Source organism: Ipomoea nil, unplaced genomic scaffold (genome assembly GCF_001879475.1).
Source record: "Ipomoea nil cultivar Tokyo-kokei standard unplaced genomic scaffold, Asagao_1.1 scaffold3321, whole genome shotgun sequence".
In the NCBI taxonomy this organism is placed as follows: domain Eukaryota; kingdom Viridiplantae; phylum Streptophyta; class Magnoliopsida; order Solanales; family Convolvulaceae; genus Ipomoea; species Ipomoea nil.
Genome location: NW_017619749.1, coordinates 5,672,264 through 5,813,942, shown reverse-complemented (window position 1 = coordinate 5,813,942; position 141,679 = coordinate 5,672,264). Strand labels below are relative to the sequence as shown.

Below are 141,679 nucleotides of genomic sequence, written 5' to 3'. Positions count from 1 at the left end.
CCACATTGCAAGGGTGTACCCACAAGGGAAACAATCACTTGTGCTTCTCTCTAGTTGGTCACCACGTTAAACAGGTAATAAGGGAATTAGACTCACTCTTTACAAAAACTAGTAAGTAATAATAAGGTTCAAAAATAAGTGAAAGATCTTCCATATATAAGCATTATCGTGTCAAATAAATCTTGAAAATCATGCAAGATACAATAAAGATAATGCTATTTGCACCATCTAATTAACTCGATATATGATTGACCAATTTTTTTAATCACTAACAAATATTTTTTTTACAAATGTGATAATAGTCAAAATTAATATCAAATTGAGCAAAATTTGGTGGGAGTAGCTGTTTTCATACATCAATGATGCATCCATTTCCTCTAATTAACAAGGAATAATTAATTTCAACTAAGGTAATGAGGAAAGATGCTTGAAAATTTGTTGACATGACCCTATTGGAATGGTGCTCATATCACAAATGAACAAAGAGTCAAAAGAGGGAAGATGAAAAAGTTTTTCAAGAGATGACAACTCCCACTACAATCTATCGGCATCTTCATATTCCCTTTCCATTGTGCAATTAAAACTCATTTGACATAATTAAATCATTTTTTTTTGGAAAAGTACAAATTCAACCCCAATGACTTATTAATTTTATTGGTTTGAGTCATCAGCTACGAAGAACTTAGGTTGATTTACCTTACTGTGATCATTTGTAACTATAATCACAATACCAGATTTACTTAATACACACCTTCAAAAAGTGACTGCAAGTTTAATTTTCTTCGATCACTCCACCCAAAAAAAAAAAAAAGACAAAAAGTACAACACTAACAGAAACATAGCCAACATGCAATGCTAAATTATATTATATCCAATATGTTCTATGATCTTATTTTGAGAAGAATCTTATTATTAATCAATCCAAAGTACATATATGTATTTATAAGGATACAAAGAGTCTTAGTTAGTATAGTAATTGTAAATAGTAATATTTCATATAATATAGAGAGACGGAAGAAAATGAATTTTAGTGTTTTTAAGGTATCCACTGAGATTTTGACCACAAAGAAAGAGAATACGTTCAGTCTTCCATAATGGATAGTTTGAGAAAGTATGGTTAGTGGAGATAAAGAGAGTTATCCCTTTACCTCTAGCTATATATGGAGACAGAATTGAAATGATAGAAAAGGTAGTAGTAAAGTGAAAAGATTGAGGGTGAAGATGTTGGATTTCTTCATGGATCCTTAATTATATTGTTGGAATGGTAATTAATTAAGTAGGATTGCAGCGAGCATAATTCACAAGAGGGATGATTATGAATACCTTAAATTACTTTAGATAGAGCACCAATATTAATCCCGTAAATTCAGGGTCGTGATCTTTAATTTGTAGTTGTTTAATCTACTTCATTATAACCTAATCATGCTCTTAAACCACTCAATATTTGACCGTATCCCTTGGCATTATGAATTTATGAGGCCACCTTTGATTAAATGTTATTTTATTATTTTATTATTTTTGTATTCTTCCAGGCCTTTAAAAAAATAAAAAATTCATCTGATTATGATCGAAGAGGCTTTGAGTAATGCTAATGATTGTTTGTTGTGGTTAATCAAACCCTTTAAATATCAAACTATTTGTTGAGTTATACGACCTATGACGCTTTAACTTTAGAGATCAAGAGATTGATTTCATTTTAATTTAAAAAAAAAAAAAAAACAAACACTATCTCTTTATTTATGGTCCGTTTGGAAAACAGGAAAATGACTTCTGTAAAATGTTTTCTGAAAAATGAGTCATTTTCCAGAAAACATTTTCCTTTCCCGTGTTTGGTTGCATTATGGAAAACTGTTTTTGTAGTTTGGTTCATTTTCTGAAAAAGGGAGTAGAATTGTATAATTAAACATTTTAATTATTTTATTTAGAATATTACAACATGTATAATAATATAATAATAATTTTAAATATAATAAAAAATAACTAATAATATATCAAAAATATTATGGTGGTGGTGGTGGTGGTGTAGTGGTAGTGGTGTTATTTGTTATATAATAATAATAATAATAATAATAATAATAATAATAATAATAATAATTGGTGGTGGCCGTAGTGGTGGTGTGGGGGCGATAGTTGCGGTGGTATGGTGGTGGTGGTGGCGGCGACGGGGGTTGCGGTGGTGTGGTGGTGGCGACGGCGGTGGTGTGATGGTGGTGGTGTGGTGATGGTGGGTGGTTGCGGTGGTATGGTGGTGGCGGCGGCGACGGTGGTTGCGGTGGTATGGTGGTGGTGGCAGCGACGGCGGTGGTAATGGTGGTGGTGGTGGCGACGACGGTGGTTGCGATGGTATGGCGGCGGCGGCGGTAGTGGTGGTGGTGTGGTTGCGGTGGTATGGTGGTGGTAGTGGCAGCAACGACGGTGGTAGTGGTGGTGGTGGTGGCGACGACGGTGGTTGTGGTGGTATGGTGGTGGTGGTGGTGGTATGGTGTTGATGGTGTTGGTGGTGGTAGTGGTTGCGGTGGTATGGTGTTGGTGGTGGTACGTAGTGGTGGCGGTGGTAGCGGCGGTAGTAGTGGTGGTGATGGTGGTAGTGAGGTGGTGGTGGTATGGTGTTGATGATGTTGGTGGTGGTGTGATGTTGGTGTAAAAAATGAAAAATGACTTCCCAAAAAAAAAGAGATGTCATTTTCCTCAAAAACAAGCCTATTTTCCAAAGTCAACGAAAAATGATTTCCGTTGACATGATTTTCCAGACACATCCAAACAATGGAAACTTGAAAAATGATTTCCAGAACTCATTTTTCAGGTTTCCAAACACACCTTTACATGAGTTTCATATTTTCAGAATAAATTACAAATAAAATCACATATCCTATGAAATATGTCTATAATTGTCGTTTAATTTACTTTTTATTTCATAGAGTTCCATAGAATATAGTCAAGATTTATTTATTAGTGGTGGAATAAGTTATTGTTAATCGTATTACAGCACGTTTGGTTCACGGAATGAATTTTGAGGTAATAGGAATGCTATTCCATAAGGAATGGAATAGGCAAGGAATAGAATAGGAATTGTATTCTATTGTTTGGTTCGCGGAAGGAATAGACTTTAGGAATTATATTACAGTGTTTGGTTGATTTAAGGAATAGAAATGAAATATGTTTTAAAAGACATAAATACCCTTATATGGTGGTGGTGGTGGTGGTGCTGGGGTGGTGGTGGTGGTGGTGGCAGTGGTGGGGGCGACGGTGGTGGTGGTGACGGTGATGGTTGTAGTAGTGGTGGTGGGGGCGGCGACGGTTGTGGCGGTGGTGGTGGTGGTGGTGGCGGTGGTGCTGCTGGGTGGTGGTTCTGGTGGCGGCGGCGGTGGTGGTGCTGGGGTAGTAGTGGTGGTGGTGGCGGTGGCGGTGGCAGTGGTGGGGGCGGCGACGGTTGTGATGGTGGTGGCGGTGGTGCTGCTGGGTGGTGGTTCTGGTGGCGGTGGTGGTGGTGGCGGCGGCGGCGATGGTGGTGGCAGTGGTGGGGGCAGCGGTTGTGGCGATGGTGGTGGTGGTGGCGGCGGCGATGGTGGTGGTGGTGGTGGCGGCGGGGTGGCAACGACGGTGGTGAAATAGGATAAATTTATATATAGGATAAAAAAAATTAAGTTAAAGAAAGGGGTAAAAAAGAAAATAGATTCTAAAATCTATTCCTGAGCGTTCAGTAATAGGCTAATACCAGGGGGGCCCCTAGTAATAGCTATTACCTTATTTGAGGTAATAGGCTATTACGAGGAATACTATTCCTGGTAATAGAAATGGTTACCAAACAAAGGAATAGGCCTATTACTGGGAATGCTATGTCATTCCCAACCTATTCCGTGAACCAAACGGGCCATTAGAGTTTTAACAGGAAACACCAAAATAAAAAGAAAGATTTATGTTGCTAAATTCCTACATCATGAAAAATCCTTCACAATCCAAAATAGCAATAGATTTGTTATGAAAAAAAATAAGTTGTCATTTTGTATGGCGCAAAATATTTATACCGATATAATAAACACCATCATTATTATTCTGTTTGGCATGTTTAGCTGCAAAACTAGCTGAAAGCTGAAAACTGAAAATCTAGTAAATGAAGTTAAAAAGTTAGTAGTTAATAGTTAACTGTTTGAAATTAGTATATTTGGTAAGTGTAAAAAATATAAAAGGATATTATTATAAATTTATATATTCAAATTTAAATATTGATATATGGTGTCATTTTTGTAAATTAATAAAGATAAAAATATTTAAAAAATGTTAAAAACCTGTTCCAAAATAAATTATTATTTTAAGCTTCTCATATTTTACTAAACAGAACTATAACTTATTTGTAACTTAAATAAGCTATAAACTTTAAAATAAATTCTACCAAAGTGAGTCTATTTAATACATTACCTTTGTCTCCTGGCCAATAATAAAAAATTTTGTCTCTGTCACCGGTGCATTCACTACATTTAAAGTAGGGCATGAGAAGATGAAAATATAGATAGCTTAGGTAGCGTTGGTTTGTGTCGTTGTATGCCAATCCCACAAAAGAAATATCAACTTGTCAAACGTATAATTCTTGGAAAAAGATTTGGTGCAATTTGAAATGGTCATTATCTGTTATTGTCATCATATATATATATATATATGAGACACATTATATATATTGATTTTTGAGGATATTTATCCTCTTTAGTCTTTCCAACAACTGCGATTCCGATCCATGCCGACTCTATATCATCTGTGCGGTGACTTTCCCTCTCATCATCGCACCACCCTTACAACTCCGATCCCTCATTTGCTTCTCCATGCCTTATCTCATTAAACCATATGATTCTCTCATAAGTGACGATTCTTCTTAAGTCAGCCCTCGTATCTCTTAGAATAAACAAAGATTAGTCTGATAAATCTATATACGGACAGAGAAAGACCGGACCGCCTCATAGTTTACACTAAAAAAAAATATATTAAACCATATGATTAACATATTATAATTTTGTAATTTTTCATAAGAAAATATTCTATTGTAAATCTATAAAATGCATTTAATATTCAATTGTACTTGTATTATATATATATATATAGGATGGGATGTACTAGGTTGTATTATGCAATACACATACATCTGCGCATATATATATAGCTTTTGAATCAAATAAGAACACATGCATAGAAGAGAATGACGAACCAATAAGTGATGTTTATATCTAGAAAGATCTAACAGATCATTAGCAATTTTTTTTTAAAAAAATACGGTGTCATGTTTGTAAATGACTCGAATTTTGAAGTGCAAGTAAATGCACTTAACAACATCATAGAGTACAACATGATAAAGTATACTCGACTCTAAGAAGTGCAAGTAATAACACTATGAACTACATCATAGAAATATAGAGTGCAACAATATAAAGTACACCCGAACAACAATATTAAGTGAATATAACATTATCGTTAATTGCATCAAATGTGAAAGGTAATTAAATTACTTGGCTACTTGCACTCTATACTGTACAAAAGTTGCATTTTATAGTGCTGTTATTTGCACTTCAAAATTTGAGTTATTTATAAAATATCATCGCGATTTTATAATTGCTTTTGATCCGTCAAATCATTTCAGATGGATGGCTTCAATTAGTTTATACTTTATAGCCATTACTACATAAATAACATATAACATCAATTTTTAGTTAAATTGACGTCACAATGATAAATAAATTTATAAAATCTTTTTAATTCTTTAATCAATTTTTTTTTATATAAAAACTGACTCCTATATCACATAATAATAAAAATTTAAAAAATATAATATATAATGTAAGTTATTTATAAAACCAACGTCATATATTATATTCTTTTGTTATGACTATTATTATGTGGTATACAACGAAAACAAACGTCGTATATGATATTATTTTAAATTTCTTTTAATCATTAACTAGTTCTCTCTTGGTTAGTAGTTTTCATAGGAGAGCGTCCACACACATACACATATATGAGTTCCGGTGCGTAGATGGCTTCTCGTGTGATTGACGAACCCTAAGCATTAAAATGGCGTATCTTAAGTACACAAACAAAGCACCTTAAGAACACAAATCATGCGTACTTAAAGTTTTAGGCTGACGCATCTTAAAATGCACAAACTACGCACCTTAAGCACACAAACAAAGCACATTAAAAACATAAACCACACGCACCTTAAAAAGAAAAATCACTCACATTAGCAACTTCACAATCGCACATGAAAAGGGTAACTGCACAGGAATCCATTTATATATATATATATATATATATATATATATATATATATATATATATATATATATATATATAATCCGTGGTGATTAATTGTCATACACTGAACAAGGACTAGACACAAAGTCTGTATCCATCACCATGTTTAGGCAACTAATAATTGAGATTTAGTGTTTTCCCTAATTTCTGATACGAGGGTCCTTCGGTATAAAAAATAAAAAATCAGAATGGTCACTTTCACATCTGTTATATATGTTTTTTTTTTTTTTTTTTTTTTTGTTAATTTTTTTTTGGACCGCAAATAACATTATTGTATATACCACTCGTATCCGCAATAATTCTTAAGAATTCATTTCACCTTTGGTCTCACGACTTTTAAGATTTTATCACTTTTGATGCATAATTTTAAAATGTTTTAATTTTGGTGTCTAATTTTGTTACTTTTATAAGTTTTGATCTTTTTGGCCAAATTGACGACGAAATGTTGTCAAATTTTATATTTTTAGAGGTAAAATCGTTATCCAAAAGAAACATCTTTAATATATAAACAAAATCACTGTAAAATCATATTTATAAGTGTTTGATCGATGAGAATAACGGGAAAGATGGTCAGAAACTGCGTCTATGGAATTTATAGTGTTGATGATTGTCAAATACTTTTTTTTTTCTCTTAACTTGATTTTTCTTTTGTTTAGATATTGAAGATCTTTCTTTGGGATGATAATTTTTCCCCTAAAATATAAAATCCGATAACATTTATCCCTCAATTTTGCCGATAGAACCAAAACTGATAAAATAATAAAGTTAGACACCAAAATTAAAAAAAAAATTAAAGTTGTGTACCACAATTGATAAGACTTTAAAAGTCGTGGAACCAAAAGTGAAATTTTGTACCTTACGAGTATGAATTTTGCACCTCGTCGTTTCAATCCAAGGTCCAAAAGATTATGTGGACTATGATCCATGATATAAATTGCCATAATAATATATTTTATCCCTTAATGTTAAGATGTCTTGGTTTGAATCCTTAATCAAATTAGGGTTAAAGTTGAGAATTAGTGGGCTTAATTATATATTTAAAGGGTACCCTACAATACAAAATTTAGAAGGTGGATGTGTAGATCAGATCAGAGGCACATGCATTATTAGATGATGAGTGATCTGTATTGAAATGAGCTTGCTACTGGGACCCATTTGCTGAGAACAAAACATTTGAGTTGGCAACCCTATTACTTGCATTAAATGCTGTTTCTCCCCCAATCTCACCTTATTATTATTATTATTTTTTGAAACATTATTATTATTATTATTATTATTATTATTATTATTATTATTATTATTGTTATTGTTATTGTATAATGCCAAATTTGCCAACCCATCCACACACAAATTTGGTTATAGTTTATGAAAACTGGAAAGTATTATGCATAACAGTATTATAAATGTGATATATATTTAATGAAGTTATATTTATTTTATTCAGAATGAAATTTAAGTAGTGATTATATGTTTTCCTTTAAATAAAAGAGTATATTTTTACTCCAAATTATATTGTTCAGAGAGTTTTTAAAAATATTTACCCTGACTGTGTAGAAACAAAAAATTTCACTCCAATATTCTTAAATATTACAAATCCAAAAGCACGATTTTGAGACAAATATTAATTGTTTTTAATTAAAGGTATATCATGTAAGATTGATTGTGTTTAATAAAAATAAAATAAAAAAAAAACCACCAAATTCAAAATCTTGTATTAGTATCAAGCTAAGGGGTAACACTTGTGTAAGACTGTCTCACGGGTTCCAATCCGTGAGACGAGTCAGATAAATCAAATTTTTTATTAATGGATCGAATCTTTAACCTTATTAATCAAAGATTTGACGTATCTTAAGAATTAAGACCAGTGAGATAGTTTCACGCAAATTTTTACCCAAGTTAAAACTTACAAATTTGACAATTATCAATTTATTACTAACTGAAATTGTTGCCTAAACTTATTTCGTGACGTGACACTATGATTATCTTTTTTAAAAAGTATTGATTTAATAGGCTATTGTGAATCGTTATTCAAACCATGACTTAATTAAGAATTAATGCAATAATTAAATATTATAGGGCGAGTCTAGTATGATATGTGTTGTATCAGTATAGAAATATAATATTTATGTTGAAAATTTTAATATTTATGTTGAAAATTTTAATATTAATTCAAAATAAATTGTTTGTTACCTATACGAAAAAGTATAATATTTATGAGAGAATTTGTAATATTTATGAAAAATTTAACCCGTTTCACAAATGAGAACACGTGAGATGATCTCATAAGAGATTTTGTTAATATTAAAAATACATAACTAATGACATATTAAGTAATGAATATTAAGAAATAACTTTTTTTTTTTAATCTAAGATAAGCTCTACCGATTTGATATGTAGTTAGAGTTACGTTGGGTTCCTTACGCGCAAAATTATAAATTTGGTGTGAGCCAAAGTTAAACTAACTCGATTTACCTTATCATGTATCTAAGAAGTATTAATGGGGTTTAGGTATAATCCGTCTGATAGATATATTAGAAGTAGGACGCGACACGAATCGACTCGATGAGGAGGACAAGGGCGAAATCTCGGCCTATGCCTTGGGTGCTCTGTGCGCCAAGGTCGGCCATGACCTTAGCCACCCTGCACGCCAAAGCCAGCCTCGGCCTCTTCGGACGACTCGATCAACCGCGACCACTTGCTTTGATATATAAGTCTGATAGTTTGTCTTTGTTAGGACATCAAGTCTTCTTGTATTCTCATTACATATTGATTTATTTAATACAACATTCTTGTCATTTCAATGGCTTGGTCTTTATCATTATCATTTTATTATTATTATTCCTTTAATTATTAGATTTTGTTAATTCGGGCTAACCGGATTAATTTAAATAAAGTATAAAAGTTAAACAATCCCGATGATGATTACTTAGATTTTTTAAACTGAAAATAATTGAGATAGTATAGAACATATACTACATTATAAAGAATCATGAATATTTTTAAAAAATAATTATAAAAGTTAAGCAACCCCACCACTTTATTATTACACTAAGTAACTTTATTGAGTAGCCTTTAGAATTCATAACCATTTGAAAAGAAGATTATGTAAATACTAAATATACTCCATATCATCCAAATTTTGATTTGACTCCGATGGTGTGGGCTTGAATTTTTTAGGCTAAAAATGTTTGAGAAAGTATAAAATAGATATTAATTTATATATATATATATATATATATATATATATATATATATATATATATATATATATATATAATCGCACTCAGGTGCGAATGCTTCGCCCAGGCGCGAAATAGGAATGGATTCTGTCCGTCCACGTGTCCAGATCTAATGGATGAAAAACATTGATTTTTTTAAAAAGCGCGGTGGCATTTTCGTAAATAATTGAACATCGAAATGCAAGTAAAATGTATTACAAGTGCATGTAAAATGTATTATAGGTGCAAGTAAAAATTTACACTTAGCATCAATACTAAGTGCACCTATAGTTATAAGTAGTTGCACCTAGGTGCATGAATGTTTGCGGGTGGTTTTCAGGGGTATTACTACCCGCTGAACTTAGACCAATGAATGTTAACAAGGCAAAATTACATGCACTTATAGGTGAAAGTAGTTGCACCTATAGTTATAAGCACACCCAGGTGCATGAATGTTTGCGGGAAGTGAATGCTAACAAGGCAAAATTACATGCACTTATAGGTGAAAGTAGGTGCACTTGTAAGTGATTTTACTTGCACTTCGATGTTTAATTATTTACGAAAATTTCACCGCGTTTTTTTAAGCTATTAGATCTGGACACGTGTCGCGCGCTGATTCGTTCATATATTCCTTCCTGGACACTTATTCGCACCTGAGTGCATCCCTCTATATATATATATATATATATATATATATATATATATATATATATATATATATATATATATATATATATATATATAAAAGTTAAGCAACCACCACTTTATTATTACACAAACTAACTTTATTGAGTAGCCTTTAGAATTCATAAATATAGACATATGTTCCCATTTGAAAAGAATATTATACAAATATACTCCATATCATCCAAATTTTGATTTTAAGTGTTTTAAACTAAAAAGTTTAATACTTGAAAAGAAGATAATATCAATATAAATTCCTTTTTTTTCTTAAAAGTATTGATTAGAATTCTTCGACTCTAAAAAAGAAATGTCTTTTCATAACTAAAGACAAAATAAATATAAATTATTGAACGTAAAAGTAGGGTTAAGTTTGAAAAAACAAATTATAAATAAATAAATAATTGTAGATCGACATCGATCTATAATACTCCAATAATTTGCTAGGTACAATGAGGGATATGTAACTAGGAAAATAGTAACGAAGTCGGCTGGGGTGTGGTAGTGCACCATAAAGATGTAAATCTTTATTCGACATTTATTTTAAAACCTTCAACAAATAAAAAAATGGCATTCCATTTATTTACTTTACCAAAAATATTGGCGAGTAAAAGTTTAAAGCTAAGGGTCCAGTCTTATCTATGTAAATATAATCTAAGAAAATAAAATTACATTTTAAATAGTATTAGAGCATGTCATGTTTTATTGACGTTTATCAATTTTTATTTATTATTCATACTTTTAATTGGACCATAGATCGTTCCTTAACTGTTAGCATTTACTAATTTTCATCATCGACTTTCAATTTGATCATAAATAATCTATTATTGAGTATTGATTTTGTTCCAAATTTGATTATCCAGATAAATATATTTAGTAAACATTAAATTTATGGGTAATAATGTAAAAAATTTGTTCTTCACATGCATTTCCATTAATAATAACCCAATGTATTAAGTTAATGAATCCAAATTGCACATCTCAACAAGTCAATTTTTACATTATTATCCTTAAATTTAATGTTTACTAAATATATTGATATTTCACTGGATGATCAAATTTGATACATAATCAATACTCAAAGAACTATTTAAGATCAAATTGAAAGCTGAAAATGAAAATTGACAAAAGGTCAATATTTTTTTAATTTGTTTTTGAAAAGGTCAATAATTAAGAGACCATTTTTATCTAATTGAAAATTGAGAATAAAATTTGATAAATGTGAATGGTTAAGAAATAATTTCTAGAATTAGCTAGTAAAATATTTTCATTTTTTTTTCCTTTATTCCCACCGCTTTCTTGCTTGTGACCAAAATCACAATCAAAATCAATGTGCTTTTCACAAAGTTTATCTACTTTTTCCCCTTTTTCTACTTTGATAATAATGGTGATTTTTTTTTTTATTGAAAAAAGAATGGAGAGCATGCATTTACTGCACGGGTCATTATACCTTCAAATAATCGAGGGATTGATTGTTGACAAAGTTACATTTAGGAGTGTTTAATAATCAACATTTCAACACAAAAAAAAAAAAAAAAAAAAAAAAAAAAAAAAAATCACAAACAAATAAAATGTGGATTAGGATTTTAATTTGCAGAATTTGAATGTTTACACTCATTAAAATATTTTGATTTACGTCACTGACATTTATAAGTACTCAAACTAAAAAAACAATGGCTTTTATTATGAACTACTTTCACTTCTGACATTTTATTATGAACACGTAACTCTTTTATTTTATGAATGCATTGACTTTCAACGAGAAAATTAAAGTCCTTTTTAAAAAAAATCTACATACTATACACAATATTTTGTGAATGTGATGTCTGATCGTATAAGATGATCAAATACCGTACCGACTTATGACATCTTTTTAACATAAATATTTCTGGTTATTATTAAATTGATTGTGGTTAAGAAAGGCAGGAATGAATGAAATCTTGTAAAGGGGGCCTTTAAGAGATATAGGTCATTCTCATCCTCATCTTCAAAACTAAACCCTCAACTTGTCCAACTTCAATTCTTGTTTGGTGTTACGTCCAAATATTATTCCAATCAACCAACTACTACTATACATACATATATAGGACTATTGAGTGTGGAACAAAACATGTGCTCTCCCCATACACGTGGCGTCTGTCTATTGGCTGGGCTCTACCCTTGCTTTTAGTCTACCCCTAGGGAGACACCCTGACCCTCCTTGTGAAGACATGCCAAATGAATTGGGTCCTACACAAACCCTAATGGATTATTCAGACCACAACAAACCCACCCAATTGCTTTAACTACATGATTTTGATAGATGTAATACCTTGCTTGTTTTTATTTTTTTTTAAATTGTATTTTTATGTGATTTTTTAATTATTTTATTTCAAAATGATGATGAATATACAACTCAATACTCACAAATACAAAAATGTTTTGGTTTCTAAAGAATTGCATGTAGTATACACATCAAGAAGTACTGTTTACTTTTGGTAGGAATCAGCCCATTAATCTAATGATAGCAAAGTTTTAGACATTTGGGACAACTAACCCTAGTCAAGTTGGCCGAAGAATTGACTTGGTAACCACAAGGTTCTAATTTTAACTTTCAATTTGAACTGATTATTAACCTTCTTGATTTGAGTCAGTTATTGACAATCTTAACTTGTTTACCTCCTTTTTCCTTAGGGTAATAAAATTGACTTCACATAGGACACACATTCGGGTAGCGACTACAAATCTTATGTAAATTAATGTGAAGTTTTAGACACGCCAACTTGTCAACTACTACGTATATATGTCAATCTCTTCTAAATTCAGATGTTTTTATTATTATTATTATTTCTATTGTTATTAAATTTTTTAACAAATGGTGAAACTAAAGGCCTAAAGGCTTCGTTTAAGGAAACATAATTGAAGATACTGTTCCCTATTAGGGCACTTAAAAGAGAAGGGCTCTAGGGCATACTATTTATTGACATAATAAATTTGTTTATGACTTTATGGTCCTTAGATTCTAATTTCAATTTGTAGTCATTGGCAAGTATATATGTTGTAGCATCAGCCCACCTTCATATTCATCAAGAAACACAATTAATAGATTGTAATAACAACATCAACTCTCGATCTGTTACTACTATATAATGTACTTGAATTCTTATTAATTAATTGTACAATTTTAAAAGCAAGTCTTCACCGATCAATTATTATTATTATTATTATTATTATTATTATTATTATTATTATTATTATTATTATCCGATTGAACAAGAAAATTTGATACTTTTATCTAGAATATTCTGTTTCATATAAAAAGAGTTGTCAGCATGCATGATCAAGATCAAAAGATTTGCCATCAAGTGCATGATGAATTTGAAGTAGTACTTCCAAAAATGTCAATTTCCTATGAACACTGTTAATTAAGATATGAAGAACAACAGAAGGAGTTGGTCATGTGAAATTGTCACAACCAAAGAGATATTGGGGGGGGGGGGGGGGGTGTTGAGGGTTCCACCACCACCACACAATTGCCTATAATCATTAAGACAAAGTTGCATTTATATGGAAACTTGAATTGAAGGTTTGTGCATGCCAGGCCAGTTGAAGACAAATGGGGAAGGGATCTGAGATGATAGATTGATAGATCATATCAATTATGTATATATGTATTTATATATTAGGACCCTAGAAATAAAAGGTCAAAATTACTTAGGGTGTAGTGATGAATAAGTGCAAGAATTGAATTGAAGTGTTGGGAAAATATCATTGGTTTTTCTTCCTGGGAATTGAAAGCTAAACCTGCTGCCAAGATGATTAAGGTAGATCGAAGACATATGGCAAAACCATGGCCTCAACACTGACACAATATATATATATATATATATATATATATATATATATATATATATATATATATATATATATATATATATATATATATATGCAGTGTGATTGGTAAATGAAAACAAGGCTGCTATTTTCCAGCATGAGGGGGCCTCATCATTTGGTGGATGTGATCTATCCAAAACCATGGATGCCCAGCTTCTTTCATCTTCCAATTCCAATTCATTTGTCAAATTAAACCATCCCATTTGGACACACAACAATTCATTGCTTTGATTTTTATTTTATTTTTTGTCAGACTCCTTTTGCATGTCATTTCTCTGGCCAATTATTTGGCATTACATATATCCAAGTGTTGGCATGTTATCTCCCTTCTTCAAAACTAAATTGGAAATGGAAAACCTCCCTAAAACAAAACAGCAATATTGTTGGGCGGCGGCTTGAAGGGTTAAGTCCAGCATCTTGTCATTGAAAGTTTGAAACGTGTCGTTAACAGCTACGCAATTATAACGAAATAAAGTTATTATTTCGCTACTAGTTATTGCATTTGACGTAGTAGTAAGTGTTTGATATTGAGAGAAGTGCAGTAGTTGATGCTGATAAATGGTAAAACATGAGACTAACTGTTATGTAAGTATAAGAAAATAAAATTGTGCATTCACTACGTTATATATAACTTTTGATTCAGACAAGTTTATATGTCTATGGTCTACAAAGTTGACACTGAAATCCACAAAATGCCATTGCTGTTTTCTTTTTTTCTTTAAAAAAAAAAAAAAAAAAAACTTCCGTTAAATTTCTAGAAGACATGGGTTATTCGAGCGGCCTAATTAGGAATTTGTTTCCTTTTCTATATAATTAGCTCAATAAATCATTAATTAATAAGGGATTAATTAGAAGAGTGACAGTGCTTGCTAGTGTCGAAGTGGAGACTTCAATACGTACTACTACGATGTTTGACGTTGTAACGCAGGCAAGGGACAAAGCTCATTCCCTTGTTACATAAAAACACAACCAAAAGACAACATTAAATTATTACTTAGATTATTATTCATCGGCTAGCTAGCTTAGTCATGTAGGTGAACATTTCAAGAGAATAATCCTATCCATGCTGCTTCAGTGGATCCTAAAGTTAAAATGTTCTCCTTCATTATAAATTGTTGGAATATTATATATATAGTTTAAGAGAAGAAAATTAAATATTTGTAATTATTGGTTATTCATGAATTTGTTCACCGTAACGCGTATATAAGTTAATATAAAGATAAGAGTTTATATATAATTAAATGTTAAAAGAATACAATAAAGCAGTGATGAGTGATGTCAAAGCATAAATATTTAGGAAAAATTTCAAGTATGAATTACATTTGGGTACAACCAAAAGTAAATATAAAAAGCCATCGGTCAATATGTAAATGTAATATTTATACTAACAAATGTAATATTAACAAATATTTATGGTTTGATGTAAAATTATTACTTTTTTCATCAAAAGTATTATATTTTCTCTTATAAGTAATGTTGTACAGGAAAATGTAATACTTTTACATCAAAATATAAAAGTATTATATTTTTTCTCAATAGTATTACATTATCCCATATAAAGAATAAACATTTGATTCATGATTTAATATTAGATTTGATATAGTATAAGTATTACATTTCATCTCGATCCGACCCGCCTCACGGATATGGATATCTGAGACAGTCTCATACAAATTTTTTGTCAAAATGTTTTGGCATGGGTTATTATCATGTATAATACGAACATTGTATTAATGTAATATGACAACCTCACACCTACAAATTTCAAGTTTACTATAAATTAATATGATAAAAATGAAATAAAAATCATTTCGTGATATTTTCATAAAATAAATAAAGACATATATACATTATATAACATTTTAATGCACAAACTATATATTTAGGTTATGTTTGAACAAAATTGTTTTATGTTATTTGAACGGATTGATGAGACATGTTTTGGTAGAGTACGTGTGCATTTTACATATGATATGTCGATAGTTATACCTAAGCCACGTTCTCCCCAATAAAAAAACTTTTATATTCTAATTTCTTTATTAAAATTAATTATATAATGGGAGTAATTATTAGTGTTAAAATAATATATCCACTTGGGCAATTGAGACTTCCAGCCCAGCATGTGATTGCTGCGTGCGAATGTGCGATGCTCAATTACAAAATTAGAAAAATAATTAAATTAAAGGAATACAATTTTTGGATGTTTAAATTAAGGGTGTAGAAGTGGGGTTAATTGATCACAAGGTCCCACCAGAGTGAAAACCCTAAAAAGAGGAATTCATATTTTAAAGAATATATATGACATTTTATTCTTCTCAAAAAAAAAAAACATATATATTCTTCGACTTTATTCAATGAGATCTCATCCCACTTTATGTCCCATCATAAGTAATAATAAAAATGAAATGTAGAAGATTATTGATAAAGGAATATAATATTATATAGGGTCATCCTAATTTATTTAACGAAACAATATAATTGACTTAATAATAATAATGTATTAAGTTTGATTTTTTGTGAGAATTGTTTATTAATTTTTTTTATTTAAATCGGTCAATTTCTTTTATCAAAATATTACACCACGAGTCATCAGTAAGTCATGCTAAACAACATAAAACACTGTTAATTTGACAAAATATTCCTCAATTATTATTTATTACTACGTACATTTTTTTAAAAATCAAAACGTTAAGAAAAAGTTATTGTTTCTTACTTATATGCAAGTAAATGAAATTAAATATTAGAATGTGACATATTAGTTTATTTTTAATGAACTCATTTTCTTAAAAAAGTTTAATATTCTTTGAGAGAACAAAGTAAGTGTAGATCAGATGATGAGTCACTTCAACAACTTATAGCTTAGTTTTAAAAAAAAAAAAAAAAATATTATCGATAAGCATTCTGAAAATTCTATTAGTTAATTCAATATTCTTTGGTCAGAATTTATGTAGTATGTTCAGATTATATACTTGTTTTTCATTGTCAATATACAACAATTTAATTTCAAAATTTTAATAAATAATATCACCTTCCATTTTTTCTTTAATTAAATTGCCTTGAAAATTAAAAGAGAAATTATCATTATGTGTGATCACATAATATATAAATATAAGTGTATAGTCTATCTATTCATGTAGACTAAAATAGAATTCTTTAATTTTTTGAAGAAAAAAAAAAACTAGAATACATTATAAAGAAGTAAAAGATGTACATGGAAGACTTAAACTGTGGCATTGTCGATTTGTCGGTAACAAAATTTCTTCTCTTAGCAGCCACAAAATTTCATGTTACTGTTGAAAACTTTAAATTTAAAGAGGTATTGAATTTAAACTTTTAAAGAAATTTTAAAAATTAGATAGTATTTGATTTAAACTTTTAAGAAGTTTAATTTATAGGTAGGTATTCAAAATTTAATGAGTTTTTATTTTTTTAAAATTAAATCTTTTTTTTGGAAGAAAAAAATAGCTTGGCCCCAAACAGAAAAGTTAACAAAAAGACTAATCTCTGCGAATGTAAAGAACCCCAGCCTGATCCCATTGAAGCCATTCAGCAAGCTCTCCCGACGGGCAAAACGGAAACAACATCAAATCTCACTCATTGCCACATTTTTTTGGCCAGCCAATTAAGAACAAAATTTATACGGAGTATCTATTTTTCAAACCCAAACTTTTCAACTTTCTTCCTACCAACTCAATAGATTTTTCTCATTCTACGTAACTTCTTCCCTACCAACTTTATATAGTTTATCTCTATATTTAAATTTCTCTCGATCAATACTCTTTCTTCATTTGCCTAAACTATATATATATTCTCTCCATGTGTAAACTCTACAAACATTTGGCCTAAATTCTATTAATTATTTTTTAATCATTATCATATATACATTTTATTTAAGTCAAAACTTCTTTCTCATAAACTCTACGGAGTTTTTCTTCCTCTAAATTGTACAAAATATTTTGTTTTCATTATCTATCGTTTGAATCTTCTAAGCATAGGACATTAATAGGGAAAGCCATATCCTTTGAGTTAAATACTAAAATCACAATTAAGTGTTGTGTATTACTCTTTTGTAACAACCAAATCTGATTTTTTTTTTCAACTATAGTACGTAATTTATATAAAATATAGTAAAATATATTATATATCATACAAGTTTTTAAAAGAAAATTATAATATAAATAATAATTGTTAGTAGAAATGAATGTCTATCAATGATAATAAACAAAATGATTGTTTTAATTCTTATCCTAAAATTGATATTGTCTTTAAAATTATAATCTAATATGTTTTTAATTTGTGTCAATCAATATAAGTCCGTAAAAATTTGTAATGGTGTACTTTTTTTTTTTGAATGCTACTAGCTCTATTACAATGTAGTATCTGTTCATATACTTTCTCAACCTACTGAAACACAAAGAGCTAATAACGCCTCCACTAAGGCTCGAACTCACAATCTTCCAAATGGAAGTCCAACCCGGGTACAATTGGACCACATAGTCCTGGTTGTAATGGTGTACTTAATTTAAAGTTTTAGTAACTTTTATAAACTTAAAAAAAAAATTTAAAAAAAAAAAAAAAACTTGTGCAAGTCAATAAATGTTTGTTATATAAACATTTTAAAAACTTTTACAATGTTTACAAAAATCTAAAATGATTATGTAAAATTCATTTAAAATTTATTTAAAAATTATCATTTAAAAAATGAAATAAAAATTATCACTTTAAAGAAATACAAAAGTCAAGAAAGAATACACCTTAGTAACGTGTAATGATACATTATGGCATACAATATTAATGTTCGCTCATTCATGCATTATACCAAATGAAGAATGATAAAAACAAACCCTAGTATATCATCAGCACACTGCATCATATTCATAGACATTGCCTAATGTAGCTAGCCTATTTATCAAAATAATGCATGTACGCCATTACTCAATTCATTTCTTATTATAACTCATGTTTCATGACTTCGTCAACTAATTCTAGACCTCATAAATTTGTTTTAGGTCCATAATGAGATAAGTCAAGTTAATTTTAATTTAAAATTTAACACCAAATTATATATTTTTATATACGCACAGACTAAGTAAATATCTGAAATCCATACCTCCAGTATTGATAATTGGGTTGAATCTCCATTTTACTAATGAATATAAGGTTTAAGTGAGATTTGTCATCAATTAGACTAATGACAGCCAAGCATCTTATGCTTAGATGGTATCTTTGTAATTATAAAGGAAAGTCACTGAATTGAGTCCCAATAATAAGATATTGACTCTATGAGTTGCAATTAATGGAGTCAATATACATCATGCATGCATTGCATGGACGGTTATAGGATGCTATTCTAGATGATAATAGCGTACACATCATCAAGCCTACTAAAACTTATAATATACTCTAGTAAATTAACCCCTAGCTATATATAGGTTGAGAGGCAATAGTTTTTTTTATGCCCAATAATGGCTGCATGTCATATTGTCACGCCAGATACTTCATATTAGGGGCGTTTAATTGGTTTATTTAAATATGGGAATCGGATTTTAATTAAGATTTGTTTGTATAATTTATTTAGGTGAATAGGGAAAATTGTAGTTATTATTTAAGGGTGAATACAAGATAATTAAGTTTCACATATGTATAATAATTTATAAATATATAGGAAAGATAAATGATACTGAAAAAATTCAATATAATGGGCTCAACTGATTGGTATAATTATAATGCATTGAAATGATATTTAAATTTTATGACATTTTGGCGATAAAGTCCACCCACATATCAAAGGTAAATCACACTAAAAAAATTATTTATAATGAGTTCAACCAAGTAGTATAATTCTAATGCATTTAAATAATAGTTAAATTCCATGTCATTTTGATGATAAAGTCCATTTTTACATTCTAAAATGGAAACTAAAGAAAAAGTTAAAAAATAAAATAAAATCCATCGCCATTCTTGTTCACCGAAATTCATAATACAAGATTTGTTTTTTTTTTTTTTTTTTTTTAATTTATTTTATTTTTATAATAATAAAATTTACATTATATTTTAATTTTTATCCAAATCTAATTTTTATACCAAACATTTAAATTATTTGACTAAAATTCATTTCAATTATTAAGTAATCGATTCCATTTTTTTTTTTTCTGATTCTTATGTTTAAACTAAACGCATTATAATTTATTTTCCACACAAGCCCTTTCAATAACATCACCATATTCAATAATTAATATGCTTGGGGCCTACTGTATTATTTGTCCTAATAATGGAATGCAAAAATAAAAAGTCTAGCTAGTACCACCATATTATTTATCAAAATCCTAAATTTAAATGTCATTAGTGTGGCTTCCAAGATCACACGTTTTTGCGGTCTAAATCTTTTATACAAAAGTCTTGAGAGATTGAATCTTACGTTTTTATTAATTAATATATGAATTATTAAGATTCCTTTGAATTGAATTGTCAAGCATGTTATGTTCAGATGGTATATTTATAATTTTTCATGAGGGAAGGTCACATGATCGAATCTCAATAGTGAGGTATTGATTTTTTAGACTACAATAGATAGAGAGAGTATAGAACGGATGCTTACAATAGAGTCAATAGTACTAAAAAAAAAAAAGGATTCATTATTAAAAAAAAAAAAGTTCACTAATTGATTTGTTCTCAAAACCTTTTTTTTTTTTTTTTTTTTTGCCCTTGATGTTTATTTTAAGTTTTGATTTTTATTAATCAATTTAGCATTTACAAGTATAAATAGAACGGTAAAAATTTATGTGAGACCATCATACGGATCCTTGCCCATACGTGAGGCGGGTTGTGTCAATATCAATTAATGTAATACTTATACTGAAAAATGCAATACTAATTAATGAGAAATAAAATGTTCATTACTTATATTGAAAAATATAATATTTTTAAAGAAAAATGTAATTCTTTTACATTTTGATTTAAAAGTATTGCAATTTCCTTTATAAGTTACAAACACTTGCTAACATTACTTATAAGGAAAAATGTAATACTTTTGATGAAAAAGGTAAAACGTTTACATCAAAATATAAAAGTAAAAGTATTACATTTTACCTTATAAATAATAAACAGTTTAGTTCTAATTTGTATTACATTTTACAGTATTAGTATTACATTTTCAATATTTTGACTAGACCCAACTCAATTTTAATTCATGAGACAGTCTTACACAAGTGTGACTCATCTAGAAGGTATATAAAACTTTTATTAAACAAAAATAAAATAAAATGAAAAATTATACGAAAATATAATATAAATTAAAGAGAAATTAGTAAGGGATTGTGAAAGGTGAACGTGGAGATTCAATGCTATCAAATATGGGACGAATTACCAAGTGACTTGTGGTCCACTGATATTTGGTTTGACCCCTTATATGGGAAGTTTAATGTTCTCGTTTCAGTGTAGGCAAATATTGTGTATATATGGAATTATGGATGTTCTCCTTCATTTGTAATAAAAAAAAAATATGGGACGAATTAATTAACCAATTTAAAGTTTCATACACTTAGAAATAAATTAGTTTTACAGTAATATAGATACATGATATGGCATTGTTTGCCGAGTGGCAGATTGATATGGCATTGTTTGCTGAGTGGCAGATTGTGTGTCCTAACACAGAATCGAGTCCAGACAATCACAACGTGTAAATTCTATCCAGTGATGGGGTCTTTGTAGACACATGTCATGTTTGGTCCGCGGAATAGGTATGGAGTGGAATAGCATTCCCAGTAATAGACTTATTCATTTGTTTGGTAAAAACATATATTCCAAGGAACAATGTTCCTACGAATGACCTATTCCCCTTGCAAGGGGAATAGAGATTTCTGGGGCCCTCTGGTATTCCTAAAGTTGCTATTTCTTTTTTATCCTCCAATTAAATTGATGTCATATTTCACCATTGTCGTTGCCGCCGCCACCACCACCTCACCACCACCACATATTTTTATAAGGGTATTTATGTCTTTTAAAACATATTTCATTTCTATTTCTTAAACCAACCAAACACTGTAATATAATTCATAAAGTATATTCATTCCGCGAACCAAACAATAGAATATAATTCATATTTTATTTCTTGCTTATTTTATTCCTTATACAATAGTATTTCTATTACTTTAAAATTCATTCCGTGAACCAAACGTATTATAGAAGTCTTTCCAACTAATGAGTTGCTAAGTTATTGTGATTTATCCTTCCGCTGTTTTGATAAGCAAAAAGATTAAATAATTTATTTAATATGAAATTGGATCTATCTTACTCTATTGAGGGGAAAATACTAAAGAACAAAAATAAAAGACGAAAAGCTTTGGTATGGTGACGGTGGTTAAAATATAGTTTTGCCGCTCCGTGGAAGCTGCCGGATTTTCAGCTGCCAAAAGCCACGCCTTACCAACTTTTCTTATTAAATTGGGAAATAAATGTTATTATTATCAAAAAGTTAATTAAGTGCGCTAATAATAACTGGGAAAGTTTTAACTACCCACCCTCTCTGGTTATTAATTAATTATTATACACTGTCAATGCAGATTATAACGATTTTATCAAATAAAACCCCTAATATCAATGGTTAAATAATTATGAGTAAAATATTATTAGAAAATATTCATTATTGTTTTATTTATATAGTTTATTATTATTAGGAGTAATAAAAGTAAAAATAAAATGAAATTTATTTAAGAAGGCACAAACGCCGACCAATTGAGCAGTGGGCAGAGAGTCCCTTTACGAGGAAGAAGGGCAAAGAAACGCACGTCGACCACAAACTGACGGCTGCGATTGCGAAAAGCCGCCAACCAATGTAAGGCGCGATGACCGACACGTCAGCAGGTATTTCAATTCTCAGAGCTTATGCTGACACAGTTCAGTCAAACGCGTGGGCCCTACCACGCATGAGTTTAGGAGACACTCTGCCACTGGGGCTGGGTCCTTCCTCCGCCGTTGAGAAAGACTGTACATATTTTTTTTTTTTTTTGAAAGTAGAAAGACTGTACATATTATTTTAAATAAAAATCTAAAATGTTTTAAAGTTAAATTTTATTAAGAGCTCTTTATTTACTTTTTTGTTTTGAATTTGTCTGACAATTTAAGTTGATTTATTTTTTGTGATTTTTATCAATTAAAGCTAAACAAAGAAAATTTATGAAATAGTGACTACAGATTTCTTTTTAAATTAAAAATAATTTAAGTGAATCTGGAATAATTATAAAAATTGGAAATTATATGCACCAAAATTAAGAGTGGGGTTCCAGCTATGCATTCTTCTTCAATCTTCGTCCTATTATGGAATTCAAAGCGTAATTTATCAAGAAAGGGACCCACTACGGAAGTCAAGCACCGAAAGTGGCGAAACCCCTCTTTTTTACTCATTCAACACATGGATAATTATTGATTTTGTTCATATAATTCAATAATTCTTCATATTACTAAGCAGTCATGTATACCACTTTTTTTTAATGCTTTATTAGTAATAATAAGATGAAATTAATCTAATAGAGTTTCAGTCGAATCTCATTCAAAAATAAATCGCCCAAGTTATTGCAATCAAGTTCAAGACATTTTTAATAAAAAAAAATGGCATTAAGTGTATGGTCCAAAAAAAAAAAAAGTTGACAATACTTTAATACTTTTAGAATTTATAGTTTAGAGGTAAATATTCTAAATGAGAGATTTTAATATACTTCCATGGTTATTTGATTTTTATTTAAATAAGGTGAATTGTAATATACTACAATATTCGTAAGTCTAATTAGTCAACAATAATGAATGCATTGTATACTAAGTGCAATAATATCACGCTAATAACTTTGTGATCTGGTGTCAATAGTACTAAAAAAAAAAGTGAAACAATATTGCAATAACATTCCAAACTTGAAATTTGAATATATATATATATATATATATATATATATATATATGTGTGTGTGTGTGTGTGTGTGTGTGTGTGTGTGTGTGTGTGTTAAAGAAAAATGATTCCCCACCACCACCACCACCACCACCACCACCACCACCACCACCACCACCACCACCACCACCACCACCACCACCACCACCACCACCACCACCACCACCACCACCACCACCACCACCACCACCACCACCACCACCACCACCACCACATTTTTCTTACAAATTTTCTCAAGGTGACTTCCATTAATAATATATCCAAATATTATTAAATATATGATTGTAGTAGATACTATTAGTACCATTGATAAAATCATATATTTATAATAGAAAATAATTAATTTCATTTTTGGTCCTAGATTTATAGGTAACAATCTACTTTTAGTCATTTTTTCATAATATTCATTGTTGGTCATAGTATTATTGTGGCATGACCATTTTTGGTCATCCATCAACAAAATTATTGAAATGTCGTTAAATAAAATGCCATTTCAATCATTTTTATAAAAAAGTGAGTTAACCCGCTATTTTTTTATTTTTATTTTTTGAAAAAAATCATAATTGAAGACCTAAATGCCTTATATTTTACGAAATTTAAACGATGAATGACAAAAAATGGTCATGTCACAATAATACTAGGACCAAAGAATGATGGTTTGACAAAAAATGGCTACAAGTAGAATGTCAATTATAAATCTAGGACCAAAAATGAAATTAACTCTAAAAGAAAAATACTACTCCTACTGACCTACACCCAACTTTTACTTCCTCTCACAAAATTTTAATGTTAGACATTTTCATTGGGACCCATCACCCATAGAATGAAGATAACTAATAATTAATTACCACATCATGGAGTAAAAATAGAGAATATATGTAGTTGAACTCTTTATAAAATATGAATAAGGGTCAAATAGGTCACCAAACTACGCATGATAATGCAATTAGATAACTGAATAAAAATATACAATTGAATCCCTAAATTAACATATTTCATGTAATTAGTCCAACTGGTCAGTGTTCCCAATTTCTAGCAGGTTACTCAATTAAAAAATAAATAATTTTAAATTAAATTGTAAAAAACCAAATTCGTTTCAGCCGGAGATGAAGAACTAGTCATCATCTTTGCTTGGGGACGAAGAGTCTCTTTGTCTCCCGACCATAAACGAAGAAGGTCTCTTCGGCTCCAACCATGGAAATGAAGGGACCTTCGTCTACATGGTCGGAGACGAAGATACCTTCTTCATCTCTAGCCGGAGACGTAGAGACTTTTCACCTCCGGTCATGAAGATGAAGAGACTCTTCGCCTCTGGCCATGGAGACGAATAAGGTATTTTCATCTCCGATAAGACTAAATTTTATTATTATTTATTTTTAAATAATTATTTTATTTAAAATTAATTTTGTAAATAAATATTTTAAAATTAGATAACCGGTTAGAAATTAAAAAATTAGCAAATTAAAATTTTTGCATAAAATGAGTTAGTTTAAGAATTTAATTGTAACTTTTTTTTTTTGGTTCAGTTGTATTTCTTGACATATTTAACAATTATTCCTATAAAATATGTGCAATAACAATGCACTCCCCTAACCGGTTAGAAATTAGAAAAATTTAGCAATTAAAATTTTTGCATAAAATGAGTTAAGTTAGGAATTTAATTGTAACTTTTTTTTTTTTTTTTAAAGTTCAATAGCCTAATTGTATTTCGCGACATATTTGACAATTATTCCTATAAAATATGTGCAATAACAATGCACTCCCCCTCCTCCTTTTTTAATTTGTATTTTGTCTTCTGTCTCCAAATTAAAATAAATGTTTTTTTTTCTTTCTTTTCATTTCCACTTATGGTGGGGACGCTTGATAAAGATAAACAATACACATATATTCACGCCAGTCAATTTTGTCAGTCCCTTTTGCCCGTTTAATTCACGATTGCCAAATTAATAAAAATAATATATGCATTCTTATCGATTAATTAAATTTAACTGAAGTTATATTTAATATAATTTTTTATAATATTAAATTTAATATTAACATACAATATTTATATATTTTTAAATTATTATTAAATATTAAAAATTAAATTTAAAAATAAGTAAAAATACTAAAAGAAGTTAATAAATAATAAATAATTAATTTGACCAATTAATAATAAATATGACATGTAAAATGAGATAAATGAAAAATATTATAAAAGTGTAAAACTCTGTCACTTACGCGATTTTATTGATATAAGATAAATACAATAATAAAAATTGTGAACTATTATTCTTTTGGCATGAATCCAAAAATGCCACGTTAGCAATAAATATAAAAAATATGGAAAAAAATTGAGAGTATGTGTAATTTATTTTCAAATTAATAAGTTTGAACTCTTAACATAAAAATCCTTGACAGTTTAAAAAACGAAAAAAAAAAAAAAAAAAAAAAACATCAAAATTCTTGATCACTCATTTTCATAAGATTTGTAAATGAGGTAAATTGCAATATGAGCCTCAATTAGCATATGTGCCCTAAGTACTTGTATATAAGAGCAACCTTATTAGTTGGGATTTTTTATGAGTTATTTGTGGCCTCATCATCCACCTCATCCTCTGTTATCTCACTCAATCACAACAAACTCTTCCCCACGTCAGTTTTAAATTTTTTTCTCAGTTTCTTATGTACCCACCATTTAACCCACTATATTTTAATTATTTCTTTATCTATTTTATTTATAAATTTATAAATAAAATTATGCTCAACTTTGTGGACCCATCTGGCCATCTCATTTTTTTATGACATTATGCTTAACTTTGCAGGACAATTATTTTTCAAATAATTCACACACACATCAACTATTATTTTGGGGATGAGATATTCAGTGTACCAATAACTTAGAATTATGCTCTAGTATGGATGCTCTTAATAGTTTAATACCCACAATAAGATCAAATTCATAGCTCTCTTTTATACTAGTAATGCTGCTTATGAACTTATTTTATATATGTTAGTTGACCGTATGAGTTGTATCCATGACACATTGCGAAGTTAATTTACATACCATATATGTGGTTGATTTTCTTTAAATTTCAATGATGCAACATATATATAAACCCAACTTCTAACTAAATAAGTTCTAATATGATTAACATAAATTAGAGGCATTCAAAAAAAAACATAAATTAGAGTTTAATGTGACTAATATATATAGGCCAAGAAATTCTCAAACTCTCTAACTAGAATACTAGTTACTTTAAAAAAAAAATTAAAAGAAAGAAAGAAAAAAAAAAAAAAAGAATACTAGTTACTTGATTTTGCAAATCTCTTGAAAAGTTGGGGGTTCCTTTGGTCAATATTAACCAAACTAAAACAACTCCATATAGGTACATCCTTTTGAAAGTGACAAATGAAAGAGTTGGTAGACTATGGCATGATATGTAAATGCATGGGAGAGAAAAATGTGACTCCCTTTTTTCTCCTTTTTCTTTCTACCAAAGGACCAAAAGCTTTAGCTTTGGATAAGAACATGAAGGACCACATCAACTGTGTGTATTGTATTGTTAGCATCTTACTATCATAAAATTCTTTTTCATTTTTTTAAAAAAAAATTTATTGGACATTGGGTCTGACACTCTAACCTTTGGTGTTTTTTGTTGCATTTTTATCACAAATTCCAACAATAAAATTAGGCTAATTATGAGCTATTCAATGACACCAAATTATAAATCATGAGTCTTTTAAGAAACTTGATGCAACATTATATATGGTTTATTTATGGCTGAAATAATTATGATTGGTTTTTGTAATAACTACATTGGCAAAACTCGCATTACCAAAAACCAATCTAATTTTGAGATATTTGGGCAGCTCAGTTGGTCACAAGGGTGAAGTTTGGGAACAATGACTCGAGATCGAGTTCGTAACCTCTTAAAGTGAGAGGGCGTGCACAGTATGGTCTAGTCTCTGTGTTCAGCTAAGTTAACATGATTTACATTCTTCCAGATGCTCTGTCGGGCCTGGGCGTGGAGACCCTTAAAAATGAGTACTGAATTTATAAAATTACTCGTTTCATTTTAAATTTGATTTTAGTTTATAGTGTGTCTTTATTTGAATTTGGCAATTTCCTGATTTTCCTCCCCCTGTACTTGTGATGTATACACTACAACATCTGCCCCAACTGTTTCCATATATTATATAGTTTTATGTATGTAAATTGCCCTATAAAACTACCTTACATCCATTATGGGGAAAAGAAAACACATAACCAGAAAAAAAATTCTGTATTCTATTGTCATTGTCAACATTAAATGAGGGCAATAAGGTCAGAGAAGAGGTTGAAAATGATGGTGTAGTCATGTTCAAGTACTTGAGGTTTATCTTCTTTTAGGCCTTTTAGCTTGTGGTCCAAATTATTATAAGTAAACCACATTCTTGGTCTCAATATTGTTTAGTCCTACGTTTGTTATGTCCTAATGTTTTTTGTCAAATGGGAATTGAAATGCATGATGTAATTGGATAGAAACGTGTGATTACATACCACCCTGAATCGGTAATCCTTTTGAGTGAATTCATATTATGTTTTGGCGTAGAAACATATGTTTTTTGTACTTGTTCGGTCTCATACGACAAGTTTGGTAGAGAAACATGATTATTAAAAGTTTATGGTCCTATTTGGTAACATAATTAGCTCATCAGTCAATTTTGATTTGTTTGACCATTATTATCTGTTTGACTTGGTTAAGAGCATCATGACTGGAAGAATTTTGAAGAATTTTTGCATGTGTGACTAGGAAAGATTAAATGGGGTGGGAGAAGAAAAGAAAAGAAAAAAAAACAAAAAAAAAAAAAAATAGATTTATGCGCGGACGCGAGAGGTGCGCCTCACGCATTGTAGGCGCAACTCTTCTCCTCAGCGGTGGGGCCCACTCACCGTAAAAAACCCCATTTTTGCAAGAGAACCAGTGTCATTCTCTCTCTTCACACTCTCATCCACCTCATTTTTTTTTTTTTTTCTCAAAAATCGTGATAAATCTTCTAATGGGGATGCCCTAAACAATCAATATGAATGTTCGATTAATTAGTTATTTGTAACAGCTTATTGTACCGAAAAGTTAAAATTAAAAAACTGCTCAGAGCAAATTTTTCAATCAACTTTTTAAAAAAGTCATTTGGTATGTAATCAACTATTAGGTAATTTACCAAATATCTTTCTATTATCATATAATAATGCTCTCAACTAGTCAAATCCCAATGTTTTATTCGTGTCGTAATGCTATGAAAGAAATTATTCTGTCAAAAATAGCATTGTCATTTCTATATATCAATCTAAAACCAGAAGTTTCTTAAATAAAGTGGATAAAACACTATCTTTTTTGAGTAACCATTTGGATTCAATGATTAAGGTTAATGATAATTGTTTCAAATAATAAAATTTATTTTGATTATTTCATAAGACAGCCTGTTAATTTATAATTAGCATATTGCAACATATTTAAGCGAGTCTTAACCATATTTCATTCTAGACAAAGTCCTCAAGAGGTTGTTTTATTCTAGACAACATTCTCAAGAGGTTTTATAACTTGCATTTATTTATTATTAAATGTTGGCAATTTTTCTTCTTCTCAAATAGTGATTATACAATGCATGAACTTTATTCCGCAATCAATAAATTATAAAGAGTGAATGTATAATTGGTAAAATAAAATTTATTTCTAATAAATTATAAAAGTGAACTTATGATCAAGTCAAATAAAAACGATAACTTTAATCAAAATACAGAGTAATACTAAAAATATTATAAATTTTTGAATATTTAGAGCATCTTTGACATGCTAAATAAGTATTTAACTTATAACTTATTTACATTGTCAAAAAAGTTTGATTTTAAAATTTTTTGAACTGTTTGGCAACCAGCTTTTAGGAAAATAATTTGAGTCAACTTATTAGAAGTTATGAATGCAACATTTAATTTAGAACAAGTTGATTTTCAATAATTTTGACAATTTCTACCATTTTGATTAAAAACATCTCAATTATTACATGACACTACCTCTGTTATATTCTCACCACCTCAACCATGTATTAAATAAATAACTTTGGAATAAGGTCCAACTTAGCCACCGAGCCACCGAACGTAACATGAAAATGTCATTAGGCCACTGAACAAAAAAAAAAGTGCAATTAGGCTACTGAACACCCCAAATGTATGCAATTTCACATGATAGCAGGTTACCATCCATTTCATTAGGTTGTCTGCTTACATGGATGGTGAGTTGACATTTTAAATAATAAACTTTAAAAATAAAAATAAAAATAAAAAAAAATGACGGGTGGCCGCCGACCACCCCCTTCTCCACCCCCTCCTTGAAATTGCATACATTTTGGGGTGTTCATTGACCTAATTGCATTTTTCTTTTCATTTAGTGGCCTAATTGTATTTTTAGATTACGTTCAGTGGTTAATTTGGACCTTAATCCTAACTCATTTTATAATTATTGCATTTCAAATAAAATGGTGTATCATGTATTCATGTTAAAGAGTCTTGAGTGAAACTTTCTCTTGAATAATCGTTAGAGTGTCAAACTTTGCGGACATGATCTTAGTTGAACATGAATTAGTTTCACTTAAATGTATTGAATGCTATATGTGCGTGCACACGTAGAAAAGTATATGCACCACAATGTGTTCATAAATATATCAGGATAAAATGTACAAATACACTACAAAAATGCACCACCCTAATATATTTCTGAACATATAATGATACATTCTTACATACATAGTAATGTAATATCATAGTGCCTAAAAAGATATGTATGTACGAGAACGAGACCCTATATATATATATATATATTAGTTAGTTATATTAAAAAAAAAAAACAGATAAAGAATTTGAAATAAATATGATAATAAAAAGAAGATTTTAAAATATGATAGAGTCAACTTTTTCTTTTTTTGGGATAGTATTGAGGGGGCGTTTGGTTCAGGTTATATTATATAACCAAGGGAATGTGACATTCCCGAGCTTGCATTCCTATGTTTGGTTCATTTTCTCTGAGGGAATATAACATTCCCAGGGAATGTAACATTCCATCCACATAGGATTTTGAAGGGAATGTGATTCCCTTCATTTTGTTAGGTAATGTAAGATAACCTTGCATATTTATGAATTTTGTCATTTTAATTCTAATTATTTAAAGATATATATTTTATGTTAGCTTATTATTATTATTAATATGATACCGTTATCTTATTTATTTAATTTAATGATTAAATTTATTAAAATATATGAAAATATGTTAAGGATATTAGATATATATATATATATATATATATATATATATATATATATATATATATATATATATATAAAGATAACCCTAAACCAAACATGATAATATTACATACCTCAATTTTAACCAAACACGGGAATCTAACATTCCCAGTAATTTAACATTCCTAGCAATCTAACATTCCCTAAGGTAATCTTACATTCCCTAAGGTAATCTAACATTCCGTGAACCAAACGGCCCCTGAGGGTATTGACGACTTATAACATTGATAACTCCATATTAATTTTTTTTCATCATCTTTAATTATCATTTTATTAAAATTATACGTAATAATTAATTAATTGTAGGTTATATCCTTAAATAAATTTCTATAAATAGTAAATTACATGTATATAGTGTACATTATATATATATACACACACTCTGGGTACTAACTTAATATTATTAATATTATTTCAAAAGGCTGAACCCCAACCCTAAGGGCCCCCCACACCTCGGCCCGACAGAGTATTTGGGAGAATGTAAATCATGGTGACTCAACTGAACATGAACCATAGAGGCTAGACCGGTACTCATTGCGCACAAGAAGCCCTTCTCACTTTGAGAGGTTGCTCCCACACTGTCGCTGGTGAGACTCGATCCCTGGTCATTATTAATATTGTTTAATAAATACAGAATATAAATTTTATTAAAATTGTTTAAATTACCCTGGTCATTATTAATATTGTTTAATAAATACAGAATATAAATTTTATTAAAATTGTTTAAATTATTATTAACTACAAATATAAATTCTTTATTTTATATATATATATATATATATATATATATATATATATATAATATGATGGTTAAAATTTACCACATTAAAATGATAATCCGTAGTATTATTATAAATAAAATTACGACACAGCGATGCACATTAACCATGGTGATGGTGGTACTATGAATGGTCAACTTGATGAGGCAATGGTCAGTCCTGTTGTTGAGAAAGCTGAGAGAGAGGAGGAATATAAAGAATAAAAAACCAAAGGGGGAAAGACATATATAATTGAGTAGAGAGAGAAGACATAAGAAACTACGCAGAGAGAGAAAGTAAAAGATTAAAGAAAGCTAGCTTTGGGAACAATAGAGATAGAGATAGAAAAAGGGAAGCTTTGTGAAGAACAAGAAGAATAACAAAGAAAGATAGAGAGAGAGAAAGAGAACTGGAAGGGAGAAGGCAAGGGGCTTGGATTTCTAGAGAGAGAAAGTAGTGTGTCTGAAGGGTGTATCTGTATAGGGGGCAGTTAAAAGTAGAATTGCAGCATTTGGTCTCTGCAATCCTCAACATCCCTTCCTTTTCCAAAGCTCCTCTTGTCTCCCCTTACATCTTTCTCTCTCTACCGCATTTTCCGGCCACACTTCCCGCCGCCGGGAACTCCCTTCCTCCGATTCCGGTTAATCTCTTTTGTTTAATACAATAGTAGACTACTAGCTTGGGACTTCTTTTTCCTTAGCTTGCCTTTTCCTAGTGGGGGAGCTTAGGGAAACAAAAAGTCTATGTTTTGATAAATCAAGATTCGTGCTTTCCAGCCGGAGTTGGGGTGTCGGAGCTCCGATTTACTGAAGGCAGATATGAATCTCCGGTAAGGGTTATCTGGGTGTTTGTTTGCAGCTCGGAAAGTGAGTTTTTTTTTTGGCGGTTGAAGTACTGCAATGAAGACGCCACCGCCGGCGGCTAACGCCAACCCACCTGAAGGTCAGTTTTTTCCTCTCTCTCTTTCTCTCTCTATATACACAGACACAGATGCTTTCTCCCTCTATAAAACTAATGCATTGTCAAGAGATGAAACCTTTTTTCCTTTTCTTCTTTCTGGGTTTTGTCCTTTTCTTTTTCTTTTTCAAACAATGGATAAATTAAAAGATTGAATCTTCATAAATCTACATATGTCTGTATCTTTACTTTCTACTTCACCTCATGATGGAACAAAAATAAAAATTGAAGCTTTGTTTTCTTGAAAATCCGATACTAATCCGATTTCTGAGTTTCTGACTAACGAATCCAAGCTCGTTATTTTTGAATAGCAGCTGAGAAGAAGAGCATAAACCCAGAGCTATGGCAGGCCTGCGCCGGACCGCTGGTGAACTTGCCGGCGGCCGGGACCCACGTCGTCTACTTCCCCCAGGGCCACAGCGAACAGGTTCTTCTTTTTATACACTGCACTCTGACCTGCCTGCCTGCTTCACTGCTTGTACATATTGACACAGCTCTGGTGGCTGCAATTGTTTAGTTGGTTTTTGGGTGGTAGATTGTGAGTAAGGGCACGAGTTTGAGCCAGCCCGGGTAGTTACACTTAATTGGTCTTTGAGTCATTATCATTTACTCTTTCAATGTTCTATCAGGTCGGGATGTGGGGCTAGAGAATTTTACTTTTTATGGGCACGGTGGTGCCGCCACGGTGCAACTACTAAATGTTCACCTTGTGTCAGTTGATGGGCGGGTGGGTGCATGTGCACATATGTACCTAAGCACTCACACGCATGGGTTCAATTATTGGTGTTTTTTTTTTTTTGCTATACTGTTAATAGTACTGCCTTTAATGTGTGGATGATAAAGCAATATATTTGTGGATCAAATCTGCACTATCCTGCACCTCTGGCATTTATGCCAAATTGCTTCATGTGCTTTCTCTTTGGGATTTTACTGTTGTCCTTGTTTGTCTTTACTTGGTTGTGTATATTCATCTGTCATTCTTGTAAAAATTAAGAATGTGAAATTGATTGTGTAAAAGTGGGTGGTTGGGGGTATGAATGGAGGAAGGGAAGAAAAGATGAACCTGTCTGGCAAAACTAAAGTGGGTTTGGCTTTATGTATCTAGATGGATCCAACAGTTGATTTGGCGGGGTCTACTGGGTTTTCTTGGGTCTATCGTGTTCCCAAGGCTGGGTTTTTGTTGCAAATTCGACTACTATTTCTACTTTCCCAGATTGTTTTCACTTCTCTAATTGATGCAATGATGCTGGTTCTTGAAATATCGGGACTTCTTTGTGTTCTTGCTGTGCAGACTAAATTTGATTGTCTGTTCCCGAATTTGGTTAACAAATTTGCAGTACTTGTATGATTCGTTATTCTCTAGCGTAGTAAAAAGTGACAAGTGTCTAGACTAGACTTGATTGTTGGATCAAGCTTGTTTACTTTGTGAACCATCAAACTAACTTTTTAAACATATGTTTTTGTACTTCAAGTAAAGGCAGTCTTACATTTGATGCGTGTTTTTCACTATTTTTATCGTCCGATTAGAATTTTATTCTCACTTGTACATTCGTCTTCAGGTTGCTGCGTCTATGAAGAAAGACGTGGATGCTCAAATTCCGAACTACCCCAACCTTCCCTCAATGCTAATATGCTACCTCCATAATGTCACCCTGCATGTATGCCTTCAGAATGTTCTTGCGTTTTATAAACTTTTTAAGTTTGATCCACTCGCTTATAAATTAAAATACACGTATTTCTTGAATCTTGATATCTTAGGCTGATCCGGAAACCGATGAAGTATATGCACAGATGACGCTTCAACCTGTTCCTTCGGTATGGATCTGCCTTGACCCGAGGCTTTTGTTTCTGAATTCAATGTTGTAATACAGTGATAATGCACAGCACCTTGTTATATATTTCGTTATACTTCAAATTGTCGGTTATATTCTGATATCATCCTTGGTGTGCAGATTGACAAGGAAGCGTTGTTAAGATCAGATTTATCTACGAAGGTGAACAAGCCACAGACGGAGTTTTTCTGTAAGACCTTGACGGCTAGTGATACAAGTACTCATGGAGGTTTCTCTGTACCTCGTCGTGCTGCAGAGAAGATTTTCCCCGGTCTGGTAAGATGAAAAGACTGTTTAGCCTTAACGTTTTGTGTTTTGTATTCGAATGCATCTCATATTAGGGTGTTTGTATTTCTGCAGGATTACACAATGCAGCCACCTGCTCAAGAACTGGTTGCTAGAGATTTACATGACAATGTCTGGACTTTTCGCCATATATATCGGGGTAGGTTTAGTAACCATCTATCTCGTAAGTAACTTTTCTTTATTCCTCGTGCTTTTTTAACTTGCATTCTCTCTCGCATAATGCAGGGCAACCGAAACGCCACTTGCTGACAACGGGGTGGAGCCTTTTTGTGAGTGGAAAGAGGCTTTTTGCGGGTGACTCAGTGTTGTTTATTAGGTAAGATGTTTAGAGGTATAGTAAGAAATGCTGATCTTAAAGCGAGTTTTTGGTTTCGGGTTGTACTGACTTTGATATAATCGTGTATAAGGGACGAAAAGCAGCAGCTTCTCTTGGGCATAAGGCGGGCAAATAGGCAACCTACAAACTTATCTTCATCAGTGTTGTCCAGTGATAGCATGCATATCGGGATCCTAGCTGCTGCAGCCCATGCATCTGCAAACAACAGCCCTTTCACCGTGTTTTATAACCCAAGGTGATTTGGACTATTTTGCAAATTATTGTGAAGTACTTGGTGTCTTGCTCGTGAATCATTTACTATTATGAATGCTCGGTTTTCTGAGATTGTCTTGGCTACAATGGAACAGGGCTAGTCCTTCAGAGTTTGTTATCCCTTTGGCGAAGTACTACAAAGCAGTTTATGGCAACCAAGTATCCCTTGGTATGCGGTTTCGCATGATGTTCGAGACAGAGGAATCGGGAACCAGAAGGTAGGAATATCTGACATAAACTTCTCGGGAATTGTTCTCGTTTCAATGATCTTGTATAACAAAGCTTTCACTTCACAGGTATATGGGCACCATTACTGGCATAAGTGATTTGGATCCGGTGAGGTGGAAGGGTTCACAGTGGCGTAAGTTGCAGGTAGGATAAAAGACTTCTAACTTCTACCTTCTCACAGTAACCTAAAGGATTCACCTAATTTATCAAATCGTGTTTATGGTTTAGGTTGGTTGGGATGAATCAACTGCTGGAGAGAGGCGTAGTCGAGTCTCGATTTGGGAGATTGAACCCGTTACAGCACCGTTTTTCCTTTGCCCTACTCCTCCATTCTTTAGAGCAAAGCGTCCAAGGCAACCCGGGATGCCAGGTAGCATAGATATATAACTAGCATATCAACAGTTTGAAATGATGTAGTTACTTGGTGGAACCAAAACTTTCATATCAATAACGAGCTCGACTAACATTTTCTTGCAGATGATGACGCTTCCGATCTGGATGGTTTTTTCAAAAGGACAATGCCATGGATTGGTGATGACTTTGGCATGAAGGATCCACAGGCTCTTCCCGGTCTGAGCCTAGCCCAGTGGATGAACATGCAGTCGAACCCTTCCCTGACCAACACGATGCAGCCAAACTATTTGCATTCGTTATCTGGATCGGTTCTACAGAACCTGGCTGGAGGTGATCTTACACGCCAATTAGGTTTGCCCGGGCAACAAATTCCTCAGCAGAGCAACTTACAATTCAACTCTCCGAGGCCGGGCCAGCAAGTGCAACAAGTTGATCAGCTGCAGAAGATGTCACCCGCGGCTATGAACCCGTTAGGCTCCATTATGCAGCCACAGCAACAGCTGACGGACGTTGGTCAGCAACCGAGACAAAATTTGGTGAATCAAACAATGCCGACGAGCCAAGTCCAGGCCCAGCTTCTGCAAGCTCAGGGTCTTGTTCAACCGCAAAACGTTCTTCAGCAGAACCAACTCCAACGAAACCTTCCTCAGAGCCTACCACCACAGCCCCCGCAGCAACAACAACAGCAGATTCTGAATCAGAATCAGCACCCGAGCTTCATGCCATCATCCCATCCTTCCAATCCAATTACCCAACAGATGCATTTGCCCGACAACCAAATTCAGTTTCAACTTTTACAGAAACTCCAGCAGCAGCAGCAACAGCAACAATCGCTTCTCGCACAGCAGTCCACATTGCAACAGCCTTCTCAGCTCAGCCAGCTACCCGATCCTCAGAAGCACGTTTTGGATGCATCTCAGAGTTTGTCTAGGTCTATGTCGACAAGCCAAGTTCAGGATAATGTGTCACTGCCACAATCCCATATGAATATGATGATGAATAACACCCAAACTAATCTTCGGTTTTCACAACAACCTCAGCTACCAAAGCTAGCGGAGTTACCTGGACCAGTTGGACCCCCGACAACAAATCAACTTTCTGCAACTGGTGGTGGCCACTCAATCATTACCGATGATGTTCCATCGTGTTCAACTTCTCCATCCACAAACAATTGTCCCAACGGGGTTCAGGCAGTGGTGAATGGCAGGGTTCAGAGAAGCACAGCAGTTGGGGATGACATAACCCAGTCCTCTGCTACCCTTTTGAGCTCGAGTGGTCTAGAAGCCATGTCTGCAAGTAGCAACTTAGCTAAAGATATACACCAGAAAGCTGATGTTAAGAATCAGTTTAACATGTCAAAGAGCCAGAATCAAGGATTCTTGACACCTCCGGTGTACCATAATGGCTCAGCAGCACAATTGGATTATTTAGATAGCTCATCTTCAGCAACTTCTATATGCCTTTCTCAAAATGATGTCCAGTTACAGCCGGGCGGCACAAATCCAATGTCTTTCACCTCTCAGCCAATGTTATTTAGGGATATTAGTCACGATGGAGAAGTTCAGGGTGACCAAAGGAACAACAACATGCCTTTCGCCACAAACATTGACAACCAGTTAGGAATGCCCATGATGCCTGACCCTTTGATCCCGAAGAACTTGGTTGGATCAGAGAATAATCTTTCATCAGGAGGAGGCATGCTTTCTAACTACGAGAACCCCAAGGAAGCTCAGCCCGAGCTCTCATCCTCCATGGTTTCTCAGTCATTCGGAGTTCCAGATATGGGGTTTAATTCAATAGATTCAACCATCAATGACGGTAGCTTCATGAATAGGAGTACCTGGGCTCCACAACCACCAATCCCACGATTAAGGACATACACCAAGGTTGGTTATATAGATGATTCAATTCAAAAACCTTAATTAGTACATTACTTCATCCCCTCTTCTTTCGTCACTGAATACATTCATGTTTATGCCTGGACACAACAGGTGTACAAACGTGGAGCTGTTGGACGATCAATTGATATCATGCGATACTCAGGATACGAGGAACTGAAACAAGATTTGGCTAGAAGGTTCGGCATTGAAGGACAACTGGAGGACAGACAGAGAATAGGTTGGAAGCTTGTATACGTGGATCACGAGAACGATGTCCTTCTAGTTGGCGATGACCCTTGGGAGTAAGTTGATAAACTTCACCATGTTTTATTTACTACGAGAGAGAAGTAGTGATTTGTTAACAATTCCATTAACATGTTATGGTGGTGCATTATTATTCAGGGAATTCGTAAACTGTGTTCGGTGTATAAAGATTCTGTCTCCACAAGAAGTCCAACAAATGAGCTTGGATGGAGATTTTGGGAATAGCGTCCTCCATAATCAAGCCTGTAGCAGTTCGGACGGTGGAAATGTATAATTTAGCTTTCTTCAACATTGCATACTTATAAAAGGAGCAAACATGATGGTAGGAAGCTGGTTTGGGTACAGAAGCTGCCCAATTAACTGTATGTTGAGAGCATCGCAGAAGTTGAGTTGGTCTATATATAGGAAGCTGGTTTTAGCATATAGATGCCCTAGAAATGATGATATTGTTAGATTAATCTCATCAGGGTCTTTCCTTGTTAAATGAACAGAAGAATTGTAGAAAGTAAAAAAGCTTGATATTTGTGTAATACAATATAATGTAGTGTCTGAATGTATAAATTAAATGTGTAGATTTCTTCAAGTGAGTTACTGAATGAAGAAGCTAAGGGTCATCAGACGTTCAGATTTTTATTTTTTATTTTTCTACTTCTTCAACTTGGGTTGATTGAACACACTGCAATTTCTCGTGCAAGAACTTCAGTCAAGAATTTCGCAGACAAAACAATGGTGAAAATGCATGCATGCTAAACAACGCCGACGACAAATATATGCACTAATTCAAGCACCCAAACGTGGTTCTAAGATTATTATTCGCACACTAGCAACGAATGTGAATTACTGTGTGCATTTCATATCATTCTTTAAATTTATTTTTAAAATAAGGGAATAAAGAGAGAATAAGGGTCAAATATGGCACTCAATTGCACACTAAATTGCAATTAGGTCATCGAATTAAAAAACAATGTAATTGGGCCTCTGAACAACTCAAAATCATACAATTAAATTCAAAATAACTTGTTTACCTGAAAGGGCGGTTACCAATTTTAAATTAAATAATTAATTAAAAAAAAAACCTAAACTGTCGGCGGCTTCGTCTCCATGGCCGGAGACGAAGGTTCCTTCATCTCTAGCCATGTCCATGGCCATGGAGACTGCCAGAGACCACCGGCCATGAATACAATGAGACCATCATCTCCATGGCCAGGGAGATGTAGCGTTCGACATGGAGACGAAGACGGTAGCTTAGGGTTTTTTTTTTTGTTTTTTGTTTTTAATTAATTAATTATTTTATTTAAATTTATTTTAAAAATCGGTAACCGCTATGTCAGTTTACTTTAAGGTAAACAAGTTATTTTGGGTCTAATTGCATGATTTTGTGTTGTTTAGGGATCCAATTGTATTTTTTTTTTTTTTTTTTTTTTAGTTTGATGACTTAATTGCTGTTTAGTGTCCTATTTGACCCTTATTCCTAAAAATAATAATATACATTATTTAAAATATCTCAATTAGGTTTTTTTATAATATATTTTAATACATTAATTTTATTTGTAGAAATTAAAAAGAAAAATTAAATTTAAATTTAAAAGTTAATGATAAAAAAATATGAATACCGATGTATGTTGATATGAGAACATGTCTATGATATAACTCATATAAGGCAAATTTTACTCGGGACCATAAAGCAAAACATCGTCGTATTATTTTAAGACTTAATTTCATCAGTGATCTCTTTTCATACACTTTTAGTCATTTTGATGACCTTTTCGGTGAAATCATATTTTACGTAATGACATTTTCGTCTTTTCAATTTCTTTTTTTTCGGTTCTCTGTGCCCTTTTTTTTTTTTTTTTTTTTTTTTTTTCATCTCTTCAACCGTGGATTGTATCATCTCTTTTAGCTCGCTCTTATCTTCATCTCCTTTAACTCGGCCCCTAATCATTTTGCCATCCGGTCAACTTCAGTTTGACAATATAAGCATTGAAATCATTTTAATGGCAAATTATGTTGTGGACACGGTTCCAAAACTGTTCATAATTATAAATATATAGTTCAAAAATTCTGAACATATAGTTTTATAATTATGAACATAGAGTTGTGAGCATAATTATGATCATATAGTTTTGTAATTATGAATATAAAGATTCAATAATTGTGAATATGAAGTTCAAAAATTATGAATATATAGCTTTATAATTATGAACATATAGTTCAGTAATTATGAATATAGAATTCTGTAATTGCAAATATAGAGTTCAATAATTATGAATATGAAGTTCACAAATTATGAATATATAACTTTATAATTATGAATATATAGTTCATTATATGAACATAGAACAGTGTCCACATTGCAAGGTGGATACGGTTCTACAGCATAACGATTGACTTCTAATTGGGCCATATGGTAAATTTATGGGCTACAACCAGACATAACCGGCCCATATTTTAACGGGATTGGTAGTTTAGGCTACCATAATGGCCCAATTATGTAGTGCCCGTAGATTACGAAACCATTTAAAGCCATAGCTAATCAGAAAGCATGGAGGCACACTATACTACAGACTGATAGAGGAAACAATGGCTTCAAGTCTTCTGGATATGGTAAGACTACATGATATTATTTATAGAGCAAATGAAATTTCAAGAAAATTTAGAAGAAGAAAAATCTTGAACAAAGAGTTGTGGAGTAAGAAGTAATTTATTTGTTATTGTTTGCAGAGCCCTCTGGTGAAATTTGGGCAGAATAGGCGGAGCAGAAGACCAACTTCTTGTGTTTCCCAAGTAGGTATTCCAAAGATTCGTCCTTTCTTTTATTTATGTCAGATTCTGTGCATTCTTGTTCTTCAAGCATAGTTCAATTTTAAGGTGGGAAAAGATTGTGAATACATGGTAAAGTTTGCAGTCAGTTTTTACCCTTAAGATAAGGGGAAAAAAGAGGGTTTTACAGTTGCTTTATCTATTTTTGAAATTCAGTGTATTTCACTTTTGTGATGTACTCTACGAATGCAACTGTGTTGTAGGAAGGAGAAACACAGTGGTTGGAGAAAAGCAAAACCAAACTAGCACAATTGAAAGAAATCCAGTTTTCACAAAAGATATTTATTCTGCTGCTGAGCTTCCACCATTAGTTAGGGCTTTGAAAGCTTCAGCTGAAGAAAAAGCTGCAACTTTTCATTTCCCCGGGCATAACAGAGGCCATGCGGCACCTTCATCGTTGTCGCGTCTCATTGGTTCAAGACCTTTTGTACATGATTTGCCTGAGCTTCCAGAGCTGGACAACCTCTTTGCTCCAGAAGGGCCCATTTTGGAAGCACAAAAACAAGCTGCACAACTTTTTGGAGCGTTGGAAACATGGTTTCTTGTTGGTGGCAGTACGTGTGGTGTTCAGGCAGCAATTATGGCTACTTGTTCACCAGGAGACACCATAATTCTACCGCGAAACTCTCATATCTCAGCCATATCTGCCATGGTATTGTCTGGTGCCCTTCCGAAGTACATCGTCCCTGAATATGATTCTGATTGGGATGTTGCTGGTGGCATCACTCCCATGCAAGTAAGTACATTCTTATAGGAGTTGCATTCTCAATTCTCCTTTGTATATTCAGCATTAATTGATTGAGGCCACTTGAAACAGAGAACTAATTTGTACCAGAAGTTCATTAGTGGGATTTAGTGGTCCATTTCTCAACTATAACTAAAAATGATGCAGGTGAAAAGGGCAATCGAGGAACTAGAAAGGGAAGGCCAGAAACCTGCAGCCGTTTTAGTTGTCTCCCCTACTTATCATGGCATATGCAACAACTTGAGCGAGATTGCTCTATTGTGTCATTCTCATGAAATCCCAGTTATTGTTGACGAGGCTCATGGCGCTCACTTAGGATTTCATCCACAGCTGCCTAGGTCAGCCCTTAGCGAGGGCGTTGACCTTGTAGTACAGTCTACTCACAAGGTCCTATGCTCTCTTACGCAATCATCCATGTTGCACATGGGGGGTAATCTCGTGGACAGAAACAGAATCCACCGGTGCCTTCAAATGCTTCAGAGTAGTAGCCCTAGTTACTTGCTCTTGGCTTCACTGGATGCTGCTAGGGCGCAACTTAGTGCGAACAGAGAGAGTATTTTCGACAAAGCTATAGAATTAGCTATGGGAGCAAAAGACGAGATGAGTAGAATTCGTGGGATCTCGGTCCTTGACTTCTCAAGGTTCCCCAACACTCCTTTTAGAGATCCCTTGCGAATCACTGTTGGGGTATGGCAGCTTGGGCTCTCTGGTTTTGAAGCAGATGATATTTTATCGGATGGGTTTGGAGTTGTTTCTGAACTAGTTGGGACCAAATCCATTACATTTGCGTTCAATCTTGGAACTCAAAGAGATCATGTTGGAAGACTTGTGTCTGGATTAAAACATCTATCTGCAACTTCACCTAAACTAACTGCAGATACAGTGAACAATGAAGAACAGTTTGCACCATTTGATGATATTCACATTAGCATGAGCCCAAGAGAGGCGTTCTTTGCCCCAAAAAGGAGAGTTAGCATCCAAGAAAGTGTGGGGAGAATTTGTGGAGAGCTCGTATGTCCTTATCCACCCGGGATTCCTGTGCTCATTCCTGGTGAGGTCATCACTAAAACCGCGTTGAACTATCTAATGCAGATCAAAGGCAAGGGTGGTGTTATCAGTGGAGCAGCCGATCACTCGCTCTCATCCCTCATTATATGTGATTAAGGACTCGTCTCAGATTTGCATATATTTGTGAGAACTAGCCATATCCATGCAAGCTCAAATCTAAAAGCTTGATTGGAATTCAGATGTATAGAATTGAAAGCTTTCATGTATTGTCTAGAGAGATCAGAGGATAAGTTCAACTGTATTCAGTCCATTGAAAGCTTCATTTTGCTCTGTTATATATATACTTCCCTATGATATGATGTATACCCGAAGTTTAATTCATCTTTTCATTGGAGGCAAAGTCCTTTAGATGGGGAAAAAAGGAAGAATATGAAATGAAATTGACATTTATAAGTAACCATGATTCATTTTTACAGTCTAATAGTCCTACTTTTCCAATGACATGATCAATAAATAGTAAGCTGCTCCACAGATTCTGTCCAAGAAGCCTTTCATGGGATGATGAATCTTCGTCTGTGTTACCAAACACATAATAGTGAATATCTCTGTCTACCTTTACGTAGTCTTACAGTCTCTTTCTCTCTCTAATAATGTACCTTTAACACACTTGTAATACTTCTTCCACAATCACTAACCACACTCGAGAACATCAAAATCATGAACCCTAAACACGTCATCACAATCAGAGGTTTCATCAGACGTTATCAGTTTTTGAGAAGCAAGCCAGATACAAGATGTGCATAGCACACTGAAGCCCGGCAGCAAAAATGGGATTTAGAAAAGACTTCAGGTACCAAACAAAGCAGATGCAGCTCTTCTAACTATCACCACTGGACATCATTTTAGATGGTGTCCTCATTTTCTTTGTGGATGGACTTAAAGGTTTGGACACTGGGGTACTAGGGTGAGTGGAGAGCCCTGGCCCACCAAGCCGCAAGTCTGTATCCTCATGTGGAGCAATCCATGAGATAGGATTGGCTGCATAAAAGTACACTTGTCAGGTAGATGAATATCATATATCCAACATCAATCAAGCTGATGCAATTGCGTGAAGTCAATTTCCCAAGGAAGCAAGTATCCAATGCATGACAAATTCAACCAAACAGGAATTTTAAGGAAACACTTCAATTGCGTGAAGTCAATTTCCCAAGGAAGCAAGTATCCAATGCATGACAAATTCAACCAAACAGGAATTTTAAGGAAACACTTCAGTCATCGCACCCACACCTAATATTGACCAACAGAATTAATAGTTTTAGGCTAGACTGGAAAGTGACAAAATAAATACACTACCAGAGGTGGAAGAAAATGAAAGTGGACCATTGGCAATATTTAGAGTTTCACCAATCAAATTATTATGTTTTAGCTAATAGCCAGACAATATTTAATTATTTAGAGTCTCATCATTGAAAATTATTAGAATACGGAATAAACTCAGGTTTCTTTTTTAGGCATGTTCTCTACCTTCAGAAGCCTCGAGTAATCCTCCTACTCCAGGAGCAGTGTCATCGTGTGGAAGTGTTGAACGATGAGAACGTTTCTTGACATAGTCGTCCTGAAGAGGTTTTGGAATCTGAAATGAAAACTGAGACATTCTAACACCTTCAGCTACTTCTGGGTGTTCCTCCAAGTACCTGAATAAGCATTAAGATGCAACAAAAAGGAAATCGCCGTCTGAGATTAATATTTTACGGCATTCATCAAGGCATCTTGAAGAAGGAACAGATAGTTAGTAAGTAAAAGTTGATTTAGTAGAGCAATATACTTCTGAATTTCAACCATGGAGCGAAATCTCTTGCCTGATGGTGCAACATAATACCTATCATTTGAAAAATGTAAATCAAGACAGTAGTAGTCGTTTTTTAATGGCAAACATTGGAGACTAGGTAAAGATGAAGCATCAATAGAGCACTTCAAAGCAATAAATGACAAATAGGACTAAACAAAAGGAAATTTAGGCATACACATCTGCAAACTTGGAGCCACCTTCACCTCTGATTCTCAAAAGCCGTTGCCACCCAGGAGGGGGCTGAGCAATATTTGGTTTATCAATTGCCCAAAGCCTACTGCCATCCTGAATAATATCAGGTGGATCATCGCATGATATATCAGGCCTCCACTCGCGAGCTGTTTCACAAAAGAAAGGATCTTCCAGGATGTGTTCCCTTATTTCCTCATATTTTTCCTTTGTTGGGATAAGCCTCCATTTAAAACAGTTTGCACATTGAACAGTAAAAGCTCCTACAGATGGCAAAGGCCTCTGCACATAGGACAGATGATTTGGAAATAACCCTCTTTGCAATGTTGGAGGAGACTGATCAGTAATAGATGCAATTTCACTGGCACCATTGACTGAAGGATCATATAGCACCAATTGGTTTTGAGCATTTTCACTATTTTCATTCTCATCATCCTCCGTGCAATTATCTACTTGTTCTCCTCCAGAATTAATGTTTATGGGTTTCTCAAGAGAGGTCTCACAAACCACAGGGGAAGCACCTTCAACATCATTTGGTTCCCTTGTCATGTTATTCAAGGGACTCTGGATAGAAGAGCTGTTAATGCCACCCTGACCCTTCTCCTTATCAATGCTAGGCTCCATAGGCTGTTATTCCATTTTAGTTCTTAATAACGTGGGTCAATAAAAACCAAAGAATGAAATGCACACTATTATCTCATTAGGAAGAACTAAGGACTGTCACAAAAATAAACATAAAAAGAAACCTATTACGGAGTATAATATATATTCATTACAGTGCTTCAATAATTTTAAATTGTCATGTCAATGACAATTTATGGCAGGGGTAGATAAATAAAATGCTTCCATGCAAGTAACTTTATAGCAGCAAAAAGTAGCATAAAAGAATTTGATTTCAAATTACAATCAAATGAAGACACATTGCAAATAAACCTCCAAAAGAAACACATTTATATAAGCAAGATTCAAGAAATTCTAAAAACCTATATATTCTTCAATGTAGCCTTCAAACTCAACTATACACATGATATAAGGACAGATTCTATTCAACTTTTTCAATGGCATTCAACAAATAGATGTAGTGGCAATACCGGCAATAGGTTGGCCCAAAACATGTCAATAATAAAAGATGAAAACATGACAGAAAACTATATCAAGAAGTTATGAGTATTTCCGTCAGTGCAATAAAATGCATAGTCCAAAAGTAATGGCACTCAGAAAAGGATGATGTATCCAAAGCCAAAACCCAGTGGCACTAGTGATGCCCTTTGATGTATTGAGAAATAAACCAAGAGTTTACACACATGAGAGAACTCTTATGGTATGTGTCAATCAAAAGGAATAATCAATATACTGAATATAGTATTCAAGCCATCAGGCTGCTAAAGTGGGTGGGCATGGGTGCAACCATATGCCCATAGCTAGGGGTATCCAATTCAGTATTACTTGTTCAGCATCATCAATTACATTCAATTGTAATTGTCACTCATCTCACATCTTTGATCACTAACTTCTTTACAATTCTGACAGCAAGTCCTTTCGATTTCTGGGATCAAAGGGTAAAGATCGGCAATTTGGCATCCCCAAATTTCCTTGAAGTCATGCACTAACTGTGGGTTTTGATATTTAAGACGAGAAAATGGTTTTTTGCTTCTAATGTTTCCAAAAAACTATTTTGGTTTAGAGGAGTCAAGAGGTGACAAGATAACAGTTGTTCAATTAGGTAAACTGACCCTTCTGAGTTGAAAACCACAAAAATGGAACTGCAAATTTAGATCAATAGGTGCAAATTTGAGTAGCAAAGTAAATCTGATTGAAGCATTTTGTTTATCAATTCAAGTAACTGGGGATGGCTTTGGTGATGCTTATTCTGTTTTCATTCTTGTTTATGTTAATCATATGATTTTTTAAAATTTGCAAATTATCAGGGAAGGGCCAGGATATTTATGGAAAAAGAATCACTCAAGGTGCCAATCTAACCATGGATTCAACAAGTTCATACTTCACAGTCTTAAGTTCTCCAAGCAAACACGAGATCGTGAACTAGCAGTTCCCAAAAGTAAAATAAAATACAGAGTAAAATTATAAAATAATTTTTTTTAAACCAACAAATATCCGTTCAGCATAATGTGTTCTTCCCTATACGGATCCGAAGTCATTAAACAGAAGTAAACCGATCAGGGAGCTCATAAACTAAGAAATAACGATCTGAAAGAGCACTTCATAAATTAAAAAATATACTTACATTGAAAACACATACAATATATATACCTATACACGCACAGAGTGCACACAAATTAACACTTTGCAATAAACGCAACAAGAGCATATGCACAAAAACACGCACACACAAACTCAAGTATAAGAAGATATGTAAATTTAAAGAGAAATACATGCAGATATGGGAATCCAAAGACAGAAAGAGGAATTACAGAAGCAGAGAGGTCGGAGCAGATGAAGCTGGGAGAGAGCTACTGCGAACTCGTTGAAGGATTATTGCTTCAGTTTGCAATCTCCATATAGAGATATGGATACATACGTGCGCAAATGGATATGCAAAGAATGTGTGTATGTATGTATGTATATCTCTCTGGTTTTGTTTTCCTCGGCAAGAGATACAGAGGCACGGGGTAACCGAGGAGATAGGGATAAATTGGTAAATACACTTTTCTCCGTACATGTTTTTCGTTTATTTTTTTTACTAATTTTTACTCTACTTGGTCGAGGTTCAAAAAGGGAGAAATTAGGTAATTATTGGTGAACTGCAGTTTTGCCACCACTGGTTTCCTGTTGTTCTGATTTATGGTAATAAAAATTGGAGATAATGACTAATCCCTTGATTATAGCGTAATTATTGATTTGATCATTTATCAAACTTTATCTATATACAACATAATGAAACCACATATTAAAGGTCCCACTCAAGTCGAAGACATTTTTGTGGAGAGTCATATGTGATATTTTATCCACTACCACTAATTTGATTATAAAGAGGGTAGAGGTGGACCCAAGATGCCCAATATGTGCTTTATCCACTACCACTAATTTGATTATAAAGAAGGTAGAGGTGGACCCAACATGCCCAATATGTGCTTTAGATCATGAAGATGTGTTACATGTTTTAGTGCTCTGTGAATATTCTACACTTGTTTGGAATATAACACAATTGCCTATCACTAATATTATTACAGATACCTTTTCAACATGGCTAATGGGGGCTTTGGCGGTCTTAACAGAGGAGCAAACCCGGCTATTGGTAGCCGTGTTGTACCATATTTGGAGGAGCCGCAACTCAGCTGTGTGGAAGGGGTCTATGATGCGGCCAACCGACGTTTGGAGAGTGGCTGTCGCGTCTTTGCAGGCGTACAGTGTTGCGCAACACCGCCAGGCACCGCCGCCTCCAGCGCCACCCACTGGAACAGACACGGACAACAGCAGCCTCAGATGCTATGTGGACGCGGGTTTTCGCCAGGACACTGGAGAGGCCATGTACGGTATTGTACTAGTTTCACCAGATAGCTCTTTCATAGCAGCAAAAAATGGCAAATTGCCTTTTTGCTTCACACCGTTTATGGTAGAGGCACAGGCATATAAGGAGGCACTGTCCTGGCTACTAGGAAGGAACGACACATCAGTATGTCTATTCACGGATTGCATGGTACTACATACTACTATGCGCCAACATGATTCACCAATTCATTCGTATGTTGGGGTCACGATTGACCAATGCAGAACACTTATGTCTTTATTTAGTCGTATTTCGTTAAATTATGTCTCTAGACAGGTTAATTTACATGCTCACACTCTAGCTTCCTTAGCTTTTACTCAGGATCATGCTATGTACTGAGATTCTATCCCCTGACGCTATTACAGCTTTGATTCATTAATACAATTGGTAGATTTTTTTTTTTTTTTTTTTTAAAGCACATATATTGTAATTAAATTACCCAACCAAAAAATTCATACAAAATGCTGCAGGCTTTACATTTCTAACTCGGTCTAACCTATTTCCCTAAGCAGTAGTATATAAAAGGCATTAGTGTGACGCTAGCTCCAGTCTTCCTTGGATTACCAATATAATAATAATAATATAATAATTCATCCGGACTCCGAGATCCGGTGATCCCGCGAGACTTGCAATAATGAGTACTATGAAGTTTTGGCCTGAATGGTTAGTTTCTCAAATTATTTCAATCTTTTTCTTGTGTAAGTATGAGTGTTTACTTGCTCTGTTGTGCAGCAACAACATTCTGTACCCAAAGGAAGACAAACCTCAAAAGATCCTCCCCTATGCATGTCGCAATTGCGATCACCAGGTATCGTGTAAAGGTTGCAAACACTTTGACAGTGCTGCTTTCAGTGCTTTGTCTCGATCAAATAAACTAACATTGTTATTGATTATGAACATATACTTTGGTTTATATTTTTGAACCCTCTGGCTTTAGTGTTATTTATATTGTTTTGATCTTACTGGCTACTATACCTTGTTGCTAACACTAGTTTCATTGTATATAATTGCACTGGTAACTTGCTATCCGGTGAAATTGCATATATTTAGAGTGTTTAGTAGTCTAATTGCACGTTTTTGGAGTGTTCAGTGGTCTAATTGCATTTTTTTTCCGTTCAGTGACCTAATTGGATTTTCATGTTACGTTTAGTAGCCAATTTGAACCTTATTCCTTTATAATAATAATAATAATAATAATAATAATAATAATAGCCAATGACCTTGTGGTCGAAATAGTTCAAGGTATATTTTATATATTTTATTAATTCATAACCACCGTAAAGAGTTAAGTGGTTGCTTGCCATACATTCCCTTCTAAATGTAGCTAAAGTGATATCAGAATCTTCATTTCTTTACTTAATGTCTTCATTCACGTATTTACAATTTCTTTCCTCAATGTCTTCATTCACGTATTTTTGTAACTATCTCTGTAACGGCAGTTTCTTTCTTTTTCTAGACTTGCAAAAATGAGTACTACCCCTCATATGAAGTTTGAGATGAATGGTTAGTTTCTTGATGAATTATTAATTCATCTTTTTCTTTCTATAAGCTTGCGAGTGTTCACTTGACTTTGTTAGTATGCATGGTTGGTTTCTTGAATTATTAATTTTATCTTTTTTTTTTTTTTTAAAGAAAGGCTGCGATCACAAGGTGTTTTTGCACCTCTTATGTGATCAACTATTTATGTAGTAAATTATCGCGAGTATTACAGTACAAAGTCAATTTCTCACCACAAGAGTTTGATCATGTGACCTTCCCTCAAAAAGAGCCACAGAAGTGCCATCTTAGCACAAGGTGTTTGGCCTATCTATGATGTGTGTTCATATTTCTTGGATATATGTGTAGTCAACTACTAGGGGAGAAGAAGGAATGGCTCTGTTTTTTTGTTTGCTGCAACCCGAACTGTGGCAACAGATGGAAAGGCTAACATGGTGCATGTTTGTGCCATAATTATTTAAGAAGTCTTATTTTATTATATTACAAATTACAAATTTAGATATTAATAAATTACTAAATAGTTTTTTAGAAACTAATAATTAGTTATTTAAGAATTTTTATTTATTTATTAACAACTTAGTTGTGATGCAGCTACTCTTTTTGTATACCACCCTAGAGGTGAAAACTTCGTAACGTTGAGACCATCTTGTGAGAAAATAAACAAAAAGCTTCATGTTTCTAACAAGCTTTGTGACTACAAATTCTTCTCACCACTCATTTTCATTTGTGTACAAATCATATATGTGCATTCGCCTGTGTTGTGTATTTTCATTATATTCTCATTTTTCCTTGTTTGATTGAAGTGTTTATCTTCACAAGACAGTGGGAGTTTTAACATGTGGACCGGGTCATTCAATTGTAAGTTATTTCTTAATTCTTAGCTTTAATTTTATTCATACCATTACCCTGTGTATGAGTAGTGCAAGCCTTATGCCTATTTTTGACCATTTAATCATCACATGAATGTTTGTCTACTCCATGGAGTGATGAAAATGTGCATCTTTTGTCTTATATATCCAAAACATTTCTAGCTTCCGGACTTTTGTTATTACTTGTTAGATTTTTATAATTTTGATTTTGACAATGTAATTATGGACATTGTATTGAATTTGTGTTGCTAAAATTTTGCATTTTGGACTTATGAATATAATTTGTGGTTATGTAATTAAGTATTGGACTTGTTATCATGTCATGTAATAATTTTTTTTCTTTTACAAACGGGATTGACCCCACAATGACGACAAAAAGGACAAGATATTATGGAGAATTTCAAAAATATGAAAAGTTATGATGAGTCACAAACTCACAATTGTATTTTAAATAAAGTTAGGAGAACAATGAATAAGGTGAAATAGGTTATTGAATTACATGTAAAATTGTAATTAGACTATTCAATTTAATAAATTAGTAAATATTAATTTTGGTTTCACGAGTATTAGCAAAATGACGATTTTAATCCACATCTTTAATTCCTACCAATTTCATCCACGACTATTGTTTTAGTACCACTTTTCATCTACGACTATTATTTTAGTACCAAAATTCATCACGCCGGTCATCCCTCAATTTAAGACATGCCGAAATCTACAAATTTTAAGGGCATTTTCGTCCTTTTCAACTTAAGATTCTTTGAGCGTAAATAAAGCGATTTAAGCCTTAAGATGGTCCCAATTCGCAGTTCTCCTCCTCTTCCTACCTTAAATTTGAGGAGGAGAACTGCGAATCAGGATAGATATTAGGGTTTAAATCCATCTATTCATGCTCAAATTGAGATCGTAATTTAAAAAAGACGAAAATACCCTTAATAATTTCATATTTCGGCATGTCTTAAACGAAGGGTGACCGGTGTGATGAATTTTGACACTAAAACAATAGTCGTGGATGAAAATTGGTACTAAAACAATAGTCATGGATGAAAATTGGTAGTAATTAAACATGTGAACCAAAATTGTCATTTTACTAATACTCGTGGGACCAAAATTTGTATTTGCTCTTTAATAAATGATCTAAAATCATGCAATTAAATCAAAAGTTAAAAAAAAAAAGAACAAAAAAAAACACGACCATCTCTCTGCCTTTGTTTTCATACAAAAACAATGAGGTTTATTTGCCTCCAAGTTGGAGACGAAGATCATCTCTTTGTCTCCGATCAGAGATGAAGGAGAATCGAAAACATGTCGCTTTTAATTTAATTGCATTATTTTGAGTTGATCAGTGATCAAATTGTATTTCTTTTGAGTTAAATGATCCTATTACAAGTTCAAGGTGTAATTTAATAGTCGTTTTTTTTTTTTTTTGAAAATTAATAGTCGTTATTTATAACTTTTAAAAAAAAAAAAATTATTATAGCAGCCACTGCAATTAGGTAAACTAACAATCACACAGAACAGAGTTTAACAATAATTAAACCGGTGATATACAAAATTCATATTAAACCCATTTGGTGCCTTTCCGGAATTGAACTTTTTGTTGATACGTGAAATGAACCAAGCTCAGTGATGTTGCATGAGCATTGGTACACACACAGAGAGATGACAGATCTTTCTATTGTCTTCAGTTCCTTAAGATATTTTAATGGCGGAGTTTCAGAGGCACTCACTCACATATCCCGTTATCCATGGCCGGCACACTCGTCCCTCGCGTCGTTCCACATTAGAATAGAATATCCATCGGTATATCCACCTAATATACTCCAAATATTCCACCCGCTCTTGTGGAAACTATCTCTGAGCAAACACAAAATGCTGCTTCTGCTTAACTCTTCGTTTGTTGATCTCTTTATATCTGTTTTGTGCTCTTCTTCACTTACTCTAGCATAACTCCATATATCACAGAGCGGTGTGTGTTCCAGAAGCTAATTACATTACCCATGGCCATGGATAAGGATAAGCGCGGCAATTGCGTGAATAGAGAGGGGTATAAAGTTACTCCATTGGTGCTGCAACCTGTGGATAGGGTTAGGAACAGACTTATCCCCGGGACAGTTGTGATCGCTTATGATGCAACTAAAGATCGCAGTGAGCGTGAATTCTATGAAACTATCAGGGATATTAGGATGAGGGGTGACATTCTTCATCCAGGTGACACCATTGTTGTGCTTGGTGTGCTGCATAAAGTGCTCCACCCTAGTGAGTATCTTGCCAATTTCTTCCTCTATCTAGGTTTCCCTTTGATTTCAATTTGTTTTGTGGAGATTAAATTATTAGTAATGGATTTCAATTCTACCAGTTTTGTGTGCAAAGTCAGATAAATTTGTAATCATGAATTTACTATATGTTTTGGGGGATAACTTTATCTTGGTGTTTCATGCCTATTCTGTTTCTATGCAATAGGAAATCTTTTTGTAAACAGGTTTAATTTTCAATTAATTTTGATCTTTCATGCATTTTCTGGTTCTTCAGCATCCCTGGCATAAACATGCATAAGAATGTTTTTGCAGTGGGTTATCATCTACAAGTGGTGAACTCAGAGTCAATGTTTGGAGCGCCCCTTCGTGCCATGGAAGAAGAGGTTGCAAAGAAGGCGGACCTATATGCGAACATGCTCATGCAAAGTGCACAAGAATGTGAAGGTTTGGGGGTAATCCACACACCCTTAGTCCTCATGATTGTTACATAAAGGATAAATAGATCACTACTATTTAGGAAAAAAAGTTTAGAATGGCCTGCTATGTAGAATGGTAAAATTAATGAGCTGTTTTCATAATAAAATAACAAGAAGAACAGATAGTTCTTGACTGCTGCAAATTAAAACACTTAGAGGACCACATGAGTTCTATTCCCTCAGCAGATAGCTTGATTTCTCTTGAAACCTCTAAATTACTAAGCCGTTGTTTTTAGTTTTCTCATTTCAATATTCTTTTCCTTTGTATCTATAGTTTGTCTTTTGTGCTTAGGTTGACATTGAAGTGAAGATTGTTGCTGGGGCTCTAAAGAAGGTTATTGTACATGAGGTCAAAATTCTTGATGCCACTTGGGTTGTGCTTGATAGGTATATTCATATGATCAATCTGTTTGTACACTTGATCTAGTATATTTGCATTTTATTTAATTTGAAGTAAAGAAACATAAAGATGAGTTCGAAGTTGCATATGAATATGCATCTATATGATTCTTTGTAGTTTGTATTCCTTTTCAGATTTACTGATAATTCAAAGGTTGTATAATTTGTTTTTCTATCATTGATAATTTACCAACAGAAGTGCCAATTCTTAACAGGAACTTTGGACGGGATTTGCAGTTTTACCTTACTCATGTACCTTGCAAGGTTGCACTTCAGGCAGATAACTTGTTAGTTGAGGTTCGGAGAAATGTTAGGATAACAAATATTGAAAACACAGAATATAAGGATATTCATTCAGTATCCAAGTCTGTCCCTCTGACACCTATTTCATATACTGAGAGCTCCAAGCAGTCTGCCGTTTCTCATAACAGCGACTCTGCATCTATCAGTTCAACTGAAAACTCTGACTTGCCCAATAAGAACTTGCAATCGTCATTGCCACATAATTCACAGGAGAATAGTTTTTCATTGCAAGATGATCTTGGCTCCAGCGTTAAGCAAGTGAGATCAGGTTAGTTAGAATATTTAATTTATTCTAATATGCAATTTCTGGCTTAGGAACTTGCATTTTTTTTAAAATGTGATTGAGCATGCTGGAACAATTTATCTTAGTATACCTGACTTCATTCTCACTTCTCTGAAAGTAATTGCTTTTTAACAGGTAGGTATGCCAAAGAGGAAAACAAGCATCCAAGCCATTCACTTGCTGTTTCAAAACAACGAAAAGAGCCTAGTCAGCACAGATCATTCAATGCACCCATTCTTTGCACTGCTTGTGGGATGACAACAGAGCTGTATATCAATGATTCAATGAGATTCAGTTTTTCAGAAATACAGTTGGCAACAGGTGATTTTTCAACGGACAACTTGCTTGGAGAAGGCGGATATGGTCATGTATATAAAGGTCAACTCAAGGATGGGCAGTTAATTGCTGCAAAGGTGCGAAAGGAAGCAAGTACCCAAGGATTTTCAGAATTTCATTCCGAAGTTTATGTATTAAGCTTTGCTCGCCACAAAAATATTGTGATGCTGCTAGGCTACTGTTGCAAGGAAAATGTGAATATCTTAGTCTATGAGTACATCTGCAACAAATCTCTTGAATGGCATCTATTTGGTAAGTAAATTAAGGATTGTCAAAGGTCCCTGACTCATAATGTTAGTTATTATTAATGCCTTTTGAAGAAAAATTGAAAAATCTACTATATGTCTCACCTTACATAGAAACTTTTGGAGGGGTACGGGAATTGCATCTCTGACATTCTTTATGTTCTTTTTTCTTTTTTAATTTGAGTTGTGTCTTGACAGATAACCCAGAGAACATTCTTGAGTGGCATCAAAGATACTCCATTGCCATCGGAACTGCTAAAGGTTTGTGTTTTCTGCATGAAGAATGCCGTGGGAGTCCCATAATTCACCGTGATATGAGGCCTGGCAATATACTTCTCACTCATGACTTTGTCCCCATGGTAAATTTACATACTCCGTAATTACTCAAGTCCTTTAGTCAAAATGACTTTCCATGAGGCATAGAGTTTGATAAAGAAAGGAGACTACTTGATTTGCACTCTCCTTTTGGTAGCCTAGTCCAACTTTGTCAATACAACAAGTTTACTGAATTACTTTCTTTAAATTTCATTAAATTGTAACTCCCTTTCAGAAATTCAACATGGTTTGGAGGCTAAAAACATTTTGATTTTGATTTTTTTGGTTTACATAGCTAGGTGACTTCGGACTTGCAAAGTGGAAGACAAATGAAGAGAATGTACAAACCAGGATACTTGGCTCACTGGGGTGAGTCGCCAACTTGAATACTTTTTGGATGCACTGAAAGTCACACGTTTAATGATATCGTTTTTTTGTTGATGTAATCAACCAACAGTGCACTTTTTTTCCCCTTCCAGATACCTTGCCCCTGAATATGCTGAGAATGGTATTGTATCAGTAAGAACAGATGTCTATTCATTTGGCATTGTTCTTATTCAATTGATATCAGGACGCAAAGTTGTAGATTCAACAAGAGATGACAGCCAACAATCCCTGAAACAGTGGGTATGTTCTCTGTCTCTTTCAGTCAGCGAAATTAATGAATCTCTCCCCTTCTACTAGCTTAAACATTTAGATCAAACTATTTTCTTTTTCTTGTTTTAAAATGAACTTAAGATAATAATGATCCCATTCATTGCATTTAAGGCAATACCATTGATTGAGCGGCTCGCGTTACATGAGCTCATTGATCCCCGTATTGAAGATTCATATGACCCATTTGAAATATACCACATGGCTAGGACAGCATTCCTTTGTGTGCAAACTAACCCCGAGATGCGCCCATCAATGGCAGAGGTAATGCATTATCATCTTTTTTTCCACTCATTTCTGAAAATTACTTGAAAATCAGACTTGTATGCGCTTCACCAATCACCAGTAATGATGCCTTGAGAAGACTTCATTAATCAATGGTTATTATATTCTTCGCGTATCTGTTAGCTTAGTTATATCTACAAGTTAAAGTTTTTTTGTTCTTGAAGTATCATGCCTCCTAGATATGCTGCTGTTTATCACCATGTTGTGTTGAATTAGCTATAATGTAATCACAAATATATGCAGGTCATACGCCTTCTTCGTGGAGAGTTGGAGGATACCCACTATATTGCAGAGCAGTTTATACCTCATTTTGCACCTCATGTTAGAAATAGTTAATTTTAATTTTAGTCCTCGAACTATTGCTCTTTTTCAATTTTTGTTTTTTCACTTCAAAATTGATCATATTTGATGCTTGACTTCTGCAAACATGTCATTGTTAGCCCTCCAAGGACCAAGATTTGGTACCTGACTAGGACTAAAAATGACTTGTTTTCAAGGCCATATATCAAGTTTGGTTAATTTTTAAGTCAATTACTAAAAATTGAAATGACAGAATAGTTAATTGACTAAAAGTAAAATTAACTCATTACTCACTTGCTGCCTTGCTGGGTTGTTTTTCATAAAGTTAAATGTGGAATGTATGCCGCAAATTGAGGCGTTATATGTATATTTTGGATGGGAAGTCGATGTTACCCACACGGCTACATGCGAACCACATATAATATGCATGCTTTTATTCTTTCATTTCAATTTGTTATTTGATGTTTCATCAAGATGGTGATGCATGCTTCATCAATTAAAACATAATAACTAAAAACATGAATTAAATGAAAGTATTAAATTCTCTTATTTCTGCTCTTAAAAAAGTTTAGCTAAATTGCGGCAAATTATATCATGGACCATGGTCTATCTTGCATTTTGTACCTACAATTCACATATTCTGTACCTACAATTAATTATTTCTGTACCTGTAAAAAATTTGAATTCACATTACATGATAATTACAAACATATAACATGATAACTACATATACATAAACGGTTAACTGCAGGTACACAATATGTTAATTGCAGATACTGGTGATTGGTGAAGCGCATACAAGTCTGATTTTCAAGTACACAATATGTTAATTGCAGATACATAACATGTAACTAACATCTTATGTGTTTTCAGTTAAAATATTTTGTACCTGTAGGAAATTGCTAACTGCAAGTACAAAATGTATTAACTGCGGACATATAATTTTTAAATTAAGCTTCACAATACAATATGAATCATGGTCTATGGTATAACAAATGATAAATTGCAGGTACACTCTCGCATAATTTTTCTTGACACGCTCTCTTAAAATGGTTCAAGGCAAATTGATTAAAGTATTAAACAATGTGAATCTAGTTGGATGACTTTTGGATATGCACACATATATTTCTTTCTAATGTAAAAATGAAGTGGTCCTTATCCAAGTATAAACTTGTGCCCATGGTTGATGAGTGAAGCATCATCATGAACTCATGATTTTATCATTTTATAATATGACTACATTTTGAGATTGAGACAATGAAAAGTACTATTTTTTATAGCTTCAAATGTTTATCTTTGACATGACAATAAAATTCTATATATTCATTGGTTATTTGTGATTTGACCGACTCTACCTCATATTAAGAAATAAAATCACTGATTTGATTTTTGTCAATACCCTCTTGGTTGAATATGTTGCACAAAATTTTTCTAGTGCGATTTACATCTTTTGTGTGATTCGTGGACTATTATATATGAACAAGAATTATCATGTACATACATTTAAGTAGTAGTTGTGAGTTTTTCTCTTCATCTAAAAAAATCACGAGAAGAATATAACATGGCTGGTAACATAATAGAAGATAAGGATTGGCCAAATTAACTAAATTATAATCAACATTTGAAAATTCAAATCAAGACACTTTTGGAACACAAAAGTGTCAAAATCAAAATGGAACAAGTGCAAAAAATATATCCATAATAGGCCAGAATTCATGGTCCCAAATCCATTCACCACCACTCAATATTCCCCAATTCATAATTCAATTCTCACAGTTCCCCCCTCCATATTATCCTTACACAATTATTTTATTTAACTAATATTAATAAATCAAAGCAAGCTATTTTCTCTATCTCTCCTTTTTTCCTTATCCAAATGATGAATGTAACATATATTAAGAAATGATGATAAAATATATTAATTACTCTGATAATATTCAGTAAAAAATTATAAATAAAAAAGTATTAAATACGTATATCAGTTTAGTTCGCCGCATAGGATTTTCTTAGTGTCATTTATCTTTTATGTATCATTTACTGATATTATACAATAGTGAGTTAACCCGATGCATAATTTCAGATAATGACCGCGAATTTTTATAGTAAAAATACATTATAAATAAAACATTATTTACTCCATATATACAATAATTGTATTTAAGTACATTCATATGGCATGTTGTCTTCTTCAAGAGATTTTTTTTATTATTTTTTTTTGTAAACAATAATTACTAACTAGAATTATAATTATTTTTTTTGAGTGAGGAGGGAAGTTCTCGCAATCACTACCCAAGAGTATACATTGATAAACCATGCCTTGTAACCCTATTCGACAAAGGACTACAAGCAGATAAAAGTAAAACTAATCTACATTGTCCATAATTGATCGACTCAAACTAAGAATGTCAATAGACAACTTACTTATCCTTAATATCCATAACCATATTAATCAAATTGTCAAAAAAAAAAAAAATCACAACAATTTCAAATAAAGTATTATGAAAAGTCTACGATACAAAAAAAAAAAAAAACGATATATATAAAAATGTGTGATAATATTTCTGTAAATAATTCTTATTTTATTATTAATATTAAATACAACATTTAAAAAAAATATAGTAGTAAATAGTAAACATGATTATTGCGCATAATTTTATTGATTATTTGGAAATAGATTGATTTGATCGCAATTAAATTATATTTGAACATAAGATGCTATTTATAACAAGTGTAAAGTGTAAACGAACCTTAAAATCTTGATATTTCAGAACTTCCAAAACAGAGTTTGTTTCACATGGTGGCATGGCAACGTGTGTTGGGTACTGCCCTTGCCGCCACTTGGAAATGAGTCGGGCTATCACTACTGCCGGAGCGACCCACAATCATCCTAACTACTTTCCCACTAGGTTTCCTGGGTCCGGGTCCGGATTCGGATTCTGCTACGGGTCTGCTCTGCAGAGGAAGCAAAGATGGCCAAGGCGCCATCGCCCCAAGCTCCTTCTCACCGCTCAGCTTTCCAACGCTTTCTCCGTCAACATCGGCTTGGATTCTCAGGTTAGGTTAATTTGGTTACTCACCCTTCACTTTTGCATTTTCTGACATTTTTCAACAACTGATTTTGGTTTCCTTTGTAAGAAAACGATGAATTTTTGTATTATTCTGTTATGTTTGCAATTCGTATGCCTAAATGTATGGAGAAGGTGTTCCCAAACTTTTTACTTTTTAAAATTGATGCATATGCATCACAGATAGATAATAGATTTGTGTTTTGATTCTGTATAATACATGATTCAATTCAATATACTTTGGATTTTAAATTTTAATAGGATATTTATTACTATGATTGTTGAGCTAATTCTTTTACTTAGTAGTAAATTAATGAAAATTTTCAGTTTTTGTTAATTGCTGGTTCAATAGAGTGTATGTATGCGTTTGAAGTCCATAATGTTGGCTGATTGCCTTGCTTGACTGTAAATATTTACCAGTCACGCGGTACATCACAGTTGCGATGGATTGGTCCACTGCCCGGGGACATTGCAGAAGTAGAGGCTTATTGCCGAATTTTCAGGGCAGCTGAACAGCTGCGGAATACATTAATGGACACACTATGTAATCCCGTGACTGGGGAATGCAGTGTCTCATATGATGTTCCATCAGAAGATAAACCATTGTTGGAAGATAAAATAGTTTCTGTTCTAGGTTGCATGGTCTGTCTTTTGAATAAAGGGAGGGAGGAGGTGCTATCTGGAAGGTCGCGGATTATGAACTCATTCCGTGATGTTGATGTTGATATGATGGAGGATAAGGTTCCTCCGCTGGCAGTTTTTAGGGGGGAGATGAAAAGTTATTGTGAGAGTTTACATGTTGCTCTTGAAAACTTCTTGACACCTGATGATGCTCGGAGTACAAATGTGTGGAGAAAACTGCAAAGACTGAAGAACGTATGTTATGATGCTGGGTTTCCTCGTAGAGACGATTTTCCCTGTCAGTCATTGTTTGCAAACTGGTCTGCTATTTATTTGTCAACTACAAATGAAGAGACAGAGTCAGCAAGATCTGAGGCTGCTTTTTGGACAGGTAGCCAGGTAACTGAAGAAGGTTTAAAATGGTTGTTGGATAACGGGTTCAAAACGATTGTAGATCTTAGAGCTGAGGTTGTAAAAGACAACTTCTATGAAAACATGCTAGATGAAGCTATTTGCTCTGGCAAGATCAGGCTGATTAAACTTCCGGTTGAAGTTGGTACATCACCGTCAATGGAGCAGGTTGAGATGTTTGCAACTCTGGTCTCTGATTCAAGGATAAGACCCATATATCTCCACAGTAAGGAAGGGATTCGGAGAACATCTGCAATGGTCTCTAGATGGAGGCAATTCATGGCTCGCTACACCTCACAGGTTGTGCAAAATCAGGGAGCTCCATCCAATGATAATAGAGAAATAGAAGTTCCCTTGTTCTCAAACTCAGATGAAGGTACTGCTTTTAATGATAATGGACGATCAGGAGATGATCAAGATGAATCCCACCCAAAAAAATCAAGTGATGTAGTTAGTTCTACCAGAGAACTTGTTAATCAAAGTTCTCAAGACAGAGAAAATCAGTCACTGAACAAGAATGAAGTGGAGAAGACTGCTGCATTCAAGTCGGATACTGCATTTTCAGGGACTGAAAGTGTAGTTGTTTCATACACCAAAATAAACCCACTTGAGTCACAGCTGCCTCCTCCTAATGTTTTCTCCCGAAAAGAGATGTCCACATATTTCAAAAATAGAAAGATTTCACCAGAAATATATTTTACACATGAACAGAAACGATTAGAGATCTTGTGTGCCTCAAAATATGACAACAAAAGGAAACCTTGGACAAGCGACACCACTGCTTCTAGAACTGAATACAAATTGATAGAACCAGATAACCCAAATGGTTCATATAACAGCAAGAGCTTATCTGGAAGTCTTTCAGCTTTTCCTGCTGATCTTGGAACATATGTGGGTCCTAATGGTTCTATGGCTCCTGTGTTGAATGGATACAGCAACGGATATACATATACCATGAGTCCAAATGGTGAGTTTGCTAATACAAGAAGTGAGTTGGAGAGAAATGCTATCTCTTCAACCATTATAACAGACCAGAGGAGTAATGTTGAAGCCCCTGCATCCTCAAGTGATGAAGAGTTGGAGATTGGAGATATGTGTGCTTCTGCAACTGGTGTTGTGAGAGTGCAGTCAAGAAAGAAAGCTGAAATGTTCCTAGTGCGTACAGATGGATTTTCATGCACCAGAGAAAAGGTAACTGAATCATCCTTGGCCTTCACCCACCCTAGCACCCAGCAGCAGATGCTTATGTGGAAATCTACACCTAAGACTGTACTATTGTTGAAGAAGCTGGGACAGGAACTCATGGAACATGCTAAAGAGGTAGCTTTCTAGTTCTCATTCTAATTGAAAATTCACATAATTTGAGTTAAATATCACTTATAAGCAGTGTTGTAAAAATCTGCCTAGGCGCTAGGCGAAAAGGGGTGTAGCTGTTGCTAGGCGGTTGAGTCAGCCGAGTCGGCCAGAACTTTATTTTTCATTTTTTATTTTTTAAAAATAGGTTTTTTCCTCTCAAAACAACGTCGTTTTGAGCGGATTTAAAAATTAAAAAAAAAAAAAACAAACAAACAAATTTAGGCAGCCGCCTAGGTGCTAGGTGCCCCCGGCGCCCGACTAGCGCCTAGCACCATCTGCAACATTGCTTATAAGTTATAACTATAGTGTTAATACCAAGGACTTTGTAGTCTTTCGGGTTTCCATATAAGAGGTCTCTCTGGTTCATTCCCTATTCCCCTCAAATATTACCCCCCCCCCCCCAAAAAAAATAGTAATGATGAGAATCCCCTTTCTTTTCTCTGATCTCTCCCGCTCATTCTCCACACCCCACCCTCCTCTTTCTCTCACATGTGCGCACACCCCCACACATGCAAAATCATACCCTTCTGAGCTACAAAAGTAGCCCAAGGGAGTTAGTTTTGTCCGTTTGTACATTTTATATCATATGAGTTATGACATCCTTCTTTTTTGGTTCTCTTTAAATCTAAATTAAGGTTAAAAAGAAAAACCTTTTCTTTCTAAATCTTCTCTCGTTTGTGATGCAATGTAACTCCAACAATTCTGTTTATGTAGGAAATAATTCTTTTTTCATTTAGTTGTATTTCTTACTTGTGGCCATTTTTTTGAATATTTAATAGATACTCCGTACTAAGTTTGGTATGCTGGCATTTGTTAACTTTGACTTTTAGTTTATATTATATATTGATTGACTAAACGTTCAACTTTCACCATATGATATGCAATTTCTTTTTTCGTATTATCCATCCATCCCAATTCATGTCTCTCATATGTACAGTTGTGCACTGTTCTGGAAGTCAATTTAACTAAATTTGTACTAAAAATTTTGATCTTTGAAATGAAAATTAGACATTATGAAACTATAGGAAAAATACTCTTCTAAAATTTCAAATTTTCATAATTGTTAAAAATTATTCCCTCCGTCCCATTTTATGTGTCTGGTTCTGTTAACGAGGTTTGACTGAAGTTATTTTTAATCCAATTTTTCATAATATCAAGTTAAATATTAGTATACAAAAGTTATACATTTAGAAACTACACTAAAAGTACTATTAAACACAAAAAAATAAATTTAAGAATAAAGTAAAAAAATACTAAAGAAATAAACAAAGAAGAAAGAGTTGGTTTGACCAATGAATAGTAAGTAGGACAGATAAAATGGGACAGAGGGGGAGTATGTATTAAAAACTTAGTCAAAACTAGATTGCACTAACCCTTGGGGTAGATAGAATGGGTCCAGGGGTTTAGTTCTTTCCTATGACTCAAGACTTGACATCTATCTGTGTGGTTTTCATATAGATGCATATACAATACAAGACATCATGGGTGACTGGAATTGATTTTCCACTCTCTTCCCATCATTTGAGCTGAAAGGAGTTGGAATTAACTTTCCACATTTATTAATGCATTTTCTGTCAGGTCAAGGATGCATTTTTTTTTTGTCCACATGCTTTTTATTTTTATTTTTCCTTTCTTTATACTGATCTTAGGACCCAGATTTAAAACAATTATAACTCTGTCAAGATATTGTTCTTCTAATTGTCATGGGTGGTGTAGACTTTTCTTCAATTAATTGTAGTTTGAAATCCTTGTCAGTTGGTTCATTGTGTGATGGTTTGATGAGGTTAGGTTTCCTTCTATTTTGCAGTTAGTGGCCCAGGTTTAAGCTTGAAATATTATATTTGATGAGATTACATTTTCCTTCTCCTATTTTGGTGTTAGTGGTTGAGGTTTAAGTTACTCAGCTTTCTTGTCCTTAGATTGCTTACCTATGCATTCTTGTAGTTTTTAGCTTTTCAACTTTATCTCATTTAGATTTTTCTGCAGGTTGCTTCTTTCATGCATTACCAAGAGAATATGAATGTTCTTGTTGAACCCGAGGTGCATGATATTTTTGCAAGAATCCCAGGATTTGGGTTTGTTCAGACCTTCTATAGTCAGGATACCAGGTGGGCTGATCATTCTTGAACTGTAAGAGCATGTCTTCGTCTCCTGTATTCTAAAGATTTATTGATGTCATTTAAATGCTAAATTAGTCTATGAGGTACGGTCAACTTGGCTGATCACTAATGACTAATGTCTCTAATGTAGTGGTCTCCATGAGAGAGTTGATCTTGTTGCCTGCTTAGGAGGAGACGGGGTTATACTTCATGCATCAAATATATTTCGAGGTGCTGTTCCACCTGTTGTCTCGTTTAGTCTAGGATCACTTGGATTTCTCACTTCTCACAGGGTACGCCTTTGACAGGAATACTGATCCCTATTTTCCAATTATGCATGAGATCCCTCACTGTACTTGTCTAACTGGTGATGCCATGCAGTTTGATGATTATAAAAAGGACCTGAGACATATCATCCATGGGAATAATACTTCGGATGGAGTCTATATTACTCTTAGAATGCGACTTCGCTGTGAGATTTTCAGAAATGGGAAAGCAATGCCTGGGAAGGTGTTTGATGTCCTAAATGAAGTCGTGGTTGATCGAGGCTCTAACCCATACCTCTCCAAAATAGAGTGCTATGAACATGATCGCCTCATAACAAAGGTCTGTTCTATGTGTGACCTTCTACATTTCCCCTTTGTTATAATATAATATTAGGCCAAGGTCACTTAACTGGGCTATAATGTAATATAGACCAAACTACACACAGGCTCTGATACCATATTATAATCTAAGATAGATTGAATCCAATCAATTAGCTAGTCTAACACATTACTTTATAAACCCATATGTTCTACCTTATTTTTTCAACATGGGACTCTTAACACCCTTGATGGAAGAGAAATGAGAGAGTGAATTCTAAAGTCTTCTGTTCCACTGTGTGTTTTTAGTCTGAATTGCTTCACTATTGATGTGATGACAAAATCGACCTTTGACAGATACACGAGGAATACTTCATGTCGTTATTTTATAACTATCGGAGGAATTGCTTTTTGTCTTCTCATCTCTTACGGTATCTGCTGTTATTTGACAGGTGCAAGGTGATGGAGTGATCATTGCCACTCCGACTGGAAGTACAGCTTACTCCACAGCTGCCGGGGGTTCCATGGTAAGCCATTAAATCGAAAGACTTGATATGTTTACATTATATATACATACAACCATTAGCCATGACAAGGACATTTCTCCAATGCAGGTCCATCCCAACGTTCCATGCATGCTCTTCACGCCAATTTGCCCACACTCTCTCTCGTTCAGGCCGGTTATACTTCCAGATTCTGCAAAGCTGGAACTAAAGGTTAGTGCCATACCATATTCTTCCGATACCTGTGAAACCAAAATCTCTACTTTCAACGCTTAATCTTAACAAGTTGCATCTGGTTTGAACAGATCCCGGTGGATGCACGCAGTAACGCTTGGGTCTCATTCGATGGGAAGAGAAGGCAACAACTTTCTCGAGGCGATTCTGTACGGATATGTATGAGCCAGCATCCACTCCCAACAGTGAACAAGTCTGACCAAACAGGTGATTGGTTTCACAGCTTAATTCGTTGCTTAAATTGGAACGAGAGGCTGGACCAGAAAGCCCTCTGAAATTCCCCTACCACTCCTTTCTCTGTAAATTTATTACTGTACAGTCAAAATAATTACATAACATTGTAAAGGTTTAAAAAAAAAACATAACTGATTAATCTTGTTACGCTTCTCTGTAACATCAACACTTATTATTGTTGTTATTATCATACAAAATTGAAGTATTTATCAACTTAAATAGGTCATATATACTTTTAACAACATGTTTGATTCCAAAGATAGGTTGGGAATTGAATAATATTCCTGACATATTTCATAATTTTCATTGTTTGGCTTGACGTTTTATTATTCGAAATAGCATTCCTAAGAAGGGGAATAGTTATTTTCAAGGGCCATTGTATTAATTATTCCCAGAGTTCTTGGCCATAACTTTTTTATTATAATACCAAAAATATTTTTTTACATCACTAAATTTGTCTACATTGTCATGGTAATGTAAACTACTAATAAAAGTTTGGTATATTAAAGGTTCATTTATAATGTACTAAATGTTTATTTTTAGGAATAAACTTTCGGTACCCTTAAAATGAATCTTCAATATATTAAAAATGAGCCATAGTTGATCAAAGTCAATATAAATTTTGTTTTTGTTTTTAATTTTTTTAAAAATACCCGGTAAATATACATTTTTTGTTAAACTTTTGAAGAAAACATTCTCCATATATATATATATATATATATATATATATATATATATATATTTTATTATAAGGAAGGGAGATATCCTACATATACACACTACTTGTCTCAATTGAGGTTTGAACCTTTCACGTCCCACTTAGGGGAGCAACCCGATACTAGTGGACCACAAGCCGCCAGTCAACATTCTTCATATATAAAACCATGTTCAAACACCCTATAGTTGCCAATTAATATGTAAATTAGGATAATTGAATTATTTGTAAGATTAGATACTACAATCGGATATAATTTACACATGATATAAATGTTTAAATTAAATTACAAAGTTTTAAAGGTTTTTATATAATTATTAGCATAAATGTTTGAATTTTTCATTTTGGTTTATTGGTAGAAAAAACTCACACTTTTTGCTTATAATTGCACATGTTTAAACTTAATGATTCAATTATCAATTACATAAATTTAATAAGTTTAGTTATTTATTTAAATTATTTTCACATACCGATCTAACTCACGTATAATATGCAAGAAATTTTTTATAAAATTCGTTTATTTTATACTAAATAGTACGGAGTATTATAAAAGAGGTTGATTTTCCATTTCCTTGACTTCAACTTTTTTATATTATATTTTGGGTTTTATAAAGTCTGACTTCACACTAATAAAATAATTATGGTTCAATGAATCAACATCAAAGAGAACGACTTCCAGTCTCTGACTCATCTGTTTGCTAAGCAGAGAAAGTATTATTTTTCTTTGTCAAATCCAACCTAAATAATGCCCATTTAAAATTCTTGATGAATAGTTCCTTAGTCTTCATCCCTCACTATTTTAATGCATTTCAAGGACAAAAAGAATGTCCTGTCCACCCTCACTTCTCTCAGGATATCACATGTCGCATGCTAAATAATTCATGCATATTAAAAGCTAGAGGAAACAAGAAAATATTACAAAAAGGGGACAATACAGCCAAATTGGTCAGACTATTGATTTGGTAACCGCAAGATTACAAGAGTTTATTGGTTTTCTTGAGCTGGTCAGCTATGAGTAATATAGGCTGATTTATTTCTTACCTAATATACACTCTTATGTAGTGGTTACAGCTTACAAGTTTCCATCGTCACTCAAAAATAGAAAGTATTACATCTTTGGGTTTCTATTTGTTTGGCTGATTCAAGAATTGAATGCACTGAAGATTGTGTATTGGGGGAAAATTTTGTGTAAAAGTCAGGCCTCTGGAAGAGGAAATTGCAGAAATGTTAGAGAAAGAAGAAGGTGATAGATATAAAGCATTAGAAGAACACATACATTTCTTTAACTAAAATCTGGGAAGAAAAAGATAAGAACAAACACAACCCCATGCACTTCTGTATGTATAGTTGAAGTACTACAAGCCAAGAACAGCAAGTTTGCTCTCTTGGAACATCTTTAATTTATAAGTAACCCCAATTCACACCCCATGAAGAAATCCATTACAGCAAGTACAAAAAAGAAAAAAGAAAAAAAAGATGCAGTGGTGTTGTTTCTCCTGGATCGATCACATAGCTCTAACAGCTTGGAACCTTGGTTCTTTAGGAAGGAACTTCTGAAGCGTGTAAACCGACATGTAATCCCCGAACACGAAAGTGGGATAGCCTTGTTCGGCTTCATTATTCTTCTCGTCTTTCTCCACAAGTTGTGGCGCAGGGGAGATTGTGGCTTTAAGAGAAGGGTTATAGAAGGAAGCAATGGAGCTCCTATTCCCATCCGGTTTAGCCATAACCCTGTGCCAAACACTCTTGTACCTCCCATTGCTTAGCACCTCAATCTGGTCCCCTGTGTTGATGACAATGGCATTGGGAACAGGCTGCACATCCACCCATTTCCCATCTTTAAGGATTTGCAGGCCATCCACTTGGTCATCTTGGAAGAGTAGGATCACACCCCCAGCATCAGTGTGGGCTCGGAGGCCGTTCACCCTTTCTGGGTGAGGGCAGGGGGGATAATGGCTCACTTTGGTGCCAAAGAAAGCACCATCCTCCTCTCCTCCATTGAAGGCCTTTTTAATGTATCCTTGTGGTAAGCCCAGGTTTTCATCCATTACTTCCATTACTCTCTCTGCCAGCTTCTTCAGCTCGCTTCGATATTCCTTCATTGTTTCCCTGTAATGTCAGATTCCAATCAACACTCATATCACCAAACACCAGTACTAGTAATCTTTTGGTTTGATTGCTTACTTGAATTGTTGGTTGTTAGATGGCCATTCTTGATGATCTGTGAGAAGAAAGACATCCTCCCAATCTACACTCTCCAACTTCTCACTGTCATCATCACCCTTCTTCTCCAGCTCCTTCAACAACTCCACTGGTTTTGAGCTCTTGAAAGCCTCCTCTCTCTCGAGCTCAAAGCACTCGGAGCTCACCTTCTTCACCCTGCCCAGGAGCTCCTCGGGAATCCCATGATTCACCAGCTGCAGTGATGCCCATGGAAATATAATTAATATAATGCACTTGAGTACTTACACTCGATCAACAAAATGAATGGAATGGAATGAAAGACTCATAAAAGTATTAATTAATTACCTGAAAGAAACCCCATTCCTCACAGCAAATGGCAATCTGAGCCAGAGTTTTGGCTCTTTCCTCACCATTCAGCTTTGAGAAATCAATCACTGGAATAGCCATTGCAGCTTGCTTTAATTTCACCAACAATAAACACACAAACTGATGGTTTTTTTTTTTTTCTTTTTTTTTTTGAAATAAAATGCTTTCTGTTTTTGGGCTGGTACTGATGTTGGACTGAAGAAAAGTTTTGGGTGGTATTTATAGGCAACCATTCCCTTCAATCCTGGATGTCAACTTCCCCCCAGTTCCCATCTCCCTCAAAACTAAAGCAAATTTTTCGAGAAAATGCGAAATCCCTCACTTTGACTGATAGAATAGTGGAAGGGTAAATCTTGAAGTGTCAGGACTAACTTGGTGTTTACAATAAGTCTACCATATTGGGTCATTGCGACGGTTAGATTTTGATCTTGTGTTCTTAGCTTACTCATAATCTATCACTTAAGTACCAACTGAATTGTCGAAGTCAAATAAACTGAAGCAATTTTGCAGTTAAAGTATGGGATAGTGGACGGTGACAAAAACTCATTAAATATTAATATGTTAATCTGGAAATTGTAAAAGGTCAATGCCGTTGGTAGATCGATGTTGCGCTGCTGCTAACCCACGACATAAGCATTCTCCTGCGCTTGGAAACTAATACTTTCAATTCACATCATAAAATGTAAAAGTAAAAACTGTAACACAAGTTTCAAATAAGGAATTATAACTCAAAAAGCAATCTTTTTTTTTTTTTTAATGTTTACCAGCGAAAAATTCCATTATACCCACTTGGATAGATCATGCTCACTAATAATGGACAACTTTACATCCTCACTCCACCTATCTTATTGTATTTAATTCGTGATATGATTATAATATCGTATTGATATACATTTTTTTAATAGACACAAACTAGCTAGATCTTAAAATTATACACTTCAAGTGTGTGCAATTCCAAAATAGTGTCATATTTATCATGATTGTGTCGTTTCTTATAGGTCATCATTCAATTCATCTTCATACAAAGGAAGAGTGAAGTGGAGGAAAAGATCTATCTAGTTTTATTTCTTATATTCACACAACTCGAGCATAAAACCTAGATTCTTAAACAAAATCTAGTTCTTTACTTTGTACTTATACTACAAACCTTACTTTGGACAGAGACTTGAAGAGTCGAACCTAACATTCTACTATCGAATTGAAACGTGACATTAACTGTTACACAAATATAAAGAAATAAAATTGCACATTCATTATTAATTATAAGTTTTGTCATAGCAATATGTAATTCAATATTGACAATGGGTATCAAAGCAAATCATCACTTGCCGGCCTCTCCATTAAAACACGTAAGAGGAGTTTTATTTCTTACGAATATACTATACCTATAATCTTCAAAAGAGAAAAAGACTTTTTTTTTTTTTTTTTTTTTTGATTGGGTATAACTTATATTTCCAAAAATAGTGTGAAAATCATTGGCCGACGAACAGCATTTGGAAGTTGACTACTGGAAAAATTAAAGAAGTGGTGTTGACTTTGTGAATGCATGACATGATTGTGAATCACCCACCATAGCATTATTAGAGTAAATTAAAGAAAAAACGTAACGCCACTAATTTGCAGGCACAGTTTGTGGGCTAAGGAAGATGACCACTCATTAAACAATCCTATCCCCATCCATTTTTTAACTATTAATTACTTCGTCAACTAACCATCTTGAACTCCATCGATCTACTTATTTTATTATTATTGGTTTTTGAGTTAGTTATATATGCATTTAATTTAATTTGTTTAACAGGAAATATGATCTGGCATGGCAGCTCCCATTTGGAGATGTACACTTGGCTAATCTTGGACCTTCCATGCCTCATTATATTCTGATTGTCTCTACATTAGGGTTCAATATTAATGGAGACAGGTAATCTTGACCGTGTGATCAACAACATTGATTTCGACTCCTAGCCCCTCCTTCATTGTACTTGTTCTTGTGCCTTTCAACCAGGTGTCCTCCCAGTAACATGTATGTGCCCTCCCCATTTGTTCCCCAATAAATTAGGTTAATTAGGGTTTTTTCTCATCTTCAATTACACTCTTATTTTTGTAGCGCTTTTCATTAATTATGTCAAAATATATAACTAGTTAGCAGTGAAGTTAGTGCCATACGTAGCGAACTTGTGACATGGTTTGATACTAATTATCAAATCAAGTGATAAGAATAAGTCTTAAGATTTCTCTAGTTTATATATTTGTTATGTATTCGCTGTCATGTACGTTTGTGTATTCTCTGCAGTATATGTAGTCTCTTATTACCTTCAATATGATATTAAGAGTCTGATCGACTGGGTAATTTTTTTTTTCTTCTTCCTCATCTTTGTAGTTGTTCTCTTCTTCAATAACATCAAGTGCTTACTATCCGACCAAAAGTTATAGTTTGAACACTTGAGATTAAAAGTACAACAAATAAAAGTTGAGAACCATCCAACTTTGTATAACCAATGAACCAAAAGTGAAAAAACTTCTTGTGTTAATAAAAATCTCACATACACACATTATTGAACACGTTATATTATTCATTATTAATAATTTCATAATAAAATGATATGTAGATTTGACGTAATTTAACTAGCTAGATAGCTTAGTCAAAACTTAGATGAGCATGCATGTATGTTACCATAAAACTTGTAGTTTTGCATGTGAGCAAGCTAGATAAGGAGGTCAACGGCATTTGACCAAGAAAACTATGAACTCCATGCATGCATCTTGCACCTAATGAAATGAGCATTTAAGGAAAGAAAAAGAAGATACACATACATAAAAACCGATTTATTATTTCCTGATTCCAAATAATATTCTTTCTAAATACTGTATTACTTAATTAATTTTATAGCTTCTCTTTCTCGAGATTTAAACGTGTATAGTTTGCCGTATAGTTTTTCTACAGTGAATGTACCCAACTAATTATTTGAATTTAAAATAATAAATCTAGTTGTTGGCAGCAATAATCATTATATATATTTTTTCTATCCCGTGAAGGAAAAGTTGTTGTATAATTTAATTATAATTGTATAAGCAGTTATTATGTGGTGTTTGGTTGGTTAATTAACACTTAAACGGCAAAGGTATATACCGTCTGGCCGGCCGAGTTAGTTGGCGTTGTGGCTTGTCATGTTCGTACGTGATCGTGATTGGGATAATTACGATCGCTACTAAGTTTTAATGGAGCAAAAAATAAAAAATAAAATATAAAATTGAAGCACTCCCCAAATAAGGTCTATTGGTTAAAAAAAAAAAAGTAAAAAAAAAAACCTTAATTTCAAATTAATTGAAATTTAATGTGGATATATCTTATAGTTTATTTGTAACTTAAAATAAGTTATAAAATCTAAAATAAGTTTTACGAAAAAAAGGCTACATGTTAAGAAAGTTAGACCGATAAAGTAGTTTTTTTTTTTTTTTTTTTTTAGTGACAAGCGAAACCGGCAATCACTTATCACCCCACGATGGTCCTATGTTATAGCTAGCCCACAAATCATACAAGAAAGGTAAATCATGATTGCAAATTATGCTGTGCAACCGTGTGCACCATGCATGGTGTACACGGTTGCAAAACGACACTGTTTAATATGATGGAGTAACGGCGCCATTAGTGGCACCGTTTAACTCCACCAATCATTTTTTTTTTTTTTACTAAAACTCCAATCGACGTGTAATTATGAATATATAGTTATGCAATTCTGAATATATAGTTACGAAGTTATGGATATATAGTTATGAAGTTGTGGATATATAGTTATGAAGTTATGGACATATAATTTTGAAATTATGGATATAGTTCTTTGTGAACAAGCATTTTAAGAATTCTGAATATGGAGTTATATAATTATAAATGTCTAGTTGTGAAATTATGAATATATGGATATGAAATTATGAATGTGTAGTTATTATTTCTGAATGTACTATTGTCAAATTATGAATATATAGTCATGTAATTCGATCTGGATATATAGTTATGAATTTGTGGATATATAGGTATGAATTTGTGGATATATAGTTATGAATTTATGGATACATCCTACTGTTTGAATAAGAAAGGAAAGCGTCTAACGCCGTTAACTACAATTTGAACGGTATTTTTTTTTTTAATGAAACAATGTCGTTTTGCAACCGTGTGCACCATGCATGGTGCACACGGTTGCACAGCATAACGATTGCAGAGTTGTTATACCATGGACTATGGCCCACCTTGCAAGGTAGACCCGGGTCCATAAAATAATTTTATGGGTAAATCATACTAAGAAGATCTTATACTACCAGCTCAAGTAATCAAGAGAGTGTTGACAAGAATTAAGTTCGTGACCTGCTAGGTATATGAGAATCATTATTAACCAATGGAGTAATAAAGTAGCATTATTTTTTGGGTGACGAGGAAACCTCACAGTTACTATCCGAGAATGTACATTAGATAACCATGTCTTATAATCTTAGTTAGTAAATGACCATAATGAGGTAAACTAATTTAGGTTGTCCATAATTGATCGGTCAAATCAAGAAGATTAATGTGGAAGTATAAAGTAGCATTATTAATTGTTAATATTGTATGGTGCAAACAGCATATATATGTGGAGCAGAAACATTTGGTAGAAATATCAATTACACCCCGGCCATCTATGCTTCAACAAGATAATATCTTTATATTTATTTATTTATTATATATGTTGTAAAGGACAACATAATCTAAAACAAATCGTTGTCATTTTCATCATACCAACAAAAATCCACTTGTATCAAATAGACGTCCATTATTGCCAAATATTATTTCCCCCCAGGATCAGTAAATTATGCATAATATTGCATATCATAATTCATACATATATTCTTTAAAAAAATAAAAAGCTCTCTATCATTGGATATGATTCGATCACAATTCACAACTAAACTTATAAGAAGTATATTTAATTTAATTTAATTTATCATGGACTATATTCTTATTTTTCATCATATCATATATTTGATCACTAAATAAATAATAGATCAATTATTGTATAACTGCTACTAGCTAGGCGGCTTGGCATGCAAATATATGTCTGGTATGGCTTTGGCAGTATTGTTTTTATATTTATATTTTTTTCTTGGTACAACAAAAACTTATATGGGTGAAATTATCGCAATTTAAGACTAAATTAAACCGATTATCAATAAAGAATTTTTAAGAAAATTTACAAATTAACAGTAATACTGAAGAAATTGGTCTCAATTCAAAGAACAATATAATTGTCCCTTTAACCTCATTTGTGTTGGGCAATTAGTTAGTTAGGTTAGTTACAAAAAGTTGTATAATGTAAAAATTTAGGTAGCTAGACTAAAGAGAGTGAATTATATTGTTGGAGATAATTCATGCATCAAACATGCCGATTGAGTCTCTTGCATGAAATGTTGATCGAATTGAAGACTATATATAATATAATGTTGATGTTTGAGGGTGTCTTTCAAAATAGGGAATGTGATGATATGACGCAACAGCGAGCAGCCGAGCATTGCATGCATTATATTGTTCAATATAATGTTCATCCAACGACATATATAACCGACACCGGAGCGTAGATGAGATGGCCGGTTACTACGTAAAATGGATAGGGCGGTTAGCTTACATTGGAAGCATGCAGGCCGGAAAAAAACAAATTAAATATGAGAGGTGGGAGGTTATTAGCTAGGTTGAATTGCAAGGCACATGTTGCTGACTAAGGCTGTTCCTGTCATCAAGGCACACCCATATGCAATGGGGGCTCACTATCATTAACTGGTCGATCTACAGTGCATGCATGTAAATACACTTGCTTTATATATATATATATATATATATATATATATATATATATATATATATAGGGAAGGGATCGTGCATTTGTTGCTTCCCGTGCGGATGTGCGGTGGATTAATGTGCGTGAGGTTTATACTCAATGTGCCTGAGATTTGTACTTAATGTGCGTCATGTTAATATGCGTGAGTTTTGTACTTAATGTGCCTGAGTATTGTGTTTAATGTGCGTGAGATTTGTGCTTAATGTGCGTGAGTATTTCAGAATTATGAGCTCAGAATGAAGCAGAACAGAAACTCACGCACATTAACGCCCAAGCTTCTTATTACTTCTTCCTTCAATTTGGTCATGGATTCTGGATTATCAGCTACCTTCAATGCAGTTGAATGTTTATATAAATGACGCACGCACAGTAAAATTTGCACAGCAGCTAAGTGTGGATTTCTGTTGTACTATTCCCATAATTCTTAACCACCATAGCTCGCCTTCGCATCATCATCAACAGGGTGGGGCAAATGGCTACTGGGGATGGGGAAGAAACTGACATCAATATTTTCTGCTGCATTTTACACATTCACGCACATTAAGTACAAATCTCAGGCACATTAAGCACAACACTCACGCACATTGAGTATAAATCTCACGCACATTAATCCACCGCACATCCGCACGGGAACCTTTCAGTCTTTCACTATATATATATATATATATATATATATATATATATATATATATATATATATATATATATATATATATATATGTGTGTGTGTGTGTGTGTGGAATTTCCGACCACCTGAAAGTGATATTAAATCAAGTCGAAAGCCTTGTTCCGATCACTTTTGGTATCCGGAAAAACCTTTGTTGCTATTTCCGACCACTTTTTGCTTTCAACTTGATTTAAAATCACTTTCAGGTGGTTGGAAATTCCATAATTTCCAGTAGTGTGTATATGTATATATATATATATATATATATATATATATATATATATATATATATATATATATATATATATGGAATTTCCGACCACCTGAAAGTGATCTTAAATCAAGTCGAAAGCCTTGTTCCAATCACTTTTGATATCCGAAAAAACCTTTGTTGCTATTTCCGACCACTTTTTGCTTTCAACTTGATTTAAAATCACTTTCAGGTGGTCGGAAATTCCATAATTTCCAGTAGTGTGTGTATATATATATATATATATATATATATATATAGTATTTCCAGTGCGGCTATGCGGTCACGCACCACTAAGTGTGGTGCATTTTTTTCGTGTAGTTGTGCATTTCATTCTAGTGCATTTTCAAATACTGCGTGGACATTTATCCATACCTAATGGTACAATTTTCACCGACCGCACGGGAAGCCATGTCCTCATTTGAATCTCTGTGTGTGTACACACACACACACACAGGATCAAATGAGAACTACGACTCTCGTGTGAACTCCACAATTAGGTATGCATAATCATATTACGAAAATATCATCGCATTTTTTTTAGAAACAAACATCACAAGATACGCAATAGGTAGTTCACAATTCTCACATGAAGGATAATTCTCATTTGATCTCAATCATATATATACATTGCATTTTTTATATTATTTGTGAGATTTATGATGTCTTACAACATTTTGTAATATTTTTTTTTTTTTTTTACTTTTGAATATTAATTGTGAAATTTATAATGTGTTATGTGTGATAATAATTATTTAAATTGATTAATTAATTGATATAGAATATGTTTTGTAATTAATTATGAAAATGTTTTAATTTTTTATGAATTATTTACTTATATAGTCTAAAAATTTCAATTGTGTATCATCATATTCAAATTAATCTAGAAATTTATTCCAATCGTTTTATATAATTAATTATGTTTTATATTTTATTATAAATATTTGTATCAAGTTTTTAAACAACTAATTTACCAAACACTTTTCTACAATCAGCTAATGTTATCAACTAGTTATACCATCTAATTAACCTAATCAGTTAATAGTTAACAATCATTTACCAAACAGGCCATTATAAGCAATTAATTGCTTCGGATACTTAATTATGTTAATTAATTAAAGCTGATAATGGTGGCTTCGAGATCACAGAACAATAAAGCTGTGGCGAATCCCCATCTAATCTAATAGTAAAAGTAATGACCAGAGTTCAAAATCCAATCTATGAAAGGTTTTGAAAAATTTTAAAATTATATATTAAAAAAAAAAAAAAACAGAGTCATCAACCGTTTGTAGTTAAATAACTAACAGCATGTGTATATTAATTACGATTACGTATGAATTAAGTTGAACAAGTATCAATTCAACGCCTACTAATATATTGGAAAATTGTTATTTTAAACCAAAATTTTTAATTTTTAATTTTTAGTCTTTGATGTTACTTTCTTGTCTCCAAAAAAATAAATAAATAAATAAATCATAATTAAAGTATTTAATCCACCTTAATTTTTATTTGGTATGTAATAAATTATTTAGACTTTTTTAAAAAATTGAAATACTTTTCATTTTCAAAGTTATAAATATATAACGATTGAGCCTCTAGAGGCGTTGTTGACTCTTTGAGTCTTTATGCTTCATTAGGTTGAGATAGTATGTTTGAACAGATACTACAATGTAATGGAGTCATTAGCATTCAAAAAATGTATATAACGATTGTTAGTTTATTGGTGGAAAAAGTGTAAAGCATTTGTGCACAATTAGTCAATTATTATATCTAAATATTTAAATTTTGAAAATAAAATGACACTTTTGACCTTAAATTATCCTCCAATCAACATCAATATCCACATTTACCTCCTTAATTATTACCAAAGTTACTAGTTTTACCAGACTCTTACAAAGCTGTTAAATATCGAGGATGCAATAATCGAAAGTCCCATGATAATCAAAGAGAGAAAACAACTTAAAATTACATAGAAGTATTTTAAACTATAGGGAAAATGGTCAAATAAACTCTCGAATTTTATCTAAAAAATCAATTAGACCTCTAAACTTTTTAAATTAACAATTAAACCCATCAATATTGTATTTTGGTGCAACAAAATCCAAAAAACAACTAGTGACATCCAAAATCACATGTCACTAGGATTCCAGTCAACATTCTGACCCACTCCGACAATACTTCTGGCAAAAAAGTCTCCATAGTCACTGGTGAATCAACATAAGAGAAGGCAACCCAAGGATTGCCTTCTCCTCTATTGATTCACTAGTGACCGTTGAGCGCTTTATTGTTAGAAATATCAATGGAATTGATCGGAACCTTAGTGACATGTTATAACATGTCACTAACCAGTTTTTGAACTTCATTGCACCAATATACAATGTTGATGAATTTAATTATTACTTTAAAAAATTTAGGAAACTAATTAACTTCTTGAGAGCTTAATTGATTATTTTCCCTAAATTATAAAATTGTAGATTACTTGGTCAATATATTTAGTAATTCTATTAAAAGTTGCGTAAAATCAACCACTTCAATTATAATTGTAGATTTAGATTTTTTTAGAGTTTAATTTGAAATATTTTAGTTGTACAAAGAATGCATTTAGTACTATTTTTCTTTTAAAAAAAATAATGTTATGGTGCAACTTTTTAAATAATATAATTTGTACACCAACTAATCACTGCAGGGTTGGGTTGAGTCAGGTTGAATTTTTCTAGTATCACATATTATAATTGTTACAATATACAAATGTTTGTTTGATATCATTATTATTATCCATAACTAGCTAAGTGAAAATAATTAGTACAAGATATTATTTTGATATAAAATAAATTGGCAAAAAAGCAGAAATGCTTGAGTTTTTTCATCATTAGTAAATCATTTGAACCACTATAAAATCTGTGGTAGCAAGGCGTCATAGCAGAGCAGCTACCTTGATACATCACAAGGGAAAATGAGCACCTTACCTTACCTAACCGCTGTTTGAAGTTGTCTTTGCAACAACTTGTGGATTATAATTCATGACTGAGACTCGCGGTTTGTACTGCTAGACTTGAACAACACGATTCTGTCAAACAATGGGCCGAGAAGGGGAAGGGGAAGTGATACGCCCTGCCCTGCCCCGCCCCTGGCGTTTCTGAATTAGGAACGTATCGGGAAGACTGAATAGAACCCTCAAACTCAAAAGCATCTGAAACGTAAACCTCCCAATATCCTCCTGCCAATAAAAGAAAAGATAGTAGCACACGCTAAAGAAACCAATCCACAATAAAATAGTGCAACCAGCATATTATATTTATGGCAAGTTAGAAATGGGCGGTGTCCAAGTACCAGAGGGGAATGGGAATGGGAATAGGAATGGTATAGTGTATTTCAGGTCAGGGATACCTGTGGTTGAGCAGTAGGCATAGGTATGTAGGGATGAAAACCCTCCCTATGAATACAATTCTTGAGATTCCATGGGGGATGACCAGTACCGCAAGAGCGATTCAACAGTTAACCTCCTGGTTGCACTGAGCATAGAGATGAAAAAGCGGCAACCATCAATCTTGTATTCTTCAAGTGGATCCCTCAGCCCAAAAGTCCTCACATTCACCTGTAACAAACCAACAATACTCGGGGGTGGGTAATTACTAATTAGGGACCAATTTCAGTATTTCACTTTATCCTTGAATCAATAAATGAAAGATAGATATGTAACATACTGCTGAACTAAGCCTGTTCATATTTACGAGATGATCTCTCCAAAAGCTATCTAAAGTCTTCAGAAGTACTGCCCTCTGCAATATGTAGAAGAAATACAATTTTCATTAGAGTAGAGACACCAACCATGACTGCACAAGATTGAATGAAGCATAACATTTAACCGTGAGTTAAACAAGGATGCAGATATGAGAGTCATGGAAAGGAGAGCACACTGTAATTTATTCTCGCAACTAAGCACTTGATGGAAATCCCTTATTAGCGCAAAACACAAGTAGACAAATACTTACATCCAAGCGCACACACATGTATATAGATTGTATACCCTAATTATTTGGACGGACTAGTTCCATTATGACTGATGGCTTCCATCAGTTGCAAGTTGCAACTTGTGGTACCGCCCACATATCACAAGTACCAAATCAATCAGCAGACTAAGTGAAAAGATGCAAAATTGCACCCATTGTGTGACTAGTGTACTTTTTAGGGTACGCCACATCCTACATTGGTTGTATTTGCAACACTAAAACCTTGCCAGGTCCAAGGAGTCGTACACAGGCCTGGGTATTTCAAGCATGGAGTCCAACTTCAGTCTAATCAGCAAGATGAGGAAAGAACGCTACCTCTATTCTCTTAACGTATTCAGAATCATAACAAGATTCTTGTATCACATCCAAATACGAGGCAATCAGAAAGTCTCCAAGGTACTTGCGAAGGAAATTAACCGTCACTCTGTACATCCCATCTCTAACATAGAATAAAATGGAAGCATTATCCAAAAAATCACATGTTTAAAACAAAAGAATTTGTGGTATAGCAAATTGCAATTGGACTCACTTGGTTGAATCATCGGCGCATATGGCTAGCCACCGTTTCAACGAAGCGGTTTTGCCACGAATACCTCTAAAAGGATTTTGTTTTCCAGGCAAGTTTGGGATACAAAAGTCATCAATAGTTACAGAACCCATATCGTGGAGCTGAAGAAGTGAATCCAGCAACAATTCCTCAGTGATCTCCAAGAATGAATCTAGACGTATTCCCGTTTCTCATGATTTATAACTTTGGCAGAAACTCATTACCAACAAATTGAAAAATTCATTCTTACCATTTAATGTTTTTCCAGCAAATCCTCTGAAGTCTCTCAAGAGCTTACCCAAAAACCACTTGCTTGGATGCTATAACATGAAAGGAAGAAGGGGTGACTAAAGTGGGGGGAAAACAAAGGCCTAATTAACACAAAGCATTGTGAAGTAACATATGCCAAAGAAGAAATTTCAATACCTTCTGCGGATCTACATAATTAAAAATAATCTCATCTACCACACCCTGCATGTACCTATATTAATTCATTAGCATTGTAGGAAAGAGAATAGCTGTCAATACATTACTCTGAAACTACATAACATAATGACATATATATATAGATTAATGATCAAATGAGCACCCCTCCTCCCGTGAGAACCTGCGAACCAATATGAATGCATACAATCGTCTACATGAATGCACACAAACTATTCTAGGGTAGATTGTGTGCATTGTGCACTGGAATATGAGATTGTGTTCATTTATGTAGAGGCTTGTGTGCGTTTATGTACAAGTTCTCAGGTTCTCCTGGGAGGAGGGGTTCTCATTGGAACATCAGTATATATATATATCATATGTGTTACTCCATAGAGATCAGAGAGAGCACAAAATCATCCCACTAAGGCATTTAAAATGAAAACTTATTACAGACAAAAGGTCAAAAGCTACAGGTGAGATTATTCTAAGACTTGGCACTCACTGCAAAATGTGCTGCGAACAACTTTCAAAATCACCAGTTAATATTAATTGGCGAAGATTATAGACATGCTTCCTTTGCACCTGAAAAGACAATTAGCAGATTTGATAGTCAAGATTATGGCTGGTATGGAGGAAAACCTAATTAGGACTATAGATGCGTTACTTGAACAACTTAAGGAAAGAAATTAGGCAGATTTCTAAACCTTGTTTTAAGAAATAAATTTGTTTTTAAGAAGATAGTTGACCCAAAATTCAGAAAATAAGGCATTGACATGCCAGAAAATGGAAGTAGGGAACTCTGCTATCAAATGGATACCTCAAGAACTTCATCAAATTCCACAAGGCTCTTTCTTATGCCAAAGAAGTACTTCTCCACACTGATTTGGAGGGACAAAAGCTGAATGGTTCAAATTCATAACACAATTTGTTTAAGAAAAAAAAAAAAAAGTAAAGGAAAATAATCATAGAAATGAGTAAAAAATGTCAAATATAAAAAAGCTAAAGCAACATCAAGCTAAATGTACTTAGACTTCTTCAAGTACATAGACATTAAAAGACACATATTCAGTGACATATACATTACCTGTTTAAGAAGCGCATCACCTTCAATTGGAGTATCTTCATCATTAGTAATCCTAGATATAAGCTTCACTGCCCACTCAGTATCAAAGTTGAACTTTTGAAACATCTCATCCTGCAAGCTATAATTAATATGCGAGTTTTAAACACTTCATCCTACAAGCTATAATGCATATGGTAATATGAAAATCTAAATTTTCATGAAAGGGGGCAGGGTCAAGGAAAGAATCCAATTCCAATATTCATGAATTCACTGGAAATGGAAGTGAATATTCTAGCACATTTATTTATCCAAGAGTTTGAATAATCCACTCCATCCATAATGGTGAATATAGAGCCAAAGACCTTGTAGTCTAAAGGCATAAGCATATGATTCTAGGTAGGAGGTCTTACTGTCTTATTAGGTCCAATCCCCATTCCCCTTAGATATGCCATAAAAAGGTTAATATAAAACAGAAGATTGTTCCAAATGAACAAATAATTTGGGGCAAGAGGAAGTGAATAAAAATGCCTAGTAGCAATCCTGAAAAGCATTCACTGCATTTCATGAGGGAAATCTCCTTGGACCTTCCTGTACACTTAGATTCACTTCAAAAATATCTAACCTGCCTCATGACTACACTGAAAGGACATTAATAAAACTTTGTTGCAATATCATTTTTCCCTACATGTAATGGAAACAACAAAGGGAAGTCTATATTTACATTTCACCAAGCATGAGGAAGATGGATAGCACACATGTAGATAATGTTATCATTTAGCATCTCACCTTACCATAAATCTTGTCGATCCAGGATCTCCTTGCCTGCCTGCTCTTCCTCGAAGCTTTAGAAACAAATAAGAACATGGATTGCTATTATACATTGAAAAAAGAAACAAAGATAAAGGAAAATACAAAAGACATGATAAGAAAAGGAACACGAAGGTAGAAACACAGTTGAAATATCTTAGTCAATGAAGTGAAACATAGTTGAAAATATATTATATAGACTATTAGACTCCAAAGCCTGAGAATTTACAGAATGCTATCATTGGCTCATTGCTATGCATATCTATTTAAGATAACATCCTGCCTTCATTAGGAAGCCAGTGAAGTAACGCAAATTAGTTTGATTTATTGACCAGTGGAACTGCTGCTTGGAAATACGAGTATTACAAATTACTTTGCAAGGAATTGTAGACATGACACATTATATTTAATAATGACAGAACAAGTAAATTAGTAGAGATAAGTAACTTAAATACTCCTCGAATTTGAAATCTTCTTAACCATGTGGAGTATAAATTTGGAAACAAAGATAATACATGTGGAGTTTGAGATCTTCTTAACCAACTGAAGCAAGAATTCAAAAACACTGGTGCACATCTATTTCAAGTAGTCACTGCCTCCTGAAATTCTTGTAAATTAGTTCTAACCTGGTTATCAATTCTTCTGGATTCATGTAAAGATGTCCCAATCACATGCAGGCCCCCAAGCCTTTTCACTTCTAATCCCTCATTTAAACAGTGTGACTCACAATCCTTCAGAACTGATAAGAATGTAAGTGCCATAGATGGGCCAAGAGGGTACATTTCAGATTGATCATCAGCAAGCTTCTGCAGCTCTTCCAATTCCATGGATTGGCTCATTTCTATAGATTCAGAAATCATAGATTTTGCCTTTTCATATGGCCATTTCTTACCCTCATTTTTGCATACATACTTAGCTGTAAAGAAATTTAAATAACAAAACAACACATGTCAATGCATTCAACTAATATAATTTTTATTAAAAAAAATCAATTGATCTGAGACTGAACACTAACCCATCAGAGCTGCCTTAGCTAACAAAGCTAGAGATGATGGTCCAACTTTTATTTTGGATAAGACCTAAAAACAGATGGTAACTTTAGAGGCAAAGGAAAGAGGATTGTAACATTGAATGAGATAAGGAAGCAGGAAAAACCTTTTTTAAATTCAACTCTCCATCAATGTCAGTTTGAGGAACATCTTGTGTCAGAGATGAAATTAAGCTGTCCTCCAAAATTTCTTTTGCAAGCATCTTTTTAATAAAACACGCAACAGGTCAATCCAGTAGAAAGGCAAAAACAAAATTTGAACTTACTGAAATTGAATAAAGAAAAGAAGTACACTTGCCTTTGGATTTCCTCCTAGGATAATGTCAGTACCCCTTCCTGCCATATTAGTAGAGATAGTGATAGCATGCTTTCTCCCTGCTTGGGCAACAATTTCAGCCTCTCTAGCAGCATACTGCAAAATTCAATAATTATTAGATAACAGTCAGACTGAAAGAAGCAAAACAGTAAAATGCATTAAAATGTCTTGTAGTTTTCCAACTCTGCAGATAATCCCTCTTTACCAAATTAATCATCTATTTTACTTCCTATGGATCAGGTTGCCCAAACTCTGGATAAAAATTGTACCGTAATATCTATACATTTTCAGACTGGAATTTACTATTGACACTTATATTAATTGCAATTGTTTTATTCACAAATAGTCAACAGCTTTTATTTATTTAATTATTTTCTTTTGTGAACAGTTTGCCAAAAAAAAATTGATCCTGCATAAGCAAAACTTGACTAATAACCTCAACAAATAAACTAGCAATAGTTCTGCAAATTTATAATTAAAAAAAAAAAAAAAAAAAAGTATCGCATTAGTTGTCCTGGACATTACATGCCATATTATGATTATCTATGCGGCACACACCCTCCAATGCTCCAATAGCATAGAAAGAACTGTAGATTGGAAGAACCCATAGGAACAAACAACAGGGAGGTCAATAGTGCAGTTCCAAATAATAGGGAGGTCAAATTTATAAAAGCAATAGGAGTTAATGCATTTTACCCAAAACAAAATTATGTGCTTAACAAATGCAAGTACATATAAAGAAGTGGTACAAACTCTGGGAAGATGGGTGGGGAAGAAAGAAATAAGGAGATGAAATAAAGTCCAGAGTTTGTTTTACAAACCTTGGGTAGAGCATTGAGGACATTGTGTGGAATTTTTCTTTTCCTTAGCAAGGTAGACAGATGCTCTGAATTCTCAACACTGCATTAACAAACCAAATAAGATAGACTCCACATGATTCCTTGTGAATAGATAATGTAAGTGTCAAATGATGAAAGGAAACATAAAACTATAGCATTTAATGCATATTCAACTCAAGACCCTTAAGTGTTTTGACACTTGACATATATATAACATTATATTGCCCAAAAGTATATATTTATGCAAAAATTTTAAAAAATAAATTGAATACTCATAATAATAATTAAAAAACATGTGCACACAGACACATACACAAATTAAAGGGCAGTGTCAAGATGCCAAAATTTGTATATATTTTTACATCAACACTCTTTCAAGATGAACTCTTGACATACAATATTCCATGCATGTATGTGTGAAATTTTTTTACATATGTAAAGTGTCTGCTGCATGCCTACATAGTTCCTTTTGATTTTCAATGCATCAGAAGCTTCTGGGGAGTAAATACAATTTGTAGGTGTATCCACATGGAGGTATATTATATGTCCAAAGTTCTTCATCTCATCTTATTTGGACTTCACCATCTACTTGTATCATCCAAAACAAAGTATTTTTACTTTAAAAGAAGGGATACAAACTAGAGGTGATAAATTCTTTATGTAGGCCAAGCATCAATGCATCATTGTTTTTATGCATGCCATGCATTATCAAACTATGGAAGAATGATGTCTATGTAATATGTACATGAGGTTTGTAATATACTCATTCAAATTCTATAAAAGTTTTATTTGAAGATAACTATGATTGCTCATCCAGAAAAGAATTTCACACCAGAAACATCTATAGGGTAAACCAGAAATGTTAATCTTATAGTGCAAGACCTGTACTGGGAGCAAACCAAAACATTAATTAAACCAAGAAATGTATGTAAAAAAAAAAATACAAGCAATATAAGTACCTTGTGGTCCCGACTAAAACAGGACGACCCAGTCTAAACATGAACTCGATCTCTTCACAAGCATGTACCCATTTTCCTCGTTCGGTCTAAAGGCCAAAGAAAATGAGCATGATCAAATCAATTCAAAGATCAGCCTTCAGTTCTCATTAAGGGTGGAAGGCTTGGCTTAGTAAATAGTGAATGCCTTACAGCAAAAGCTTGAATGGGCAAGTCTTTTCGGATGTTTGGCAGATTTGCAGGAACTTCTATCACTGGCGTTTTGAACATTTTCAAAAACTCTTTCTCCTACAGTAAAGAAATTTAATCATGCTAAAGTACTCTCTGAACTAGAAACCTAGTGGTCCAAAATAAGTTCCAATATGAATCCTCGGAAATCATCATACCTCTGTTTTTGCAGTTCCAGTCATCCCTGAAAGCCTAGGGTATAGCTTAAATAGTGACTGGTATGTAATTTGTGCCACAACAACTGAATCAGCCTAACCAAAAGAAAACCCAAATTTTACAATTTCAGTTACTGTAATCATAAGAGGGATTTGGGGGAAATATTAAAAAATAAAGCTTCAGTGACCTTAATCTCTAGACCTTCTTTAGCCTCCACAGCCTGATGAATGCCATCAGACCATCGTCTTTTATCTTCCACTCTTCCAGTCAACTGTCAATAAGATAGAGAAATTATAAATTATGTGAGAAGGAAAATTTGTTGAATAGAAAAGGTGTTGCACGAACTTCAGAGCATATTTATTTTTTATATTTCAAAGTTAACGGAATTACCAAAAAAAAAAAAAAACAAAAAAAAAACAAAAAAAAAAACAAAAAACAAAAAACCAAAAAACCAAAAAAAATAAAATAAAATAAAAAATCAGATTTTTATACCTAAAAGAGGATAGTAATGAAGATTGCAATCATCTACATCAGGCAAGATGATTACAACTGGGAATCAAGTCTCAAATCTACCGACGATCATGATTAAAACATTTATTTTTTATGAGTCTTAAGAATATTACCAAAATACTAGTGCAGACAACGAACAATCAAGATTGACAGAGAAATCAGATCTAAATTGTACTCGAATTTATTTAAATGCCATCCCACCTAGCTAGGAACAATGGAAATCCCCACAACCACAAACTTCCTCTTTCAAAATGGCCATCAAAAGAAGTTATGGAAAGAAATCAAGGACAACAGAATCTCCTTCAAATACAAATATGTCCCTTTTAGTATCTTTAAGAATTAAGACAGTTCCCAACTAAAGTATACATAAATTGTTGCAACCCACATTATGATGCCAGAGTATAGCACTATTGCTATCAGTCACATTATGATACTCTTTACTGAGTATGCCAACATATGCAATGCAATATGAGAATAATTTTTTGTAAATTAGCTCTTAATGCTATTACTGAACTTAACAAATTTTCCTTATCTGGAGGCTTTTGAAAATCACATTCATCTGAATACTTGAGGAAAATCAACCCCAAACCCACCCACTTAATCTCTCTGTCTCTCGTTCTCTTCTTTCTGGTCCGTGAAACCTTATACTAAATTCAATTTGAAAGGATCCATTTTCATGTTATAGATAGCATCTAACTTTGTACTCCCTACTTGGCAAATTCAGATATTCAAAGAGGAAACCACTTTAAAAGAGAACTAGATGGAGAAAATTCAGTAAGAGAAAAATCAAGACCATATTCAAATCACTAAGAGAAACCTTCAAAACAATTCTAAAGTATATTTCCACCAGTATATTACCTCATTTATTATTAGAGCTTTCCCGTTTCTGACAATGTATTGGACATCCTGCTTATAAAACTCCTTGGCTTTTAAAGCATTAATTACAAATCTGCACTTAGTATATTATTAATTGAATAAGCTAAAGTTAATAATGCAAAATAGAATAGCATATTTGAAATTTTACAGAAACCAGGTATAAGGTGTTGTCTTTGAAGCATCACAACATCATCTCAGACAATCCTTATAAATATACAGAATAAGCTCAGAAATAGGGTTAAGATTTACCTTGCCCATGGATCATTCTCATCCCACAAGTCATTTGTTTCTAGAGCCATCTCAGCAAGAAAAATTCCTTCTTCAGTTAATTCCACAGATCTATCCTTAAACTCTATGTTGTAATGCTGTTAATGCAAGTAATTTTAAAAGTTCACTTTGTTATTCATATTTCCCTTCAGTGATAGAAAAAATTAGAGTTTCCACAGCTGAAATAGAAGAAAGAAATTTGAGACTCACAAGATCCCTCATGAGCAGCTCAGCTAGTCTAGCAGCAACAGGATATCGTGCAGCATCTTTACTTGCCTGAGATAAAGCAAGAGAATAATTTTGGAAAATTAGAAAAGGGGGGAAGAAATAAAGGCATGCAGGCAGTCTATATTAGAATATTGAAATCCTTCCTGATTCTAACCTTTCCCCACTTTAAGTCAGGGCAATTACCAGAAGTTTGAAAAAGATTCAAACTTACCTGACCACTAATTAGTAAAGGATTTCTTCCTTCATCAATGAGGACCGAGTCAACTTCATCAACTATTGCAAAATGGAAAGGTTTTGGCCTGTTTTCACAACTTTAACTTAAACTGTGAAATATAATATTCAGACATAAGGTGCTAAAAGGTCTCTGTAGCTTACCATCTCATAACAAGTTGTTCGCGACTAGTAGCAAGGTTATCTCGTAGATAGTCAAAACCAAGTTCCTGGGACATTAGAGAGGAAAGAGGGAATGTCAGAACTCACATGTTATAAGAATAAGAATATAACCATAATAATAATAAGTACAGGGATTTATCAAAGCAGCTATGAGAGGTTCAAAATTGCATGCCAAAAAAGAACATGACAACAAATATATGGAAGTTTAAAATCTGAAATTTAACAGGACTTACTGAATTGTTAGTATATGTTATATCACATCCATAATTCAATCTCCTCTCGTCAGCCGTCATCCGTGTCTATACATTAAGACAGACAATAAGCACAGAATACATAGTTGATTTTAGTTAAACTACTTGCAGATTGATGTTTGATATGGATTTTGCAGATTGATGTTCAATATGGATTCACTATCCTCAACAGGGGAATGAAAGCAAATACATGGGTTCTTACTATTAAGTATGTATTCATTATTCTATGGTTTTACAAGCACTTCACGCCTTCATATTGCTAAATCCCCAAGAAGCCGTAAAGCAATCTTTTCTTCCAAACAGTTTAATCAAGTTTAGTTTAGGTCAAATGCACAACTCTAGAACAGAAGATTACTTGGATAAGGCCAACAGAAAGCCCTAGGAAACGATGAACACGTCCCATCCATTCAGCATCACGTTGTGCTAGGTAGTCATTAACTGTGACAACTGTCAAAAATGCAGAAAAGAAAGTTAGTAAAGCCAAATAGACACCATTTATAACCCCCCCCCCCCCCCCCCCCCCCCCAGAGATACCAGAATTCTTCTTTGTTTTTAATTATGAATCAGGGTGGGGCAATGAACCCTACAATGATAAAAGCATCGAAGGACTAAACAAAGATAACTCCCTGATACCATTCAATTCCCCAGGAAAATCAAATGATGAACACTCGCCAAGGCATAATAACAAAAACATATGGAAGTAGTAAAATAGATAATGACCATGAACACCCTCTCCAGTCAAAGCATTGAGGTATGCTGCTAATGTGGACACTAAGGTCTTCCCTTCACCAGTTTTCATCTCTGCAATGGCTCCATCATGAAGCACAGCTCCACCAATTATCTGTATTTGGATTGAAGAAATAACAATCAAATAGATAAATTTGAACAAAATTTCAAGCATTGTAAAATTTAGAAATAACCACACAAAGGCTAAATGAAATCAATTTAAACATACTCAAGGAAGCATAGATAACATAATTAAGCATGTAGATTCAGTAGCAATTAACACAAATCACTATAAATATGTTTACACGGAGTGCATGTATTAGAACATAAATATTATCATATTTGTGGTGTACAATGTCTAAGCAAACCAAAAGAGGTAAATGGCATACCCCATTAGAGCACAATTCTTCCCGCCACTCACACTGGTTCAAATATTTCATTACCTAATCTTGATACCGCCATGAGCTAGCATTACCCCCTCCATCCTACCCACTCTCCAGTCCACTGTTACCGGTAGTGTTATTTCTCAAAGTTTCCATGTACTTTCTTGTCTCTATACTTGCAAATCCTCTCTTACTGTCTTCCATGAATGGATAGCTTACATATTATTTCATTCACCATGTGTTTTCAACAAGTAATCACCCCTATAGTTGATTACATTCATTGCAACACCAATTTTGGGTTAGTCTGAAACTATTTTAGAAAAATTTCAGCCAAAACCATGAATTAAAATTATTTTTTTTAAAAATCCTTGTAAAAAGTTCTGAATGATTTTTTTTTTCTTTTTCCTAGACATAGTTCACCTCCTAGCAAGCAAAGCTATATTCAAAAAGCAATATTGGACCATATTTAAATCAATTCAATACATTAACGAATGGCTTGTGCCATAAATGTAAATGGAACATATGCAAACTCATATTATGCATGTCCAATTATGCTCTAAAGAGAGACCTGAACATCAAAGTGGCGCATTCCCAACTTTCTTTTTGCAGCTTCACGAACAACAGCAAATGCCTCTAGCAGCATTACAAATAGAAGTAAAAATAAATAAATAAATCCAAAATTTAGTTCCAAAGAATCAATCTTAAACACCATTATTTTCAATAACAGTAAAAACTTACTGCTAAATTGAAAATTTAAAACATACCAGCTTGAATATGGGATATGGACTCTCCTTCTCTCAACCGTCTGCGAAACTCCAGTGTTTTTGCACTCAACTACACCAACATACAAACTTATAATACCACTAATAAATAGGACCCACATATACAAACACACAAACAAAAACACAAATGTTACTACCTGTTCATCTGAAAGCTTCTGAATTTGGGGTTCAAGAGCATTAACAGAATTGACGAGCCTCCCATATTCTCTCACGACCCAGTGGTTCAAACTGGTGATGTTACTCCAAGTTTTGTTCAACCCGTCAATTTTCTCCTATTAATAGAAAAGAAATCAGAATTCAATGTCAACAGTAAATAGAAAAAGGTTTGAAGAAAGTGGACCTTGAGGGAGGCAGCGCAAACAACGACGGGTGATGATGAGGGAGTGGAACGACGGCGTCTTAGGTGCCGGCAACGAGAGACGGCCGGGAAAGGGAGTAGAGGGAAATTGGTGGGTTTAGTGAAGAGAAGAGTTGCAGAATTTGAAGTGTGGTTGCAGCGGCGGTGGTGGCGTTGCGTAAACGCGGAGGAGGAGGTGGCGGCGGCGGATAGTGTGGCCATGGTTTGTGCCCACGGTGTAAAAATGTAAAATCATGTTTACATAAACTAAAGTACGTTACTTAGGCCACAAGATTTGACCAGCTTGACTTGAGTTGCCCTAAATGTTACACTGACATGTTAGGATATTAGCAATCATACCATTCTTTCATAAGTTACAAATGTAATACTCTCTTCGTCCTATTTTATAGGTATCTGATTTAATTAACGAATTAGTATTAATATACAAAATTTATATATTATTTAAAAAATAAAAATTACACTAAAAGTACCATTAAACTCAAAAAAATAAACAAATAAGAAAAAGTTAAATTGACCAATAAATAATAAGTACAACAGATTAAAATGAAAGTATTAATTATAAATAAAGTGTTTGCTACTTATAAAAAAAAAAGTATATTACTTTTAATACATATTATTTCTAATTAATATAAAGTATTACATTTCAACATAAAAATTATATTTCCATCTTAAATTAACCCGTTTTACAAACAAAGAACTGTGAGACTGAGATCTCACATAAGTTTTTATCTTTCTTTCATAAAAATTAGAAATCTTCACAATTAACGTACTCAAAACTCTGTTAATGAGACATTAAGGCAAGGTCCACCTATCATGGAATCAAACATCCTTGTTTCAATGCAAGAATGTTTTTTTATTTTTAACACAATCCTTCGTTTAAACGAAGGAAAGCATATACTGTACACAACGATCTGCTAGTGCTATTTACATTTCGCCATTACTCGAAACAAACCAGAACCAGGCCACCATTTTTCTCCTAGCTATCCCACTCCATTTAAACTCGAATTCTTTTACAAATACTAGTTCCTTTGCTCCTTAGACCGGTTCATTCTTGTATGGAAAATATGGCTGCCCTGCCGAATCGTGTATAATCTATTACTGGCTTATATACACCATTAGGACGCTCTTTCAAGAAATTATCGCTCTGAAAAATAGTACACCTGAAGAATGCATATATACAACGTACAGTCAGATTATCTGCAAAATAGTTCCATAAACCAAGTAAAATGTATAGTAGTTTAAGTAGCCTGGGATACGTCTAAAACGTGAAAAAGTTAATTGGATAGATAGATCAAACAATCATCGTACCTTGATTACTCTATCAGCTTGCCCAATGAACAGCTTTCCTTGCCAATATAGAAGAGCTGTTACCACGGAATCACAAGGAATCGATCCAAATGCAGTGGCATCTGTTTGTGCATCTTCCTCGAATAGTTCCTAGAAATCAGTGGCTTATGTTATATCTAGTAGTAAATTGCCATTCTTTTTTTACCAATGTAAAGTTGAAATGTCATATATCTAGTAGAGAATTTACCTGCACACTTACAGTCTTGTCCCAACCACCAGTGAAAATCCATCTACCCTTGTTGCAGGCAGAGAATACAGCTCCATTGTGGGCTTGTGTAGACTTCAGTAGCGTATCATTAAACCAGATCTGATGAATTAGATAGATTATATGTGAGAATTTAGCTAGAAAATTACAATGCATGAATTGAATGGTTCGGTTCCCTTTCTTGGTAACTATACTATAGATCAAAACCAGAACTGCATATTCCCGGAGGACCATAGCTTTTGAAAGAATACCTTAATAATGCCAGTCTCATGAGCTGCAACGAGTGTATGCTCATCAGCAGCAATAGACAAAACTGAAGTCAACTCTCCAGGCGTACTTTCGCCCAACACTGCCAACGGGCTGTGATCACTTAGGCACCATAATCGCACAGTTCCATCCCAACTTCCACTATAAAGAACCTCATTGCAAACTGCTAATGAAGAAACAACCGACTTATGGCCATTCATTGTGCATGATAACTCGTAATCCTGGAGGAGAGTGCAGGGAATTAGGAAAGAATATAGCAGTTTTTGTTTTTTTTGTTTTGAATCAGAATAAAAGGATAATAGTACAGTGCCTGCAGTGACCATGCTTTTATTGACTTGTCTCCACTACCCGTGTATATATACTTGCTCGCAGAGACCACAAGGGCATGAATACCACTATACCGCCAATCCTTTTGCTCGTATATTTTCTTAATTGGTTCTGGGCCCAGTGGAACACTGGCACCCCAAATGCATATGACACCCCCATTGTCACCACTAATGCATAGCGGTTTTTCATCATCCACAAAAGCTACAGCAGTAACTCTTTGTTCATGACCTTTAAACGCATGAACATGAGAATAATCCTGCAAGACAAGGAATGCATGAACATGAGAATATCATATAGAGTCTCTCAAGTAAACCAAACTTGCCACCATTGCATGCTTGAATTAAAATACAAAGACATCAATGCATTGTCCAAATGACAAAAGCATATATAGTAAGTGGGATTCATTCTCAGACATGTTTCCAAATTTTCAACACAAGCTGTCCTGTAAGAGGGATCATTATACACAAATTTATAAATAAAATAATTTGTCCACTCCCGTTAAAGTTATGGGCTGTGAAAGAAGATCCTAAACCAACCGTATGTACCCTTATATAAAATAAATTTATTCTGACAAAAGCTTTTACTTTTTAAGGGTATACCTGCAAAGACCACACATTCACCACTTTATCAAATGAAGAGCTGAAAAGAAAACCACCTGAAACAATAAAGAGAGAAGGTGTTTTCATACTGCATGCTAATAATTGAGAGGAATAAACAATAATTCTCTGCCTAAGATAAGAACCAAACAATCTGTAGTTTCACTGAGCATTTAGATTTTTAACAGAAAGAAAAAAGAAAAAAAAAAAAAAAAACACATATCCACAGTGAGAAATTACATTAAAGTTAATGAAGAGTAGCCAATTTAAATCTGATTGAATGAACTATTTATGATATAGACTTGCGCAGCACGAACAGTGTCTGTACCTCCAATAGCTAAGCCTGTTATACAGTCACGATGTTCTTTTAGATCAATACATTTGACTTGACCGTCAGGGATTCCCTCAACAACATCCTTGTCAATCTTTGAGATTTCAACTTCCTCAGCATCTTTTATTTGATTTTCACCCATTGATTTTTTGTTAGTCCTCCAGATTGATAGACAGAGGTCTCCAAACAGTAAGCAATGAGGCATACTCTCCTTCTTGCTTACCTGTTTTAAGTTGATTAAAACATCAAAATCAGGTTTCACAATCACCTCTCTCAAGCTTTTCCACAGTTCAAGAACAAGTGGGCGATTTTCAGGATTAAAATCCAAACATCTGCAGAGAATTTCCCTTAAAGAAATAAAGTTAGGTCCCAGTTTACATACAAACAAAGAAACAATCCTCTCCTTCCACACAGTGTACCACCCAACAAAATCACAACCTTTTTCATCACTTGCAAAAGTAACAAGATATCGTAAATAAATTTGCATCTCTTCAGTAAAAGGTTTTCCAATAAGAAGCGAAAGCAGCAAACAAGCTATAGACCAAACATCCAACCCAAATCCAACATCACACTCCGAACTGCCAAAACCTACTTGAACACCCTCAACTTTCAATAACTCAAACATTGCCTCAGGACTAACAAAAGAACATACTACCGTGTTTTCATTTTCCAAACTTGCAGAAAGGTTTTGATCACTCATTGCCTCCTTCCCTGCAATCATCTTCCCAACTCTCCTTCCGGCTATCAAAGTCTCACAAATATCAACATAAGCATGGCCAAATTCATCTAAACCAAAACAAGATGCTCCCAAACAACCAATGCTTAGTCCTTGCAAATGCAAATTATACACAGCCTCACAAATTCCTAGCCCAACCATTGCCCAACTTGTCATACATCTAACCCTCTCCTCCTCATTTTCACCAGCAATCAAATCAGTTAACATTATTACGCTCCCCTGAAATCTCTGACAAACTAAATACACACAATTGTCATCTACATTATACCAAAAGCCATAAACTTTACACGCTCCACGGTGTTCTGAGCCTGCATTCAAAATCAAGTCTAATTCATTTCTTACCCCCTCTGCCATCCCATATAATACTCTCAACACTTTCACTTCATAACTATACTTAAACTTAGAACAGCTCTCGTTTTTGTCAATAAAGATCCCAACTTTAACCAGACATACTTCCTCTTTCTCTACGGAACATCTATTGCTCCTACTATCATGATTTCTCAAACACCCATACAACAAATAACAGAAATCATCGGGACTTTTAGTACCAGAATTTCGTGGTTCAGTGGATAAGCTGTTCTCTGGGAGAAGCCATGGCTTCCAATACAAGTAGAATTCACGAGACCACAAAACGGGTAGGAAAACTGCGGAGTCCTTTTCGGGTTCCCGCAGCGAATTTGCGGTATTGGGTGGTGGAGAGTTGTGGTTGTGGAGGAGGGAGGAGAGGCGGAGGAGGTCGATGTTCTTGGGGAGAGAGGAGAGGGGTTTGGGTAGCTTCACAAGCTGAGTACAGGCGGGGCAGCGGATGGTGTGAGGGAAGGCGTTTGGGAGCTGGGCGAGACAGGGCTCGCAGGCAGAGTGGCCACAGGCGAGTACACGCGGGATCGTTGCAACGGAGTCGTACACTTGCAGACAGACCGGGCACTCCGGTGGTTCCGGATGCTCCATTGCCGGTGAATCAAACTATCATCATACTTTGACTCTGCCCCTCGATACTCCAATTTTGTCTCATTTCTCGAAACTTGAGTACAAGTAAAACTTTAATTTGGGGGACAAATTTAAATTTCATGAAACAAATGCGGCTTAATTTACCATTTCCAAACTTCTCAATTAGACCAACATGTAATTTACTATTACACCAATATATATATATATATATATATAATACCCTTACATAATGAATCATATCGTAAATTAGATTACAAAAAACTTTAAGTGCTTATATATATGTAAATTTATTTGAAAAACAATGTACAATGATGAGAAAGACAAATTTTTTTATCTTCATAAGAGACTTTTAACTTAACATACAAAAAATGATAAGTGCGTAATTAAATAAATTTAATAAATTTACAATCAATGACCTGGAAAAAGAATTTTACCACCTATGTGAAATTTACTTTTCTTAATATCATAGAAGAGTTAATTCCCAAAATGGTCATTCTGGCTATAATCTTTTTCTTAAATTGGTTCTAACTACTACAAACACCATTATTTTAAAATAGACCATTAAATTTTCGGTATTGCCCATTCTGCCATTCAAATCATGACATAAAAGTCACACTCAAAAAATATATACATACAAAACTGAAAATGTTCTTTAATTAATGAGAAAGTCTTCACTTATTATTCAAAAATGTTTTATGGGTGAAATTTATATTGTGATATTAGATGACAAATGTGTAAATAATCATAGAGAGATGTATTCTGCAGTGTCCTATGTTATGTACTATGTGTTGTGAAGATAAACAAAACTTGCTAGAAACAAGCTGCTGTCTGTCTGCCTCCGTATATATAAAAGGGATCCGAGCTTTATACACCATTTGCATACTCAATCATGCACTATATATTTCTTTATTAATTGATCCAAGCTAAGAGAGATTTACTATCTTATTTTGTGTGATTGAGTAAATTATTTTTTAATTTAATTTTTATTTAATAATATAGCTTGTAAACGCATTAAACTGCTAATGAGTTTTCAAATAAATAATTCCTCAAAATGATTTATCATGAATGTGGTTGCATAAACAAATTTTCAAAATTTATCATATTAAAATGAGTACGATTTTTTTAAGTACAATTACAATTTCACATTTGTTATTGATATAATCTTATTTAAATATATATATCCTTATAAAATGGCTATTATAATACTCATTATAAATGTTTGTTATCTTTCAAAAACAAAATTACTACTATACAACAACATATAAAATATATTTTAAAGTATTTTTTTAAAAAAACTCTAAAACTCTAGAAGACATACCGCCTAAGTAACTCTAGTTTTATACAAAAATTTATACTAGTTGTTATAATTTGTGATTGCCTATACTGAACAATAATATCATCATGGATTAATTAATTAAATAAAATCATATCAATAATCATTGTATACTGATATTTAAAGTCACATTATTCTTTCCAACTACTATGTAATATAATGACATAGCATCCTACATCTAAGTTTAATCACATTAACGAGTAATGTAATATTAGTCGTAGTTGTCCCAAAATCTGTGGAGGCAGGCCGTGTTGCAGCAAATACAAGTCAGCCCTGCTACTTTTCCGCTGCTAGTAGTTAGCTGCACGCATCATATGAGCACATCAGTGTTAATCATTGTTAATAAAACTTGGTAGTAGATTATTATTATTATAACAATACATTACTGGTAAGATATTTTCTTGATCATAAAAAACATAAGCAAAACTCAAACAATATAATATAATAGCCCATTTGGCTAGACAATATTAATTAAAACTACAATATAATGCAACTAGAGAACAGCTAGCGAGCACATATAAGCAGAATATATAGCTAAGATCAATTAAGATTCCACAAAATTAAAGTTGATTAGTTATAACCAGAATGGAACAAACAAGTAACGGAATAGCAGCAAATTAATTAAAATTTGACCACTGCACTCAAAGCATGCATCGAGTAAATCAGGTTACAAAAATAAATACTCCGTACAATAAAGAATTTAGTCTCTCCATGATCACATTTAGGACAGCGGATAAGTTTTGTACGATGGAGTTTTGGATCTACAGTTGCAACATAATTTTGAATCACATTTCTGTAGATGCAGTTGTTATCAGCAACCTCATGTATAGTAGGACTCATTTTTTCAAGTCGTTTGGTTCTCACTCTTCGATCTTCCCCTGAAAACCCTAGCTAGCTTCGCTGCTAAGCTAATTAAGACGCGAGATTACTAATGGCTTTTATATTGGAGCTGAGGATGAATTATATGGGTGAAGGAAGACTGAAGCGAGTGGGTCACTAATGACTTTTATATTGGAGGTTGAATTATATTGGTAAAGGGAGACTGGAGTAAGCGAAACTCTAATGGCTTTTATATACTATGAAGATGAAGATTAGGAAGCCGGTAAGTTTTTGTTTTCTTTTTTAGCCCAAACCTTTTTAAAAAGCTTATTTAATATGACTCAATTTTTTTAAAAGCCAATTTAATATATAAACTTAAAAAGACTTCAAAATAAGTTCTAAATCAGATTTATCCTACATGTTATATATAGTTTTAAGGTTTACATATTTATAAATTTTTAAAAATATAACTAATACAAAAATATATCACCATAAATAAATCCATTAGTATCATTACAATCAATCAATGAACACGGAATTATAAGTTCATAATACAAAATTCAACATTGCATTTTTAATAAACATAAGTTCATAATGCAAAATCCAACAACACATTTTAATAATCACAAAACCATAAGTACATACATAAAACAAAAATCCAACACAAGTTTAATAACCACATAACCACAAGTTCAAAGATGTGAGATGTGTGACAATTACAATTGAATGTGATTGATGATGCTGAACAAGTAATACTGAATTGGATACCCCTAGCTATATGGGTATATGGTTGCACCCATACCCACTTTAACAGCCTGATGGCTTGAATACTATATATATTGATTATTCCTTTTGATTAACACATACCATAAGAGTTCTTTCATGTGTCTAAACTCTTGGTTTATTTCTCAATACATAAAAGGGTATCACTAGTGCCACTGGGTTTTGGCTTTGGATACATGCATCATCCTTTTCTGAGTGCCATTACTTTTAGACTATGCATTTTATTGCCCTGACAGAAATACTCATAACTTCTTGATATAGTTTAATTTTCTATCATGTTTTTATCTTTTATTATTGATACATGTTTTGGGCCAACCTATTGCCAGTACAATTGTTATATTGCATCAGGGCGCATAATGTATTGTGCCTCTTAAAAATCTTCTGTTCCGTATGTATGTAGGGGCGGATTTAGCATGGAGGCAGCTAGTAGCCTCCTTGGTCTCGAAAGACAAGCATTCCAAATCGCTCCATTTCGTGCTCTCCAAATATAATATAGAATTGCCGCTGCGTAAATAATCGTGAGTCATTTATTAAAAGCACCATCATTATCAACATAATTTCCAACGATGAGAATAATACCCTTTAAAGTGACTCCGGCTTGTTTTAACATCTCCAGTGACCGGAGTGATTAACTTTGGTAGTAAAACAATAGTTGTGGGATGAGTTTTGGTAGGAATTAAACAAGTGGATTAAAATTGTCATTTTGTTAATACTCGTGGGATGAAAATTGGTATTTGCTACCTATGCGTATGCGTGATCCTTCACATACTAAGAATAATCCTAAGGGTTTCATACTTCTTCCACCTAGGTCAACGGGATACCAATTCAACTAGCTCACCGGAGAAGGCAATGATTTTTTTTTTATAAAAAATTAATGAATTAAATTTTAAATTAATTAATTATTACTTAAATGTAATAAATGCAGTTTTACTAGGATTTGCAAAGGGTGTTGCTATTTGCACCCCTCTTTGACTAAAATGAGGTATAAAGCACATTGAAAATGTAAAAATGTAATAAATTATAATAAATATATGGGTGGTGCAAATAGCCTAATGGGTTGTCAAAATGCTATTTGCACCACCCTATTAAATCTACATTTATGAGGTCAAAATTTAATTATTAAAAAAAAAAAAAAAAAACCAAAGCGCCATCGCCTTCTCCGGTGAGAAGGCGACGGACTGCCTTCTCCGGTGAGAAGGCAGCCCAGTGGGTCGCCTTCTCGCCGGAGAAGGCAGCCCACTGTGTGGGTTGCCTTCTCCGGCGAGAAGGCAGCCCACTGTGTAGGTTGCCTTCTCGCCGGAGAAGACAATCCATTTGCCTTCTCGCCGGAGAAGACAACCCATTTGCCTTCTCGCCGGAGAAGACAACCCATTTGCCTTCTCCGGTGAGAAGGCAGTCCATCGCCTTCTCACCGGAGAAAGTGACGGATCTCTCTTTTTTTTTTTTTTTTAAAAAAAAATAATCCATTGGGTTGCCTTCTCCGGTGAGAAGGCAACCCACTGGGCTGCCTTCTCACCGGAGAAGGTGACGGGGTGAAGGTTTTTTTTTTTTTTTTTTTTTTTTTAAATTAAAAAAAAAAAGAAAAATAAATAATAATTTTTGACCATATTTAATGCAGGCATTTACATCACCTATAAAGCTATTTGACCTACTAAGTAGGTGGTGCAAATGGTAAAATAGGTGGTGTAAATAGAATAACCCTTTGCAAATAGCATTTTGATTACTCATTAGGCTATTTGCACCACCTATGTATTTATTATAAATTATCATCTTTTTATATTTTCAATATACTTTATACCCATTTTAGTTAAAGCGCGGTGCAAATAACAATACCCATCTTCATACTGCATACTAATCATGGAGAAGAATAAACAATAATAATACTCCATAAGCGCCATAAGTGCCAAACAATGCATAGTTTTTAACAGAAAAAAAAAAATCACATATCCACAATGGAGAAGAATAAACAATAATAATACTCCATAAGCGCCATAAGTGCCAAACAATGCGTAGTTTTTAACAGAAAAAAAAAATCACATATCCACAATGAGAAAGTACATTAAAGTTAATGGAGAGTAGTCAATTTAAATCTGATTAAATGATCTAGAAAATGGTCAAATAGGTCCCTAAACTTTACCTTAAAGGTCAATTAGGTTTCTTAACATTAAAAAATATCAATTAAACACTCAAACATGTTAAATTGGGTCAATTAAGCCCAAAAATCAATAAATGACCTGTTATTACAAGTCATTTTAATTCCGGTCACCGGTGACCATTTCCGACGGCCGGCAACAATTAAACGTATGTTAGTTATCTTTCAAAAACAAAATTACTACTATACAACAACATATAAAATATATTTTAAAAACTCTAGAACACATACCGCCTAAGTAGAACTCTAGTTTTATACTAGTTGTTATAATTTGTGATTGCCTATTTGTATATTGAACAATAATTTCATCATGAATTAATTAAATAAAATCATGTCAAGAATAATTGTAGCCACATTGTTCCTTCCAACTACTATATAAGTTTAATCACATCAACAAATAATATAATGTGTTTAATCACATTAACAAATAATATAATTTTAGTTTTCGTAGTCGTCGATCCAGGTGTCGTCATCCCAGAATCTGTGGAGGCAGTCCGAATTGCAGCAAATATAAGAACGCCCTGCTGGTTTTCCGCTGCGAGTCGTTAGCTGCATATATGCATCCAATTAAGAAACACATCATAACAATACTTTACTGCTAATTAAGTTTATTAGATCTAATGCAATAGACCAAGATATGATATTTTCTTGATCACCCGTAAGCAAAACTTACTAACAATATAATATAATAGCCCATTTGGCTAGGCAGTATTACTTAGAACAACAATATAATGCAATGCAGTGAAACTAAAGAACAGACACTGCACTCAAAAGCATGCATTGAGTAAATTGGGTTACGAAAATAAGTACCAAAAAGAATTTAGTGTCTTTTTGACCACATTTAGGACACTTCTGCCTTCTTGAACGATATAATGTTGGTTCTGCACTTACGACATAATGTTGAATCACATTTCTGTTATCAACAACCTCCTCCTCCTGACAATATTACAATGAAACTAGAGTTAGCAACATAACGAGCTAGTAAGATCAAAGCAATCAGTATAAATAAGATCGACTAAATTAAAGTCAGCGAAGACATTATATTGAAGGGTACCTGGGGGACTATATTAGAGTCAGGGATCAACATGAAGCATATCGTGTCATTGCACGTGCGACATACATAGATGAGGATCTTCGTACCTCCTTTCTCTTCCGCTATGTCCAGTTCGTTTTTGCTGCACAAGAGATAGACTCAAGTGAAAACACTCATGCTAGCTTACAGAAGAAAAAGATAATTCAAAAAACTAACCAGTGAGGGCAAAACTTAATAGTACTCATTTTTGCAAAGTCTTTGTTCAAATGGCGTTTGGTTCTCGGTCTTTCTTCCCCTGAAAACCCTAGACGCAGCGAAGCTAGCTAGGGAACTTAATAGTAATCACTAATGACTTTTATAATGGAGCTTTAATTTGGATGAATTATATTGGTGAAGGAAGACTAGAGCGAGCGGGTCACTAATGACTTTTATATTGGAAGTTGAGTTATATTGGTGAAGGAAGACTGGAGCAAGCGTGACTCTAATGACTTTTATATACCATGGTTTTTTTTTAATACAATATAGTACTCCGTATATAATATGGTTAGGAAGCCTGTAAGTTTTTTTTTTTTTTTTAGTCCACAACTTTTTTAAAAGCTTATTTAATATGGCTTTTTTTTTTTTTTAAGTCATCAATTTTAATATATATAAACTTAAAAAGGCTTCAAAATAAGTTTTAAATAAGATTTAGGGTACATGTTATAGTTTTAAGGTTTACATATCTATAAATTTTCTTGTAATAAAAACAAATTTTTAAATTTTTTAAATATAACTAATGCAATATAGTTAATTCCATTTTTTGCCCTACATTTATAGGTGACAGTCCACTTTTAGTCATTCTTATTAGATATCCATTTTTTATCTTAGTATTATTGTGAAATGACCAATTTTGGTCCTTTATCAAAAAAAAAAAAAATTGTTGAAATTTCGTTAAATACAAGGACATTTCGCTCTTTAATTATGAATTTTTTTTAAAAAAAAAACAAACATAAAAAATATAGCGAGTCAACACACTTTTTATTAATGAGTATTTTATTAAGTAAAACTCTAGTTTTATACTAAAATTTATACTAGTTGTTATAATTTGTGATTGCCTATTTGTATATTTAATAATAATTTCATCATGGATTAATTAAATAAAATCATGTCAATAATAATTGTATACTTTGATATTTATGGTCACATTATTCCTTCCAACTACTATGTAATATAATGACAGTTGCATATTATCCACAACAGTTGCCTCATACTTTACTCACTAATACAATCCGTGTTATTTTAACAAAAAAATATAAATGTTTCCGTGTGATTTTAACCAAAAAAAAAAAAAACATAAATGTAAAACAATTGAGTTGGCGACCACTATGAAGCCAAAATGCCCGCACGGCATAGTGTGTTACACATGCTTGTTTTTTTTTTTTTAGTAAAACGCTCCACCCAAACCGTCAAAAGCCTCTATCCAGTTTTTGCTATATATATATATATATGTGTGTGTGTGTGTGTGTGTGTGTGTGTGTGTGTGTGTCAGGTATAAATAGGTCTGATCCTATTTAAATAAATAATCTTTAAAATTTTTTTAAATCTAGCGTTTTTACTAAACATGCTAGGTCATGTTAAGACATAGGCTTTATGAAGAGACTTAGCCTATTTTCATCCCTATTTATGATGCAGCCTAGAGCATTGCAAGTGGTGTCATTTGTGATTATTATGGTGCTACATAAAGAAGTGTGTGTATATATATATGTTTATGTTTACCCAAGAAGGAGAGAAAAAGATGTAAGCAAATGATAATATTTGGAAGAATTTACAGAAAGATAGATTCCAAAGCTCTTGTCCAGTGTACTGTTTGTATTTCCATGAAACAAGTAGCATTTTTACTAAAGTACAAAAGGCCAGTATTGCTTCTTCTTCTCCTGCTTCTTTCACCCTCTTATTATTTTATTTTTCTTTCACTCTGCAGATTTGCTTTTCCTGAAGTTGAAGCCAGACCAACAACTGGTTAAAAAGCCTTTCCTCCTGCAATTGGTTAAGAAGTCTTTGTCTTAGCAATTTCCAGTTTTGACTTTATATGAGAGACTGTTTGGTAGAGTTAATATAGAGAATTGAAATATATATGCTAAATTATGTTGTTATCATTGGGAATTTTCTTGAATTATACATGCTACAAATTTGTGAAAACACCTTGTTGAAACAGAGAGTGTGCACTGGGTAAATCCTACCTAAATTGTTTGTTCATAGCTGACGACTCAAATAAAAAAAAAAAGCCAATAAATTTGTGTAAGTTTGTAGTTACTGAGTAAATGGCCTGACAAACTCGATTCCCCTAGTTTTCTTTCATTTGGGAAATGGTGAAAGGGATCAAATCTTGTAACTATGATCAGAATATTACCTTAAAATCTTCGTTAATTACAGCAGAATCCCATATTAATATTTCAGAATTCAAATGTTGTAAGATATATAGCAGAAGTTGTAAAATTGAAAGAAGGTATACCTGTGGGGTGTGGTGGTGCTATTGCTGCTACTTGTGGTGCTGCCATCACTGCTGCCACTGATATTGCTGCTATCACTCTCTCTGGAACCCCATGATCTCTTCTTCTTCCACCACTCTTTATCCACACTACTCTTGCTGGATTTCTCAGATCCCTCTACTGCTGGCTTAGGAGAAACCTTTGCCAATGTCTTACTCCCTGAAGATGAAGATGGGTTCTTTTTCTTGTTTGATCCCCCCAGACCCAGTGAGATCGGAAACACCAACTTCAGAAACATCCCTCTGTTCTCCATGCTCCCACTTCTTCCCATCTTCCCTGTACTCTTCTTGATACTCTCTTGCCTCTTCACTCTCTCTGCACCACCACCATAGTCTTTCATCAAGCATTCTTCTTGGGTTTCTACTACTACTCTAGCAGGCTGTTCCACAAGATCCTTCAAGGATAACTCGTAGCAAGACTCCGGCATGTTCTTCACCATCTCCATCAGCTCCCACTGCCCTCTAGCAATGGCCTCAGCTCTGCTATGGTGGTGGCGAAGGCGGGCAGGACTGTTCTGCCGCCACAAGGGAGGTGAAGAAACACCAGACTGGTGGTCATCATCAGGCCTGAATTGGATCCCTCTGTAGTGGTGGTGTTCATGGTTCTTTGATGGGTGATTGGCGTTGGTGACAAAATTCAGGGGCTCCCACCCATCAAAGCTGTAATCATGGTCTCTGCTGGTGACTGGATCAAGAATATGGACATGATCGTTTGGGGGAGAAAGCATGGTTTTTGGGAGGAGATTGGGGAAATGGTTGGGTTGTGTTGTGTTGTGTTGGTGTGAGAAGATGAGAGGAGGAAGAGAAACAAGGTTTGATGATAGTGTGATAGAAGTCTTGGAAGGGGTGGTAGGGTCCATGCTCTCTTTCCTTATAATAACAACAAAGTTTTCTTGTTGGTGTGGCTCATCAATTAGGCATTTCAAAAAGTCAAGGCTTTCTAGATGGGTGGGCGCAAGTCCAATTGCGTTCCAGATTTTCTGTTCCTAGATTCATATTACATTAATCACACGGTTAACCACACATTTTCTTGGTCAATAAGTCAATTCTCTTTTATGTCGGGGAACATCGTAGTTACTACTCAGGAAAACTCACAATCACTATTCAAGATAGTCGAATTGTATTAAAAGACAATAAGTCAATTTAGTATTAAAGACATAATTTTATTTTTAGTGACACAATTATTTTTTTTCATTTTTAAAATTTAGATGAACTCAATTTCACCGGACTAATTTAAACCCACAAATTCTTGACCCTAGAGCCACTACGGAAATAAATCATGAATCGCACAATCAATTCACTGGTGATATCTTAATTTTCATGTGCATACAAAAAATTCAATCTAAATATTTTATCTTTAAACTTTTTTCTCATATAGGCGACAAACCAACTAGGATAAGTCTCGAGAACTTATTTTATAATTATTCAATCAAAGAGAAGCAGAAGCCTAGATGCTATCCTTAACCGCCTTTCTCCATAACTCCACTCTGGATTAGAGAAAAGCTAGATTATAATATTTTTATACAATTTTTAACTTTATTCAAGAAATTATTTTTAAAGTATAAAAATATTTATCTTTAAAAATTTCCCCGCGTTGATGTAAACACTCAGCGTAATTGACCTTCCCTTCTCCCAAATTCATGGTTTTTGTTTGTGTTGGGTGTTATTTTTGGTTTGTGGTCTTAATTCAATGGTCATACATCATACTTGATTACCCTATCAAAATGTATTATTTACGTATTAAATATTCCATTCTTAATTTAGTTGGGAGTGATGGATCCCCCAACTCCACCCCACCTCAATTAAAAACAAATAAAATTTAAAAAGTCTGATGGGGCCTATTTATTTATTTTTCAATAATTATTGTGACTCGATTTAATTTTAATTGTGATTTACTTTTAAAAATCTATAAAATTGATTATTTTGAATTTTTTTTTTAAATATCTATAAAATTGATTATATTGCAACTCTTTTCCTCAGGAAATAATTCACATGAAAAATTCTATGATATCTCGCTAAGGTTATATATTATGGTTCGTTTTGTAAAAAAAAAAAAAAAATTTATTTTTCTCGTGTCATAATTTGTTATAACAGATGTATTGACAAGGTATAATAGTGATATTTATTAACTGATTAATTGTTATATATATATATATATATATATATATATATATATATATATATATATATATATATATATATATATATATAAGCTAAGTTGGATTGCACATGTCCTCCGTCTCAATTAAAAGCTAAGTTGGATTGCACATTAATGGCTATATGCTCACACGCCCCCTCACGTGTGTGGTGGGTTCCAAGCAACACGTGGACCGATAAACCGTAGTCGCTTATGAGTGGTGCTGAGATTCGAACCCATGACCTTTGGTCTGGTTTGGTACCAAATTGAAGCATGTCCTCCATCTCAACTAAAAGCTTAAGCTAATAGTTGGATTGCACATTAATGGCTATATGCTCACAATGTTGTTACCTTTTTTTTTTTTTTTTTTTAAATGCTACTGACTCTATTACATTGTTACCTATTTTATGTGCATGGAATTTAATATTTCAATTATTATAAGACTAATTTGAAGCTAGTTTAGGTCATATTTGTATAATAATTTAGCTCATATATATTAGAAGAAGAGTTAATATCCAAAATGGTCAATCGATTATATCGAAATTCACAAATTGATTCTCAACAATAAAGTTTAGCAAATTAAGTCCTCAACTATTCAATCCTTACTCAATAAGGCCCTCAACTATTAAATTCTTACGCAATAAAGTCCTCAACTATTCAATTATTACTTAATAAGGTCATCAACAAATGATTGATTTGTGAATTATTGAATAATAATTGAATAGTTGAGGATTTAATTGGTAAAATTGATAGTTACGTTGATGACTAATTAATAAATTATGACATAGTCGAGATACCATTTTGGTTATTTACTCTTAAAAGAATGTTTAATCCAAAATTATTTAAAAGCAAACTCATCGGAGGGATTCTCTTATATATTTTTTTTTCCAACTTTAGGCAAAAAGCTTAGGCGAGTAGAAAGGGAACGAGAGCAAAAAAAAAAAAAAAAAAAAAAAAAAACTCAAGTTATCATGCAATTCAAATTTTTCATGATTTTTTTTTTATATAGATACATAGGTTTCTCAAATTACATCATACTAATTCTGGTATGCATTATTCCAACCCTAATGTTTTAGAAAGTGGTAAATCACAAGTCACACGAGTAACTTATCAGTTAATCCTCGCCTTACTGTCCGCACGCAAAATCCAACTTACACCCTACTTGAACTCGAGGAGCCCAACTTCTATGATATTTGAGGTGGACTCCAACCCCACACGTCGCATATGGCACACGAAGCATGCCCAATGGATGTATAACCTTTTGATGCGCAATTGCTTGTTTTTTTACTCTTTTTTTTTTTTTTTTTTTGGGGGGGGGAGGGGGGGGGTCTTTCCTGTCCACCAGGGCCGGATTTTAGGCTGTGCAAGCTGGGCTACCGCACAGGACCTCCAATTTTAGAGGGCCCCCAATTTTAGAGGTCCAATATTTAATTTTTACCTAACTAGTTTAGAAATAAAAATTAAAAGTTTTCAATTAAATTTAAAAGGTTCCATGAAGAGATGGTAAAAATGTATATTTATTGTATTTTAACTTGGAGGTTAAAGGTTCGAAACTTGCATGTATTGATTTTAAAAATTGTGATTTTAATATGGCCACATTTATTTACTAGAACAGAGCCACCAAAACTTAAAATACGGCCCTGCTGTCCACATATTTTTCTTAGCCTAACAAAAATCTCATATTTGAATTTAAAATTGAGCTTCCTCTAACATGACACATAATTGTACTAGAAGTTTGTTTACAACTACTCCAAACTGGTAAATTACTTCATTTTTTACTATCTACTAATTGAAAATATTAGAACTAATCACGGAAAAAAACGTGAATCATAATTATTTTACTTTATTTTTCTTTCTCTATTAAAATTAAGATGTATAATTTACAAAATAATAATAATAATAATAATAATAATAATAATAATAATAATAATAATAATAATAATAAAAGTACACTTATCATTTGCATTATAATGAATAATTCCTATCCATGGGTTAAAGAAGATAATTACTCCATATGATTTTGCACCTTCGCGCGAGCAAAAGTGAAAATAATTGAATCCCAAAAAAATAAATAAAATAAAATAAAATAAAATAAAAAAAAAGTGAAAATAGTTGAAATATAGGGCTTAGCTTTTTTTTTTTTTTTTTTTTTTTTTTTTTGGAAACCAAACGTGGACCCACCCCAAGCATTCACAATCAATAATGACTTTAATTTGACACCTCCACGGCTCCACATTTCACGCCTTACATATATCATTTACGAAATTACGTGTAATCTCAATTTTATTTTTATTTTTGAAAGGATTTTATATTTCTTATTAACACGATGTATTTTGATTAATGCCCACCACTAGTTGCTTTGGTTTAGACTTATTTTAATTTATAAGAAATTTGAAATATGCATTGTAGATTTGTTATTTAACTTTTTTTACATTTAAATTATTAGTGAAAATAAAGGAATAGTTATATATGCAAGAGAATTAGGGAATGTTTGAGTCTTCAAATCGAACTGAATTAAATCTGAGCCGAATCAAACTATTTCATACTAAACCGAAACTAAACTGACTTAAAATTTGAAGCCAAATGGTTTAAGGTTTTTTTTTTTTTTTTTTTTTTTAATTGAAACCAAACTGAACCCGAAATAAATCGAATCGAAAACTAAAATGCTCACCCCTAGTACATATAATGAAAATTGTACTCTTAATAATAAATTTATTTTTTTTCATTCTCAATCATGATTTTGGTTTGGATTAAAGTCTTATCTAAGTTAGTGTATCACTTTTTTTGTTTTTTTAAAATAAATCACACAAAAGTTATAAATTGCTATAATTTGGGCAATGAACTTGACTGAAAAAAGATTAACAAGAATTAAATCATTGATCTTCTAATATGAGAATAATGTTTTACCTATTCAGACACCTTTTGAAACAGGGTGCCATCTTTTAACCCATAAATTGGTGTGCTCGACTATGACTAGGCAAATTGATGAACTCAATTTTTTAAAGGAATAAGGGTCAAATAGGCCATCGAACTGCACACAATAATGCAATTAGGCCACTGAACCTAAAAAAACAACAATTAGATCCCTAAACTAACTATTTTCATGCAATTAAACCAATTTACAGGTTTTGCAAGTTAGTAACAGGTCACCCAAATTTGAAAATATATTTTTTAATTATTATTTAAAAAGAATAATTTAAAATTAAAAATTATAAAAAATAAAAATTAAAAATTAACCGTCTCCGGCCATGGAGACGAAGAAAGTTTCTTCGTCTCCATTCTTCTCCGGCAGAGCGAAGAAACGTTTTTTTTTTTTTTAATTTTAATTTATTATTTTTAAATAATAATTTTTTTAAAAATATTTTAAATATTGGGGTGACCTGTTACTAACCTACAAAACCTGTAAATTAGACTAATTGAATGAAATTTGTTAGTTTAGTGGCCTAATTGTTATATTTTAAGGTTCAGTGGCCTAATTGCATTATTGTGTGCAGTTCAATGGCCTATTTAATCCTTATTCCTTTTTTTAAAAATGAAAATTATGTCAACAATATTTCAATTGACTATTGGTATAATAAATACAAAATCATACTTTTTTTTAATCTAAAATATAATGTTGCGTTCACAACATGTATCGATTCGTTTGTCAAAATTTTAAGTTCTAGACTACAAAAATAAAATAGGGTATTAGTTGGAATATAATATACTACCATGCATAACATGTGCATGCAATGATGTAATTATATAGACATCAGAAAAAAAAAAAAAAAAAAAAAAAAAAAAAACAGAACAAAAAACAAAAACCAAATAAAACAAATCATGTTTAGTGATCATTTATTTAAATATGCTATATCAATGGTAATTGTTTAATTATATTCGATGGCCTGGTTAGGAATGGAATCGAAAGTCGAAACTATGATGTTTTAATTTTAGCTTAGAGTATCATTTAACTATAAAGCTAGTTTTGAACATCATTATATGTATGTTCATTATTTATACGGTTGTATTATATTGCATACTTGTAGTATTAAAAATATAATGCAAGAAAAGAGCATTATTGTAAAAATAGTTTTTTTTTTTTTTTTTAAACTACTGTAATATATAAAATCTCCAATTCAAAATAATGAACTATATGCAGATATTCAAACTTCAAAGGAGATGCACGTGTGTTGAGAGGTGAGATTTGCTGAGATTTATTCCTTACTTTAATTTGCTCGCACGCATATCTCTAATATATTTATGTCAAATGGTAGGACTTTATTTTAAGGAGGAATATTAATAATTATTGGAGCGACTTGATGATTCATGAATGATGCTAGTGGTTGGACCAGAAAATACAGCTTTTGATGTATATATATATATATATATATATATATATATATATATATATATATATATATATATATATATATATATATAGACCGACGAAATCTTATTTCTAGATCGGCCAAAAGCTAGTTTGATGACAAATAAATTACGTGATGGTACATTAATTTTTTTTAATTTTATTTTTTAATTAAATTAACTATAACTGTTACTCAGCATTTTGTGTTCAGATAATACCTATGTAGCTCTTCTTGAGAGTATGTCACAAGATCAAACCCTGATAGTTGGGTATTGACTTTTCGTGATAGTACATTGTAATAGAGTCAATAGTACTTAAAAAAAATTAACTACAACTTATATTTTCTATTGAGTGTTTAATAAATGAAAAATTCATCAAATGTCATAATTTTATCTGATCTATTCAATAGGTTATCGCTTATTTAACACTAATTAAGCTTCGACATATAGGCCTCATCAAAAAGCGACTTATTAAACTTTTATGACTCTCTCTCTAGATTCTCTCTAGGGTTTTTGCATACCTACTAGGGTTTTCCTAGGTTTTCAGACAATTCTATTCGTATCCTTCCTGAAAGATGGCCAATGATGTTGTAATGGATGGTGTGGACAACCGGCGTGATGCGGGGCAAGCTGAGATGGAAGAGACGCGTGAAAAATGATTGTTGGAAGGGGATCGTACGCAGCGGATGACGGAAGGCCAACAACAACCGCAACGAACAATAAATTGGGGGCAATTGGGGAGGGAATTGGGAGTGGATGGAATGTTACGGGAAAGTGGGGGAAGGGAATTGGGAGTGGATGGAATGTTACGGGAAAGTGGGGGAAGGGGGGAAAAAGGTGGTGGATTGGGGAGGGAGAATGTGGTGTTGGTAGGTAATGGCAGTGGTATGGGAGAGGAGGTGGGCGGTTTGGATGGGGGTGTTGTGGGGAGTAGGGAAGACGTGGGAAGTATGGGGGGAAGGGGGGATGATGGCAGTACGGATCAGCGTAGGAGGGGGGTTGGGGGGGCTACACGGCAGCAAGGGGTAGTGGGGGGTGTGGCGGAGTTGACGGATAGATGGGCGGAGATGGCTTTGATGGAGGAGGAAGGGGCGATGTTTATGCCGGAAGGTGGGGAAGGGGTGGTAGAGGGTGATGGGGAGGAGGAGGAAGAGACTTGGAGGATTGTTGGGCGGTTTTTGACACAAAAAATGGTAAAATTGGATTTTATGAGACAGGTTCTGGCATCTGTGTGGCAGCCGGTACGTGGAGTACAGGTAACGGAAATTCAGAGGGGTTTGTTCTTGTTTGTGTTTTTCCATAAGACAGATATGGAATATGTGCTGAATGGAGGACCCTGGGCCTTTGAGAATAATGCTCTCGTGTGTCGGGAGGTATTAGATGGGGTGAATCCTGTGGATGTGGAGCTGGATATGATTGATATGTGGGTACAGTTGCATGACATGCCTAAGGGATACACGTCGCATGCAATTCTGGAGCAGGCAGGAAATTTTTTGGGTTCTTTTGTTAAACATGATGACCGGTTTGGGGGGGCGCCATGGCTAACGTTTCATCGTATTCGGGTGTCAATTTCGGTTGATAGGCCACTTAGAAGGAGGATGAGGTTGATGAAGAGAGATGGGACAACGGCATGGGTAAATTTCAGATATGAACGGCTGCACAAGTTTTGCTACTTTTGTGGCTGTATGGGTCACTTGCATACTTTCTGCATACACGCTAGGGAGGCTGGAATTCCGGTCGAAAGGTACCTGTACGGTCCGGATTTGCGAGCTGGTGGATCCCGGAGCGCTCCTAGAGCGGTTGGGGATAGCTGGCTTGTTCCGGTAGGCGGGAAACCACGACCACTGGGAGTCAAGCCACGTGTAGTGGATGGGGGACAGGGAAGTGGGACTGTCACACCAACGAGTATGTCTGAAGATGAGGTGGTGGTGGCTACGGCAAAGCGTCGTAGACATAGAACGGAGGGGGGAGAGGGGAGTGGAAACGATGAGGTAACAACCGCAGCTATTCCAAAAAACTTGTCCATGGCGGGAGCTGGTGTCCAGCCCCGCCCATCATCATGAGTACTCTGAGCTGGAACTGTCGTGGCTTGGGCAATCCACGCACAGTTCGATAGATTGTGGGCCTTGCGTCCAGTAAGAAGCCTGATTTTGTGTTTTTGATGGAGACCAAGGTACCACGGATACATGCCCGGGTTACGCTTGGCTATGAAGGTTTGTTTTATGTTGATAACGATGGTTTGAGTGGAAGAATGGCGCTTCTGTGGAAGAAAAATAATACGGTGAGATTTTTAAGCTATTCGCAGAGTCATATTGATGTGGAGGTAAGCTTGTTTAATAAGTTATGGCGCATGACATGCATTTATGGTATCCCCGAGCGTGGTAGGCGGGAGGAGACATGGGATTTACTTGCTACTCTCAAGACTAGATCTTTATTGCCCTGGGTGGTGATAGGGGACTTTAATAATCTACTATATCAGCATGAGAAGAAGGGGGGAAATCCGTATCCTAATAGTCTGTTACGGGGTTTCGGAGATGCTGTGGATGACTGTGGTTTGATGCAAATGCCAATGAGGGGCCATCAGTATACGTGGCAGAAGGGGAAGGGGACGCCGAATTGGATAGAGGAAAGATTGGATAAGGCTTTAATAACGAATGATTGGGGTCTACTCAATGGGAATTCAATGCTGGAAAATATTCGAACTCGGGCGTCGGATCACTCGATCCTATTCCTCAGTATTAATCCGATTTGCATGCCAAGGAAAAGGGGACCGCGAAAGTTCAGATTTGAAATGGCTTGGCTATTAGATGAGGGGTGCAAAGGAGTTGTAGAAACGGCCTGGCAAGAGGGGAGAACGGAGGGATTGCTGCACTGTCAGCAGTTGTGTGGAGAAAAGTTAATGCGGTGGGGTGGGGATCAGTTTCATAAGTTTGGAAAGCGAATTAACCACCTGCAGCAGAGGCAAGATGCCATACGGAATAGACGAGATTTGGTAGCTCTCGCTGAGTACCAACAGATTGAGAATACCATGAAACGAGTAGAGGCCCAGGAGGATGTGTTTTGGAGGCAGCGGGCCAAGCAACACTGGCTACGCGGGGCTGATGCGAATACAAAATTTTATCACAGGTATGCTTCTGCACGCCGGAAAAAGAATTTTATTTCTACTATTAAATGTGATGCTGGTAACTGGGTGGAGGGGGATGATATGCATGCTGTTATACATAATTACTTTGAAAATATTTTTGCCTCAAATGGACTGAGTTGCAATGATCCACTTTTTGGAGTCCTAACCCCACGAGTATCGTTGGAGCAGAATTTGATGCTAGACCGCCCTTTTGAAATTAATGAGGTTAAAGAGGTTCTTTTTTCAATGTATCCGGATAAGGCACCGGGGCCGGATGGGTTGAACCCGGGTTTTTACCAACAGTTTTGGGAGATAGTGGGAGGAGATGTATCTGGTTTTATAATTAATGCTTTGAATTCCTGTGTATTCCCTGAAGGATTGAATGATACTAACATTGTCTTGATACCGAAGAAGGAGATGCCTGAGACGGTAGCAGATTTAAGGCCGATTGCGTTGAGTAATGTCATTTACAGAATTATGGCCAAAATGATAGCTAATAGGATGAAAACATTAATGGGAGGATTGATCTTAGAATCCCAGAGTGCTTTTATCTCGGGAAGGCTAATCACGGACAACATCCTGGTGGCAGCGGAGGTGGGGCATTATCTGAATAGAAAGCAATGTGGTATAGTGGGATGGAGTGCATTAAAGCTAGATATGTCAAAGGCCTATGACAGAATGGAGTGGAACTTTCTAGAAAGAATGCTGACTGGTATGGGTTTTAGTGAGAAGTGGGTAAAGCTAATTATGATGTGTGTAACGACCGTTAATTATACTGTAATGGTTAATGGTATAGAAGGGGGGCAAGTGAAACCAACCAGGGGACTCAGGCAGGGAGACCCGCTCTCTCCGTATTTATTTATTATTTGTGCAGAGGCTCTCTCGATGATATTACAGTATGAACAGTTGGCAGGTTCAATACATGGGTGCAGAGTAGCAAGGGGGGCACCGCCTGTATCACACCTATTTTTTGCGGATGATAGTCTCCTATTTTTTAAAGCAAATATCCAGGAGGCAGGAGTTATAAGGCAGTGTCTTGCAAGGTATGAGAAATTGTCAGGCCAGGTAGTGAATTATAATAAATCAAATATATGTTTTAGGCTTTTAGCAGAAATACCCAGGAGGCTGACAGGGCACAGGTGGCGAGTTGTCTGGGGGTGGTGCAAGCACCCAATTTTGGGAAATATCTGGGCCTGCCATCTTTTGTAGGGAGAAACAAGAGAGCTGTTTTTTCGTATGTGGAGGAAAAAATCAGGCAACGAATTGGTTCGTGGAGTAAAAAGCTACTCTCTCAGGCTGGTAAGGAAGTATTATTGAAAAGTGTAGCACAATCGATGCCTACCTTTTCGATGAGTGTTTTTTTGTTACCTGAGACAGTTTGTCAGTCCATTGAGCGAACTATGAATAAATATTGGTGGGGCAGTGGAAGAGAAAGGGGAATACATTGGAAGGCATGGGACAGGTTGTGCATACCAAAAAAGTATGGTGGTATGGGTTTTAAAGAGCTAAGGGCTTTTAATATAGCTATGCTAGGTAAACAGGCATGGCGATTTTTAATACACCCAGAAACACTCGTAGCCAAAATATATAAGGCAAGGTATTATCCCACAACTAGTTTTACAGATGCAACTATTAGTAATTGCCCGAGTTATTGTTGGAGAAGTATAATGGCAGCCCATGCAATGGTAGTCTCAGGGGTGCGAAGGAGGATTGGGAATGGACAGACAACTCTAATATGGGGGCACCCGTGGTTACGAGATAATCCTAGCCCATTGATTCAAACAGAAATGCCACAGCAATTGAGAGAGGCGCGAGTTGCAGGACTAATTGATTTACAGACTCATACTTGGGATCCGCATATTTTGTCTGATTTATTTATTCCTGAAGATGTGGAGCGAATAAATATGATCCCTGTTAGTCCTGAGTATGAGGACTCATGGTACTGGATGAGTGACCCAAAGGGGACATATACAGTAAAGAATGCCTATAGGCATATTGTGGGAGATTATGAGAATAATCCAGCGAATTTTGATAAGTGGATTGCAATGTGGAGAATAAAAGTCCTCCCGAAATGGAAAACTTTTTTGTGGAGAGCCATATGTGATATTTTGCCAACAACCCTAAACTTGATATTTAAAAGGGTGGAGGTGGACCCAACTTGCCCTATGTGTGGTTTAGAACATGAGGATGTGTTGCATGCTTTAGTGCTCTGTGAATATTCTAGACTTGTTTGGAATATAACACAATTGCCTATTATTAATATTGTTGCAGACTCGTTTACAACATGGCTAAAAGGGGTTATGGCAGTCTTGACGGAGGAGCAGATCCGGGTGATGGTAGCAGTATTATATTATATTTGGAGAATCCGGAATTCAGCTGTCTGGAAGGGATCAATGATGCGGCCTACCCAGTTAGTCAGAGCAGCCACCGTAGCACTGCAGGTGTACGGCACTGCTCATGTTGGCCGAACCAACCCGACACCGGCGACGGACCACATGAATGGTCCAGGAGGGGGTGGTCTACGATGTTATGTGGACGCGGGTTTCCGGCACGACACGGGCGAGGCTACTTACGGCATGGTAATTATAGCTCCAGATGGCTCGTTTGTGGCAGCAAGGAATGGCAATTTACCAATTTGTTTTTCACCACTTATGGTGGAGGCTCAGGCATACAAGGAGGCTTTGTCCTGGCTACTTGAACGGGACACCACATCAGTAAGTTTACTCACGGATTGCATGGAATTGGCAGCGATATTCAGGCACCATCATGCGCCGATACATTCGTACGTTGGGGTCACAGTTGACCAGTGCAGGACGTTTATGTCGTTATTTAATCGTATTACTTTGGATTATATTTCTAGGCAGGTTAATTTACATGCGCATACTTTAGCTACGTTAGCATTTACTCAGGATCAGGCTATGTACTGGGATGCTATCCCACCTGACACTATTGCGGCTTTGATTCATTAATACAATCGCAAGATTGACCTTCAAAAAAAAAAAAAAAAACTTCGACATATACTATTATTCTGATGAGACAATTACTTGACATCCAATGTGGCAATGACTTGACATAATTTTAAAAAAAAAAATTAGTATAAGTTTTTTCTTAAAAAAAAATTAAAACTACAATTTTTTTTTTCTAAATGCCAAATGAAGATTGGCAGTATTTGTCTCAAGGGAGGGGTCATTATATTGTATGATCTGAGACGAGGGGCAAACATGGTCACCCCCCGTTTTATTTGAGTTAAGGGGTAGCTTGACACCCCACCCCCAATCATTATTGCATGGACTATGGTCTACATAATTGCGTGAATTATAAATAAAAAGTATATTTTTAATATACATTTATGTACGTAAAGTACATTTTTTGAAAGTAAATTTTTTATATACTAAGAATACATGATTTTATATAATGTACATTCAATACAACAATAATGTACTTTTAATATATTAAAAATATACCTGATATTCATGGTCCACATAATAATTTGCCCCACTATCTTCATATACTGGATTGAGACTGGTAGTTTTTGTCCATCTTTAAAAATAAATAAATAAATTTTCACTAATATATTCTAAATTTTTATCAACTCACCGTCATATCTACATTATTGAATTGGTATCACATAAAACTAAGACTCAATTATACTTTTTTTTTTTTTACTCCTTCGAGGGATCTCAATAAAGTTTTGTAATTATGAGTTTAATTACACAATTTAATTTATTTGGGACTTATTTGACTTTTTTTTTTCAAATTTAGATACAGATCCAAATATATATTCAATCATACAAACTGTCGGCACAAGTTATCAAGCAGGCGCAGATACCATTATTGTTTCAATTCATCACAAGGAAACTTTGTCAGTGTATTATTATTTATTTTCAAATTCACTTTTTCTACTCACACTTTCCCCTTTTTCAGTGTTTGCTTTTTCTCTTCTTTTTGTGTTTGTTTATTGATTGGCGTCGTTGCTTCTTAATTTTATCATTCTGCAATCAACTTTAGGTTTATGTCCATTTAACCTTTATTATAGGGAAGCCTTTCCTGTGCTACATCATTCTCTATAATTATGTGATGGGATAGTGGATTGGACTAACTTAAGTGGATACATATAATAGACTATTAGGATGCATTAGCTTAATCACAATGTACTTAACCTCGAGTAAATATCAAATATCTTAGGTCAACTTATAAATCACACTTATAAGTGTTAATAACTTGAATAACGAGCTTAACCTAGTTTTAAAAACCTAACTTAACAATTATTATATAATGAATGTTAAGGAATTTCTTACTAACAATATAATTGTAACAGTCTAATCGAAATAGACTTCTCCATTATTCTGTCAGGCGGAAATGTAGAGTCTTGAAGGTAAGAGATTTTTTTTTTTAATGGACAAGTTTAATTGAGCGCAGCTAGTGGAGGGAGATGTGCACAAATGATCCAATAATGAATGTATTTTAAAAGCAGAATTTTATAAATAATATAAAATTAAAAAAGTCACATGATGAATCTTCCTCTACTACATAAATCTTCACACTCTTATGGCATATTGTAATAGTCGATCAAAATCTTTTGGAATTGTATATAATCATTATGTTTGTTGATTTTCGCTCAAGATATTAATGAAGAAACAATGCTATTAATTTTAAAAGCACAAAAAGTAAACTCTAATCATTATAGAGATTTGAAATATTATTTATGACTTGTAATTATTATTCGAGGTTGTGTACGAGATAAATTTTACTCTTGTGTAATAGTTGATAAATCACACGAAAGAGGTTAACCGCACAAGGTAGACGGACTTAAGATATTCTATTTGATTATGTTATTGTAGTATGATATGTTACAGTGAGTTTACTCATCACTGGCCATATATGTTTGTTGTTACTAAACCAAAAACCATTTAATTAATACTCTGTACTCTATCACTAACCCGGATAGTCATTAATATTTATCATTTACATTCTAAGTTATTTGGGCCAATGACATTTGAAAAATCAATTTTTTTTCCTATTAAATAATTCAGGAGTATAATGGTTGCTTTCTGCGACACTAATTCGGTTGAAGCATTATTTTGGATTCCTTTGAATTCATCCCATGACCCATGTCCTCATCATTGTCACGTACATAGGATGGCTATGTTTTTTTCTTTTTTTTTCTAAATAGTGATGGTTTAAACAATCCAAACCCAACACACAAATGGATGAAATCATGGATAGTGGGTATATAAAGAAAGAAAGCATAACGGGGAAGACTTTTAAAATAATTAGACAACAGATGTTGGAAATATAGTAATATTTAAATTGTTTTAGTACTGTTGACTCTGTTATAATGTATTAATGTAGTATCTGTTCATATATACTTTCTCAACGTATCGAGGCACAAAGAGTTAATAACATCCTATTAGGACTTGAATCTATGACCTCTTATTTGGGGAGTCACTCCGTGCAACTAAACCATAAGTTTATTGACAATTATAAATTAATACAAAACAAATAATATTGTAACGCGAATAATCTTGACACTATAAGGGAGAAAAAAAAATTACTAGTTCCAACCCCTCCTCCCCCCTCCCCCCACCTTGAAATTTGAGTCACATTGTAGTTACACCTTAACTTTGAATAAATTATTCATCTCCCTCGAAATCCATGTTGTCTATGATTTCAATAGTGGTTCATGTACATTCTCTCACATTCAACTTTGAGTTGAATGTGTGCTATAAGTGTGTTTTACGAATATGAATTTTAATATAGAATTGTAGTATGAATGAAAGAGTAAGAAACTATATATTCTATTAGGAATTGAATTACACTATTTTACAGAATATGAATTTTAATGTAGAATTGTAGTACAGATAGGAAAATAGGAAATAACATATTCTATTAGGAATTAAATTACACTATTTTACTATATTAAAATAGGAATTTTAATGTAGATTTTTTTTAATGTAGAATTGTAGTATGAATAGGAAAGTAGGAAACAATATATTCCATTACGAATTTAATAATATATGACTATTGTTTTGGACGGGAAGTTAAAATGAAAGATTTTGTTTTGATGGATAGTATAGATATATTCCGAAAAAAAAAAAAAAAAAAATCTGTTTCACCGCCCAGCAACTATAAATAAAACTGCAATTCAAAAATGCGTTAGTTTCTCTATTTTACATGGGCGCAAACAAGGCCTCAATCCTGAACCGCCTTCTCAACGTTAAGATCGTTACCACTAATCGCCTTGAACCACCGCGACAGGCTGAAGTTAAGGCGTTAACCACCACAATCACCAATCACCTCCGCTCTGGAAGCCTTGGAAAGGCCGTCTCCGTCCTCTTTGCCGCCCCATTCCCCTTTCCGTCCGCTCTCTACGCTCATCTCTTCAGAACCTGTGCCTCAAACAAAGCCGCTGTCGAGGTCCGGAAAGTGGAGTCCCACTTGGTCACCTTCTCCCCGAACCCGCCACTGTTTTTGCTCAACAGAGCTATAGAAGCTTACGGAAAATGCGCCTGCTTGAGGGATGCTCAAGAGGTGTTTGACGAATTGCCTCAACGAGATGGCGGGTCTTGGAATGCGATGATTACTGCTTATTCGCAAAATGGGTATGCCGAGAGGGCGTTGGAAATGTTTATGTGCATGCGTGAGTCGGGAGTTTCTGCTAATGAGATCACATTTGCAAGTGTTCTTGTGTCCTGTGCTTCTCTCTTGACTGTTTGGGTTTTGAGACAAGTGCATGCTCTCATTGTGAAGTTTGGCTTCTCTGGAAATGCAATTCTGGAAACTTCACTCGTGGACGTGTATGGGAAATGCCAGGAGATGGATGATGCTAGGAGGATGTTTGATGAAATTGAGAATCCAAATAATGTTTCATGGAACGTAATCATCAGAAGGTATCTTGACATGGGTGTTGGAAAGGATGCCGTGTCTCTGTTTTCAGAGTTGGTGAGGGCAAATGTGGTGCCTCTGACATTTACTGTATCAAATGCTCTTGTTGCCTGCTTGACCATTGGTGGGCTCACAGAAGGGCTTCAAATTCATGGATTTTCTATTAAGATTAATGCTGAGATGGATAAGGTGGTTTCAAATTCTCTTATTGATTTGTATAGGAAATTTGGGGATTTGGTAAGTGCTCGGAGGATTTTTGACTTGATCTGTTCGAAAGATTTGATTCATTGGACTTCGATGGTGTCAGGGTATGCAATGGATGGGAAAACAAGGGAGGCAAGGGACCTCTTTAACGAGATGCCAGAAAAGACCGTGATCTCATGGAATGCAATGCTTGCAGGCTATGTGCATAATAGTGAATGGGATGAAGCTTTACAGCTTATCTTTCTGATGTGCAAACAGACCAGGAACATTGATCATGTTACTCTTGGATTGATCCTCAATGTGTCTGCTGCCCTTTCAGATATTGGATTGGGGAAACAGGTTCATGGATTCATGTATAGACATGAACTCCATTCCAATTTGTTTGTCGCCAATGTGCTTCTTGACATGTATGGAAAATGTGGGTACTTGAGATGGACTAGAGTATGGTTTCATGAAATGAGTCAATGGCGGGATGCAGTTTCTTGGAATGCTTTATTAACGAGCTATAAATCCCATAGGATGGGAGAAACAGCAATGGTGAATTTCTCAAACATGTTAGGAGGGACAATACCAAGTAAGTATACTTTTGGAACCCTCTTGGCTGCTTGTGCAAATACTTTTGCTCTGAAACCAGGCAAACAAATCCATGGATACATGATTAGAAATGATTATGAGATGGATATTGTGATTAATGGAGCATTGGTTAACATGTACTCCAAATGTGGTTGTGTTGACTATGCTCTTGATATTTTTGCCGCAGCGCCTCAAAAGGATTTGGTTCTCTGGAACTCTTTGATGCTGGGATGTTATCACAATAGGAGAAGTGATTACGTGTTTGAATTATTTGAGTTAATGAAGGAGAAGGGAATTAGACCAAACAGTACTACCTTCCAAGCTATATTTCTTGTGTGCATTCGTGAAGGTCATGTATATTTAGGTAGACATCATTTTGATTTAATGAGTGACAAATATTGGATTACCCCTAGGTTGGAGCATTATGAATCCATGATTGAACTGTTTGGTCGGCATGGATACTTTGATGAGCTTGAGGATTTCATTAACAAGTTGCCCTTTTCTCCCACCGTACATATGTTAGAGAGAGTTGTTCACTTCTGTAGAGAGCAAAGGAAACTCAAGTTGGGAAGTTGGGCTATTAATCAACTTAAGCAACTCTTACCCAAAAAAAAGCAACCAAAATTTTAGCATAATTTGTTCTGAAATTGCAAAGTAAGTTGCTGGTAAAGCTTCTGGTAGTGAGATATGCTCAATCAATAGTGAGCATGAGGTAAAAGAAGGCTTGGATTCTTGCATTTGAAGGTGCAATGATATGTGCAATTTGGAGCGGGCCAAGAAAATCCCGAATTCTTGACTTATGATTGATTTTGTTCTTATCACAGCAGGAAGATTGGTACAAAAATTGATAATATCTGGCAAGGGCTTTATATATATATGATCACTTGGGAGCAAGAATGCTTTTGCATATAATCATACTCTCTTAGCATGCCCACACCTATTATTGCATGGATTATCAACTGGATTTCTTCTCAGATCACCCATGAATATGTTTTGTTTGAACATGAAAAATAGGGTTAACCATGAGATTGATGTGGTAGAAATGTTGTGACACCTTAGAGTTGGATAGTTTGGCACTTGGCAGGCATGCATATTAAGTTATTGAAGTAAGATGTACTTTCTGCCTATGTTGCTTTCCGTGCTATACTTTTGGAAATTTTTGGTAAATGAGTTAATATGGTGGTGGGTGGGGAATAGACCTTGCTCACATGATTTGGTACTATAGATTGCTCAATTGTATATGTACTACTGATGTGTCCATTCTTTGGATTTTGGACGGTCCCACTTGATCCACGTGTTCCTTCCTCGTGGAGATGTTTTTATTTTTATTTTTTAATTAATTGATTGATTGCAATTTATGTATACTAAGAGAAATTTTATCATAGCTTTGATTTATGCAACTGAAAAGGTAATTATGGAGCTGGCTGATTGGATTAATGAATTTGACTAGTTGATAACGTTAGTCAATTGTAAAAAAATATTTGGTAAATTAATTATTAGCTGATAGCTAATTACATGCAAATTACTTTTTCAAAAAGCTGATCGAAAAAAATTATTTTAAACAGTTTTTTTAATTTTAGCATTTTGGAGCAATAAGCTGTTACCAAACAAGATTATATGTTTTTCTGGCTCACTTCATGTTCCTTTGAGTGGTAGTTGATGTTTTTGTTTTTTTTGTTTTTGTTTTTCTCCAGCTTGTTCACTTTGAGTGATTTAAAAAAAAAAATGAACAATTATATTTTTAAGGATAACATTACAATTTTACTTTTAACTATTTAAAAAAAAAATAACCGTTCATTTTAAATTATAAGTAGCTGGTATAATAATAATAATAATAATAATAATAATAATAATAATAATAATAATAATAATAATAATAATAATAATAATAATAATAATAATAATAATAATAATAATAATAAAGCCATATGGTCTTGTGAAAATTAAATGTTGATATTAATGGTTAAATGTTGGTATTAAAAACATTTAATTTTTACAAGACCATATGACTTTAAGAAGCATGCATGCAACCCCAAAGTCCATAAGTTTGAAATTAATATATAGCATAGTTTTTTTTTTTGAAGGTAATATATATATAGCATAGCTAGGTGGCCTAATATTTAAGATTGTATATTGAGGACTACGGAGACAAAGATGCGTTATTTATGGATTCATCGGATACTATCCAACTTAATTGATGTGAAGTAGGCTTAGTAACATTAAGATTATATATTTTCGAATTATTAGTTCTCATATTTTATTGATTACACACTTAATTCGATAATATTTGGAAGAAAAAATCAATGTTCGAACTAAGATTGTGATTTTGGTCTTTAAAGGTCAATTGTATGTTGCTACATCTAGAGAAATCTCAAAGGTCTAAAAATTTTGATCCGTGGTGACTCTAAAATTGTAATTCAATTACTATTGTAGTTTACTAAGTTCTTAAAAATTTGTAATATTAAATAATATGTACTAAATTTTTAATATAGTTTAAGATTTGTAGTAATCACCCACCTTAAATATTATTTTAATTGTAAATATATTTATGTTCATAATTTTATCATAAGAATTCACACATAATAATTATTAAATAACAAAAATTTTATATATGAATAAACCTCATTAAGGGCATATTTTTATAACATATTTTTCGTGCATCGCACGGGACAAATATTAGTAATAATAATAATAATAATAATAATAATAATAATAATAATAATAATATAATAATAATAATAATAATAATAATAATAATAATAATTTATGATATTGTAATTGATGCAAAAAAAAAAGTTTATATTATTGATTATACGTGATGGTATAGTTATCACAGTGATAGCTAAAGAAAGAAGCAGTAACATTTGTATGAAATTGTTAAATGACAATCCTTTTCGTTTAGGCAAATCTATGTTTGGTATACGGTTCAGAGGGGGATCGGAGGCACTCATCACGTTGTATACATTGCCTATATCATGGGGAAACAAATTTATTTCTTTTATTATTGTTGTTATTTATGATTTTATTATTATTACACCAAAAAAAAAAAAATACATATGTACCTTCCCAGTTTTCATATCTACATCACTTTTTTAAAAAATTATTTTTGAAAATTTTTTTTCGGGGAAAAAAAGACTTAGAAGATACTTTAGTATTAAAAATTTTTGCCCTTCGAATTTATGACACACACCTTAATGCTATTCTTTATCGACTATGATCACAAGACGAGTTTAATTCAAAATGTATTTTTAAATAATGGTTGTGAATTTTTTCGTAATTCAAAAAATTTACTATCTAATAAATATTACTCCGTATTAGATAGTAATTTTTAGAGTGGCAACAAAAAGACATATGACTTAACCAATTCAGTTGAATTCCATAGAGGAACTGCGTACCTAACATGATTTTAAAATAAAATGAAAACACTTGAAGAAGTAAAATAATTTGGTCCATTTTGAAGAATTTTGTTTTATTATTTTTTTACTCTCCAATTAAAAGTAAAATGAGTACAGTATAGCTGCGCTGCACTTATCACGTAACAAATCCCCATTTTATATTGCCACACTTAAAGTGTTGAGAAAAGTTTACAACTATATTTTTTTTAAGTCACTCATCACTCTTTTACTCCGCCTGCACAAGTACCCTAGTTATAGACTGCTTAGATCAACACAAAAAGTATAGAGTCAAATAAGTTCTTGAATTATTCATTAAAGTGCAATTAAGCCTTCAATTTGAACTAGCAGAAAAAATTTCAATTATGCACTTAAATATTTTTTTTAAGTACAATTAACATCATTTGACCTGTTATTGCAAGTAACCTCTAAGTTAAATGTGATTGGAATGCCATATCAATATATTTTGATGTTCTAGATGCTCAATTTACAAAACAATAATAATAAATAATTTATTAATATTAAATATTAATTTGTTTTCTCTTTAAAAATCTTGACCGCCAAATTATTCTAAAAATATTTAATAATAATAATAATAATATTATTATTATTATTATTATTTAAAAAAAAAAATCTTGACCGCAAGCTTTTTTAAAATATTTAATTTTTAATAAATAAATTATTATTGTCAATAATAGTAAAATTTAAAGCTTGACAACGAGTTTTTTTTTTTTTAATTGAAATATTTAATTTTCAATAAATTATTATTGTTGTTGTTATTATTATTACTATTACTACGTGAATTAGGCACCCAAGTCATTAAAATATATTAATGTAGTATTTTAATCACTTTTAACTTAGAAGTTACCTGAAATAACAAGCCAAATGCGGTTGATTACACTTTTTCTATGTTCAAGTGTCTTACTAGAACTTTTTTTTTCTTCTTTTAAATGTTTAATTGTTCTTTCACAAATAATTCAAGTGTTTATTTGACCCTTATCTCTAAGAACAATAATATCATTTACAGGAAGATTCTACACTTCTACTGTTCTACGATTAACATGATACCACATGGCCAGTATTGTATTGCATCTCCCGAAGATAAATACTTAATTTTGCATGCAAATCACACTTTAATAATTTAAGACTTAGAAGTCAAATATTAGAATTAAAATCGCAATTAAAATCAAATATTTAGTAATTGTAATTTATTGTGAGTAAAAAAAATCTCTTTATTTAATATGGAGTAGTAAATGAGAATTAATCAAAATGAATAAATAAATAAAATTAATAATATACAATACATACATTGACACATACATATGTGTCTATATATTAAAGTTTTATATTAAATGTCTCGATGATAACCTTCTTTATTCTTTTATTTATTTATTTTTTTAATCATTTGATTCCATTGCTCACAAATAGCAAAAAAATGTAATATATTTTATGATTATTAAAAAATTTGAATCTAATAGTAATAAATATGAAATTCGATAATGAAGTACACAAGATATCAACCAAACAGGAACTTAATCTCCAAACAATCCGCACATAATATTTTTATTTGTTTTATTTGTTTTATTTTTTTAAATGTGATTTGGCATGCTAAAGCGTGGAAAAGATTTTGCATTATATTTTTATCTAACGCGTGGAAATGATGTTGTACGATGACTATGCCTTTAAGAAAATATATATATTTAATTTCTTATTTTGTGAGTGGGAATAATTTCTTTGATTTAATTATTCCAAAAGACTGAATTAACCCAACCCTAAGGGCCCCACCGCACCCCGGTCCGACAGAGCATTTAGAAGAATGTAAATCTGCTCACTGCGCACAAGAAGCCCCCCTCACTGCCACTAATAAGACTTGATCCCTGGTCATTCTTCCAAAGTTTCACCTCTATGACCAGTTGAGCTACCCATGCGGGCAATTTTTTTGATTTAATTTATTGAAAAGTTCGTAGTCATTATATGAATGTGTTCTTTTGGTGAAATTTGTATTGTGTTCCTAACTGATAAAGAATCATAAAGATGTAAACCAACTTAAGTTTATTATAGTTGACGAGCTCAAATCAAGAAAGTCAATAAACTATTTTCATTTGAAACTATTGGATGTTGTGTGTGAAAAAAAAAATTGTTAACAAAAAACGAGATATTCTTTATTGTGTGTGTGTGTTTTTTTTTGTTTTTTTGTTTTTTTTTTTAACTTAATTGATATAACTAAAAATATGTTATTATGTTTGAAATAGGTGACTAAATGAATAGAACACAATAAAAAAAAAAAAAACAAGAGTTGGCTTCTTAGGAGTGCAAAACCTAAATTTTCAGTTTGCTAAAAGGAATCATAGATTGCTTTAAATTGGAATGCAAAATTCTAGTTTTACTCTGCATTTTAACACCAATTTAACGCCAAAGCTAACGGTCCTAACGGAGGACCATTTTGACTTAAAATTCTAAAGTTAAAGGACCACTTTGAAAAAATTAAAAGTCAAGTGACCAATTTAAAAAAATATCATAGTCGGATGATATTTTGGGAATTAAGTCGTATTATTATTATTTTATAATTTTATAATAATAATAACAAGAGTTGGCTTCTGAGTTGTTACATGTTCACCCCTGGGGAAACGTTGTTTACGTTGACGAAAAATATTTAAAAACGCTACATGCCATGGTAATGCAATTAATGTAGTAGTTTTTTTTAATTTGATGGGTCCTGTACGTCTCATTTAAGCACTGCACCACATATCTATAAGATCTCAATAATATTACACAATTCAGTATCTCATAATCCTAAGCTGCTGATTCAATATTATAATTATTATTATTTGAAATGGGTGCAGTTTGGGTTTCGAGATCAACAAGGTGCATTGCTACATCTCTAGCAAGCACAACCAAGATCGGCGCCGTTTTGGGCCGCCTTCTCAACGCTTCTGCTTACCATTCTACCGCCTCATTGCCCACCGCCGGCGCCGGCGCCGGAATGCGGGAGCAGAAGCCTGAATTATCCGGGAAGTCGGCCGCCATTTTCTCGCCGCGGCGTTTCGAGTCCATGAAAGCTGCGCAGCTAGCGGAGGCACCCTGTTACTCTTCCGAGGACGATTACGATGATCATTATGACCCCAATCGGGTATGTATTTCATACTCTCTTCTCCATACCTTTTGCTCTGCTTACTACTATTCATCATCTCTCAAAAAGTTGAATTCCAATCCTAAGAGTCTCCCTCGCCCCATTCTGATAAAGCATGTGAGATGAGGTAAATTACAGTTCAGCAGACATAACCCAATGTTTATGCGCACAATGGATCTGTCCATTTTAGACATAATTCTTACACTGTAGTCTGAAAGCTGTTGTCGAGTTTCAAACATTGATCTATTCTCCTGAATACGGTCTATTGAACCAGTTGCAAAATTAGGCCACTATGCAATATTAATACACAATTGATGATTGAAATACGACATGACGGTAGAGTAACTATATAATTTTAATAGTTATGATAATCGGTCATGTTTTGTCAATCTAAAGATGAAACTTAAAAATTAGAACTTATTGTTATTAAGTTAATTCTTAGAGTACCAGGACTATGTGGTCCAATGGTACTCGGGTTGGACTTTCATTTGGAAGATTATGAGTTTAAGCCTCAGTTGAGACGTTATTGGTTCTTTGTGTTTCAGTAGGTTGGGAAAGTATATGAACAGATACTACAATGTAATAGAGTCAGTAACTTTCAAAAGAAAAAAAGTTAATTCTTAGAGTAATTTTGTTGGTCGCCGCAATAATGGCTTTCCATTTGAAAATTGAAATCATAAACACTTGCTTAATAGTAGAAACTGTGTTTTTATTTTTATTTCACAATATTATAATGTTTTAAATTATCATAAAATTACTTTTAATTGTGATAAATGTGAGTAGATAGATAGATAGATGAGCGTAAAGTGTGGTAAGTGATGAATGTCAATATGATGGGTGATGTTAGAGGAGGCCTGAAAATTTGTGAGACAATATCTTAACATGATACAAAATTAGGCACAAGAATAACAAGTTAGTGTTTAGATTTAATATATTATTTTATCATTTTATAAATATTATGGTATGTTATGAATTAAATATCTTTACTATTTTGTTGATTTAATTAAAAAAATTAAAGTTTTATTTTTAAAAATTATATTAATATGTCTAATGTTTGTTTAATGAGTTATCTTGTCATATTGTTTTGTATAGATCAGAAATCTATTAATCAAACTTGTCTATCGTGTTTATCGATTTAACTCTTTTAAAAATCGTATTTGTGTTTATGTTTAACTTCACTATATGTCTATATTCATATCATAATCGTGTCAACGCATTAACAAATTTGTGTTACACGAATTGTCAAGTCTATGATAAAAATGTTAAATATAAAAGTAGAAGTGAGGATAGTAATATGTATGCGAAACTCAGTGAAAGGTTGAGACATGTTATAAGTATATATAATAACAAATAAGGATAACTACTATTAGAAACAACAAATTTCACCATTTGATGAAACAATAAAATTTATTTTATTTATTAGTTATCATGAATTCATCGATTTCATTCATATTTAAAAAGATTATATTTATATTAGTTCATCAAGTAGTTAAAGATTTTTAACTATAACTAGATTCATATAATAATATATGTCAAAATGTAAGGTATAACTAGATTCTTTTTTTTTTTTTTTTTTTTTTTTTTTTTTGAGTTAATTATCGAAATGGTCCATTGACTATAGCGAAATTACTAATTTGGTCATTGACTATTTTTTTGACCAATTAAATCCCTCAAATTTAAAAATCTTAACCAATTTAGTCCTCCGTTTGTTTGACCGTTAGTCAACCGTTAACTTGAGACCAAATTGGTAATTCGCTATAGTCAAGGGACCATTTTGGTAATTAACTTTAAGGGTGGGCAATTCGGTTCAGTTTTCTTGAACCGAACCGTACCAAACTAGTTAGATTCGGCAATATACCGAACAACCGAACGGTAATAGATTCTTGTATACTGAACGGTTCAGTAAAAAATCGAACCAAACTTAATTGTTCGGTAAAAATCGAACCGAACCGAATACCGTTTGGACTTTGGATTGCTATTTTGTTATATATTAGACTTTGGATATGGACTATGTAAACACTATAACACATAATATAGAACATTTGATAACAAACCATAAAGAAATCAAATAAAACATTTACGAGAGATACCCGTGAGAATATGAGCTGAACGGTAGAGCAAGCAGCAAGGGACTTGGTTTTACTTTTTATTTATTTATTTATTATTTATTATTAGTATTATTATAATATATATATTTTTAAATCAAACGGTATTCGGTTCAGTTCAATTTTTTACCAAACAATTCGGATCGATTTTTTATCGAACCGTTGGGTATACAAGAATCTAATACTGTTCGGTTGTTCGGTATATTACCGAACCAAACTAGTTCGGTTTGGTACGGTTCGGGTCGAGAAAACTAAACCGAATTGCCCACCCCTAAAGTTAATTACCAAAGTGGTCCCTTGACTATAGCTAAATTACCAATTTGGTCTTAAGTTAATTGTTGACTAACGGTCAAACAAACAGAGGACCAAATTGGTTAAGATTTTTAAAGTTGAAGAACTTAATTGGTTAAAAAAAATAGTCAAGGGACCATTTTGATAATTAATTTTTTTTTTTTAAATGTTATTAACTCTATTACAATATTAGAATGTAGTATTTATACTATGATTCAAATCTGAGACTTCTTATTTGAGGGCCATAGTTATTTTGCTTGACCACAAAGTCTTTGATAGTTAGACTTGTGTTGGTGGTAACAGTGGGGTAAGTGTGTTCCGATTGTTAAGTGCTTGTAATAATAGTGAAATAAAATAAAATAAAATAAAACTAAATGCGTTATTTTAGAGTGAAATTTATTCTTTATATATTATTTATTACTGGATTAGTAATTATGCGTTTCACACATCACTTAGAAAAGTAATTTTAAAAAAAAAAGTATTGTGGATACTTTTATGTTTAGAATTTTTTTGTTTAAAATTTTTATTATATTTATAATAGTTAAAAAGTTCTTTTTTTCCTAATTTTTATCTAATTAATGAGAGACAAAATAAAAAGAAAATTTTAACTTCAATCTTTTCAAAAAAAAAAAAAATGAATAAGGTTCAAATTGGCCACTGAACGTAATCTGAAAATGTAATTAGGCCACTGAACGAAAAAAAAATGCAATTAAGCCACTGAACACTCTAAAAATGTGCAATTTCATCTGATAGCAGGTTACTCTCAATTTTAGCAGGTTATCTGCTTACGTGGCAGCTGAGTTGGCATTTTAAATAAATTTTAATTAATTTTTAATAAATTTTAATAATAACTTTTTATTAAATTTTTTTTTTAAAAATAAAAACGACTTTATTTTATTTTTTATTTAATTTTTTCCAATTTTTTATAAAATTTATTCTTAAAATTAATTATTAAAAATGTCAACTAAGCTGCCACGTAAGCAGGTAACCTGCTAAAATTGATAGTAACCTACTATCCGGTAAAATTACATACGTTTGGAGAGTTCAGTGGCCTAATTGCACATTTTTTGAGTGTTCAATGATCTAATTGCACTTTTTTTTTTGTTCAGTAACCTAATTGCATTTTTAAGTTACATGTGGGCAATTTAAACCTTATTCAAAAAAAAAAAAAAGAGAATAGAGTTTTGAGTTTTAGATTTCATTTTTTCTCCACACAAAACTGATGGAAGAGTTTAGGTGGACAGGTGGTGCACGCAGCCACGCTAAGCGGCACGATACCACAACCATCTACGGATTACACGAACACACACAAAACACGATACGACCCACACTAAATCCTACACCCTTCACTCTACCTAATTTTTTTTTATTTCCAAAAAAAAAAAAAAATCATTTTTACGTTTATATATGCTAACTATATTAAAATTTTACTGTCTTCATCCATCATTAAATGTTCCAGAAAGTCCGTACATGCACTAATCCATCATGCCCATCCAGCTCTAATTGATTTCCAGCGGTCCACTGCCCATTCCTATTATTTTGGCCTGGCCTGTGGAATGCGTTGTCACACTTTGATTATATTGAAAACGATAAGCACGACCCCTCATTCTCATCTTCCTGTTCCATATCATCTTCTCGTACCACTATTCAAATTTGACACGTATCACGTTCATAAATTTTGAATATACGATGATGTCGTATTATTATATCAAGATCAAGATAACAATATTGACAAAAAAAGAAGAAAAATATTGAAAGAAATATAATTTTCATTATGTAATATATACGAAAAATATTCTAAAATAATATGAGAGTTTAAAAAACTTAGGAGTAACTAATTCAGACGTTATAATTAATTTTTTTTCCTTTGAAATTCTCCACTCAATTAATACCTTCCTTTTAGTCTCTCATCACGTGGAGAATATATGAGCAACCTAAAGTAACTCTTTAATTTGACACAGCCCGGTTATGAGTTATGACTAATCCAATATGTTAGGTTATATTTTCATTATTGCTGTATGCGACTTTAACTCCATCTTCTATAAGATAAGGATTGTCCTACGCGGCCACAGTACACCTTCATTGCCCATAAAGGCATAAACTTCATGTCCATCATCATCATCATATTCTCCTTCTTCCCATATTGCAGAACACAGAAAACTGCACAATTAAGAATTTTTGATTCAGATACATATATATATGGCTTTCGTGTTTAAAGCTCTCATCCAAAATCACAAAAGGCGGCTATCTATAGGCTTGCATGCATCACCTGCAGCATCTACCCTTTTCTCCCTTCACCGCTTTAAGTCCACCGGTGCAGTGGCAGAGCGGTCTCCTGTATTTAACGACAACGATGACGTCACTTTTCCGGTGAGTCGATCGGCTAACGTAAGGTGTATGTCAATATTGTGTCGGGCGGACATTTGGCATGTGTCATGGTTTAATTTGTGTAACGCGAGCCACGTGCCATGGTGCATTATAATTGCTGCTTTAATTTTAGTGACAGAAAACAAAAAAAATTAGCTTAACTGGGAAAAGCTAAGGTTTTTAGTTTTGATTAGCAGACATTGGATTTTCCTGGTGGAAGGGTGCCCTTTACGGCGCAGATGAAGTTTATCTCGGAGGCTACTGATCGGAGGATTCCATGTTATCGTGTACTTGATGATGATGGCTATGTCTTGCCTGGCAGCACTGTATTCGAGCAGGTTGGCTAACACTTAAAATTTATACATATTCTTATCAATTTGGAAACTTAATTGTTAGAAATTTGGGTTTTAACTTTACTGTGATGTAGGTGAGACAAGAAATGGCAATGAAGATGTATAGTGCGATGGTGACTGTTCAAACTGTGGACACCATATTTTATGAAGCTCAAAGGCAGGGGAGATTGTCCTTTTATTTAACCTCTTTTGGAGAAGAAGCTATCAGCATAGGATCTGCGGCTGCCCTCTCGCCGGATGATGTTTTAATGCTTCAGGTATCTATCTATCAGCTTTATTAAGCTTCTTGGTCAATGGTCATGGCAGAATATATATCTCAAAATTTTATTTTTTTTTAAAATAAAATTTTGTGATGATACAGTACCGGGAACTAGGAGTTCTGTTATGGAGAGACTTCAGCCTGCAAGAAATGGCTAACCAGTGCTTTGGGAATAAGGGTGATTATGGGAAGGGCAGGCAAATGCCTATCCATTATGGCTCTAACAAGCACAATATCTTGACCATCTCTTCACCTCTGGCGTAAGATGGACTATCTTTCTTCATCAAATTTCTGGAATTATGAATCCTGTAAATCCTCCTTTGCCTGATTTGCTTCAATTCCACAGAACCCAGATTCCTCAGGCTGCTGGGGTGGCTTATTCACTTAAAATGGATCAGAAAGATGCTTGTGTTGTCACCTACTTTGGTGATGGTACCACCAGTGAGGTGATAACCTTTTTGTGTCGCCATTTCGATGCAGATCTCATTATGTTTTGGTTATATATATACTAGTGTTTGTGCAGGGAGATTTCCATGCGGGGTTAAATTTTGCAGCTGTAATGGAAGCTCCAGTGGTGTTCATTTGCCGCAACAATGGATGGGCCATTAGCACCCCTGTTTCAGAACAATTCCGAAGTAAGATTGATTGTTGTAGCTAAGTAAGCACACAGATATCAGATAACTAAACTAAAGCTTTTCTCTGTCTTTCTCATTCCAATTCCCTGCATGTGTGTGGTTTCTTTAGGTGATGGAATTGTGACTAAAGGGCAAGGTTATGGAATCACCAGCATCCGAGTAGACGGCAATGACGCTCTCGCAGTTTTCAACGCCATCCGTGTGGCTCGCGAAATGGCAATCAAGCAACAAAAACCAATACTTGTCGAGGTAATAATTCACGACAGTATGTGCTTCGTTTTAACTAAAAGTCTTTCTTTGACACCAATTCGTTTTACAGGCCATGACTTATCGCGTGTCTCACCACTCTACATCCGATGATTCCACCAAGTACCGCCCCACAGAAGAAATAGAGCACTGGAAGACGGCGAGAAGCCCCGTGGCCAGGTTCAGAAAATGGATACAGAGGCATGGATGGTGGAGCGACGACCACGAACATCAACTTCGTGGAAATATAAGAAAACAGGTACAAATTAAAGAACATTCAACAAAACACAACATTATATTGGACACGAATGATGATTATTATATATTGTGTTATGATTTTGCAGGTGTTACAGGCAATTCAAGAAGCAGAGAAGATGGAGAAACCTTCACTTGCAGAGTTGTTCACTGATGTGTATGACAAAGTGCCTTCAAACCTTAAAGAACAGGAAAGGTTGTTAAGAGACATTGTTATGCGACACCCAAAAGATTACCCTGCAGATGTTCCCGTCTAGGCCGCCTATTTTATCTAAATTTCGTATATATATATATATATAAGTTTATAAATGCATGCTTAAATATGTATAAACCCTTCATTATTATGATGATGATGATGTTGAACTGTAGTATTGCTGTCATCAATATAAATTAATGTATATCTTCAATAAGTTAACCTAAAAGGGGTTAATGATGATGCCGATTAATCAGCCCAGGTATTATATATCTATTGTAAACAAAGACAGATGGTTTTGTAATTAGACTAAATTTGTTCGATGTGGGACGTTTTCCTGGTTCAACAAACTCTTAAAAGCCTGTGCTTTAACAGTTTAATGTTCCAATATAATAAACCACAACTAATTAAGAAGATTAGCTTGGAGTTTAATAATAATAAAATTCTTTAGCTGCGCTGTTCTCTTTTTCTTGAAATATGATTGAAACGCACGTACGCCACTCATACTCATAATCCGCCTACCCTTAATTGCCTAATTAACTATTCTCTTTGTTACCCAAAAAGTCTGCAAACATGCATGTGAAGATGCTGATGCTTCTTTTTTATTTATTTTTCAATAAAAGTTTCACCCTTTACTAATAAAGCTGGTCTCCCTCTATATATCCCTCACCACCGACTATTAGGAATGCGAGATAATCTCAACCAAGATAACTAAGAATACAAATTTATATTCACACGTTACGAGTTTGAATCTCATTTTTTTTAGCAGGTGAGATATGAGTCACCTATCCTTTACCGGCTAGAATAAGTTTACCCGGCTCATATGTACTTTCAAGTGGTGACTACGAGTTTGAATCTCATTTTTTTTTTAAATACTTAACTTTGTATATATTTAAGTTGCATATAGTGAGTGGATATGTTGATTGTTTTACTTTATCGAGCCTGACAACAGAGATTTGTCCCTTGCTTGTCTCCTAATCTATGGGACCTTTGGACGACCAACATTCTACAAACTACCTAACTACCTATTACACTTTTTAATATATATATATGTGTTTGAATTGTTAATACACCACTGTCTGCCATTGACTCATCTTTACTCTAACAGACAAGTTGGCCACCTTCTCACTTTCCTCAACCCTGTCTCCTCCCACAAACTATATTCCATCAATTCTCTTCTTCCAACTTAACCTTAAAAACCAGTATTTATAACCTCCTCTCTCTCTCTGTGTGTGTGTGTGTGTCTGTGTCTCTGCAACTAATTAAGATACTTCATGATCATGCTGGGTTTTCGGAGGCACCAATATTGCAACCTCTTCCTATTCCTGTTCCTGTTTCTCCTTTCTTACATTGCGATCTCAGAAGGTTCAAGATTGCCCAAAGATTCCAGCTGGGATCAAATGCTGCCCAAGAAACTCCCTTCCCCTTCTTCAGCTCCATCTAGGGGCACCAATTCTGTAAGTTCATCGTTCCGGTCCGTTAAAATTATGGATCAAAAGCTGCGGCCTTCTTCTTCTGATGATCCAAAAGTCTAGCTAATCTGTGTAACCCATGCCAGCTCAGATCAGATGAGAACGCACGCGAAAAGCTAATAAGCTAAGCTGCTGATTCAATTCTTCATTGGGTGTATGTTTGATTTGATGATATATATAATGGAGGCCAGATACCAGAGTGCAGTGCCTCTTAAGTCTTATCTACACCAATATATAATCAAGGCGAAAAATCCATTCTTGTTCATTTCAGCGCGTACATTTGGCAATCCAATTGCTGGAAGGCTTATTTAGCTTGGCTACGATATGATGATGATGATTTGGAAGGCATTATATTTATATATATATTTAATTTGTAGATTCTTTCTGTCCACAGCATGTACTTATAGCAAGTGTACCTTACCAACTGTTGTAAATTAGTTTTGGAGCATATATATATATATATATGATGACACCACCTTTCTTGCTGAATTCATGATGAAACTTGTACTCTATATATATATATATATATATATATATATATATATATATATATATATAAATTCTTCTTCAATACTCTTTGAATTAAGTGAATTTTTCTTGAATTGATTCCAATATCCTACCACTGAAATGTGACATTAATAATACCCACGTACACAAATATAAGAAAATAGACGCTAAGGAAATAGACATACGTGATGCTCTCTTCGGTACTACTAACTATAAAGGGTTATATGAAATTTGTTTATTCAACATTAACAATAGTTTAATTTAAAGAATTTGCTTGACTCACATGCACATTATAAATAATTCATAAGTAATTTTGGTGCTTGCCTTTTTGAAGAATTCTTGCGTGTATTGACTAAGAAAAGTTGCGAGTGTGTATGTCTAATGTCTGTCTGTGTGGGTGCAGGTTCATTCTATATATCTACATCAATCCATCACCATTATATTCCAAGTTAAATTTTCTTTCACAATAATATAATGCTAATAATTAATATTTATTATGAGGCCATCACAACGCAACATCAACTATATAATGCATCATATATATTATCCAGGTAGACAAGATATAAATTAACAATCAAACATACCAAAAACTTAATGAAAAACACATATCATGCACACAATATATATAATAACTTAAACGAAAGCAACGAGAAATGGTTCATAATCAATCATATATATCAAGTGGAAGTAGAGTGATTTTCTTCTTCATCATCATCATGGTGCTTGATCTTTTTCTTCTCATTGTTGAAAACAGTTTCAATAACCTTTTTAGCCATCAACTCCTTCACCGATTTTTTCTTAGGTCGGATCAAACTCTCTCCCTTATTACCTTTTGTTTTTCCCCTATTCTCGTCATTGCCTCCCCCGCGGTGGCTACTTTCGTAATTGTCACCCATCTCGATCTATCTTCACACTTCTTTTTTTTTTTTTTTTTTTTTTTTTTTTGGCCACTCTAAACTAATTATGTATGTATGTATCTATGTATGTATGTTTGTTGCTATACTTTCAGATGAAGATCGAATACAACACGCCAGGCCATTTATAGAGCTAGAAAAAGTTTGGATGGTGTGATTTAAAAAAAAAATATTATATATATAAATTAGTTACGTTACATTGTAGTTTCTATGTAATTGTATGTGCTTTTCATAAATATTTATCTATTTTTTATTCTCTTATAATTTACTAAGATAAAATATATTCGTCTCAAGAATTTCTCATAATTATTTTCAAAAATAAAATTATCAATATGTAAGCTAAGACCCGGTGTATATACACATACAATATGATTCTAACTCTTTAGTTTATTATCCCCAAACATGTAGAAAAAAAAAATGTAAGCATCAACAATCGGGAGCGATGCATGGCTGGAGGCTAGTCAGTTTAACAGTACATTTCTTATCCCGTATTAAAGTGATTACGTGTATTATGTACTTACAAAAAAAAATGGATCACATCCGGCTTTTGTGGGGGAGAAAAGGGTTCTAGCTAGCACTAAGATCAATCATGATTATGTTTGTGGTCGTCATCCAAGGAAGTGTACTAGGTAAATCTTGTCTTCCTAGGTTACCTATAATTTACTGGTTCAAATCAAGAAGGTTAATAGGTTGTTCTCATGGGAGGTTAATCATGATAATTATTTTGTGATGAATTCTCCTTAATTGCTTACGCATACAAAATTGACGGAATTTGGAGGTTAATTTTCCAGCATTAACAAGAAACTTCCGTGGTGATTTCTTGACAAGTTCAATTTCTATCGAGGCATCAACGTTAAGCCGAATAGGAGCATTAATTAATACGTAGATGCGGACCAAGAAATAAATATTAATTTTTTGCGTTCTACTAAGAAAATACGATGCTAACAAATCGAAATTATCACTTTCCTAAATATACTATGAAATACTCGGTAGTTATATATGGTATTGAATTGAAAAGAAATTATCATTTTATAGATTTAGAGGGTACGTTTGCGGTGATTTAAAAAAAAAAAATTATTTTTATTGTAGTTTCAACGTAATTGTGTGTGTTTTATCTCAATTTTTCCATGTTTAAATTCTATATGATTTTATTGCTAGTGTAGATGTGAACATATATACTATTACGACAATAATGGTAGAGAATAGTCTTCTTTCAAAAGGCTGGACTCCAACCCTAAGGGCCCCCACACTCCGATCCGACACAGCATTTGGGAGGATGTAAATCATGGTAACTCAACTGAACATGAACAATAATGGTAGAGAATGATCTTGAAATAGGTGGTCGAGTGAGTGAGGCATGAATCTCATACTAAAAGTCACGAGTGCAATTAATAGACACAATGTATAGCTTTTGGTATAGCAGTAGTATGTGTATGTGGTTGCAGTCCTATTATCACCCATAAAGATTGTCAAAAATTTTCAAAAATAGAACTACCTAAAGAGATGATCGAATAAGTAAAGCATGATTCTTGTGTCTCATAAACAAAAATTTTCAAGTGTGATTTAGCTAAGATGAGGTATGCTTATACACACAATCCTAACTCATTATTTCATTATCCCCAAATAACATCCCACGGGTGGAGTAAACTAATACATCCTTTTGCGTGTCGAAAAGAGATTGCAAAGTTTAACTTGTAACATTGAAAAAGTTAAGATAATAATTTCATGATGAATTCACACACACACACACACACACACACACACACACACTACTGGAAATTATGGAATTTCCGACCACTTGAAAGTGATCTTAAATCAAGTTGATACCAAAAAGTGGTCGAAAATAGCAACAAAGGTTTTTTCGGATACCAAAAGTGATCGGAACAAGGCTTTCAACTTGATTTAAGATCACTTTCAGGTGGTCGGAAATTCCATAATTTCCAATAGTGACACACACACACACACACACACACACACACACACACACACACACACACACACACACACACACACACACACATATATATATATATATATATATATATATATATATATATATATATATATATATATATATGTATAGTCCACTGCACGTATTTATAATACCAAATTTAGATGTTAATTTTCAAGCATTAACAAGAAGCTTTCTTGATATATAATTTCTCGTTGAGTTCACACACACACACACACTACTATAGTCCACTGCACGTATATATAAAACCAAATTTAGATGCTAATTTTCAAACATTAACAAGAAGCTTTCATGATAATTTCTGGTTGAGTTCTCATCCAAGTAGGAGCATTATATTAATAATAATAATAATAATAATAAAAGCATTCAATTGCTAAATAGAATTGTCAAAGCGGCTCTATAGGATGAGCTAAAATGTTTTAAAAATTATTTTTAAAATATTAATCGATAGAACTAATTAATCCGAAGGAGGGAGGGGTCGAATTAATTAATACCAGTAATAAAGGAATAAGGATCAAATATGATGTCGTACTACTGAAAAGTGCAATTAGCACCTTTAACTAAAAAAAAAGCTTCAAGTAACCTCATTCAACTATCATAAAAATTTCAATTAGCATTTTTAGAAAGTAAGAATCAATTTCTAACTCTTTAGTTTATTATCCCCATACATGTAGAAAATAAAATGTAAGCATCAACAATCGGGAGCTATGGCTAGAGGCTAGTAAGTTTAACATTTCTTATCACGTATTAAAGTGATTACGTGAATTATATATGTGCTTACAAAAAATGGATTACATCCGGCTTTTGTGTGGGAGAAAAGAGTTCTAGCTAGTACTAAGATCAATCATGATTATGGTTGCGGTCATCACCACCAAATGCAAGAAAGTGTACTAGGTAAATCTTGTCTTGCGATTCCGATCTAGGTTACGTATAATTTACTGACTGATCAAATCAATAAGGCTAATATGTAGTTCTCATTGGAGGTCAATCATGATAATAATTTCGTGATGAATTCTCCTTAATTGCTTACACATCTCTATATATATTAAAGCAAAATAAAGGGAGCAAAAACTTCCCGCCCAAACCCAACGACGCCGTTCCATAGATGGCCGAAAATTTATTAGGCTTTGTGTTAAAAAACGTGTTACCTTATCAGTTCCCTAGATTTTAGCCAATCTTTTTTATTTCTAAGCCAATGATATTAAAGCATTCTATTAAACCTATTATACTCTTCAGTTTCCAATACGAAATTTATTTACATAATTAAACCCATTAGCCGGATTCTTTTTTCCAAGATAATTAATTGCAACTAATCGTTTGAAACCTTTTGTTAGTAAACGAAAGGGCAGAAATCAGATCTAAAGTCCTATATATACATCACATTCTCTTCAATACAAACACTAACAAGTCTCAATATTCAATACAAACTCTGTCAAGATTAAAGCCCTGCGTATACTGAAGAACAATGCTCATTCTTGCCACTCGGATTTCTCCAATGAACACAAGCATACGACATACCTGACAGAAAAAGCTTCATCGCAAATCAAATCTAAATAGGTCGTTTCATGACCAGGAGGTGAGTTTCATGAATAAATACTACTCTACTATTTTGGTATTGGATCGTATACTATATCTCATATTCTTACATATACATGGCACCTTCTTGCACGCACCAATCACACCTAAACTGTAGTTGTAACACTGCCTATCACCATCTATAATAATCACCAATTGTCTGTATTCTATGGTCTGTATTCTTATACCAACAA

The 141,679-nt window shown here is 33.6% G+C and overlaps 11 protein-coding genes across 17 annotated transcripts; 6 read left to right on the top strand and 5 right to left on the bottom strand.

The window, feature by feature from the left end:
- Window positions 1–32,331: 32,331 nt before the first annotated feature.
- LOC109170296 (auxin response factor 19-like) lies at window positions 32,332–39,122 on the top strand. Of its 2 annotated transcripts, none has more exons than XM_019319342.1 (14): window positions 32,332–33,024; window positions 33,354–33,466; window positions 34,599–34,697; window positions 34,798–34,854; window positions 34,992–35,147; window positions 35,232–35,316; window positions 35,403–35,493; window positions 35,585–35,749; window positions 35,862–35,984; window positions 36,063–36,138; window positions 36,223–36,364; window positions 36,472–38,234; window positions 38,340–38,530; window positions 38,631–39,122. In XM_019319342.1, the coding sequence occupies exons 1-14, from the start codon at window positions 32,982–32,984 to the stop codon at window positions 38,764–38,766; spliced, it is 3,240 nt and encodes a 1,079-aa protein (XP_019174887.1). In that variant the 5' UTR covers window positions 32,332–32,981; the 3' UTR covers window positions 38,767–39,122. The 2 variants fall into 2 exon arrangements, with proteins under 2 accessions (XP_019174887.1, XP_019174886.1); XM_019319341.1 differs by having other exon boundaries at window positions 33,351–33,466.
- A 1,914-nt stretch (window positions 39,123–41,036) lies between these two features.
- Window positions 41,037–43,515, top strand: LOC109170297 (arginine decarboxylase-like). The gene is made up of 4 exons (XM_019319343.1): window positions 41,037–41,096; window positions 41,214–41,280; window positions 41,516–42,048; window positions 42,205–43,515. Exons 1-4 carry the CDS (start codon window positions 41,073–41,075, stop codon window positions 43,219–43,221), a joined length of 1,641 nt encoding a protein of 546 aa, XP_019174888.1. The 5' UTR covers window positions 41,037–41,072; the 3' UTR covers window positions 43,222–43,515.
- LOC109170298 (methyl-CpG-binding domain-containing protein 2-like) lies at window positions 43,496–47,721 on the bottom strand. Of its 3 annotated transcripts, none has more exons than XM_019319345.1 (5): window positions 47,536–47,721; window positions 45,090–45,749; window positions 44,891–44,944; window positions 44,590–44,759; window positions 43,496–44,103 (listed from the first exon to the last, which is right to left on the bottom strand). In XM_019319345.1, exons 2-5 carry the CDS (start codon window positions 45,725–45,727, stop codon window positions 43,943–43,945), a joined length of 1,023 nt encoding a protein of 340 aa, XP_019174890.1. In that variant the 5' UTR covers window positions 45,728–45,749; window positions 47,536–47,721; the 3' UTR covers window positions 43,496–43,942. The 3 variants fall into 3 exon arrangements, with proteins under 3 accessions (XP_019174890.1, XP_019174889.1, XP_019174891.1); XM_019319344.1 differs by having other exon boundaries at window positions 45,090–45,730; window positions 47,536–47,720; XM_019319346.1 differs by having other exon boundaries at window positions 43,496–44,105; window positions 44,601–44,759; window positions 45,090–45,730; window positions 47,536–47,720.
- A 4,881-nt stretch (window positions 47,722–52,602) lies between these two features.
- Window positions 52,603–57,281, top strand: LOC109169744 (serine/threonine-protein kinase CDG1-like). Its single transcript, XM_019318637.1, has 10 exons — window positions 52,603–53,236; window positions 53,548–53,687; window positions 54,004–54,098; window positions 54,326–54,681; window positions 54,832–55,284; window positions 55,476–55,636; window positions 55,888–55,961; window positions 56,072–56,219; window positions 56,361–56,510; window positions 56,775–57,281. Exons 1-10 carry the CDS (start codon window positions 52,978–52,980, stop codon window positions 56,865–56,867), a joined length of 1,929 nt encoding a protein of 642 aa, XP_019174182.1. The 5' UTR covers window positions 52,603–52,977; the 3' UTR covers window positions 56,868–57,281.
- Window positions 57,282–59,579: 2,298 nt separating this feature from the next.
- Window positions 59,580–66,164, top strand: LOC109170536 (NAD kinase 2, chloroplastic). Its single transcript, XM_019319705.1, has 8 exons — window positions 59,580–59,885; window positions 60,317–62,248; window positions 64,271–64,392; window positions 64,535–64,676; window positions 64,765–64,989; window positions 65,420–65,494; window positions 65,582–65,683; window positions 65,776–66,164. The coding sequence occupies exons 1-8, from the start codon at window positions 59,634–59,636 to the stop codon at window positions 65,977–65,979; spliced, it is 3,054 nt and encodes a 1,017-aa protein (XP_019175250.1). The 5' UTR covers window positions 59,580–59,633; the 3' UTR covers window positions 65,980–66,164.
- A 1,751-nt stretch (window positions 66,165–67,915) lies between these two features.
- LOC109169737 (1-aminocyclopropane-1-carboxylate oxidase 5) lies at window positions 67,916–69,400 on the bottom strand. Its single transcript, XM_019318626.1, has 3 exons — window positions 69,183–69,400; window positions 68,838–69,070; window positions 67,916–68,762 (listed from the first exon to the last, which is right to left on the bottom strand). The coding sequence occupies exons 1-3, from the start codon at window positions 69,282–69,284 to the stop codon at window positions 68,159–68,161; spliced, it is 939 nt and encodes a 312-aa protein (XP_019174171.1). The 5' UTR covers window positions 69,285–69,400; the 3' UTR covers window positions 67,916–68,158.
- Window positions 69,401–78,681: 9,281 nt separating this feature from the next.
- Window positions 78,682–95,991, bottom strand: LOC109170290 (protein translocase subunit SECA2, chloroplastic). Its single transcript, XM_019319332.1, has 36 exons — window positions 94,219–95,991; window positions 93,894–93,949; window positions 93,278–93,550; window positions 92,952–93,188; window positions 92,683–92,802; window positions 90,928–91,062; window positions 90,773–90,842; window positions 90,577–90,641; window positions 89,620–89,740; window positions 89,255–89,346; window positions 88,882–88,947; window positions 88,631–88,695; window positions 88,467–88,554; window positions 88,238–88,303; window positions 88,010–88,125; window positions 87,743–87,833; window positions 86,562–86,645; window positions 86,377–86,469; window positions 86,183–86,278; window positions 85,994–86,079; window positions 85,017–85,095; window positions 84,178–84,291; window positions 83,987–84,082; window positions 83,847–83,910; window positions 83,458–83,747; window positions 82,811–82,866; window positions 82,046–82,163; window positions 81,779–81,859; window positions 81,464–81,543; window positions 80,962–81,016; window positions 80,786–80,855; window positions 80,518–80,707; window positions 80,304–80,427; window positions 79,683–79,757; window positions 79,366–79,573; window positions 78,682–79,195 (listed from the first exon to the last, which is right to left on the bottom strand). Exons 1-35 carry the CDS (start codon window positions 95,903–95,905, stop codon window positions 79,412–79,414), a joined length of 5,361 nt encoding a protein of 1,786 aa, XP_019174877.1. The 5' UTR covers window positions 95,906–95,991; the 3' UTR covers window positions 78,682–79,195; window positions 79,366–79,411.
- Window positions 95,992–101,357: 5,366 nt separating this feature from the next.
- Window positions 101,358–102,100, bottom strand: LOC109170289 (DNA-directed RNA polymerases II, IV and V subunit 9A-like). The gene is made up of 3 exons (XM_019319331.1): window positions 102,047–102,100; window positions 101,803–101,928; window positions 101,358–101,541 (listed from the first exon to the last, which is right to left on the bottom strand). Exons 1-3 carry the CDS (start codon window positions 102,077–102,079, stop codon window positions 101,431–101,433), a joined length of 270 nt encoding a protein of 89 aa, XP_019174876.1. The 5' UTR covers window positions 102,080–102,100; the 3' UTR covers window positions 101,358–101,430.
- A 1,636-nt stretch (window positions 102,101–103,736) lies between these two features.
- On the bottom strand, window positions 103,737–105,427 carry LOC109170288. The gene is made up of 2 exons (XM_019319330.1): window positions 104,517–105,427; window positions 103,737–104,041 (listed from the first exon to the last, which is right to left on the bottom strand). Exons 1-2 carry the CDS (start codon window positions 105,410–105,412, stop codon window positions 103,975–103,977), a joined length of 963 nt encoding a protein of 320 aa, XP_019174875.1. The 5' UTR covers window positions 105,413–105,427; the 3' UTR covers window positions 103,737–103,974.
- Window positions 105,428–120,285: 14,858 nt separating this feature from the next.
- On the top strand, window positions 120,286–129,382 carry LOC109170576 (pentatricopeptide repeat-containing protein At3g26540). The gene is made up of 2 exons (XM_019319748.1): window positions 120,286–122,423; window positions 129,367–129,382. Exons 1-2 carry the CDS (start codon window positions 120,332–120,334, stop codon window positions 129,369–129,371), a joined length of 2,097 nt encoding a protein of 698 aa, XP_019175293.1. The 5' UTR covers window positions 120,286–120,331; the 3' UTR covers window positions 129,372–129,382.
- Window positions 127,993–135,301, top strand: LOC109170577 (2-oxoisovalerate dehydrogenase subunit alpha 1, mitochondrial). 4 transcript variants are annotated; one of them, XM_019319749.1, is made up of 9 exons: window positions 127,993–128,341; window positions 133,302–133,442; window positions 133,532–133,714; window positions 133,819–133,976; window positions 134,063–134,162; window positions 134,240–134,351; window positions 134,461–134,600; window positions 134,671–134,856; window positions 134,942–135,301. In XM_019319749.1, the coding sequence occupies exons 1-9, from the start codon at window positions 128,045–128,047 to the stop codon at window positions 135,107–135,109; spliced, it is 1,485 nt and encodes a 494-aa protein (XP_019175294.1). In that variant the 5' UTR covers window positions 127,993–128,044; the 3' UTR covers window positions 135,110–135,301. The 4 variants fall into 4 exon arrangements, with proteins under 4 accessions (XP_019175294.1, XP_019175295.1, XP_019175296.1 ...); XM_019319750.1 differs by lacking the exon at window positions 127,993–128,341 and adding an exon at window positions 132,795–133,107 and having other exon boundaries at window positions 133,299–133,442; XM_019319751.1 differs by lacking the exon at window positions 127,993–128,341 and adding an exon at window positions 132,799–133,107.
- Window positions 135,302–141,679: the final 6,378 nt, after the last annotated feature.

Coding starts and splice junctions, on each gene's coding strand:
- LOC109170289 (XM_019319331.1), bottom strand. CDS start 102,079: ATGTTGATCCCTGACTCTAATATAGTCCCCCAG. Junction 101,929..102,046: donor ACTCTAATATAGTCCCCCAG/GTACCCTTCAAT, acceptor TAATATTGTCAG/GAGGAGGAGGTTGTTGATAA. Junction 101,542..101,802: donor AAGACACTAAATTCTTTTTG/GTACTTATTTTC, acceptor GCATATATGCAG/CTAACGACTCGCAGCGGAAA.
- LOC109170290 (XM_019319332.1), bottom strand. CDS start 95,905: ATGGAGCATCCGGAACCACCGGAGTGCCCGGTCTGTCTGCAAGTGTAC. Junction 88,555..88,630: donor GAACAACTTGTTATGAGATG/GTAAGCTACAGA, acceptor TTGTGAAAACAG/GCCAAAACCTTTCCATTTTG. Junction 85,096..85,993: donor GTTTTAGTCGGGACCACAAG/GTACTTATATTG, acceptor TTGTTAATGCAG/TGTTGAGAATTCAGAGCATC.
- LOC109170577 (XM_019319749.1), top strand. CDS start 128,045: ATGGGTGCAGTTTGGGTTTCGAGATCAACAAGGTGCATTGCTACATCT. Junction 134,163..134,239: donor GTGATGGTACCACCAGTGAG/GTGATAACCTTT, acceptor GTGTTTGTGCAG/GGAGATTTCCATGCGGGGTT. Junction 134,601..134,670: donor AAAAACCAATACTTGTCGAG/GTAATAATTCAC, acceptor TTCGTTTTACAG/GCCATGACTTATCGCGTGTC.
- LOC109170288 (XM_019319330.1), bottom strand. CDS start 105,412: ATGGACCCTACCACCCCTTCCAAGACTTCTATCACACTATCATCAAAC. Junction 104,042..104,516: donor AGCACCACCACACCCCACAG/GTATACCTTCTT, acceptor AACCAATTGCAG/GAGGAAAGGCTTTTTAACCA.
- LOC109169737 (XM_019318626.1), bottom strand. CDS start 69,284: ATGGCTATTCCAGTGATTGATTTCTCAAAGCTGAATGGTGAGGAAAGA. Junction 69,071..69,182: donor AGGAATGGGGTTTCTTTCAG/GTAATTAATTAA, acceptor GCATCACTGCAG/CTGGTGAATCATGGGATTCC. Junction 68,763..68,837: donor TCTAACAACCAACAATTCAA/GTAAGCAATCAA, acceptor CTGACATTACAG/GGAAACAATGAAGGAATATC.
- LOC109170297 (XM_019319343.1), top strand. CDS start 41,073: ATGGCTTCAAGTCTTCTGGATATG. Junction 41,097..41,213: donor CTTCAAGTCTTCTGGATATG/GTAAGACTACAT, acceptor TATTGTTTGCAG/AGCCCTCTGGTGAAATTTGG. Junction 41,281..41,515: donor TTCTTGTGTTTCCCAAGTAG/GTATTCCAAAGA, acceptor ACTGTGTTGTAG/GAAGGAGAAACACAGTGGTT.
- LOC109170298 (XM_019319345.1), bottom strand. CDS start 45,727: ATGGAGCCTAGCATTGATAAGGAGAAGGGTCAGGGTGGCATTAACAGC. Junction 44,760..44,890: donor TCCATGGTTGAAATTCAGAA/GTATATTGCTCT, acceptor ATGCTTATTCAG/GTACTTGGAGGAACACCCAG. Junction 44,104..44,589: donor ATTACTCGAGGCTTCTGAAG/GTAGAGAACATG, acceptor ACTTTTATGCAG/CCAATCCTATCTCATGGATT.
- LOC109169744 (XM_019318637.1), top strand. CDS start 52,978: ATGGCCATGGATAAGGATAAGCGCGGCAATTGCGTGAATAGAGAGGGG. Junction 55,285..55,475: donor TCTTGAATGGCATCTATTTG/GTAAGTAAATTA, acceptor GTGTCTTGACAG/ATAACCCAGAGAACATTCTT. Junction 56,511..56,774: donor TGCGCCCATCAATGGCAGAG/GTAATGCATTAT, acceptor AAATATATGCAG/GTCATACGCCTTCTTCGTGG.
- LOC109170536 (XM_019319705.1), top strand. CDS start 59,634: ATGGCAACGTGTGTTGGGTACTGCCCTTGCCGCCACTTGGAAATGAGT. Junction 64,393..64,534: donor TTCTATAGTCAGGATACCAG/GTGGGCTGATCA, acceptor TCTCTAATGTAG/TGGTCTCCATGAGAGAGTTG. Junction 65,495..65,581: donor CAGCTGCCGGGGGTTCCATG/GTAAGCCATTAA, acceptor TCTCCAATGCAG/GTCCATCCCAACGTTCCATG.
- LOC109170576 (XM_019319748.1), top strand. CDS start 120,332: ATGGGCGCAAACAAGGCCTCAATCCTGAACCGCCTTCTCAACGTTAAG.
- LOC109170296 (XM_019319341.1), top strand. CDS start 32,982: ATGAAGACGCCACCGCCGGCGGCTAACGCCAACCCACCTGAAG. Junction 35,494..35,584: donor GACTCAGTGTTGTTTATTAG/GTAAGATGTTTA, acceptor ATCGTGTATAAG/GGACGAAAAGCAGCAGCTTC. Junction 35,750..35,861: donor ACCGTGTTTTATAACCCAAG/GTGATTTGGACT, acceptor ACAATGGAACAG/GGCTAGTCCTTCAGAGTTTG.